General features: G+C 42.4%; 2 protein-coding genes, 1 long non-coding RNA gene and 3 other non-coding genes across 12 annotated transcripts; all 6 read right to left on the bottom strand.

Annotated features, from left to right (window-relative positions):
- Positions 1 to 27,028: 27,028 nt before the first annotated feature.
- On the bottom strand, positions 27,029 to 45,763 carry RCC1 (regulator of chromosome condensation 1). 2 transcript variants are annotated; one of them, XM_026702496.2, is made up of 10 exons: positions 45,684 to 45,763; positions 37,619 to 37,688; positions 35,709 to 35,896; positions 33,740 to 33,919; positions 33,516 to 33,639; positions 32,367 to 32,489; positions 31,723 to 31,878; positions 30,390 to 30,509; positions 29,778 to 29,930; positions 27,029 to 27,468 (listed from the first exon to the last, which is right to left on the bottom strand). In XM_026702496.2, the coding sequence occupies exons 2-10, from the start codon at positions 37,674 to 37,676 to the stop codon at positions 27,296 to 27,298; spliced, it is 1,275 nt and encodes a 424-aa protein (XP_026558281.1). In that variant the 5' UTR covers positions 37,677 to 37,688; positions 45,684 to 45,763; the 3' UTR covers positions 27,029 to 27,295. The 2 variants fall into 2 exon arrangements, with proteins under 2 accessions (XP_026558281.1, XP_026558282.1); XM_026702497.2 differs by having other exon boundaries at positions 45,697 to 45,763.
- Positions 45,764 to 48,848: 3,085 nt separating this feature from the next.
- LOC113437486 (uncharacterized) lies at positions 48,849 to 56,090 on the bottom strand. Its single transcript, XR_015744786.1, has 7 exons — positions 56,046 to 56,090; positions 55,057 to 55,134; positions 53,804 to 54,081; positions 53,071 to 53,222; positions 51,576 to 51,666; positions 50,000 to 50,101; positions 48,849 to 49,536 (listed from the first exon to the last, which is right to left on the bottom strand). It is a non-coding gene; the product is annotated as an uncharacterized LOC113437486 (long non-coding RNA).
- Positions 50,859 to 51,064, bottom strand: LOC113437745 (small nucleolar RNA SNORA73 family). The gene has a single exon (XR_003374287.2). It is a non-coding gene; the product is annotated as a small nucleolar RNA SNORA73 family (small nucleolar RNA).
- Positions 51,818 to 52,026, bottom strand: LOC113437746 (small nucleolar RNA SNORA73 family). The gene has a single exon (XR_003374288.2). It is a non-coding gene; the product is annotated as a small nucleolar RNA SNORA73 family (small nucleolar RNA).
- Positions 54,579 to 54,784, bottom strand: LOC113437744 (small nucleolar RNA SNORA73 family). The gene has a single exon (XR_003374286.1). It is a non-coding gene; the product is annotated as a small nucleolar RNA SNORA73 family (small nucleolar RNA).
- Positions 56,091 to 57,513: 1,423 nt separating the features above from the next.
- On the bottom strand, positions 57,514 to 140,005 carry PHACTR4 (phosphatase and actin regulator 4). Of its 6 annotated transcripts, none has more exons than XM_026702500.2 (14): positions 139,833 to 140,005; positions 117,328 to 117,385; positions 91,671 to 91,847; positions 90,820 to 90,900; positions 85,057 to 85,221; positions 83,060 to 83,419; positions 74,258 to 74,837; positions 71,436 to 71,659; positions 69,439 to 69,595; positions 66,835 to 66,890; positions 65,482 to 65,543; positions 63,838 to 63,975; positions 60,815 to 60,891; positions 57,514 to 59,337 (listed from the first exon to the last, which is right to left on the bottom strand). In XM_026702500.2, the coding sequence occupies exons 2-14, from the start codon at positions 117,353 to 117,355 to the stop codon at positions 59,322 to 59,324; spliced, it is 2,121 nt and encodes a 706-aa protein (XP_026558285.1). In that variant the 5' UTR covers positions 117,356 to 117,385; positions 139,833 to 140,005; the 3' UTR covers positions 57,514 to 59,321. The 6 variants fall into 6 exon arrangements, with proteins under 6 accessions (XP_026558285.1, XP_026558287.1, XP_087795858.1 ...); XM_026702502.2 differs by having other exon boundaries at positions 139,861 to 139,981; XM_087939732.1 differs by lacking the exon at positions 90,820 to 90,900 and having other exon boundaries at positions 139,833 to 139,981.
- Positions 140,006 to 144,179: the final 4,174 nt, after the last annotated feature.

Genomic DNA, 144,179 nt, shown 5'->3' with positions numbered 1-144,179 from the left:
CGCCCCCAATTTGCAAATTGCATCTGAGCCTTTTCTATGTCGTCAGCTGAGCTTCTGGCTTGTCAATCCGCTGCTCCACTGGGAAATTTGAGGCAACTGCTTGCCATGGAGATTGGTGTTAATTATTCCTCTTTGTCCCCGGGCAATACAGAAAGCATGACATTCCTTCAGATCGGATTCCTATTCCAACCAAAACATATCAGACCCTAATCTATTCATTCCAATTTGTTTGAAACTTTACCCTGCCTCAGCTACGCCCATGTTATTCTAAACGACTTCTGGGCAGATTTGTTAATGGTCCTGGAGATGAAGGTAGGGAATTCAACAGAAAATCACAATCAAATAGAGGAGGAATTCCATCCAATCATGTCTAATTTAATCTGTGGCCTGGGAGTTGGGGCCCCCTGGTCTAGGTCTATGAATAATGCCAGTCTGCAGTCCTGTATATTAGTTGAAGAACCCAAATCCTAATGGCTGGAATCACATTAGAAAAAAATAGCTTTGTGTTGGGTGTGAGTCAACAATGTGTGGGAACCAAAGTTTAATTTCTTGTGAGATAATGGCAATCACACCCAGATCAATTTTCTAGGACCTTGGAAAAGAAAGGAAAGAAATATAGTGTTTATCTTCTAGTTGGTCAAGTCTGGATGATTCTGGAGAAGCAGAGAAGAAAACTACTGCTTGTAGTCTTCTTTGGCAAGGTTTGTCATTGCCTCCTTCTTTTGCTACCATGCCATGACCGTCTTCCATGAACTCTGGGGAGGGTGGATGTTTGCGGGAAAGTAAAAGCAATTACTGTAGCTCCCCGAGATGCTGCTTCAAGGTCACCCGATTGGGAGAAAAAAGCAGCTGCATACCAACCTATGTTTGAAGTCTGAAGACATCTTGACTGAACCTGGTTGGTCTTTGGGGTGGGGTGGGGTCAGTGATGGGAGGTGGCTAAGGGAGAGAAAAGTTGAAATTAGGGATTTTAGCGCACGATTCTCACTTCTGGCTATGCATTACTGCAATACGTTTGACTTCTAATAAAATTATACCTTTCTCAATAAATGGAGCCAGTGATCATTACTATTTAGAGCTTTAAGCGCTGGCATGTCTGACACTAAGGCAGGACTAGAATTCACAATCTCCCCGTTTCCAGCCTGATGTCTTGACCACTATGCCAAACACAAATCTGATGTAACCCTGGTGAAAGGAGACTAGAAAATGGTATCATGAAACATAAATGAGGTGAAACCAATTCTAACCAGATCAAAATCCGAGAAGGGGGAAGATTTCAAGGTGCCCGTAATTCTGCATCAGGAAGAATAGCTCAAAAACAAACATTGCAAAGGCTCACATTAATCCCCTACAGTGGAACATTCTGTCATAGGCTAACAACCGTATTGTTAACAGGATTACAACTGATCTAGTTTGAAATTGTTCCAAGCCTACAAGCCTTATTATAAGAATTACAGTTTGTAAACCCACAGAGAGAGAGAAAGCAATTGTTCTAGAAGGGAAATATGTACAGAAATGTAAAGGAACCCAAATGAGGAAATGTCTCTGCTTCTCCAGGGCCATCCAGACTTGACCAACTAGAAGACAAAATACTATATTGCTTTCCTTTCCTTTCCAAGGTCCTAGAAAAATGATCTGGGTTTTTTTTGATTGTGAGAAAACTAAACTTCAGTTCCCATACATTGCTTGACTCCAAAAGTGGTATTCAGCAGGTTCTGACCAGTTCTAGAGAACCGGTAGCAGAAATTCTGAGTAGTTCAGAGCAGGGGTCCCCAACCACCGGGCCGCGGACCGGTACTGGTCCGTGGAACATTTCCTACCGGGCCACCGGTTTGCTGGGCGCCGCCATCTTGTTTGACAAGAAAGTGCTTCTGGGTGAGCTTTTCCAGTTGGAAAGCGGTGTTTGGGTCCTGAAGGAATCCTCGTGCCTTAATTTCATCGAAGGGGCGGGACTTCAAACGAAACTAAGGTGTGAGGATTCTTTCAGCACCCAAGGCAAGGCGAGCCAAGCGACCATCCTGAAACCATCCCGAAGTGAAGCTCATCGACAAAGGTACAAAGGAGGAGTTGGAAGGTGGCGGGGAGAAGCAGGGGACAGCTGGCTGGCCAGTTGCTCAGCTCGCCTTGCCTTGCCATGCGTGCTGATGCTGGTACCAGGCCGCGGATCATTTTGTGATGCCGGTACCGGGCCATGGCACAAAAAAGGTTGGGGGCCACTGGTTCAGAGAACTGGCCAATACTACCTCTGACTGGCCCTGCCCCCATCTATTCTCCACCTCCCGAGTCCCAGCTGATCGGCTGGTTCTTCTTTGGCTGCCCTGCACATGAGAATGGAGCTGGAAAGCAGGTTAGTGGAGTGGGGAGGGAATGGGATTTTGCAGTATCCTTCCCCTGCCACGCCCACCAAGCCCCACCATGCCCTCCAAGCCATGGCCACAGAACTGGTAGTAAAAAAAAAATTGAATCCCACCACCGCTTGACTCATACCCAATGCAAAGCTGTTAACATTTTGTCTCATGCGATTCCAGCCATTAGGATTTGGGTTCTTCAACTAATATGCAAGACTGCAGCATGATATTATTCATAGACCTAGAACAGGGGTCCCCAACTCTGGGGCAGCAGATTGACACTGGTCTGTAGAGTACCAGAAACTGGGACGCTCAGTTGTGTGAAGCCCCATCTGTGCATGCATGGCAAAACCACAGGCTTGAATTGCCAAATTACAGGCAGCCAGCAGTCAGCAGAAGGAGCCTGCAGTACTGCACACTAACCACTGAGCCACCGTGGCTCATCAGCAACAGAAATGTTGGGTGTTGTAAGCCGAGGACTACCTGTAATGCAAGATGCCATGTATTTGCGGACCTCCCAACCTGCCGGCTGCTGAATAAATAACTCCCCCTCACCTTAAATATCTGGGTTTAGTACTAGAAGATGAGAAAGAAAAAAAGGCATTCCTGTATGTGTTTAAATTCAGCATTCTTCAACCTGATGTGGAGTGCAGATGCATTGTCTTAGAGCACTTAAACTTTCATAACTCAAGGTGATTGAAATAACTGCCATAATTGTATTTAGCTTACATTTATTTCCTTTGCAATCACATCTCTCTCTCTCTCTCCTTTCTACCATTATCTTTATATCTTCATAATCTAAATGTCAGCTGTAAATTCCTTCGGGCCAGGAGCTGTTTGCTTCCGTTCCATGACTGTTGATGATACCAATTGAATAATAACACTTCCAAATGCAGTGAAGAGCTTTAAAAAGGCTTGGTTGAAACTAGAGCTAGTCCTTGACTTACAAACACAATTGGGACCAAAATTTTGTTAAGCAGGACAGTTGTTAAGTGAGTCCCACCTGCTTTTACGATCCTTTCAATCGCAAGCGAAAGATTTTACGATCTTTTAAATCACTGCAGTTGTTAAGTGAATTGCATGGTCATTAAGTGAATCTGGCCCTGCCAACCTCCATTGACTTTGCTTACTGGAACCCAGCTGGGAAGGTTGCAAATAGCAATCACATGACCCCAGGATTCTGTAACCTTCATAAGTGCAAGCCAGTGGTCAAGTTTTCGTGTTTTGATCACGTGTCCATGGGGATGCAGTGATGGTCATAAGTGTGAGGACCAATCACCTTTTAAGATATAGCATTATAACTTTGAACATTCACTAAATGAATGGCTGTAAATCAGTGACTACCTGCGTGGTAAAGAGGGAGATGAGATTTCAATTAATATTGAATACAGAGGAATTATTGAGTCTGTCATCTGCACCTCTAGAACTGTCTGGTTTGGTTCTGCAACCCAACAGGACAGACACAGACTTCAGAGGATAATTAGGACTGCAGAAAAAAAACAATTACTATCAACCTGCCTTCCATGGAGGACCTGTATATTGCATGAGTCAAAAAGAGGGCTGTGAAAATATTTACAGACCCCTCACATCCCGGACATAAACTGTTTCAACTCCTTCCCTCAAAATGACGCTATAGAGCCCTGCACACCAGAACAACTAGGCACAAGGACAGTTTTTTCCCGAACGCCATCACTCTGCTAAACAAATAATTCCCTCAACACTGTTCAACTATTTACAAAGTCTGCACTCCCATTACTGTTAATCTTCTCATCACTCCTTATCACCCATCCCCTCCCATTTGTGACTATATGACTGTAACTTTGTCGCGTGTGTCCTTACGATTTATATTGACTGTTTCTTAGTATGATTTGATTGCTTATTGTACCCTATGACTAATATTAAGTGTTGTACCTTATGTGTCTCGACTCTTGACAAAAGTATCTTTTCTTTTATGTACACTGAGAGCATTTGCACCAAGACAAATTCCTTGTGTGTCCAATCACACTTGGCCAATAAAGAATTCTATTCTATTCTATTCTCGTTCCATTCCATTCCATATTTTCTATTCTATTCTATTCTATTCTATTCTATTCTATTCTATTCTATTCTATTCTATTCTATTCTATTCTATTATTTTGGACACAGATTTGATGGAGATGAATTCAAGTTTTCCCAAGGGAAGCAAAACCATCCCCCAATTTCTCAAGGACAGGACTCCCTTCTAGCACTACAGGTAGTCTTCGATTTACAACCACAATTGAGCCCACAATTTTTTTGTCGCTAAGAGAAAAAATTGTTCAAGTAAGCTTTGCCCCATTTTATGATCTTTCTTGCCACCGCTGGTAAGTGAATCACTGCAGCTGTTAAGTTAGGAACATGGTCCTTCAGCGAACCTGGCCTTCCCATGGACTTTGCTTTCCAGGAGGTCGCAAAAAAGGGATCACGTGACCTCCCTGGGACGCTGCAGCCATCATAAATATGAGCCAGTTGCCAAGTGTCTGCATTTTGATCGTGTAACCGTGGAGATACTGCAGTGGTGGTAGTCTGCTGGTTCGGGCCGGTTCTGCCGAGCCGGTAGCGCTGATGAGCAGCAGAGATGGAACCGGTTGTCTCCGCTGGTCTCTGCTGTTGGGTCTACTCACCCACCCAGGCTCTCAAACTCACCTTTCTTCCCTGCTTTTGAAGTGCAGCTTTTGAAGACACAGCAGAATGTCGCGCGGCAGCCGCTGAAGCAACCGGGAGAGTGCGGGCTTGCAGGAAGTGAGTCGGAAAGCCTCTGTGCCTGTGCAAAGTGCGTGTTTGGTACGCACACACGCGCAAAGCGTGTGCGCGCACACAGAGCGCGCCCGTCCAGCCACACTGTCGGGCTCACAGTGGAGACGTTCTGGGAGCCCAACAATCAGGGGTGCTTAACCTTCGTGTCTGCTCCTCACTTGCCAGCTGGGGGAAACAGCCACCAGTTGTTTGGCGCAGCGAGAGGATTGACGATGTGCAGAGAGGATCGGTAGCAATGGACACGTCTGCTATTCTGCAATGTTAGAGCAATGAAATCCGAACTGGGCTTTCGGGGTGGTACAGGTTGTAGGTCATGGGTTTGTTGACATTAGGCGTAAGTAGATGCAGGGTGGAGCCGTGGAGGCAAGGATAGTAATGAGCAAGCGTAGGTCAGCTGGGTAGGGTTGACAGGCAACTATAATAAGCACTGAGTGGCAGTTACTCTCAGCACTAGCTTTACTTTGAATTGATCCAGTGTTGCCTTTTGGGACTGTTGTCAGCTTAACTGAGAAAATAAACCCTGGTTACTGCGAATTACCATTGTGGGTACGGTGGTTTTTCAGTACAAATTCTTATCTACCCATTGGGGCTGACACACACACACCGAACCGGTGGTAAAAACGTTTGAACACACCGAGATACTGCAATGGCTGGAAGTATGAAAAACAGTAATGGTGCTGTGTTTTTGTTTTCCAGTGCTGTTACACCTTTGAACAGTCACTAAACAAACTGTTGTAAGTTGAGGACTTTCTGTGATGTAGTAGTGTTTTTATTCTTTCCTCCCATCTTCCTTTGGCATGAACAGAAGCTCCGGAGACCGTTACCACTTGGGGCATGTGGCAGCTCAATATTTCCCTGGGCACTCAGAACGTATCTCTTTGCTATCTTGCAATTAAAGGCAAGGACAGCAAATTCCACCTTCCTCCTAAATTCTCTTTGGCCTGGAAAGAACTTTTAAAGAAAGTTAGAAGTTAGACTACAGGCAGGAAAAGTTGTGTAAGAATCTCCCAGCTCAGAATTTCTGCTGTTAAATGAGACATGTGTTAAATGAGTTTTGCCCCTTTTACGACTTTTCTTGCCACCGTTGTTATGTGAATCACTGCAGTTGAGCAATTAGTAACCCGGTTGTTAAATGAATCTGGCTTCCCCACGGACCTGGCTTGTGAGGATGTTGCAAAAGGTGAACAGATGACCCCAGGACACAGCAAATATGAATCAATTGCCAAGCGTCTGAATTTTGATCACATGATCATGGAGAAGCTGCAAACGTCATAATTGTGAAAAATGGTCATAACAAGTCATATTTTTCAGTGCTGTTGTAACTTTGAATGGTGACTAAATGAACTGTTGTAAGTTGAGGATTACCTGTATATACAAATCAGGTTATAAAAAGGGAAAGGTTTCCTTGTCCAATCGTGTCTGACTCTAGAGAGCAAGCATTGTCCAAAGAGGCTTCCGTGGCCATCTGGCCAGCATGGCTATACACCAAAGTGCACAAAATGCCGTTACCTTCCCACAAAAGTGGTACCTATTTATCTGCTTGCATTTGCATGCTTTCAAGCTGCTAGGTAGCCAGGAGCTGAGGCAAGTCATGGGAACTCACCCTTTCATGTGGCATTGGGGTCTCGAACCTGTGCTATCAGCTATCAGCTGACAAGCTTAGTGTCTTTAACCACTAAGCCATAAGAATTAAAAAAATAATTCTCAAGATGAACTCTTCAGAAGATGGGGCTGCAGCCTGGCTGGACATTCTGGTAGCTGTAGTCCAAGTCCATCCCATAAATACTTAACAATTATTCTACTGGTCCATTTTGTTGGGAAGGTTGATGGTTCTCCAAGAAGCAGATTGCCAACATTTGGTTTTCCAATAGCACCACTACCATCTCTTATCATTATTCAACTCCATGATCACCAGCCCCTTCTCTGATCTTTTGGCAAGCTGGATGAACCCTCAACAATAAAGGGACACAACTTTGCAGTGTTCAGAGACAGAAGGAAAATTCCCCTGGCAGATGGAGATGTTGTTAGAAGGAAAAAATACAGCAAACAAATAGGAACCAAGCTGAAATGGCCAGGATGAGGCTATTATCTCGTTATTATATCCCAGTGGAGTTGCTGTCATTCTGCATTGATCCCTTACTACCATTTTTGCTCAATTTCCTGGAAAGGGAAAGTGTGACTTATAATGGGCCAGAACTCTCAGCATTTAAGGTTTGGGGGGTGGCATTTTTCTATTCTGCAAAAATATGTGAGTGGGTTGTTCAACTGGATTTTTTTTAAACATGCTTTCTTTGTCTGCTTTTGCATTCTATGACGGGCAGCCTCTCTGTTATTCTACCTGCATTTTTGCTACTAGGATTCCAGTCTGGAAATAAGGACTTCAGGGTGTGAAATTCAAAGCAGAAGCTCTGATCTCTACAATTGGAGAAGGGGAAGATTGGGGATCCCTAGGAAAATGGTGAAAGGTTTTGGTCTTCCCACAATATCTCAACTCAAGAACCCTAGATTTTATTCAAGCTTATATATGGAGCCAGTCTGAATCCTTCCCTTCTATTGCTTGAAATAAGTAGAAATCTGGTTATTCTAGAGCAAGGGTCTCCAAACTTGGCAAGTTTAAGACTTGTGGACTTCAACTCCCAGAATTCCCCAGCCAGTCATGCCAAGGCTGACCCCAGGACACATCATACAGGACACATATTCTGGATAGGGAATTCTGGGTCTTAAAGTTGCCAAGTTTGCAGACTCCTATTCTAGAATATCCAGAATGGTGCAAAAGAACTATTCACCTTCATTTCCATTTTGCTGATCTGTGACCAGTAGGATTAGCAATTTCAGACCCACTGGAGATAGAGCACACCAGTTGAAAAGGAATGATTGCCTTCTCAGCATAATGTGGGATTGGGGAACGAAATCCAGATTTAATAAAGTCAACAACTCATCCTGTTATATCCAATGGGCCAATTTTGCAACAGTGGTGGGATTCACATTTTTTACTACCGGTGCTGTGGGCGTGGCTTGGTGGGCATGGCAGGGGAAGGATACTGCAAAATCTCCAGTCAGAGGTGGTATTTGCCGGTTTTCCCAACTACTCAAAATGTCCACTACCAGTTCTCCAGAACTGGTCAGAACCTGCTGAATACCACCTCTGTTTTGCATACTATAAGTCTATCATGTCCAACTTTCATAGTCTATGGGTTTTGCATGAGAAAGATACATGCCCAGATACTCATTTTCTCCAATAGTTCTCCAATAGGTACACAGTGTTGCATGCAGTCTGTTCCTCACCCACTGCATGGCAACATCCAGAGACAGGTGTGAACCATGGGAAGGCTGAGTTCCAATCCAAGCATTAGACAGAGAAGCTAATACTATTTGCCTCAATTAAAAATGCATGCCATGTAGATTCGCACCCATCCCTGCACTTGATCCCTGACCATCAGCAACTCTTGTGAAAATGTAGTAGCCCCCCCCCCAAAAAAAAACCCAAAAGCAAAAAGGGGTCTAGGACAGGGGTGTCAAACTCAAGGCCTGCGGGCCGAATTCAGCTTGCAGGGTGCTTAGAACTGGTCCACAGGGCTGCCCTGAAAACAGTGAAGGACCGGCTCATGGTGCCTCTGCCAGTGAAAACAGAGCTCAGGAGATCCATGCACGGCCCTCCTGGTCCTTATTTTTGGCCAGGATGGCCTCCTGCAGCCCTCTACCAATGAAAATGAAGCTCGGGGGATGCATGTGGGCCCACCTCGATCTCCGTTTTCACTGGCAGAGGGCTGCAGGAGGCCGTCCCAGCTGAAAACAGTGTTCCGGTGGGCATATGTACCTCCCCCAGCTCCATTTTCGCTGGCAGAGGGCCACACCCACCCCATCCCAACCACTCCAACCCCAGCCACACCCCCATTCCCTCCCCAGGTCAAACACAACCCTGTCAAACGCAGCCCTCAGTGAATTCGAGTGTCAGCGTTCCAGCAAACCTCCACTCCACCCAATAACTCCGAGACAGACATCTTCTCAACAGTTCCTTTTATTTTGGATAGTAACTAGCACAACTGGGGCAAGCTGAATCTGAAAGTTCTGGGCTTCCTTGCAATAAGTAAAAAGTAAAAATCCATTCCCTGCACCCATCATCGCATCACATGCTCCAATCATCGTCTGTCCCAACTTGAGACTTCCTCTCACTTTTGCGCAAAATAACATGACCTTGAATTAGAAAAAGAAAGTTATTAGGTCTAACTACATACATTCCAAGGAATTCCCCCCTCCCACTTTCTCAGGCTCAAAATGTGGCAGCGTGGGAGCATCTGGTCTCAATAGGGCTTCCAAAGCTGACATTGAGTTTGACATCCCTGGTCCAGGACAACTCAGAGCAGCCAACTCGGCGCAGCCAACTCGCCATGGCCAACTCAGTGCAGAACATCTCACCATGATCAACTCACCCCTTGTCAAGGGGACAAGAGCTACAGTAATATCCAAGAAATGGTGGAATAGAATCATTTTTAAAATATTGTTTAAAAAAGGATGCAAAAGGAGGGACAAAATGCACTGTGAATGACAGAAATTAAAATATTTTTCTAATTATTTTAAATACTTAAAACTGAACTGTTGAGTTGGCCATGGCAAGTTGCCCACAGCGAGTTGGCCATGGTGAATGGGCTGCAGTGAGTTCCCTGCACCAAGTTGTCCCTTTCTGAGACAAACCTCTATGGATGTTAGTTGGAAAGTGGCTAAGCCTACATTTAAGACACTTGAGAACTGCAGCCGAGTTCAAAGCTTCGTAGAACCCTGTTCTAAATTGTCTGCCTGGAGGCAGTTCGCACAGCTCCATCTGGCCGGGGAATCCAATTAATTCCTGACAAAATTAATAGAACGGTGGAACAGTGGTTTTATTGCCTGCTTTTATTTTCTTCCCTCTCATTTGTATTCTCTGAGTGCAAGGACGGGTTTTGGAAGGCAGCACTTTTGCAAAATAGGAAGCCAAGGATGGTGCATGGCCAGGTGGAGGACAAACCAAGAAGGGAAGAGGACACTGCAACCATTATAAATACATACCTGGTTCTCATGCACCAGAATGTTGATCAGGTGGCTGTGGGGATGTTGTGACAGACATAAGTGCCAGAATCAGTTGATAGGTCATTTCACTGTTGTAATTTTGAACAAATCACTAAAGGAGTTGATGGTTGTAAGTCTTTTGGAGCAATTCTGCAAAATATTGGCTTCTGATGAAATTAACTAGCCTTGTGCAAGCTAAGCCAGCCATTCACAAAAAGTTCCACTGCAGACAAACTGGCTCCTAAATGCCACCGCAAGGCTATCAGCAAAGGATGATGGTATATTGTCCTCCATCACCAAAGCAATCAAGCTCCCCAGCAGATGGGTTTTCAGTGATTTTCTATAGGCCATTACTACAGCTTCTTTGCTTTTGCACACTGCCTATCCACAATTATCTCTTCACAAACATCATCAAAAGCAACATAAGGAACGGAAGTTGCACTTTTTCTCCCTTCTCCTCTGCTCCGGGCTCTGGGATTCTTGCTGTCTCTATTAACTATGTTCCTGTGTGGATGATGCCCTGCAAAACTTCAGCATTAAGGCTGTTGAGCAGCCTGATTTTCCCTCCCCACAAGATGAGAGAGAGAGAGACAAAAGGGAGTTTCTATCAAGGGTGCAGAGGGGTGCTAATGTATATGATACGCTTGTGCTGGCTGAGGAATTCTGGGAGTTGAAGTCCATAAGTCTTCAAGTTGCCAAGTTTGAGGACCCCTGGGTTAAGGCATCAGGCTAGAAACCAGGAGATCCTGAGTTCTAGTACTGCCTTAGGTGTGAAGCCAGCTAGGTGCCTATGGGCCAATTGCTAGGAGATTGTGAGTTCTAGTCAAGGGTGGGCTGCTGGGGGTTCGCAGGGGTTCAGGAGATCCTCTAGTGAAGGTTCTGCACAGTTTGGAGGACCCCCAAATCCCACTCCTGGCTGGCCCCGCCCACCCCACCCTTTCCAGGAGCCCTTTTTTGATGCAGGTAAGTACAGGGCATGTGCAGAGGCTCAGGGACGGTGAAAAATGGGCTTCCCGGAAGTTCAGGAAGGCCAGAAATGGGCCCGTTACCAGCTTCCAGAGAGCCTCTGGAGCCCAGGAAGGCCATTTTCGCCTTCTTAGAGGCTCAAAGAAAGCCTCTGGAGCCCGGGGAGGCCAAAAATGCCCCCTGTGTCATGGTGCAGGAGGCTGACTAGGCCACACCCACCATGGCCATGTCCACCCAGCAACTGGACAGAGAACCCATTGCTAAAAATTTTGAAGCCCACCCCTGGATCTAGTCTCACCTTAGACATGAAAATTGACTGGGTGACTTTGGCTTTTTTTTTTTAAAGGCTACTCAGTGCACTTTGTAATGGTAAGCCATGCCAGAGGTGCCAACTGTTGATGCCAGACTAGAGGCAGCTGCCAAGGAGAGCATTGTCAAAATTAGACATTTCAGTTTTCTCGCCACATCCAGGCGTTCCCTTGTTTGTCATTCAGAAATGCACAGCCATTGTGAGTATTGACAAAGACTAGAATGTCAGAAATGAAATTATGGGTTTGGGGGTTAGAGACAGGAGGGAAGCAGAATGCAAAGCTTTCAATCACCAGCAGTCTGCAGCTGTACAGAACAATGGTGTGCCAAATGGATTAAAACTGCTTATTATAATTTGGAAGCTATAGTCATCGCCTAGTTATAGTGCAGACTCTCCTTTTTCCTTCTCGCACATGTCACCTTGACAGGCAAGTATAACCGGGACAACATCAAAGATTTAGAGGAAATCATGAAGAAAGCACACCCATCACCCTTTGGGGTCTGATGCTTTTCTTAAGACCCTCCTTGAAGTCTTCTCCTTAAGAAGCAGTAGGATATAATCTCCCACCTCTAGTCAATTATTTTTAATACAGGATGAAGGATCAAAAGGAATCCAAGTTGGAAATTCTTGTGTTTTGTTGTTTAACAGACTCAAAGATCTGTTTGGTTTGATTTGATGCTTTCTTTGTCTTGGCAGAATTTACAGACTGAGTTCATCTCCTGGTGACCATATGACGACTGCAGGGCTCTTCAAACTTGACAGCTTTAAGACTTGTGGACTTCAACTCCCAGAATTCCTCTTCCAGTCATGTTAGCTCAGGAATTCTGGGAGTTGATGTCCACAAGTCTTAAACTTGCCAAGTTGGAAGACCCTTGCTCTGCAGATTTTTGGGAAATAGGGAAATTATTTCCATTGCCTTCTTTGGGGAATTTTTCCTTTAATTTCTCAGTCTAGCTTATGATGGCTGGGGAATTCTGGGAGAATGGAATGGAATGGAATGGAATGGAATAGAATAGAATAGAATAGAATAGAATAGAATAGAATAGAATAGAATAGAATAGAATAGAATAGAATAGAATAGAATAGAAAATATGGAATGGAATAGAATAGAATAGAATAGAAAATATGGAATGGAATGGAATGGAATGGAATGCAATGGAATGGAATAGAATAGAATAGAATAGAATAGAATAGAATAGAATAGAATAGAATAGAATAGAATAGAATAGTTGAAAGGGACTTTGGAGTTAAAGACCACACACATTTTAAAGTCTCCAAGGTTGGAAAAAACCACTCCATACTACATCTCTTAGAAACTACAATGGCTGGCTTTACCCTCCAACAAACAAATCAAACTCATGTTGAGTACAACATGTAAACTCGTGTCTTGAAAAACTGCTTAGACAGCCAAGGTATGCTCAGCAAGTGCTCTTAATACGCCTTCATATCTATTTCAGGGCCCTGACAAAATCTGATCACATGGTGTCCCTTAGTAAAACTCTATGGACCTTCCCTTTCACACAAGACTTTGGCCCAAAGAAGAAAGTTCAGGATTGATTCAAAGTGGTGTTTCAGCCAAGATAAAATTGATCACTTCCTGTCTCTCTGCCAACTAGATAGAGCCTTCAAGAAAATCAAGCAGGAGCAGCAGCCAACAAACTCCAATTGTGACTTGGACAAGCCAAGTTTGCAAGACAAGGAGGTTCTCTTTTCATGCCAAGGCTTGCAATAGAGTAGAACTCAAACACAGAGAGGCAAGCTTCTTTTCCCATACAGGTGTGGGAGAAGAGGCAGGATGGAAAAAAGACCCACTATTTTTCCAATATTGATGTCTTAATCGTCAACATCATTTTAATCAGCATCTCATCAGCATCACTTTAAACGGCATTATATTACAGGTCATCCAGACAGTCTACTGTAAAAAATGTAACATAAATTTGTGTTTGTCAATCTAGGAACCATTTTTTTTCCACAAAATGGAAAGGGTTACTATTTCCTCTTTCATTTAACTTCTTGGACTGTGGATGATGGAAGTTGTATCCCCTTCATTGAAGGGGTCAGGTTATGCACCCTATGCAAGTGCTCCTTCTCTGCTACAAAACTGCATTTGTTAAAGGGTGGAGTGGAATGGAATAGCAATAGAATAAAAGGGAATGAGAACAGAATAATAGGGCTAGAAAGGACCTTGAAGGTCTTCTAGTCCTGCCCAAGGAGACTTTATATAATAAACTTTGAATATTTTCAAGAAATAGTTCAAAACATTTCCTAACCGAGATCTTGTATTGTAAGATTTAGCAAGATGAAAACGGAAGATGGCACCATTGGAGAAGAGGTCAGTTTCTACCAACATTAAAGGAACAGCTAAAATTATTCATTTCCTCATTTATCCCTAGAGCAGTTGCGATATTTTATCAGCTATTTGCATTTTTAAAAACTCTGCAATCAAATGCAAAAGAAAAGAAATAAAGTCCAATGTAGTTATCATGAATAATGTCAATAGAGACCGTTTTTATGAAGTCCTATTCAGCAGAATGGAAAAACAGGCCCTCAAGATGTAACAGATCTGACTTACCATATCTTGAAAGAATACTTATGATTAAGAAAGAGCTACACACACACACACACACACACACACACAGACACACACAATTAAACCTCAAACTAAATTGTCCAGCTGTCCTACTGCATAAAGTTCTTCATAAGATGAAACAGCTGACTGATCCATTCACTCTCAGAACTACAATGAGCTACAAAATCTGAACAAACATGGGAGAAGAATCCAGAGAGTTTTCAGTCTTGATCCCATTTCTAAGAAGGATCTAGCTTCTTTTATATAATTATAAACAGCTCAAATTTGCATAGTACAGCTGGCTGGTGCCTGATGATATCACTGTGAAAGGAATGAAGCCCGAAGCAGCCTGAATTAACAACCATTGCTGCACATTCATGGGAAGCCAAACTGTGAGCTTTAGGAAGATGATAGTTATACAAATCCACTTATGGAAATATCTTGGCACTGCCATGCGCCACTACTTCTGTATGGCAAAAGACGGAATTTAGATTCTCAGCAAATCCTATAAGTCTACAAATCTCTCATTTCACTGTTGCACATGGCTCAAGTGGCCTTGGTTCTTAGCAACTAATAGCTAAAGGAATTGTCATGCCCCCTTGGAATCTGACTGAGAGGGGGAAGCCAAACAGCTGACAGGGAGTAGGAATGTGGCTCCGTTGGCTGTGGAAGAAACTGGGGAAGGGCAAAGTCTGTTGGGCAGAGCAGGAGAGAGGTAGAACAAGGGAGAGGGAATTCAGAGGAAGACCCAGACCCGCCCCCTCTTCATCCTAGGGCACGCAGGAAGGAACAGAGAAGGGAGCAACATGGGTTGCGTGGCTTATGGGGGAGGAAAGGGCCCTGATTCCCTTCATTAGCTGCAGCTGGGAACACAGTCTATAAAAAAAGGAAGCTGCGCACAGCAAGTTGTTGGGAGCAAACGTGAATTTATCTTGTATCGTTGTGGCTTATCTGTGTTCCTGGCATCTTCCCAACTGTGTGAGTTTTGCCGTGCTTTCAGGTCTGAAATTCCTTCTCCTGCCCTGTCAAGTTAATTACTTCAGCTTGGTTTGTTTGGATTTTTAGTTACAGTTTCTATGTACCTTGTTTTGGACTGAATTCTCTGCAGTCAAAGGCTGTTCCTGGGAGAGTTTTTCTCCAGCCAGAAGGTAACCTGGACATTGGGGGCAAAGTTGCAGATAATAAAGGGACTCCTATTGCTTATTTGACTGTGTTGCCTTTGTGCCATGCCCCAGGAATTCTTAATTTAGAGATGGGTACAAGTTGGGCAGGGGAGGAGGAAGAGGCTGGAGAGGACTCACAGGCATTCTTGGGAGCCCCTTCTCAAATGGTTGGATATGATCAGGGGTGGGATTCAAAAATCCCAACAACCGGTTCTCTGCCCGATTGCGGGGTGGGCATGGCCATGGTGGGCGTGGCCTACCAGAACTTCCAGGAGGGCCATTTTTTGCCTTCCCCAGAGTCCAGAGGCTTCCCTCAGGCTGTTTTTGCTCCAGAGCTCCAGAGGCCCTCCAGAATCCGGAAACAGGCCCATTTCTGGACTTCCGGAATTTATGGGACGGGCATTTTTTGCACCCTCCCAGAGCCACCATGTGGACCCTACACTTACCTGCATCCAAAAATGGGCTGCGTGGAGACTCCTGGGAAGGAAGGGGAGGGGGTGGGTGGGGCTAGTCGGTCAGTTCAACTACCGGTTCAGCGAACAGATGTCAGTTTAACATCCAGTTCACCCAAACCGGCTTGAACCAGCTGAATCCCACCCCTGGATATGACCATACAGCAATAGACAGTAAGTGCTGCCTATGCAAAAGAATCCGAAGAAATATTGGGCCACCTGGTTAGCTGCTGCAAGAAGATTTCACAGACCAACTTCAAGCAACAGCAGGAGAAAGTAACAACAATGCTTATTTAAAAAAACAAGTCTGTAAAATTTATTATAGAGACCATGGAAGGTGATAGCGAACACCAAATACAGATCCACTCCCATTTTACTGTCTTCAGCAGTAAAGTAACAAGACCAAGTGCCTCTCATAAGGAATGAGATGGGAGGAGCTTAGGGCACCTTACAAAGTCTCAAGAGAAGGCAACAGTCAACGTTTCAAGTACTATACCCATCGGTTCCTCAAAGAACAGTGTTATTAGGAAATATCATCTTGGCACAAACTGGTGGAAAGCCGACTCTCAGGATTCCCGCACTTTCCACCTGATTAAAAAGTGAAGGTTTCCTTTTTTCTCTCCAAACAATATGTCACATTGTCCAATCTGGGTGCTGGCCAGTTGCCTGCTTACTTCTCTCTTCCTCCTTTGGCCAGCCAGCAGTTGGAATGTCCATGACTCATAAGAGAACTCTTTTGTTTTGGTTACAAATCCCCACCTATCTCTATAACCATCACCCCTCGCTCCAGGCTGTGTCAAGCTTGAAGCCATGTGAAAGAAAATCTAGATAGGAAAAAAAAAAAAAAACCACAGAAAAGAAAATGGCCAGAGCAGAGGTGGCATTCAGCCAGTTCTGACAGGTTCTGGAGAACCGGTAGAGGACATTTTGAGTAGTTCAGAGAACCACCTCTGACTGGCCCTGCCCCCATCTATTCTCCACCTCTTGACTCCCAGCTGATTGGCTAGGTCTTCTTTGGTTGCCCTGCACAGGAGAACAGAGCTGGAAAGCAGGTTAGAGGGGTGGGGAGGGAATGGGAGTTTGCAGTATCCTTCCCCTGACATGCCCACCAGGCCATACCCAACAAGCCACACCACATCCACCAAGCCACGCCCACAGAACCGGTAATGAAAATTCTGGAATCCCACCACTGGGCCACAGCCAGGTCAGCTTAAGGGTTGACTGCATCCTCATACCACTGTTAGCCAAGGACCATCATTCCCTGTCTTCACTCTTGACTAACTTAGCTCCAGATAAATGGCAGGAAAGAGAAGCTGAAAACAAAAGGAACAAAACATCCCTGCTTTTCATAGCCTTCGCCTCACGGCTGGTAGCTTGAGAATCCCCTGTTAACAAATCATTAATTTTCCATGGTTAAACATGAAGGGAGTGGAATCCTGTTTTATAAATAAATAAAACAACAATAACCAATAACAGCATGACATTGAAAAACCCTCCTAGCAAGCAAAACTCAAAGAGCACTGAACTGGTTCCACCACATTAAATCAAGGATTGCTTAATCATGTTTTATTGAAAAGACCACCATATCTGCCTCCCGCAATATTCTGAGCCATGAACAAAACACAACAGCTAGCAAATGATGTGCCTGCCCGTGATCATCTCTGACGAGATGGGTGTCGCATAAATTTAATAAGTAAAATAAAAAATAAATAGCTAGCAAACATTCAAAGCATGTAAACATGCCAAGCCAGATCCCAGTGACATGTTATATGAACCAGAGCGTTAAGAAGTTACGTCCCTTATTACCTTAATGGATTTCAAAAAGACAACTGGATTTGGTTTTACTTCGAAGACGTTTCACTTCTCATCCAAGAACCTTCTTCAGTTCTGACTGAATGGGGGAGGATGGAAGGATTTATATTCCTTGCAGTCATCTGGTTGTTATCCTTCTTTCTGAGAGCCATTGAGGCCACTTGGAGGTTTATCTGTGCCCTCAGGGTCACCTAAGCAGTGCAAATGAGTTTGGAACTGCTGAAAGGACGGTGTTATAAACAGGAGATGAGTGATAACCTCTCTTGAGGAAGAGATGTTCCATCTTAATAGATGGCCTCTTTGACCCCTCTTTCAAACCAGTGGTCCTCTCTGTCCAGAATGTGGACTTCGCTGTCTTCAAAACAATGACCTTTTTTGGCAAAAAGAAATGGAGAGGTACGAATGGTGGGATTCAAAAAAAATTACTGGTTCTGTGGGCGTGGCTTGGTGGGTGTGGCGTGGCGTGGCTTGTTGAGCGTGGCAAGGGAAGGTTAATGCAAAATCCCCATTCCCTCCCCACCCCACTAACCTGCTTTCCAGCTCCATTCTCCTGTGCAAGGCAACCAAAGAAGACCCAGCCAATCAGCTGGGACACGGGAGGCGGAGAATAGAGGGGGGCGGGGCCAGTCAGAGGTGGGATTTGCTGGTTCTCCAAACGACTCAAAATGTCCACTACCAGTTCTCCAGAACTGGTCAGAACCTGCTGAATGCCCACCTCTGAGTGGTACAAAGAGAGACACCATATCCAGAAACTGTAAACAGTCAGTAAGGAAGGACTGCTTGCACACCTTCACAGCTTCCCCAGGCAAGTTTTCCATTCATACCTGCAATAAAGCATTCACAGCCCTTGCCCGACATCTTAAATACAGGCAACAAATGGGAGACCAATCAAAGGATGTTTGTGAGAGAGAATATAAATCTCTCTGACACTGCAGGCTTTTTTCGGCTTTTTTTTTTTAAACTGATCCCAATTTCTCAGTCGCATCACTTGATTTTCCATTGTGCCAATTCCCTTTAAGCATTTCTGCATGAGCCAAGAAGCGAAAAAATAATAACCTTCCCCGGAGAGATTAAAAAATGAATTAAATTATTTTCATCTTGAATGACGTTACAAAATGGAGCTATAAAATAACCATTAGCACCGCTAAAAAAAAAGAAAGAAAGAAATCTAACGAAAGACCTACATTTGGAGATGCCGGCTGGGGGAGTTTCAAGTGTAGATAAAAACTCAGTAGGTGCTTCTAATAGAAGACATTCTGCTTGTTAAAAGAGACAAAGATACCAAAAGCTTTGTCTGATTCCCCATAACTCCCCCCTAAGGACTGGAGATTGCGAGCCATGGATCAGCTGTCAAATTTAATAGTGGTCTTTGGCTCTGACTCTGACCCCATGCCAAGAAGGTGCTATCCACCCCTGCTAAGATAAATTACATGCCAAGTTAGTGTTCTTTCAATATTTCCATCAACCTCAGTCAAGATAGTTTCACCTAGGAATCCTCATCCTCCGCCAAGAAGAAAAGGGTTCTGGGAGATATAGTTTAAAACATCTGGAGCAGTGGCTCTCAACCTTTTCTTCACCATGCACCCCCTTTAAATGCCTTTTGTGGCCAGAGACCATGGCCACGGACCACCAAAACTTAACTCAAATTTTAAAGCACTAGACTGCATCAAACCCTGTGATGATATTGCAGGCTACACACACACACACAAACACACACACACATGAGTCCATGGACCACGGGTTGAAAATCACTGATCTGGAGGATACCAACTTGCCTATCCCTGCTAGGTACAAAAGGTCAATGTCAAGTTTCCAAGTGATGAAATCCATTTAAAAAGAAAAGAACAAGTCCACCTTCCAAGACTATTTCTTTTATTTAGGAAAGCATCCAATTGGCAAAGTCCATGGTAATTCCGGATCTGACAAAACCCGGAATTACCCCACAATATTAAGTTAGAAACAATCCCCAAAAGTCACATTCTCCAATAGAAGAGTAATTCAACGTTGCTTGATGTCATAAATCTCCACCTCAAGGGGCCCAAGCACGGACAGCTCGTTTCCCACGGGAAGAAGAATCACCCAGCCAAAACAACTCTCTTTATCTCCACTCCTCCCCACTTGGGATTAACTACACATTCTGCTGGGGGAAATAATTGTCTAAACTGTCCCAGTTCACATAGAAGAGGGGTGTCAAACTCGATTTAATTGAGAGCCTCATCAGGTTGTGTTTGACCTCAGGAGGCCAAGATGGGTTTGGCCAGCTCGAGCTGACTCGTGCTGGGGGCGCCTGTGGTGGCAGAGGCGAGCGCTCTGCCAGCGAAAATGGGCTCCCAAGCTCCGTTTTCAGCTGCGACCGCATCCTGCAACCTCTGCCAGCAAAAACAGAGCTCAGGAGGGCCGTACTCAGCCCTCACGAGCTCCGTTTTCACTGGCAGAGGCACTGCGGGCCAGTCTTTTGCTGTTTCCAAAGCAGCCCTGCGGACCAGATTTAAGTACCCTGTGGGCCACATCCAGCCCACAGGCCTTGAGTTTGACACCCCTGACATAGAGCATAAAGCCATGGAGCTAAAAGAGATCTCAGAGGCCATCCCAGGCAAAGGGTTGTCCCGTCTGTTTTTGAAAACCTCCAATGATGGAACACCAACAACTCCAAGAGGCAATCTGTCCCATTAATTGTTCTGTCAGAAAATTTCTCCTTATTTCTGGGTTGGAATCTCTCCTGAACAAGCTTCCACCCATCACTTCTTGTCCTGTCCTCTGGTGCTTTGGAGAAGAAGCCAATCCTCTCTTCTCTGGGACAGACTCTCAACTACTGGAAGACAGTTATCATGTCCCTTCCAGTCCTTCATCTTTCGATAGGCTGGACACTTCATTCCCTCAACCATTCATCCTTCAGACCTTTTACCATTTTGCTAATCTTCTCTCTACACTTTCTAGGGTCACAGCATCTTTTTTGTATCATGGTGACCAGAACTGGGCACCGTTTTCAACTGTCACCTCACTAGAGCAGTATTAAAATCACTTCTTGTGATCTTGATGTTACGTTGATGCATTGCTTGGATTGCATTTAGATGGAAAATATATCAGGAACATCTGCATTTTCATCCACCTTTTTAAACTTTGGAAAATCTTTAACACAAAGGTCTCCAAACTTGGAAATGTTAAAAGACATGCGGACTTCCAACTCCCAGAATTCCTCAGTCAGCCATGGTGTCTGGAAAATTCTGGGAGTTGAACTCCACAAGTCTTAAAATTGCTTCGTTTGGAGACTCCCACTCTAACACTTTGGCTGCATTCACACTGCACACTTACCTTGGAGATGAATTCTTTTTCTGGCTTTGCACAATACACCAAGCCCTAAAAACAAGTGGCACTGATATACATTTTAAATTAACCAGAGGAAAACTATCCAACTTTGCCTATGTTTGGGGGCAAATACAGCTGCTTGTTTGGAATTGACTTGGTTAGGTATATTATGGGAATACTGATTGTCTAGTTTTAAGAAATAAGACCTGAGGGGTGCAATCACTGAAGGGATATCTAAATACTGTGTTTATTCACATTGGAACTGAATGCTTGCACAATTCTAAAGCCTGTGTATATTGCTCCTATCAAATTCAGTTTTTCAAAATGGAACTAAACAATGGCAACAAAGCTATTAATTTTTTTTCCAGGAGCATAGCTATCAAAGCCATACATAAGCTTCTCTAAGCTCCTGCAAGCTTTGCTTTTGCTAATCAGCATCCCTTTAATTCCAGTAGAACTTGAGTGTTTTGCTGCTAGAACACCAAGGAACAAGGACACATATATAAGAATGCAATGCTTCCCTTTGATTTCTTTACCCCAGTGGATCAACTGCTCAACATATAATGATCTTGTCTTGAAAAGCTCTTGTTGGAAGCCATGAGATAAGAATGATCCAACTTTGGTAACTGACCGGTGTCTCAGCCATCCACTCACACAAGTAATAAACTAGCTTTTACAATCTGTAACACAGCTGTTGTCAAAGAACAACTGCCCTTCATCCTTTCAATGGACCTCTGCCTCTGGATAAGAATGAGGCTGTCAGGGTTCCGGTAATTGCCCAAATTAAATCATGAGCCTCGAGCCAAGCTTCAAAAGAATCTAAAAGATTTATTAGGAACAACATGTCAGCATTGACCCATATGAAGCCAACTCTGCCACACATAATTTACGGTCACCTATGACCTTGTTCTCTCCCCCCGGGTGTATCATAAATCAGATTCTCCAACAAGCACATTGAGGGCTAGGTGTCAGCAATCACATTCTCCAATGAAGGATTTTCACAGGCAGAAGATCCAGTGCTTAGGCTATAATCTTTGTAAAATAAGCATGGAATGTACTTGTTTTTAAGTGCCATACTGTTCCTTTATGTTCCCCCCCACCATCTACTTATGGCAACTCAGAAACAGGCATAGGAATGCTTTACGAGTTGACAAGAAGCCCTTGACAGAATCTGGGGAACTGGCGCCTTGTGGCCTTACTCAGAGGTGGTGTTCAGCAGGTTCTGACCAGTTCTGGAGAACCGGTAGTAGAAATTTTGAGTAGTTTGGAGAACCGGCAAATACCAACTCTTACTGGCCCTACCCCCATCTATTCTCTACCTCCTGAGTCCCAGCTGGATCTTTTTTTGTTGCCCTGCACAGGAGAACAGAGCTGGAAAGCAGGTTAGTGGGGTGGGGGTGGGGAATGGGATTTTGCAGTATCCTTCCCCTGCCATGCCCACCAAGCCATGCCCACAGAACTGGTAGTAAAAAAAAAAAAATCGAATCCCACCACTATAGGGTTCCTTGAGTTGTCTAGTGCAGGAGTGGGGAAACAATGGCCCTTTTACTACTTATGGACTTCAACTCCCAGAATTCATTCTGGCTCAGGAATTCCGCGAGTTAAAGTCCACAAGCCATAGTTTCCCCTGCCCCCCATTCTAGTGCTACCAACCTTTCTGCTCAATTTCATCCTCACCTGAAACTTTCCCCATTTCATGCCTGCCCCCACAAAAGAGCCTTTCTTAATTCAATTCCTTCTTCTCCATCTCCACCCCCTCCCTCTTAACGTCCTCTGCCCTCCCCAACAGAGCAAGGCAGCCAGAGATGTTGACTTCTTACCCCCGTTGTTGTAAAATTAAGCCTGGCAGACAACAAGAAAGAAAGCCCTCAGGCCCTTCTTCCTCATTACTTCTCCTTTGCACATCAGCGTCACGCAGCCATGTCCTGCTGAGATGATCAGCTGAAGCGCAGCTACAGCACGGAAACTGTGCGAGGAGGCTGTTTCTTGAGGACACTTCAGGCTTTCACCACCAGCCAAGGTGTGGAGGTTGTGCACTCCTGTAATTGGGATGACAATTCAACAGGCACTGATGCTTTCACGAAATGGAGAGGCGCAGAAGGGACCTGGACCTTGCTAGCTCTAAAGGGGACAGTTGGTTTCTAACCTCTTGTTGGTTTAAAAGCTTTAAACCCAGCTCCACCAACGTCAAGGCATCCTTCCTACAATTGACAAAACCCCCCTTGGAGCACTCAAACGGATAGATCAACTGCCCAGACAATTCACATCAATTGAAAGTCGTATTTTTATGTCATACTTTTCCGCACAGGAACAATGGATAGTCAGTGGAGTGGTGTGGTGGCCTAGAGGTGGAACTGTCACCTCACAATCAGGAGGCCGTGAGTTCGATCCCAGGCAGAGGCACGTTGAGAATATATCTGCTGAATATAACTCAGCATTGGTGACAGGAAGGGTATCTGGGCCAGTAAACAGTCCGCTCCATTCAGCTGCCTAGACTCTACCCCGCAAGGGATTATGAGGTCGTTAAAAGGAGATAACGGATTGTCAATGAATGCCATCAACTTCAAGGCCTGCCTTAAAATTTTCTTCATATCTCTAGAAAAGCTCCTGTATAACAAGGACCATATTCTTTTTTTTCTGGCTGGGATTATTTTGTTAAATTATTTCTGAGGGATTAAGACAAGGGTGCCCCACCTTGGTAATTTTTAAGACCCCTGGACTTCAACTCCCAGGATTCCCCAGGCAGCCATGCTGGCTGGGGGATTCTGGGCAACAAAGTCCACAGGACTTAAAAGTCACCAATGTTTTGATACCCCTGGATTAAGAATATAGCACTGACCAGAAAGCATGACCAGAAAGGCAAGTGTGGACTTCAACTCCCAGAATTCACACTGGCTGGGGAATTATGGGAGCTGAACTCCACACATCTTAAAGTTGCCAGGTTTGAAAAAAGAAAAACTTTATATCAATAAAAGCCACTTTCCAGAAAAATCTCCATCCGTAGTGCGTTGTTTGCATCAGGCTTCTGAAAAGTCAAAACCTTGTATTTCTTTCTGCTCAGTGATTTACCTAAGTGTTTCTATTAGTCTATGTGGATCTTCCATCTATTTCTTTTAAGGTTGGTGAGGGATTTTTTTTGGTTTTTTTGCCTAAAATGCTCATCATCTGCTTTTTGCTGCCATCTAGTGAGCAGTTAGCAGAACTAAAATATTTGCATCCCAGAGTTAAAAGGTTCACCTGCTTTTTATACAGCTTTGTTTGGTGATGGCTCTTCTCACTCACATCCCTAATTTAATTGTGCCATGTTTCCCTCTGCCAGAGCTTTTAAAGTTCTGCATGACAGTATCCTCAGCTCACCAGAATGTCTTTTGAATGTCTCCCCTTTTAAGCTTTTCTTAATTTGGGGGATAGCAGGACGTGCTATTTATTGCTTGTAGTACTTTCCTCTCCCATATGCTATCAGCATTCCCCCTCCCTTGCTCTGCTATCAGCTGCCCAATATCATTATTATTAAATATAATTGCTTCCCCAACAAGCCTCACCTGATGCCTTCCCTTGAGATTTTAATGGAGCTAGGAAGACAAGGAGCCTACAGAGATGACCTACATATGCATCCCTTGTTCACTTTTGGAGCACCCAGCTAGCAATTCCCCACCCCCTTGTAATCTTGTTCTCGGATAACATTGTGTAAACAAATTCTTTCATCAAAATAAGAACCAGGAGGAAAAAAATACACAAAAAAGCCAGTTTGGTGTAGTGGTTAAAGCATCAGATAAAAAACCAGATCGCCTTGAGTTCTATTCCTGCCTGACACATGAAGCCAAGTGAGTCATCTTGGGCCAGTCATTTTCTCTAGGAAGGAGACATTGGCAAACTACTTCTGAGATCTTGCCAAGCAAACTAGAGATTTGTCAAGGCAGGAAGCAGGAGTCAACACTGATTCAAAGGTACTTGTACACACACACACACACGCACAAATAGATGCTTCTCACAGCTCTGTTGATTGCGCTGTTCAATTTTTTTGTAGAATGCATTATTGCTGCAATTTCAGCTACAAAAAATATAGAATTCCCAACAGAAGGTATGAGAAAACCTGAGGTTTCTGTACTCAAACATCCTCCAGCCTAAACCAACATAAACCAAGTCAGATGATGACACTGTAGTGTGGTATTTTCAGGATGATGGGTTTCCCTACTTCTATTTTAGACAATGTAATTTCAACTGCCCTACATAACACAGGAACACAGAACTATCAAAACTCAAATTTATTTCAAACGTTAGGATTTCACAGATGTGTTGCGTCTCATTGGCAAATGCTACCATTTCTGAGGTTTTCTGAGTATTTGTATGTGGATCTTTGGTTATTTGGGTTTTCCCGCGTAAAATTGGAAGTATCTGGCGACGTTTCGATGAAGTCTCATTCATCATCTTCAGGCTTGTGTCTTCGGCTTTGTGCTTCTCCAAGAAGCACAAAGCGGAAGACACAAGCCTGAAGATGATGAGACTTCATCAAACGCTCGCCTAGATACTTCCAATTTTACGCAGAGAAACCAAATAACCAAAGATCCATATGTGTGTGTGTGTGTGTGTTATTCAGCTTTGTTGGAGTATTTTCCACATCATTATAGTTGTGCTTTTAAAGTTTAAAAGCACAACTATAACTTTAAAAGCACTACAACTATAATGACGTGGGAAAATACCCGAACAAAGCTGAACAACATATATGTAAGTATCCATGAAAACTTAAGAAAACACACATGTATGTATGTATGCATGTATGTATGGCATTCAGCTTTGTTCGGGTATTTTCCCACGTCATTGTAGTTGTGCTTTTAAAGTTGTAGCAACATTTTGGCAGAATCTCATCTGCCATCATCAGGCTTCTGTATAGTGTACTATACAGAAGCCTGATGATGGCAGATGAGATTCTGCCAAAGCGCTGCTACAACTTTAAAAGCACAACTACAATGACGTGGGAAAATACCCGAACAAAGCTGAATGCCATACATGTAAATACCCGTGAAAAGAAATATATATATATATATATATATATATATATTATATATATAATATATATATTGCTTTCTTTGCCTCTCCAAATTTCTCCTCCCCTGGTTTCCTGAGGCTGCAGGAATTTCGTATTTAAAAAAAAAATGCACCAGTTTCTAGAACTGCAAGAAATTTCAGTTATGGGAGATGACAGAAGGTGGCCGGCATTTCAAAGGTCATGACAAAAATGTCTCCATCTTTTCTTGGGCTGGTTTTGTTGCTCTTTCATGTTTGTTGAGGATCAACTGACAAGCAGCTCCTTTGAACAAGCAATTACCTATCTCTGTCACACAAATATGGTTTAAAAGCATGGCCCCACACAACAGAAAAGTTAGAAAAATCACTCTACTGTTCATGCAAGGCAAGTAATGAAGGAACACCTGAGAGAAGTTGGAGCTGGCCTCCTAAATTCGAGGGTCTAACTTTTCCAGGAAAAACATAACCAGAGGTGCCATTTTAAATATGAAAGATAGGATTTGTGGATGCCCCGAACAGTGCTGGGTCATTGGAAGTCTCTGTTCAGGCTCAGTTGTTTAGGAGATGAGGCAGCTGCACCAGTGGGAATTACAGTAAAAGTCCCATAAGACCTTCAAGAATTTCTCCAAAAAAGGAGAAACAGTTTGCCCGCTCTAAATTTAAGAACCGTGTTTCTCCCCCCCACAATTACAAGGACTGAGGAACCCAGATTTCATGCTAGGATAAAGGCACTCTGTTCCTGGAATAAGGGAAAGTAGAACCAATCTGCATCCTTTTGTTAAAGCATCCAGTTCGGAAGATGCTTATATACCCTGTTCATCTCTCCGAAGCAGCCTGTCCCTGGGGAGCACCGGCTGGAGGGGGTGGGAGGCTGCCGTTCTGCCTACATAACCCTGAATCTTGCAGAAGAGATCTTGGTGAGGGCAACCGACGCCATGAATTCAACAGCCTTGGTGCTGTCCCAATTGGCTTGGCTGCTTTAGGCAGGAGAGGACCCGTGGTGAAAAGAAGTAGCAGACTTAAATTGAAGAGCCCGCATTCCCTAACTGCTAATTTGCAAGCATTGTGAGGGATTAAAAACTTTTAAAAGGGAAGAATAAATAGCTAAGAACACAATCAAGGTGAGATCCAACTGAAACCAACCAAACCAACTGAAGCTGGGGGAAATTCCAAGAGACTCAATGATCAACGAAAGCATGGGGAAAAACAGCTCGTGAAAGCAAAAAACGGCAGTTAAACAGATTTCCAGACATTGATACTTTTTCCTTTTTTAAGGGTGGGAAGGCTGGCCTCCGTCCTCCTGTTTGATACAAGAGAATCTGCTTTGGATTTCAACAAAATTCCAGCATTCAAAAGAGTATTTTTATCTCAGCTAATTTTCTTTTCCAAAAGAACTTCGAAAAGTATTCTCCTCTCCTTTTCTTCTTCCTCCCGCAGAAGGGCAGTCTTCAAAACCTGGCTCCCAAATGCTTCAGGCAGACAGCGCCCCCTGGAGGGTTCCTAGCCGGGAATGCAGGAACAAATTGTCAGCTCTGCTGGGCCTTGACAAGTAAGACGGTGTGCTGCCCTCCAGCTGTCACGGAGAGAACTCTGCGGCTCTCCAGCTGCTGGCCGGACATCTGAACGGGGCTCCAGACATCTTCTTCATCTCCTGTGGCAAGCTGGAGGTTTGACCCCATGCCCCAGGCAAAGGCACGGCCTACAGAGGGGCAGAGCATGAGGATAAGAAACAGGGAGCAGCCATATCAAGGACCTTGAAGTACTCATCTCTAATGACCTAAGTGCTAGAGCCCATGTAACTGCATAGCCAAAAAGGCGTTAAGAGTTGTTAACCTAATCCTACGTAGCTTTTTCTCTGGTAATATTACACTAATAACTAGAGCATACAAAACATTTGCTAGATCAATACTCGAATACAGCTTATCAGTCTGGAACCCACATTACGTATCTGATATTAGCACAGTTGAGAAAGTCCAGAAATATTTCACAAGAAGAGTTCTCCACTCCTCTACTCGTTGCAGAATACCTTATGCCACCAGACTCGAAATTCTAGACCTAGAAAACTAGAACTACGTCACCTTCGGTCTGATCTAAGTATAGTATATAAAATCATACATTACAATGTCCTACCTGTCAATGAATACTTCAGCTTCAACCGTAACAACACAAGAGCACACAACAGATATAAACTCAAGGTTAATCTCACCAAACTTGATTGCAGGAAATATGACTTCAGCAACAGAGGGGGCAATGCCTGGAATACTCTACCTGACTCTGTGGTTTCTTCCCCAAACTCCCCAAACTTTAACCTTAGACTGTCTACTATTGACCTCACCCTTTTCCTAAGACGTCTATAGGGGGCGTGCATAAGCGCACCAATGTTCCTACCGTCCCTGTCCTATTGTTCCTTTTATTTTTCTTATATGTACCCATTTCATGTATTCATAACTATGTATATACTTATACCTTTTATCTTGTAAGCGACTGACAAATAAAAAATAAATAAAATAAAAATAAATATCCAATCTCCGTGATGGCGAAGCTATGGCACCCAGAGCCATTTCTGCTGGCACATGAGCCGTCGCCTGGAACAGATCCACTGTGTATGTGCGTGCCCCCCCCAGCCAACTGATTGTCTGGTATCTGCCGTGCATGTGCAGGGTGCTCATGGGAGATGCGCACGCATGCACAGAGGTACGTGGCATGTGCGGGAGATCCCACACACAGCGCAGGGGTGGGGGGGCCACACGTACATAAGCAGGGGGTGCGAGCATTGCATTATGGGTGTAGGCACACATGCGCGCACTTTCAGCACCCGACAACCAAAAGGTTAGCCATCACTGTCCCATCTAGCTAAGGAGACAGGCACAGCTGATTGTCTTGGGTTAATTCCTACCTGTATGAGAAATTGGAAATCAGAGATTGAAAATCAGATGCTTGTCAGATGTTACAGCTTTTCTATCCTGCTCTACGTTTATAACGTATCTCCATATGTGGCCAGAACTTGAAAACGACATTTAATACAGCATAGTTTCTGACCAAAAGGGTCTGAGATCGACATATGTGGGCCTGATTGGAGTAGATTGCAGATGTGACAAAGAAATATAATTTTATGTCATTTTATTCTATATTACATAGCCTGTTTCCCAAAAAATATGACCTACCCTGGAAGTAAGTCCTAGCTTGATTTTTACATGTGCGCCCAATATAAACCCTGCCCCCCAAGTAAGCCCTAATTAAGATCCCGCCCACTCCAGGGTGCATGGGTAAAAATTAAGCTAGGGTGGGGATAAGGGGGTGGAGCTGCCCGACTACTTACCTTTGGACACTTGTAGCCAGGCCTCGCACACCCCGACACCTGTCTTGCTGGCAGCCCATTTCTTCTGCAGCCGGCAAGGCTGGCAAGGCTTTCCTGAAGGCCTCTGTAGCTGATAACAAAGCTCAGGATCGATCCAGAGCTCTGTTATGGGCTACAGAGGCCTTCAGGAAAGCCTTGCCAGCTGCAGAAGTTCCTGAAGGCCTCTGACAGTGAAAAGGAGGCCAGGGTCAACGCACACAAGTGAGGTTAGTCAGTGGATGGCACACCCCGAAAATAAGACCTGGTGCCCTTTTTGGTGGGAAAAAAAAATTATGACAGGGTCTTATTCTGGGGAAAACACGGTATTTATTAAATGATTGTATTTTATCTAACTATTGTATTTTACCCTACTCTTATTTTAAAGTGTTTGTATAGGACTTTATTGATAATACGTGTTTGAACCTTGTACTTTGATATTCTACAAGCTAATCAATAAAGCTAAGCTAATCTATTTAGCAACAGAAAGTTTGGGTTTAATTGTGGTCATAAGTCAAGGACTACCTGCATATGCTTGCCTTTGAGAAAAGGCAGGAGGCAAATGTAGCCCTTAAAAATAAATCAAATGTTATTGCAATGACTAGAAAGTAGACACCATTTTCATGCAAAGCTTCAGAAGCAACACCCAGTTCTCCATAATTGCTCAGGCTCACCATCTTCTGTCACGGCATAGCCAACTCGTTCCCCGCAGGCCACCGAAGTTGATTTGGGCAAACCAGGGATAGCAGTGGGACTGTTCTTCTCACCAACTTCTTTTCCCAGGCCCAACATACCATAGTCTGCACGCCCAAGACTATATACAGTGCCTGTTTGAAGGTGGGAACCATTCAAGAGTGAAAGAAAGAGAAGACGTCATGTTAAGAGGAATCCCAATAACGCCAACTGCAAAGATACACAGAAGTCTCCATGATACAAATATATATAAGATCTCTTCAACACCCTCCCCCCCCCAAATGAACAGAGGTTCATGCAAAGAACGAAAGAAAACCCAACGTGAGGAAATCAGCTCTGCCCACTGTCTGGAGTTCGACCCTCATGAGGCTGAATGGTGACTCAGTCTTCCATCTTTCCGAGGTTGGTAAAATGAGGACCCAGATTGTTTGGGGCAATAAACTGACTCTGTATACTGCTTAGAGGGGGCCGTAAGACACTATAAAGCGATATATAAGTCTAAGTGCGATTGATATTGCTCTCTTAGGTGGAGTTTGACCAGGGAGAGCAGCAACCAACTGCTTCCCATGAATCTATACTTCCAGGTGACCCACCTTCTGAATCCAGACAGACAGTGTGATGCTGCCCACCAGAGAATCCAACCCATGATCGGGTGGAATTCTTAAATGCTGTCAGAATCTTTGGAGAATAATAGGTGGCAATTTCTTGGGAACCTGGGAGGGAATAAAAAAACAAATGGGAGATTAATGGAGATTAATGAAATAACAGCAGCCCATTGCCATTTGAAGACCATTTTGCTACAAGTGATTAAAAACTACGTATCAGCAACAAGCATGTGGAACTAATCCTAACCCACAACGTTTGGAGAAACAAATCACTTCTTTCCCCTTCTAGAATAGAAACTCCTGCCTCCCTGCACAACATCAACATTATGGTCACCACAAAAAAGTTTTCATCACAAATTTCATGAACAATGGTATCTTTCTGTTTCTCTATTCTTCATCAGGTAGAGGGAAACCATCTTCTCTTTCTGAATTATTTAGGATTATTTAGATCCTAGGTCCGTGGTGGAGAACCCACGGCACACATGCCAGAAGTGGCACGCAGAGCCATTATTGCCAGCACGTGAGCACTCTCCCAGAAAAGGTGTACTGCGCATGCGCTGCCTGACCGACAGCTGAGTGTCGGGTATCTGGCGCACATGTACAGAGGCATGGTGGCGCACAGGAGACACTTGCGCATGCACAGAAGCATGTGAGCACATGGGGGGGGAGTCAAGCATGCATGTGCGGAAGTGCACAGCACTGGTCATGAGGGTTGGGTGTGCAGAAGCATGGGTAGCGCAAGTCCATGCGGGTTGCACACGCATGCGCAGGAGGCATGGGGGGGACTACGCGCATCGCCTTCTGGGTGATGGTACGTGAGCATGAGCAGGCAAGCGCTTGCACCATTATCGGCATGGGAGCCGAAATAGGTTAGCCACCAATGTCCTAGGTAGAGACAGATATTTCTCTCTCTGGGGCACACTGAGAATATATCTGCTGAACTGAGCTCTACACTGGCAACAGGAAGGGCATCCGACCATTAAAACACTCCGCTAGGTCCATTCAGTTGCCCAGATTACACCCTGCAAGGGATTATGGGGTGGTTAAAGGAAGATGATGATGATGATAAGGTCCTCAGAGATCTCCTTGTCTTGCCAGGATTATTTTGGGCACTTCCTGAATCCCCATCAACCTGAATGACAACCAGGCTCTTCTCTACTATTTTGGGGATCGTGAGATCCCCAAAGATTGGAGCAGCTCAAAATAAAAAGCAAAACTAGCATTATCTGCTGATTTGGGATCCTAAGGCCTTCGGAGAGAGGTCCATCTTACCATGAGCGCACTGGATATATCTCAAGTCCTATGACGAACATCAACTCACCCAACTGGTAATAATTGGAGAGGCCAAACCCAACCACGTGTCCCTCCTGCGTGATGGCAATGGTGGAGTAGGAGCCACAGAAGATATCTTTGATGTTGCCTTTGGACTTACAGCCCCTCTGCTTTATGATGACCACTTGGGGGAGCAACAGCCGCTCTGGTGGAAAAGTGGGAAGATGATTAGGAAGGATCAGCTCAATACTCATGATTCAGACTGTTGGGGGCAACATGCTGACTCTGTAAACCGCCTAGAGAGAGCTGTAAAGCACTGTGAAGTGGTATATAAGTCTAAGGGATATTGCTATTATATTTAATTAAGGGTAGAGGTCTGACTTTCTGGTGCTTAAACACCACTTGCATGGCTAACAATATACATATATACATATATACATACATACATACATTAATCATATTCAGACAGAGATTGCAACAAACAGGACAAATTCAGTACGTAAAGCATGGCTAACAAACATACACACACACACTTACGTATGTTTGTATGTATCGTCATCACATTCAGACAGAAGACAAAAAAATGGCAACAAACAGGACAAATTCAGTAGATAAAACTGGTCCATTCAATAAAATAAACACTGTATCAGAGGAATTTCATTAAATTACAATGAAGTTAAACACTGAACTCACCTAAGCCTCGTCTTCCTCCTCGGGCCACAAAAATTTGGGGCACACGTCCCAGCTGACCATTGTCTCCACACCCACAGGTGTACAGGTTGCCCGCATTGGACACTAAAGCCAAGTGATGGCTCCCTAAAAAGAGGACAAGCTGCTTCATGGGGGCTCAAGAATTCCCCGCAACATTCTATTTCTGAAGACCTGGGATGCAATTGTGATGGGACGCTGAATTATTTTCGTACAGAACTCTATTTTTTCAAAAATACCGGAAGCGACGAAACGGGGCTAGATTTCGGCCTACAAAGCTTGTAGCAGCCTGCAGAAGCCTTCCTCAAGCCTTTGGGAGGCCGAAAAAGGCCTCAAACCGGCCAAAAATCAGCTGTGAGGCACGCACATGTGCAGTGAGGTAAGTTTGCCTGCAGCTCGCGTGCCAGCACAAATGGCTCTGCGTGCCACCTGTGGCACGCGTGCCATAGGTTCGCCATCACAGGCATACACTTAATAATACATTAAATCAAGTATTTTGAATCTTGGCAAGTTTAAGACTTGTGGACTTCAAATCCCAGAATTCCTGAGCTAACATGACTGGAGGAGGAATTCTGGGAGTTGAAGTCCACAAGTCCTAAAGCTCTCAAGTTTGAAGATCCCTGCATTAAATGATTGAACGTGGTCCTTTTTAAAGATGATTTTAATAGTTATTTATATATGCATGACTATCTTTTTTCTAACTACGAATATTACCATAGTTCTATACTATTTATATCTTTGCATTCACTAATAAATAAAATGGATTTTTAAATATTATCTTTCCTTCCCCTCATCTGTCAAGGGGCAATGCTGAGTTAGAAAGTTGATTCCTTTCCTTTTTGCAATTCAAATCATGGGGAACATCTGCCTTTTAAAAAGAAACTTTACTCAGTGGAAGGTAAATCCAGTTGACCAGTTATCAGACTTATCAACCTGAACATCAACCACTGACTAGGTTCATGAATTGACTAAGCGAATTCAGCTAAATGATTTGAGCTGAAGCCAAAGCCACCCATCATGCGCCACATGCACGTTGCATGTGAATCAGACCAGCATGACTTGCTTGCTTTGCAAACTTGGGTTTTCAAAAACCTAAGCTTGGCAAGAAGCACCACTATAGCCAGCGTCACTCACCGGAGGCAATTTTAACAACTGGGACCTCCAACTGTAGTTCTACTGGGAATAAGCTGCCGTTGCCAGACTCCAAATTCTCTTCACCTTTCAGAGGAGCTAGTAAACCAATGACGCCATTTTCATCCTGAAGAAGAAGCAGATGTAGGAGACAAAGAGCCGATGGGCAACCCAAAAGAGGAAGCCAAACACGGCCGCTTTTCTCCCATGCAAAACAGACAACGTACCCGGAAAGCACCCCAAATGAAGACGCGTCCATCTTCTGTCAATGCTGCCGTGTGGCTGTCCCCCGCTGAGACCTGCACCACCTTCTCCTTCAGATCCACCAAGCCCGGCACGGCGTCAGACCCTTCTTCTGAAGTGTCCCTCCCCAGGGCCCCCTCGTCATTGCAGCCAAAAGTGTAGATCTGGAAGAAGACAAGAGTCATGGTGTCAAATTAAGAAGGACATCCGGGAACTTAGGACTTCTCCAGGTTGTCAGTTATGAGTCAATCTATCAACCCAAAAGGAGACCCTTAAAGTAATTTAGTCACTGGAAGGGAGCAGTTATGGGATTACTAGCACTTTTTGTCCCATAGGGGGTGGGTGTTAAGGTACAATCCACCAGAACTGTTCAAATCCGGCAAAGAATCCAAGGTTTCCATTGGATGGACGACCTTCCCCATGTGTTCCTGTTCTTTACCAAACTCAATTTGGTACAGATTGTGGTGACCTGCAGACAACACCTCAAAGATATTCCTGTCCTTTATGTCCTGATCAGTGCACACTTGAGGACTTCATGGCAGCGTGACAGAACACAATTAATGTTGCTAGTTTCTGGGCAAGTTCTGTTTAAGTTGTATGTAGTTTAATCTTATAGCCATGATGGCGAACCTATGGCATGAATGCCAGAAGTGGCACGCAGAGCCGTCTCTCCAGGCATGCCAGCCATTGGCCGCTGCACTTTGGGGTTCCAGCGCACGCAGGAGCACCAGAAACCAGAAGGGCGGCTCTCCGGCGCACATGTGCATGCCAGGAAGCTGAGCTTCCAGTTTCCGCCGCATCCATGTATGCTGGGGAGCTGCTCTTCCGGTTTCCGGCACTCGCCCGCACGCCCACGCTCCTGTTTCGGCACTTGGTGCCGAAAAGGTTCGCCAACATTGTCTTATAGTGTGCCTTATTTTAGTTGGGATGCTTCTGACACAATCAAACTAAACTCAAGAGTGTCCTAGAAACAATTTGAAGCATCACCTTCCATCTTTAAGCAGTTCAAGTCTGTTTTCAGGTTTCAAAACCAGACAACTGAAATTGGATTACCATCGAGATAGCGAGGAAACAAAATGTAATATCAAGCCATGTGTTTGCAGGAAGTTAGGTTGGCCTTTTTGGGGGTGGCCCCAAACTCTTCCTCAGCAGCTTATTCCTCTAACACAGGATTGTCAGACTTGATTTCATTGAGGGCCGCATTAGAGTTGTGTTTGACCTCGGGGTGTGTGCGTGGCCAGCATGATGTTGTGTATGGTGTGTGTGTGTGTGTGTGTGTGTGGAGAGCACACCAAGATGTGTGTCAGAGGTGGTATTAAGCAGGTTCTGACCAGTTCTGGACAACCGGTAGCGGACATTTTGAGTAGTTTGGAGAACCGGCAAATACCACCTCTGACTGGCCCCGCCCCCATCTATTCTCCACCTCCCCTCCCAGCTGATTGGCTGGGTCTTCTTTGGTTGCCCCTGCACAGGAGAACAGAGCTGGAAAGCAGGTTAGAGGGGTGGGGAGGAAATGGGGATTTTGCAGTATCCTTCCCCTGTCACGCCCACCAAGCCCCGCCCACAGAACCAGTAGTAAAAAAAATTGAATCCCACCACTGCATGATGTCCCTTGTGTCCGGGGGTGCCTAAGCATTCTGCCAGTGAAAACAAAGCTCCCAAGCTCCATTTTCGGCCGCAACGGCCTCCTGCAATCCTCTGCCAGTCAAAATGGAGTTTGGGAGGGCCACGCGGCACAGGCACTGGGGGCTGGTCTTTCGCTGTTTTTAGGGAGGCCCTGGAGGACAGATGTAAGCACCCCGCGGGCCAGATCTGGCCGCCAGGCCTTGAGCTTGACACCCCCGTCCTAAGAGAATACTAGGTTCAGGAAAGGCTTGGAAAAGGAAGTGTAATAATTTAAGCCATCTATGCACATGGAACCATGTTCTGTAGGGAAACTAGGTTTGGACTCACCTTGCCTGTTTCGCTCAAACACACTGTATGAACCCCTCCTGCCTCGGCCTGGATGATCTTCTCAGGGAGCTGCACCAGGGCAGGCCTCTTCCGCGCCAGCACATCTGGCCCAAGGCCCAACTGTCCGAGATCACCTTGCCCCAGGGTCAGCACCGATCCTGGCTCACTTTGGTGTGAGGAATGGCTAACTGGATAAGAGCAGGAGGGAGGGGCGTGGAAGAGGAAACAAAATCCACAATCCTATCAAAATCCATTCTGAAAGTTTAAAATTCCAGACTTGAAGATTTAAGTCGGATGTTTTCCTAAACCAAGAGCAGCATCTTCGAACAGGTGATCCTCGACTTACAACCTTTCACTCAGTGACTGCTTTGAAGTTACAACGGCATAGGGAAAAAAAGGGACTTATGACCGTTGTTCACACTTACAACCACTGCAGCTGCGTGACAGAAACATAACAAAGTCACAAAAGTAGAATAAATTCCCTTTAATGGCTCCAACTTGGCCCCAGTGTCCAATTATCCTTGGCTGGATAACAAACTCTTCAAAAAAACAGTGTATGAAGGGAAGAAATGCAGTCCAAATTAAATTAGAAATTAAAAAACCAACACAAACCACACCGACGTAATGAACACAGCAGGCCAGGATGATAAATTGCAGACTTTCAAAGGATAAAGTAGCACCCACAGTTGGAGGATGCTAAAACCCAGATAAGGCTCGACCAAGATAATGTACATAGCAAGGTGCTATGTGCAAATGCCCCACTTATATCCTGTTCTCCCAGCTGCAACTAATGAAAGGGATCAGGGCCGCCTTCTCTCTCGCAAGCCATGTTGCTCCCTTCTCCGTTCCTCCCTGTGTGCCCTAGGATGAAGACGGGATGGCCCTGGGTCTTCCTCTGAATGCCCATCTGGCCTGTGCTCTTCCCCAGTTTCCTCCACAGCCACCGGAGCCACAGTCCCACTCCCTGTCAGCTGCTCAATCTCCCCCTCAGAATCAGACTCCAACAAGGGCATGACAGCAGCATTCCCTTGGTTGCATGATCAAAATTCAGGCATTTGGCAACTGGCTTGTATTTATGACAATTGCATTGTCCCTGCAAAAGTCAATGAGGGAAGCCAGATTTGTTTAATGACTGCATGATTTACTTAACAACTGCGGTGATTCACTTAACAACCATGGCGAAGAAGATTGTAAAATGAGGCGCAGCTCAGCTAGAAATGAAAATTTTGGGTTCAATTGTGGTCATCATTTGAGGACTACCTGTACAAGGTACATTGTATATTCTCTATGCATAATTACCCCCAGGACTAACCTACAAAGTAGTCTGTGGTTGCAGTGCACAACTGGAGGACACAAATGGTGGGTCCTTGCCCCAAAGGTGTTTTTTTTTTTTTTTTCTGAACCCAAAGTTAGAGGAGTAATCCAAAGAAAGGGAAAGGGGTTGAGATCCCAAACATCTGGAAACAGCAGTTCACTCACCACTGTACTTTTTTCTTGAGAAGCATTAATGGAGCAAAGCATAAGATCGGCATACCCATCGAGATTAAAAACGAATTTTAAAAAAGGATGTGCAAATTCTCACAATGGCCAAATTTAGCTACATCCAATCGTGCACAGGAAACGAAGCAAGTAAAATCATAGTACGAACTTTCAGTGTTTTTCAATTTGGCCATTTGAAGCTATGTGGACTTCAATTCCCAGAATTCCCCAGCCAGCCAGCTGGGGAATTCTGGGAGTTGAAGCCCACATAGCTTCAAGCAGCTAAGGTTGAGAAACACTGGATCAAAGAAACATGCTGACATCAATCATGGTTAACAAGGGTTTGGTAAACAACAAAAACTATATGGTAAGATAGAAATTTTTGAAATTTTTAGATCTGAGCAATATTCCCAGCAAAGAGCATATCTCACCTTTTATCCGTTTCGCTTTTAAAATGTCATCTTTTTCTAATACCCGTTTTCTTGGCATGTTTCTTTAAAACTGCGGGACAGAAGAGAAGGAAAGAAAAGGACAACAGACATCAATGAAATAAATCTCAGTATGTTAACTTCAAATCAAATATCATTACAGTAGACAACAGAAAGGCCAGGGAGAAAGTAAGAATACAATTCAAAATAATACTAATGTTAAAATAATTTAATGTATAAGAATGGTAGATAAAAAGCAAGTGAAAAAATCTTTACGTTAAAAAAAATGCAAAAAGTGAAAAAATTCCAAAAGTAGAAGAGGTGATTAAGGAAATGATGGAATGTGCAGAAATTGACATTAGCAATTAGAGAGCAAGAAGGTAAAGAATATTACAAAATCTGGGATCTATTTTATCAATGGTTAGATAAGAAAATAGAAAATTAAATGTGTTATAAAAAAGGAATGGTATAATATGCAAGATAATATAATGATATTATATAATTGAATATAATGAATTGTATGTTCTCAGATTTGTTAGAACCTAGATTTGCTCGATAAGGATTATGTGAAGTTGTCTAATAATGATATAATAATAATACAATATAATATGTATAGTTGACTTATGTAATATGAACGTATGTTTGGAAGGGTAAGACCATTGATATTATGATATTGCACAAAAGAAATGTACCAACCAACACGCTGTATTTTTGGAAGGTGGTTTTATGTTGATGTTTTATGTTTGTGTTTATTAGTGTTTAAATAATAAAAACACTTTTACTAAAAAAATGCAATCACTGGAGGAATCTGAAAACAGGTAAAAAAAATATACTAGTAGCGTCTAGTACCTTTCTAGTTGGTTTTTAAAAATTTTATCACTTATTTTATTCTACAGGTAGTCCTCGACTTACGACAATTGACTAAGCAAGACATTCGTTAAGTGAGTTTTGCCCTATTTTACGACTTTTCTTACCACAGTTGTTTACATGAATCACTGCAGTTGTTAAAGTAACCTTCTCCCACTGATTCTGCTTGTTAGAAGGTCCCAAAGGGGGATCAATCACATGATCCCCAGACCCTGCAGCCGTCATAAATATGATTCAGTTGCCAAGCGGCTGAATTTTGATCATGTGACCATGGGGATGCTGCAATGGTCGTAAATGTGAAAAATGGTCGTAAATCACATTTTTCAATGCCGTAACTTTGAACGGTCCCTAAACGAACTGTTGTAAGTCAAGGACTACCTGTATCCTATTGGGCTAAGCTCTTAACCGAGGATCTTCAAACTTGGCAAGTTTAGACTTGTGGACTTCAATACCCAGAATTCCTGAGCTAACATGACTGGAGGAGGAATTCTGGGAGTTGAAGTCCACAAGTCTTGAAGGTATCAAGTTTGAAGATCCCTGCTCTTAACTATTGCAAGTTGAGAACTTTATTTACATTGTTCTGTGTAAAAAGATAAAAAGTTAGGATGAAAACATCTTAAATAAAAGTTGTATCTATCAACTAGGTTTTAACAGTAGCTGCATAAATACAATTGAGTTTACTACCTGGATCCTAATAGAAGTTCTCTAGTAGCACCCTGCAAATTTTAAACCCTGCCTCAAAAAAGTTTGGCAACACTCTATGTAATAAAATAATTACTGTCAGAAAGCAGTAAAATCAAATTAAATTGGCTTGAGTGATAAAGAATTGAAAATATCACTATAAAATTGGCCATAAAAGCCACATTTAATTTGATTTTTTTTTCAATTTAGACATTGCCCGACTCCAAACTGATTCCGAACAGTGTGTAATAAAGTCAAACGAAACAAACAAAATTGCAATGTAATAAAATTGTTACAGAAAAGTCATAAAGAACAAGAACTTATGGCGAGTCCTGCTAACAATACCCACACCCACACAAGCAAATACAAAAGTTCATCCCAGTTATCCTAACTCAAGACCAGCCAGGGCTGAAATGGGTCTGTGGGAATCACCTTGAGAGGCAGGAGGGGGAGAAGCAACCTAGATAAACGTCAGGAGAAAGGTTGAACAGATTAAGAGAGTTGGAAGAGAGCTTGTAGGTCTGTACACACAAGTCCCTTATATAGGCAGTCCTCGACTTGCATCATTTAGTTTATTTAGTGACTGTTCAAAGTTACAACAGCACTGAAAATAGTGACTTATAACCATTTTTTATAGTTACAACCAGTGGTGGGATTCAAATTTATTTTACTACCGACCAGTAGGATTAGCAAAGTCAGATCCACTGTAGATAGAGCACACCAGTTGAAAAGGAATGATTGCCTTCTCAGTAACAAGCGGCATTGGGGAACGAAATCCAAATTTAATAAAGCCAATGACCCATCCCGTTATATCCAACGGGCCAGTTTTGCATAATGTAAGTTTATCGTGTCCAACTTTTATAGTCTACAGGTTTTGCATGTGATACATACATGCCCAGATACTCATTTTCTCCAATAGTTATACAGCGCTGCATGCAGTCTGTTCCTCACCCACTGCATGGCAACATCCAGAGACAGGTGTGAACCATGGGAAGGCTGAGTTCCAATCCAAGCATTAGACAGAGAAGCTAATACTATTTGCCTCAATTAAAAATGCACGCCATGGAGATTCGCACCAGTGGTGGGGGATTCAAAAAAAATTAGTACTGGTTCTGTGGTCATGGCTTGGTGGATGTGGCAGGGGAAGGTTACTGCAAAATCTCCATTCCTTCCTCACCCTCCTAACCTGCTTTCCAGCTCCGTTCTCCTGTGCAGGGCAACCAAAGAAGATCTAGCCGATCAGCTGGGACTCAGGAGGTGGAGAATAGATGGGGGCGGGGCCAGTCAGAGGTGGGATTTGCCGGTTCTCCAAACTACTCAAAATGTCCGCTTACCAGTTCTCCAGAACCAGTCAGAACCTGCTGAATACCACCTCTGCTCCCCACCCCACTAACCTGCTTTCCAGCTCTGTTCTCCTGTGCAGGGCAACAAAAGGAGACCCAGCCGATCAGCTGGGACTTGGGAGGCGGAGAATAGATGGGGGCGGGGCCAGTCAGAGGTGGGATTTGCCAGTTCTTCGAACTACTCAAAATTTCTGCTACTGGTTCTCCAGAAGTGGTGAGAACCTGCTGAATACCACCTCTAGTTACGTTACGACCTTTCACAGTTACAACCTTTGCAGCATCCATGATCATGTGCTCAAAATTCAGATGCTTGGCCCCTGGTTCATATTTATGATGGTTGCAGTGTCCCACAGTCATGTAATCCACTTTTGCGACCTTCCCCTGTCGATGGGGAAGACAGATTCACTTGACATCCATGTTACTAACTTAATGGCAGGGATTCACTTAATGTCAACTAAAAAGATACTCCTTTGGTCTTTTTAGCTGCCAGAAAAAGAGAGTGGGAGAAAACAAGGCATTCCTTAAAAGCCTAGATAGTCACCCTGGCAGCCCAAAGTTGTCAGAGCATAAGAAGGTTATTGGAGAGCATGATGGATGACTCTTGGAGGTGGATGTGTCCCATTGGAGAAGTCACATCCAGGGGGTGGGGAAAGACCCCCCCAGGGTCAAGGGGGAAATGTATGATGTCATTTAGTGTCGGCTGCACCCAGCCACGTGCCAACATGGCAACTTCTAATAAACCAATTTACTTTTCCCTGAGATGCGGCTAGAGACTTTTGATTTGAATGAGGGTGGATTTGTTGGAGCCCGGACACTTAGCAGCTCTGGCAAGAAATGTCAGGGAACGAGTGGAGCAACACTCACTTAACAAATGTCTCCCTTAACAAAAGAATCTGGGGCTCAACTGGGGTTGTAAGTGGAGGAGTACCTGTGCTAATTTCTAGTTCACAAATAAGCCTTGTAAAAAAAATCCATTCCAATCCACACTGGAATCAAAAAAGCCCCGGAGAAAGAATTCATTCTCGACTTGAATGCCACCTGTCACAGTGGTTGGAAGGGATTCTGCCAGGGAAGAAACAAAGATATTCTCTATCTACAAAGACGAGTCAACTGCAAATGTGCCAAACTTTGGCTAAGAGGCCGAAACTTCTTAATCTCTCTTCTCCCAACTTCTCATGTCAGCTTTGCTGTAGCCTGATAGGAGTGTCAGTTTTTTTCTCTATGGGAAACCACCAGGGCTGAGCTTCAAAAATTTCAGCAACAGGTTCTCTGCGCAGTTGCTGGGTGGGCGTGGCCATGGGGGGCGTGGTCTAGTCAGCCTCCTGCACCACAGTGGGTGGGTGGGGGGCGTTTTTGCCCTACCCGGGCTCCGGAGGCTCTCTGAAAGCCAGGAACAGGCCTATTTATTTTTTTAATTTTAAAAATAAACTTTATGAAACATCAAAAAATATATACATAATACAAAACATTTCCTAAAATATGAAACCAAAAAGTTATACATAACCAATAAACGTAAGAACATAAAGATTTCTCATTGCTTAGACGGTATGTTTTTATCCAACAACGTTCCAATACTTAGTTCCTATATCTGGTATATACTCCTCTTCATATTTTCTCTTGCCTCTCTGTTTACTTACAGGTTTCTATCCTTTATCCAATTATACCAGTTTTCCCAAACTGTAAAATATTTTGAGTCTTCCTTATCGTTTAACTTTTGGGTGAGTTTATCCATTTCCGCAGAAACAGGCCTATTTCCGGCCTTCCTGAACTTGCAGGAGGCCCGTTTTTCACCCTCCCTGAGACCCCATGCAAGCCCTCCATTTACCTCCATCCAAAGCGGGCCACGTGGGGACTCCTGGGAGAGGAGGGGTGGGTGGGGCCAGCCAGGGGTGGGATTGGGGGGGTTCTCTGAACTTCACAAAATCTTAGCTAGGGGGTCTCACAAACCCCTGCGAACCCCCAGCAGTTCCCACCCCTGGACACCACAATGCAACCTTTCGCTGATAAACCGTTTTACGGTGTGCAGTTTAGGTTCTTGGGAAGGGCCAGCAATGTTCCCCTTGCCCTGCTTGTTCAAGGGATGGCTAATTAATCGAAGGAATGTCCTTCTGGAGGGAGGAGTCCTTCTTTCCATTCGACAACCTTTACTGTGATTACATCACCCACCTTCAAGGAGCGAAGGGCCCATCATTCTCACACTGACCATTTTATACCCCGCTTATCGTCTGAAGTAGGCTAAGCTCAAGCAGAGGAAATGGCTGAGCCTATATAAAGGGACCTGTGTAAGAATCAAGGGGAGCACGACGGCTCAATGGTTAAAGACACTGAGGTTCGAGACCTAACTGCTGCGTAATGGGATGAGCTCCTGTTCTTTGCTCCAGCTCCTGCCCACCTAGCAATTCGAAAGCATGCAAGCAGATAAATAGGCAACACTTTGGTGGGAAGGTAGGAGCATTTTGTGCGCCTTTGGGGTATAGCTATGCTGGCCACGTGACCACGGTAGTGTCTTCGGACAATGCGGGCTCCCTCAGGCAAGACACAGAGGACTGCCCGCTAGAATTGGACATGACTGGACAGGAGTAATCTTTACCTTTTATATACAAATAAGGAATTGGACCCAATTCTCAACCCAAAAGACATTAGGTGACACTGCTTTGTTTGTTTTTTTACACAGAGATACTTCTGTTTGAAAAGTCCATAGGGAAAGCAGATATTTCTGGTATCCTGGTCTCAATTGTGGTCATAAGTCAAGGACTATCTGTATATCTGTAGACAACATTCAAGGACACTCAGTTTCCACTACTCTTGAAAAAACTATTAATCTAAGGATCAAGTAGAGATGAGAATTCTGTAGAGATTCTCAGTCATCCAGGTCATGGTTGTCCCAAAAATGCTTTTTCCAGAAGGCAACTGGATTTTCTTGTTTGTTTGTTTTTTGCTTTTGAAGACATTTCACTTCTCATCCAAGAAGCTTCTTCAGCTTTTGACAGGACGGTGGGAAATGGAAGGATTTATATTCCTTGCAGACAGCTGGTCATTTACATCCTTTTAGAGGGTCGCTGAGGCCACTTGGAGGTTTAGCTGTGTTTTCTACAGGTAGACACAGGTAAGACATTGTAGTTTTCTACAGAAGACACAGATAAAACTCCAAGTGGCCTCAAGGACCCTTTAAAACAGAGGTCTCATTCTCGCGGCCCGCGGGCCAATTGTGGCCCACAGGACGATATCCTGTGGCCCCCACCGTGATATGAAAGTATAATATTAGTGCATAATATAAAGTATAATATTATGCGGCCCAACCTCACCCAGACTCTGCCTCCAGCGGCCCCCAGATAAATTGTGTTTGAGACCCCTGCTTTAAAAGGATGCAAATGACCAACTGTCTGCAAGGAATATAAATCCATCCATACCCCACTATCCTGTCAAAGCTGAAGAAGCTTCTTGGATGAGAAGTGAAACCTCTTCAAAAGAAAAAAAACCAAGGAAGTCCAGTTGCCTCCTGAAAAAAGCACCTTTGGGATAGAGATAACATTATATCAGGCTGAGAGTCTAGCACATGGGGTCTTCAAACTCGACAGCTTTAAGACTTGTGGGCTTCAACTCCCAACATTCCTCCTCCAGTCATGTTAGCTCAGGAATTCTGGGAGTTGAAGTCCACAAGTCTTAAAGTTGCCAAGGTTGAAGACCCTCAGGTCTAGCGTTATCTCCAAGGCTATGGATCCGGATTGTGGTTTAGCTGGGAATAAAACCCCACTGGATCCAAGTTAAGATTGGCCCATCAGTCTCTACCAGCGCTTGTTAATCCGATAAGGACTCCCAGGGAGACAGGCCCACAGTTCCAATCCACTACGGCAAAGTCCCTCAAAGTGGTCAACATCCACCCCAAAAGATCAATGGCGCTATCCAAGAGGTTGATGCTATGATTAGTGGTAGGAGTACCAGTAGTTAAAATATAGCATTTTTAAAACTATCCTCATTTAATAAAACAGGGGTCTCCAAACTTGGCCACTTTAAGACTTGTGGACTTCAATTCCCAGAATTCCTGAGCTAACATGACTGGAGGAGGAATGCTGGGAGTTGAAGTCCATAAGCCTTAAAGTGGCCAAGTTTGGAGACCCCTGTAATAAAGGGAAGGAAGGTTGATGATTGATCTGAAACTTCACAAAGGGGCCAATGAGCTGAAGAATTTTTGGGGTGGGGTGAGAGGAGATCCTTGCACCCGGAGTCATTGGAGCCCCACACCAACATTTCTAAAGCAGGGAGGGGTCTTCAAACTTGCAGATTTCAACTGCCCAGAATTCCCCAGCCGGCAGGGCCGGCTGAAGGAATTCTGGGAGTTGGATGTCTTCAAGTTTTAAAGCTGCCAAGTTGGGAGACACACACACACACACACACACACACACACACACACACACACACACACAAACACTCCTCTCTCTACTGCAGTGTTGTTCCCCCCCGCCCCCAACTTGGCAGGTTGAATTCTGGGAGTTGAAGTCCGCAAAAGAGACTCTGGAGTCCAAAAAAAAAAGGGGGAAAGAAAAAAAAACCCCAACCAGATTAACCTGCTGCTCGCCTTATTACAAAATAATAATAAAATAATATAATAATAATAAAATAATAAAATAAATACTAATAAAAATAATAATAATAAAAAAAAAAAAATAAAAAAAAAATAAGGAATCCAGGCATGGTCGTATGGAATTGCCACTTCTTCCCCCACCCTCCCTCGTATAACTCTCAAGGAAGCCGCCTGCCTTTTGAATTTCCCGCCTGAGCCTCGCTTCTCGGGAAAGAAGGAAGGGAGGGAGGGAGGAGAGAGGGAAGGGAAGGGAGGGGAGAAAGCGGTCACCCACGCGCCGGACTCAGCCGCGGCGGGCCCCGCTTCCCTTTCCCTTTCCTCGTCGGAGCGCCTTCGCTCCCCCCTGCTTCCGATTAGAACGCGAAGTTGTTACTTGGCGTTCCATCCTTAGAACGTTCGCCTGCAGCACTTTCCCCAAACCACGTGGGCCGGGACTGGGCCCTTCGGTAACTTGAGCGATCGGCAAATTTGGGGATGGGGTCAGGGGGGCGGGGAGGGTCGAAGGGAATTAAGAAGGGGGGAAATATTACCTGCCGTGTCTTCTCCCCTCGCCCCCGCCGTCCTCTCTCCTCCCCGCCCTCCCAATTCAACTCACCTCCCTTCTTTACCTATTCGCCGCCTCCGCTTCTTAGTCGGGCCAAGCTTCTCTCTTCCTCTCCTCTCTCTCTCTTTCTCCACTTCCCCCTCCCCTTTCCCCGGCCTGATCCGGAGGGGCATGCGCACTGGGCGCAGAGGCTGTTTGGAAAGAGGAGAAGTGCTCCCCCTACAGTCCGAAACCTCCCGGAAAGCGTGCGGATCAGAGGCGAACGCGCAAAAGGTCGAAAAATGCGGCGGGCTTCTTCTATCAAAGTCACGGATCTTCAAACTTGGCAAGTTTGAAGACTTGCGGGCTTCAACTCCCAGAATTCCTGAGCTTGGAGGAGGAATTCTGGGAATTGAAGTCCACAAGTCTTAAAGTTGCCAATTGTGAAGACCCCCCCCTAATACTATCTATTCGTTCTTTGCAAATCGAAGGGTCTTCGCTTTTCGGATTAAAAAGTGGGCTTCCCGAAAAGCTATTGGAACTAGGCAACTTGTGTTGGCCAGCGATCCTAAAGGGAGGGATTTTTACACTAACACCCTGCTCCGTTGCAAATCTGCCTTGCGGTCGCACACAGGTATGGATGGAGCTGGCAAACGCTGGTTACTCTGTGGCTTAGCGCAGGAGCTCTCCAACCTTGGCAAACTTTAAGCCAGGTGGATTTCAACTCCCCAGCAAAGCTGCCTGGGGAATTCTGGAAGTTGAACTCCTCCAGTGGCCAAGGTTGGAGACCTCTGGCTTGCTGTGTTGGGCTCATCCGTATCCTCAAATGTATTGCACAAAGCTAGATCCTGGCTGGTACAACCATCTTCCTTTTCGGGAACAGCTGCGGGATTGCTCTCCTTTTTTGTCTTTCCTACCAGCGCAATCCCTTATCTATCCAGAAGCCTCTTGCTTGTAGATGCAGAAGTTCCTAACTCAGCCTCGCAGTTGATCCATTATCGGTTTCATTAGCATTCTAGTTATTAAGCTGCCAATGTATATACAATAACATACCTTTGCAGTAATCCTCTGCTATTTTTGCCGGGGCTATCGTTTAATTTTCTCTAGACAAAATGGGAAAAATACTTCACTGGGTCTGATAAAAACAGGGCTCTTTAAAGGGGAGAAATCGAAGTGTTGGTTCTTAACTTGTCAGCCCTTAAAAGCACTTGGGACGTCATTTTTTGTTTTGTTCAATTGGGGTCTCAGTCACTGTCTGGACAAATCCCTGCCAGTTTATTGGCAAGGTTTTCAAGAAGTGGTTTACCATTCCCTGCTTGTTAAGGTTGAAAGGCCCAGTCGTCCAGTTGACTAGTTCTCAAAGGCAGGACTAGAACTCTTGTCAATTCGGTTAACCGCTACATCAGACTGCCTGTGTCTGTCATCTTGGGAACTTGCAAATTCATTGGAGGTGCAAGTACGCCTTGAAAAATCATTTTACAGCAGCCCACTCCAAAGTCTCCAGCTTACTCAATTGCCAATTGGTATTTGAATAGATACAAGGGTGGTTTGATGAGTAAGTTTTGGAAAACAGGTACTGCACGTAATACAGGAACAGAATGTCTTTCACAATCTGTGGTGCTATCACCTTCTCTTACAGGGTTGCTCTACACAACCAGAAAAAAAAAAGGCTTTTATTGTTAGTTGCGGAAGTCATGTCCAACCCATTGTGACCCCATGGACAACATTCCTCCAGGCCTTGATATTATCATCTTCTGGAGCTCACTCCGTTTCAGTGACTCCATCCAGCCACCTCATTGTCTGCCGTTTCCTTTTCCTTTTGCCCTCAGTCGTTCCCAGCATTAGGCTCTTCTCCAGGGAGTCCTTCCTTCTCATTAGGTGACCAAAGTATTTGAGATTCATCTTCAGGATCTGGCCTTCTAAGAGTAGTCAGGGTTGATCTCTAGGACTGACCCATTGGATCATCTTGCAGTCCAAGGGACTCGCAGGAGTTTTTCCCAGCACCAGAGTTCAAAGGCTTCAATTCTTTGGTGCTCAGCCTTTCTCATACTTTATTATAAACACACACCCGCATCCAAATAATTGGTGCAGGTTTCCCACCCAAAATAATTCCAGAAGAATAAAAGCAAACATTAGCCTTGATTGGCAGGGTTGATTAGAAGAGAAAGATTTGAGTTCTAGAGTTCTGCCTCATTTGTTGAGATGTCCAAAACAGCAGAATGCAATCCCAGCTAAGATCTCCCTTGGCTCAGATGGTGATCACAGGGGGGACATTAAATTCGAGAGCAAGGCTGGAAGTCAGCCTTTTCATCTTCAGGATCTGCCCTTCTAAAGAGCAGTCAGGGTTGATCTCCACTAGGACTGACCCGTTGGATTGCCCCACAGTCCAAGGGACTCGCAGGAGTCTTTTCCAGCACCAGAGTTCAAAGGCCTCCATCCATTCTTTGGCGCTCAGCCTTTCTTATAGTCATTGCATACATTGCAACTGGGAAAACCATAGCCTGGACTATACACACTTTTGCTGGCAGGGTGATGTCTCTGCTTTTTAGTATGCTTAGGAATCTGACTCATAATTCTGGGAGGAAGACTAAAAGTACAATTAATCAGATCCTATCACTTCCAATCGATTAGGATCGCTAACATGATTGCCAACGTCTGATGACAGATATGGCACAAGTATCCCTTCCAAAAATCCACTTCCTCATGCTTAAAAAGATTGTGCACTTTGCTAAGTTTATACAGAGGAAGCATAAGACGTTCAGAGCACACTTTGAAACTGCTGGATCACAGGAAGTCTCAAATGCTAAGTGGCAACCCCATTAAATTGAAGTATCCATTAATATGTGTACTTCTAACTGCTCTGTATCGCAAACCATAAAATATGAGTTGGAACACTGGGGGAAGAGTAACATCAGGCTACTTCAAATGGTGCCACATCAGACTGAGTGGATGCGATTTACCAATTTTTATTTTAACCTAAATACCCGGAGTCCCCCAAATTGGCAACTTTAAGACTTGTGGACTTCAACTCCCAGAATTCCCCAGCCAGCATAGCTTGCCAAGTTTGGAGACCTCAGCTGGTCAGAATGTACAGAAATGCAGTAACATGCCAGTTGGGGAAATTAATTCTCAACTTTGGCCAAATCAGTGATCATGAAACCATTGGAGAACTATTTCTGTAATTGTGCTAGAAATGAATTTATAGTTGAACTAATCAGTAATGTGAAGACTTGCACATAGAATGAATAGTACTGGTCTTTAATACATATATGTGTATAAATACATAAAGGTTTACAAAGCCATAAAACAATGTTAAGAGGGGAAAACACAACATACCCAATTATCAAGTTCCAGTAATATACTGTATAAAAAGGACTCCGAAAGGCAGGAGTTCAGGATTATGTCTCTCCTGTTCTTAACAGGTCCTCTCAACAACTTCAGCCATAGATCTCAAGCAGAATCCCCAAAATGTGGCTAAGCAGGGCTTATGAAAGGATAGCTCAGCTGAATTCAAATTATTAGGTTCATCCATGTTCAACAATACATGATCATTTACAAACTAAAGTGAACAAAGAAAAACCAAATAACTCAAAGAGTTTGTACTGTTACCAATACAAATACCAATCACAGGTGCATTTTTGTTCTATAACCCAAGGATCTTCAACCTTGGCAACTTGCTGACTTCAATTCCCAGAATTCCACAGCCAGCAAAGCAAAGCTTTGGAGACCCCTGCTATAACCAACACTGTAAAAGCTGCTGCAGTCTACGTTGCACAAGAATGGATGTTATCCATTCAGTCATGTCTAACTCTTGGTCATTCTATGGGCCAGGACTCTCTGCATCTTCTGATCTTGCTTTTTGCTTTGAGTTGTTCTATGCTCTGCTGGTTCATTAATGCCAGACTTCTATCTGATGCTGCTTGGTCTAACACAGTGATGGCTAACCTATGACACGCGTGTCACTCGTGACACGCCGAGGCACTTTGACTGACACACCTGCTGGTGTGGGGAAAACCTGCACATTTAGAGGCTGCCTGTGCTCTGCTTCAATCCCTGCTTGTTGTGTGGAGGCGTGGTGTCACCGCTGCTGCAAGTTCTTTGCAGCAGAGAACCAGTTTTAACCGCCATAAACTGAGGTTTGTCAGTTTCATTACCTCAGGAACGCTACAGGAGGAAAGGAGATCCATGAGGTTCACAGCCCTGTAAGGTGGCCTTCCGATCTCCACATCCTGCAGCCCTGAGACCAGTGAGATGAGTTTCACAGCCCTGTGTGATCACCCCAGCCCAGTCCGTCATAAACCAAATTATTGATATTTCTTGAAGTGACACACGACCCGAGGAAGGCTACACGATTTTCGACACAGCAAGCTGAAAAGGTTAGCCATCACGGGTCTAACATTTTTATTCCTCCAAGCCTGCTCCAAGTAGTTTTTCTTCCACAGCAATACCGAGAACAGTGGATGCTTTGGGAGTTTTTCCTTTCAAATAACCTAAAAAGCAAATAAAAAATGGAAAAGCAAATAAAAAATAAACATATTTTAGAGTCTAGAAGTAGATTTTTGATAGCTCCAGATCTCAGTAATTCAAATCAACAGAAAAATATCCAATAACTAAAAAAGCCGAAATTTCATTCCCTTGAGGAATAGAATATGATAGGAATAGAACGGATTCTTTTGTCATTTTAAATGTACACTAATCAGCATACATGAAAATGAAATTGTTGCATTCAGCTCTCATAAGCTAACTATTGTACATATAAGCACAGGACACAGAAATATGCAAAATGTGATTCCAATTAACTAATACATTTATACAATTTTATGGTTTATTGCTGTTTTCAGTAAACATTGTACTTCATCTAGACAAGTTGAGGCAACGTACAAATAAAATCCTACATCTGTTTTTCATTTCATTTTATGAAAACATGCAAGGAACTGAACATGCAAGGAACTGAAACACCACATGAGAAAAAACAGCTTAAGAAAAAAAGCACATTAACATAGAGCAGGTCTCCAAACTTGGTAAGACTTGTGGACTTCAACTCCCAGAGCTCTCCAGTCCACAAGTCTTAAAGTTGCCACGTTTGGGGACCCCCTGACATAGAGCATGAAGCGAAGCATACAGCAGAGGGTGTTCAACCTTTTCAAGTTTAAGACTTGTGGACTTTCCAAACTCCTAGAAATCCACAGGAACCCAAGGCTGGACAGAGGGAAGGCATACAACAAGGAAAAGGGAGGATGCGAAACAGAATGTCTCCTGCATGGTTTATCTCCTCTTTCACCGTCCAAAGACTCAGAGAAGCAGTAGGAATATGCAGGCTGCAGACCACGGAGGTCCAACTCGCTCTCCAACAGTGTGGAAGGGGACCATACGTCATAGGGCAGAAGCCTACGCTCCCATACGCCACGTGGACAGAGCTGAGAGAGTGCAACCCCTCCAGGTGTCCCTGTTGGGGGAATACATCAGAGACCACCCTCATTTCTCCAGGAAGGGAGAGGGGGGCACTGGAGCAACATACAGATAGTCCTTGATTTGCAACCTTGAGTTTAATGATTGTTCAAACTTATAGCAACCCTGGGGGGAAACGTGAGTTATATCCTTGTAACTGCAGCATCCCCAGACAAAAATTCAGGCGCTTTGCAAACAGCGTTTGTGAATAGTTGCAGTATCCCAGGATCATTTGCAACCTTCTCAGTTGGCTTTGCACAAGCCAAGTCAATTGGGAAGGACAACTGGATTGTTAAAATTGGTGATTCACTAATGTGGCCAAAAAAAAAGGTAGTAGAAGAGGCCAACTCATTCAACCTTGCATGCCATGAAAAATTCTGGTCCCCTTGTGTTATGACTCGAGAGCGATCAGACTATCTGAAAGCTTTCACTAGACATCCTGCAAGACCATCCCCATTTAAAGGCCTGTTACAATGTAAGCAATTCACTGGGGGGAAAAAAGCATCACCCGAGTACCTGAGAAACAGGGGCTTCAAAATATTTCTCCCACCATTTCAAGACCCGAGTTGCCACTGCCGTCTTCCTGGTTGGGCTTTCAAAAGGCCTGCTGAAATACACAATTAGAAACACAAAACAGCAAGTTTAACATCTTCAGTCTGTGGCTCTTGCTGGGTTGTAAAAAAGTTTGCCTCCTCCTCCTTCACCGTTTTTTTAAAGGCACCACTTGAATACGCAGAAATGACAAGGAAGCAAGCAGACATTGTCTCCTGCATGGTTTATCTCCTCTGTCACGGTCCAGAGACTCAGAGAAGCAGTAGGAATATGCAGGCTGCAGACCACGGAGGTCCAACTCGCTCTCCAGCAGCGTGGAAGGGGACCATATGTCACGGAGCCCGGAGGCCTACACTCCCATACGCCACATGGACAGAGCTGAAGAGACCGCAGTCTCTCCAGGTGTCCCCGCCGGATTGTTACAGGAACCACAAATTCCTGCCTTTCTTTTTTTTTTTGTTGTTTTAATGTATTTTTATTGTTTACAACTGTATCAAACACAGTGCAGCCGTTTTGGCATTAGTCTGCCATATAGAAATATTACTAAACCATTATTGAAATAATTGGTACAGTATTTTCATTCTACACCTATTCACCCTATTTTTGTTCCGACCTTCCTCCATTTTATTTTTTTGCAACCAGTGAAAAAACTTATTCCAAATATCGTAAGATTCTGATTCCCCCCCACCCCCTATTTTTCAGTTGTAGTCTAGCAGATTCTGCACAAACCATTATTTTCCTTATTATTTCTCTTTTTGGTGGTATATTTTCATTTTCAAGTTCCTGCCTTTCTGGAAGCATGGTTAGTCTTCATGATTCAGATTACTGTGGCTCAAGATAAAACGAAACACACACAAAAAAATAAGCGGCCAATTGTTTTCTAAAAAGCCACCTCTCGCCTTTAAAATCACTTGCAATTACAGACATTCTAGAAATCAGCATTTCGGGATGCCCCGTGTGCTATTTTTTAAATAGACACTTCCAGAAAAAGTAACTTCAATTATGTTTGCAAAGCTGTCTAATGGGAGGGAAAAAAATTTTTTTGCGCCAGTCCAGATGTTACACCAAAATTCTCAGTCACTTTCACCAGCAGAAATAGCAAGGGATGATTCAGCCAAATTCTAAAGCACTATAAGATCGTATCCTTCCAAGTTCCGACTTTGGTTTTTAAGTACTGGAGGCTAAACTCAATGTGTCGGCTTGCAAGCCTATGCCTTTAACCCCACTGTTGTAGGTTTGTTCCTGGTTAAGTTTTTCAACACACCTGAAATAAATGACCAGGCTACAGTTAATGGCATGTTTGTTGCAGTCCAGCTAGGGGCCTATGACATCTAGGAAAACAATCTAGTGCTAAAAGTTCTGTTGTTGAAAGTTCGGCTAACACTGACTTGTTACCTATATGCTCAAAGGATGCCAACCTGCCCCTATACAACTAAAAGAGCTCAAGGCAAGCCCATACCTTCTGCTTTTGAACCAGATTAGATTCACAGCATTGAACCTTGTCCCATCCTCTGAAACTGGTCGGAACAGCAAACAAGGTACGTCCTCAAGTGTCAGGAGATGCATAGGATCTTCCAGGAATAGCAGAATTCAACCAAACCAGAAGGCTGCCTGCGTGTAAAAGAAACCAGAGTGTGTGACATTGTTAGTTTTTCAAATCTTACTTCACAATGGGTGAAGAAACTTAACTGGAACAGGTCTGTACTTTTTCCCAATTTCTTGTATACTGTCATTCTTTTGAGGGAATTGGGGCGTTCCCACCAACTACGTAAACGGTTCTGGTCTTTAATAAGTGTGTGTAGATATATATATAGTTTTACAAAGCCATAAACCAATGTTAAGAGGGGAAAACACAAATATCAAGTTTCAGTAATTACACACAAAAAGGACTGACAAAGGAAGAGGAATTCAGGATTATGTTCCACCTTGTTTTGTTTAACATTTCTTCTCAACCCAATTTGTTCAGCATAAGCCAGTCCCAGTCACAGCAGTGGAATCAAACAGAATCCCCAAAATTTGGTTAAGCAGGGTTTGTTAAAGCATAGCTTGGCTGAATTCCAGTTAGTAGGCTCATAGATGCTCAACTATTCTTATTTACAAAATAAACAGGTTCTCACAGCAAATAGAAAAACCAAATAACACGAAGAGTTTGTACTGTTTAATCACAGACCCAGTTTTGTTCTATAACCAACCGTGTAATTGCTGCTGCAGTCTACGTTGCACAGCATGAAGATGCTCAGTCATGCCAAACTCTTGGCCATTCTATGGGCCGGAACTCTGCATCTTCTGATCTTGCTTTGCTTTTGAGTTGTCCTGTGCTCTGGTTGGTTCATTAATGCCGGACTTTTTTCTATCTGATGCTGCTTGGTCTAACATTTTTATTCCTCCAAGCCTGATCCAAGTAGTTTTTCTTCCAAAGCAATACCAAGAACAGTGGATGCTTTGGGAGTTTTTCCTCCTTTCAAATAACCTGACATGGAAAAGCAAAACAAAAAATAACCATATTTTAGAGTCCAGAAATAGGTTTTTGATAAGCTCCAGATCTCAGTAATTCGATTCAGTAGAAAAATAAACATTAACTCAAAGCAGGAATGTCATCCCTTTGAGGTCATACAAAAGTATGATCCCAATTAACTAATACATTTATACCATGCTGTGGTTTATTGCTGTTTTCAGTAAATATCGTACTTCATCTAGAGTTGGTTGAACAACTTGAGGCAACTTACAAAAATAAAATCCTACATGTTTTCATTTGTATGAAAATACTTAAGGAACTCCAGTTCAAAATCCAGAAACCTCGCAACTAAGAAAAAAACATATTAGTATGGAACATGAAGAGAAGCAGAGCAGGAGTTTGACCTTGACAATTTTAGGACCTGTGGACTTCCTACTCCCAGAAAGCAAAAGGTATTAAAACGTAGCCAAGGCTGGACCTCCCAGGCATAGAACAAGGAGAGGATAAAAACAGAATGTCTCCTGCATGGTTTATCTCCTCTTTCATGGTCCAAAGACTCAGAGAAGCAGTAGGAATATGCAGGCTGCAGACCACGGAGGTCCAACTCGCTCTCCAACAGTGTGGAAGGGGACCATACGTCATAGGGCAGAAGCCTACGCTCCCATACGCCACATGGACAGAGCTGAGAGAGTGCAACCTCTCCAGGTGTCCCTGTTGGATCCAATTATGTTTACTACATAATTACTACTTACTACTATGGGCAATCTTTTATTCAAGGGAAGGATGTCCTTGCTCCTAAATTAAGGAAGATACGATATATTTACCTTAATTAAGCTTTGCAATCTGGAAATTACTTAGGCACAAGTACATTATTTTTGAGCAGTTAGGTCTTTTTTTAAAAAATAATAACAATAAGCTGAGTTGGAGGCTGGAACCAGTTTTAGACAGCTATCCATCAAAACTTAAAAAATAAAAGAAAATTATCAATACCTTTATGTTTCAAAGTCTTCATCTTTGAGCTAAACTGTATTTTCAACAACATCAAACAAAAGCCAACGAAGACCTTCCCTGCAATAAAACTTACATTAGAAATGAATGCAACCACCATTGACACTAAGCAATGCATATAGCACATTAGAAATGAGTCTGTAAACAATGGCAACCCATGCCATAACATATTTACAGATACAGCCAAGCTGATTTGGGAGCTATAGTTTATGCTTAAAATGTGCAAACCCAGATAAGATTGTAAGTAGTTCTATAAATAATGAAGACACAACTCAACAATGCCATGTACATAATTGTGCACTATCACAACTTCTGAGCACATTAAAGCTCAACTTTAAGCAAACTTTCATAAGAACTTTTCTTTTAATCAATGTGGCACACATAAGAGTTAGACTGAAGAAAATAACTCAACTTGCTTTCTTTAAGCTCATCATTCATATATTATTTCAAATAATTCAGAATCTGCTATTCCCTTTAAAGAGACTTGCAGTACCAATTCAATTAAAGTAAGTATCCAACAGACGTAATCCTATCAGTTTTGCCCATCACTTCCGCATGGGAAAGCGCGGGGGGGGGAATATATATTTTAATTCTAATTTGGGGATGGACGGACAGCTACAGTGCATCCTTATCTGCGTACGATGCACTTCGCCCTTTTTCTACTTCAAGACTCCATGAAGTTACCTTAATTAAAAATAGAGGACTTCTAACTGCCTCTCCTTTAAGCCTCTTATAAGGTCGAGCCTTCATTCATTCGTGCAATTTTTAACGGCCACTGTAATTGTTGCTATCGATGCACGGCTATCTAAAGCCTCCCGAAACCGCGATGGGTCGGGAAGGGCATAAAGTTAATAAATACATTAATAATTCTGGATGTGAAATCCTACGTAATCTTTTATGTTAATACAATGTTAACTATGCGACTGCCGCCACCGCCCTATTTAGCGAGAGCTCCCATCGACCCAGCTCACCTCCTTTCGCCACGTGCCAAAGAAAGAACGAAACGCCCACCGACGCTGATAATTATAGTGCGCTGAGGATGCCGGGAAAAGCCAATGTCGCATGCGCAGAAGAAACCCTGTTGAAGGTGATCAAACGAAAACCAATGAGATTCGATTGGATGTGTATCACGCAACCTTCATTTCCGGTTCTCATGCGGTACCTCAGAGTGCGGGACAAATTATTATTATTATAGCCAAAACCACCCAAGCTGGCGACGCTTGCCTCCTTCTGCATTGGTTTTCAAGGAATTCCTTGAAACAGTCTTGGTTCACTGCTTTACTGCTTGGCAAACGGAAAATACCATCGCCTGCTATTGGAAACGGCACGTTTTCTACAAAGGACATGTCTTTGGGCAACAGTACGCATGCGCGAATCAGCGGCCGGCGAATCGGTGCAGCCAGACGAGATAAACCTAAAATCTCGAAGATGAAACGAGATTTCAAGTGAAACCAAGGCGGGAACGCTGCGATTGCAAATACGCCCCCTATTGACCAAAGACTAGCAGCTTCCTTAACAAGAAAGGATTTTTCCCTCTAGTTTTCAGCTTCCTGCATTAATATTCTCAGATCTTCTATCGAATTGCTAGAACAATATTATGTACTTTTTCTTAGTTATTTTAGAATGCAAGGTTTATTTTTCAAATCTCACAAATAAGGCTTTCCCCGACCTATCTTTGTATTGCACTATACTTCTAGAGGTGGCTGAAAGTTTTTAGGATTAAAAGGAACTGGATTGCTTGAGTGAAACTTTAAAAAGATTTTGCTTTGTTAGTGACCAAGATATTTGAAGACTGTCCAGTAAACATATTCACCTTGGAAATGATTTTGGTTAATTTTTTTTTTACTTGAACCAACATTCCATTTAAAACAGTCATTGAGTGAAGAGGAATTGTCTTGGGCTGCATATAAAATATATATTATAATGTATGTGTGTGTGTGTGTATAAGTTTCTTGAAGAAACTTCTTGGATGAGAAGGGAAACATCTTCAAAGAAAAAAAACAAAGTCCAGTTGCTTCTTGGAAAAAAAAAACACCTTTGGGATAATATACCACAAAGTTCACACAAAATAACTATGTTGACAAGTTAAAGAACCTTGCCTGCAGAAGCCAATTAAAATGTAGATTATTTTTTGTTAATATCTCCCCTAAATCATTGGGCCCTAAAACATCTCCCCTAAATCATTAAGAATATGAGGTTTCGAAGAACACAAAAACAGAGCACACTGGTATTATTGGGAATACAAAAAGTCCCCTGGATATTGAAAGAGATTGTGAGTATGTCAATAGAAGTGATTGAAATATGCACAACCCCATTCTTGTCTATCTACCTCAATCACTCTCACTTTGCACCCCTAAACACCCCTGACATTATTCTTAAAAAATTCATATGCAGTATGGGGGAGAAGAAGAAACCAAATGAAAAGCAAGGAGAAAGGAGTTTTTTTTTCCTAAAAAAATTTATTTCATACAATCTTGTTGATAGGAAGACAACACAATGATTTCCTTAATAGAGACTTTATACATCATGGGAAAAAAAATTGCTCAGATGATGAGTACACTGGCACTTATCCCCACAATCCACACCAAAAGCTTTTATCCTTGCATTGTAAGAAAAAATTGCTCCTTACAAAGACAAGGCCACATTCCCTTCCTTTCACAGGAACACCAGAAAGGCAACTGGCATGGGCTGGAATGAGAGTAGGGGGCGTAAAGGCAAGTTTGCCATGCCTTGTGTTCCCCCAGACTCACTCATTAGGAGGACCATTTCTTGGGGAGAAAGAACTCCTATATGTATAAGCGTAGCATATCTTTGTGAAAAAAATAAGAAGAGGCTGGATCCAGCCTAGGCTGTCTGCTGCCCTTAATTACCACTGAAATCAGTCAGAAGGGGGTTTATTCAAAAAGATTGCACCCAATTGACTGCACAGATTCCATCTTCTGCACAATGTTTTTAAGATATCTGAATCTTGCCCTCTTGTGTCTGGATCATCCTCCTCCCCAAAAGGTGTGTAGTTGCAAAAAAGTAGCAGCAAAAAAAAGAGGTCTTCTTCTGGATTTGTGGAAGCACAGGAATATCAGCCTCCAGCTTACATGCATCTATAAGCTTCTACAGGTGTGACCTTTTACAGATGTGTGAAGAGATGCGCCACCAAACCAATGCTCAAATACAGAACCAACATCTAATACACGTCCAAATTCCCATTGTTGTATCCCCCCCTCCATCTCCTCACTCCAGCGTCATAGGACACACTTCTCGGATGTGACCAGTGATATACCATTCAGAATCATTCCATAAAATCTTATTAATGCTATGCCATCTTTTCTTTCCTTTCCTTAAAAGTTGGGTTTAAGCCCTTTGCGAATCATTTACATTTTGCTACAAATCTAAGAAAAGGCAAGTTTGACATTAGTTTCAGGAAGTTGCTTTAAAAAAAAAATCAGGTTTTTTGTTAAAAAATACAGTATATTCCACATCATCTGCTTCTTCAAGGCAACTCATTTCAGGCTTTGCAGTTCCTGTTAAACAGGCCTAAAGGTGCATCCCCTGCCCCCCCCACCCCCGAAAAATTCGGTCTCTTAGCTTTATAGCAAATTTGAGTGTAGAAGGGAGTCTCTTGCTGTCCATTTTTTAAAAAATGTTACCCCCCCCAAAAAAATGCAGCATATGCCATGTTAGACCTTAACAATTCTTCCCCTAGACAACATACGATTGATCAGTAGTGATTCTGCAAATTAGTAACTAAAAAAGAGCCCATAAGCACCTTTCCCAAATCTCCAGTAATGTGTCAGTTAAAGTTTCTTCTGGGTACAGCATAACGTAGGTACGTGCACACGTCTCATTCCATAGCTCCAAAGTCTGCTCTCATAGTCTCGCTCTTCTTTGAGACTGGGACATGAAAGGGTTCAGAATTAGGCAGAAGATAAGGAGCCAAGGGACATCATCTGTTCGTATTGCCGTATATCTGAGGTATGATGCTTTCGATGGTGACCTGCCCCCGCTGTGTGATCTCGTGGCACTTGTGACAAATTTCCTTTCAATGAAATGCTGTCTTTGGGACAAGGGCGTTCCCGTCCCTGGCCCATTTCCTGGCGAAGAGAGATTTTTCTTCTGGATATGTGAATGAAGGCTAACCTCAAGATTCCTCTTCAACTTATGAGACAGGAAATGACAAACACGGCTAGTTCACTTCTCTTCCAGTGACTGTTCATGCTTCTTGCTGTTTTTCTTTAAAAAAAAAAAAAACCTCAAGGCCGATGATATCTGCAAGACAAGTATAAAGAATCATATAACATGTATGTATGTATATATGTATCTATCTATCTTCCTATCTATCTTCCTATCTATCTAGCCATCATCTATCTATCTATCTATCTATCTATCTATCTATCTATCTATCTATCTATCTATCTATCTATCTATCTATCTACCTTCTATCTAATCTATCCATCATCTATCTATCCATACCTATCTATCACCTATCTAATCATCTGTCTGTCTGTCTGTCTGTCTGTCTGTCTGTCTATCTATCTATCTATCTATCTATCTATCTATCTATCTATCTATCTATCTATCTATCTATCTATCTATCCATCATCTATCTATCCATACATATCTATCATCTAACCATTATCTATCTATCCATCTATCTAATTTATATAGCCACGCATCTTACAAAATGTGACCCTGCTACAACAATCGCTTAACAGCACAAAGAAAAGAAGGCAATATTAAAAAGATAAAATCCAGATTAAAATAAAAATTATAAAAAAACAAATATATCCACCCTAGGCAAAAGGTGGATAAGAATGAGCACCTAGGAATGGAGCCATTGAGCATGTCTTCACTTCTTTGCCAATTCCAGGTGTGATTACAAGATTTCTAGAGGGTGGTATTTTTTTAAAGATATTTTTAACCCACCTTTATTGGTTTTATAAATGACCCAAGGTGTGAACATAGTTGATACTCCTTCCTCCTATCTTCCCCAGTTCAATGACCCTGTGAGGTTGCCGAGAGAGACGGACTAGTAGCTCAAAGTCACCCAACCGGTTCTTTCATGTCTAAGGAGGGACTAGACCTCACAGTCTCCTGATGATTGGCCCAAAGTCACCCAGTTGGCTTCCATGCCTAAGGCAGGACTAGAACTCACAATTACTACTTTCTAGCCTGGTGAACTTACAACCAGGTCTTGAGGGTTTTCCAGAATATCAAAATGGATGGAACTAATCCAAATTCAGGGGGAAGAATGCTCCACAAGGCATTGCAGAAAAGGCAGATATCCTGAGATATATGGTTGCTAATAATGGTACCTGCCTAATGCCTTCTCTGCCAGATGTAATGGGAATGGCTGATGTAACCGGGGACAGGGAGTCTCTTAAATGGTCCAGATTTGGAGATGGGAACATTCAGATCAACTTCTATGTGGTTTATGTGTCCCATAAGAGGAGACATTCTCAATGCTAGGTGGCGCTGGCTCTCCACAAAACACACATGCCCAAAAACTGAAGTTTAAAACACTCTTCCAGGCTTGCTTCCAAATAAATCTGCAAAAACTAGGTTGTGCTGATTACAGCCAACCCCACCCCTTGCATGACGACCATAGCTCAGCTTGCAGTACAACTTATTCCAAATAACAAGGAGCTACAGCTGGTCAGAAGCTAAAATTCTGCACATGGTGTGCCGTGAACTTAACCTTCCTGCTACGGATAGAGTCCCCCGAAGTAACTGCCCCCTAACGTACCGAGTAAACTGCTTGCTCTCTTCATGCACTTCCATCTCCGAGCTCTTGAATTCGTTCAGCTCCTTCCGGATGGCAGCCTATATAGAAGGACCGAGAAATCCTATCAGTTTCTGGGGTTTTAATGGTCGTTGGACACTCTAGAAACAGTCCACCCTGATGACCAGCAAAATCAACAGGGGAGCCAGATTCACTTAATATCCTTGTGACCAACTTAACAATAGCAATAGCACTTAGACTTATATACCGCTTTATAGTGCTTCACAGCCCCCTCTAAGCGGTTTACAGAGTCAGCCTATTGCCCCCAACAGCCTGGGTCCTCATTTTACCCACCTCGGAAGGATGGAAGCAGGAGTGGATTTCTACTGGTTCAGACCGGTTCGGGTGAATCGGATGTTAAATTTGCATCTGGTTCACCGAACCGGTAGTTGAATCAACTGGCTGGCCCTGCCCACCCCTCCCGTCTCCTCCCAGGAGTCTCCACACGGCCCATTTTTGATACAGGTAAGTGCAGGGTCCGCACGGAGGCTCTGGGAGGAGGGAAAATGGGCCTTCCAGAAGTCCAGAAATGGGCCTGTTCCCAGCTTCTGGAGGAGGCCATTTTCGCCCTCCCAGAGACCCAAAGGAAGCCTCTGGACCCTTGGGAAGGCAAAAAATGGCTAAACCAGAAGTTCCACTAGGCCACGCCCACCCTGGCCACACCCACCCAGCAACTAGGCAGCGAACTGGTTGCTGGGATTTTTGAATCCCACCCCTGAATGGAAGGCTGAGTCAACCTCGAGCCTGGTGCGATTTGAACCGCCAAATTGCAGGCAGCCGGCAGGCAGGCAGAAGTAGCCTGCAGTACTACGTTCTAACCACTGCGCCACTGTGGCTCAACTGCAGTGATTCTCTTAACAACTAAGGCAAGAAATGAGTAAGGAAAATGGGGCAAAACTCAACAACTGTCTCGCTTAAGCAGCAGCAATTTTGAGCTCAATTGTGGCCGTACGTTGAAGGCTATGAATGTATCAAGGTGTATGCCCAAGAGACAGACACCCTCCCCTTCCCCTACATAGACATAGTTTTTTATGGTCATGATAGTAGGCAGTTCCCCATTGTGGGTCTAGCTCAGGAAGTATCAGTCTGCAGGAGTGGGAGGGTATCTGGTTGGGAAGGTCATGAGATGCAGCAAGAAAGGAAATAGGTGGGGAGAAGGGATCTTGATACTCAGCAGAGGTGAGCAAGAGGATAAATATTTATTTAGCCCAGCTATTAATATTAGCTATTAATAACATAGCATCCCAGATGTACATTAACAACTAAGATGTTTGGGTCCTCCAAATATTGCTGCTTGAACACCAAGATCCAATCCCTTGTCACTGGTTACGCTCACTGGTGTTGTGGGTAGTTATACATTTATAAACGTTTGAGAAGACTCCGGTTTTCCATCCCAGTGTAAATGATGGTTTTACAGTAGTTTGTAAAGCTGATATTCTAAGACTGATGGAGAGGGGGAAACTGCAAGACAACAGCAACAAAGTGACAGAAAAGATAGACTGCGTGCTTGGGCTTCATTTAGAGTAACGGATTACATCCTGTAAAATGCATCCTACTCTCTAAATGCATCAGAGGCTGTTAAAAATAGGTCTGGCTTTGAAAATAGTCCTGGGAATAAAAGAAAGGCAGCTGAGGACAAAAGTGGTGCTGCAAATCAGTCTTGTGTTCACAAAACAGTGTAACTAGATCCCTTACACGCCTAGTAGCTGTAATATACAGCAAGCTAGGTTAAATGAATATCCAACGTGTTTTGGGGTTGGCTCTGAGCGTTAATTAAACCCAGCTTGTTTTGGAAAATCAGCGAACTGGAAGGGGACCTATAATTTTTATTAAAGACATTTTTAAAAGAATAAAAACAATATGAATTTTAAAAGGGAAAAGAAAGGGAAGTAAATTAATAGGGGGGAAGTATAAAGAAACAAATAGGGAAAAGAAAGGAAAAAGGACAGAACAGGATAATGGGACGGGGGAGGAGGATGAAGATAAAGGATAGGAAGAAGGGAAAGGTTCAATGCATTGTATAAACCTAGAACATATTGTATATTAAAGTTGACTCAAGGTTGACTTAGCCTTCTATCCTTCCGAGGTTGGAAAAAATGGGGACCCAGATGGTTGCGGGCAATAGGCTGACTCTGTAAACCACTTAGAGAGGGCTGTGAAGCCCTGTAAAGTGGTATATAAGTCTAAGTGCTATTGTTATTCCTCTCCTCCTTTCCTTGGCAATGCAGTGGTTAGAATGCAGTATTGCAGGCTGACTCTGCTTACTGCCAACAATTCAATTCTCACCAGCTCAAGGTTGACTCAGCCTTCCATCCTTCCAAGATCAGTAAAATGAGGACCCAGATTTTGGGGGGAAATAGGCTGACTCTGTAAACCGCTTACAGAGGGCTATAAAGCACTGTGAAGCAGTATATAAGTCTAAGTGCTACTCCTATTAATTAAACTGCTTCTGCATTCAAGGTGCTGCTTTACCTCCTATAAAGGCCTGGCGATTAACTGGGCCACCTATTTCTGATAGTTTTGGCCCTGCAGGGATATCAGGTAGAGCAGATGTGCTCTGGGTTCCTTCGATTAAGCCACGCCACCTTGCAGGACCCAGGGAGCATCCCTTCTTTATTTCAGCACTTGCCCTCTTGAAACACCACTCTCCCCAAAGTCTATAGGGCTCTTCCCATGATGACATTCCAAACATCTTTGAAGACAGGGGTCTTCTCTCAGGCCTAGGAGTAGTGTGGGCACTGAGCCTCTACCTGGAGGTTTCTTATTACAGTCACATTGTAAAGTGCATGCTTTGTATTTTTTAATTTTAAGGTGCCCTGTGTTATTTGGAGTTCTTGGGCAGTCTCTTGGTTTCAACGATTAATGATTTAATGACCCAGCTGGCCAGGTTAGGCTTAATTATGTGAACACAGCAAAAGCAGGACTAGAGGGAGGCTGAGCAGAAAGTTTTTAACTTTGCAATTTTCACTTTTACTTTGCCTTTTTACCTTGTCAGCAGGAGTGAGTTTTGTCCATGGCTTGTCAGCTCTCCTGTCATAGTCATGGGCATCGGTAACCTCCACATATTCATTAAACCTCAGGATCTTTCTGGCCTGCAGTTCAGCCACTGTAGGCCTTTGGCTAAGCTAAAAGGCAGAGAGAGAAAAATCTACGTACTAAAGTCATCCCACGATATTCTGCTGTGCAAATTGATGCCCTGAAACCTGTGCAATGTCACGCTTCCTGGGCATTGCACGGGGCCAGCAATACAGGAAGGTTGAAATGCTTGTGTGCAATTGTCCTCTGATTAAGACTCATAATAGTTTTGCAAGACTAAGTTGCAAAGACTTCAGTTGAAAGTCATGAGTATGACAAACCCATCATTCTCACATGCTGATGACCAGCTAACACTAGCCCAAATAGCAGTGTTACAATAATAAGGCGAGGGTGTCACTTCCATTTCCTTCTGACCTTTAAAATCTCCAGGGTTACATTTTCAAAATAAGCCTCTGCATATTTCATTTCCACAAACCAGCAGCCTGCAGGCATATTGGGATTACCAACTGGTTGGGATTTTTGAGAGTTCCAGAATGCTTCTGGAGGGCACCAGTTTGAGGAAAGCTGAGATATATTGAACAAAACCTCATTTCAGGGTTTTGAAAGTCTAATACTTGAGGTGGTAAAAGCCAGGAAGGGAAAGACATAGAGAGACTTTGAGGAATGCACTTTGTACACCCATTTGGGGCTCACAGCTGCATACCCATCTTTGCAAAAAATTCAAAGCAGGCTTTTGGCCTGGTTATCTGAGGGACCGTCTCCTGCCGGTCACATCTACCCGACCCATTAGAGCGGGGAGGCAGGGAATGCTGTGGGTCCCCCCCCCACACCGAGGGAGATACACCTGGTGGGTCCCAGAAGAAGGGCCTTCTCTGTGGTGGCTCCCTCTCTCTGGAATATCATTCCCCAGGAGATTAGAACGGTCCCCACTCTTAATACTCTTGTGGAAGGCGCTGAAAACCTGGTTCTGCCAGCGGGCTTGGAGAACCCAGAGAGGGATGGAGCCCATCAAATGGCTCGTGTGATCTGCCGTCATCGGGACAGGATGGGTGGGAATTGGGAGGCGGGGGGTATTTTCTTTTTTTCAGATTTTGTTCTATTGTACTTTATTAATTTATTTTATTCTTTTTGTTAGTTTTTATTGTTTTTTATTTCTGTTTTTTTGTTTTAAATATGGTTTTACACTGTGTAAGCCGCCTTGAGTCGCCATGGGCGAATAGGCAGCAACATTAATTAATTAATTAATTAATGCAGTGCTTTGGCAACCTGAAGATGTATGGACTTCAATTCCCAGACTTCCCCAACCAACCATGTATAAGGCATATCGGAATGGGGTCAGACCAATTATCCTATGATTTTTTTTTCCCTATCCTTTTTATCTCAAGCACAGATTTGGCAATAACCTGCTGAACCCACAGGAGGCCAGAGTCTAAAGTTCTTACCACTGCAATCTGGACAGAATCTCTGAATGAACATCTCAGGATCAAGACTGAATAAAACTGCAACCCCTCTGTTGAGAGGCGGTGACCTTCTCCGAAGGGTCACCACCTACAGATTGCTGTGCAAATGGGAAAAACACCCGAAGTATCACATACCTTCCGAGTGAGCCTTCTTTTTATTTCCCTCTTCTCAGCCTGCCGATCAGCCTCATTTTTTGCTGCCAAATAGGAAGAAAAAGAAAAGATGTTGAAATCTCTTTCCTGGTTAGTTTCATGCGAACCATGATTAGGTAAGGCCTCAGAATATTAACCTTGTAGGTGTGTACATGTTGACCAAATGGTTACCATTAGTCTTGTATTTATTTATTTTATTTGTCAAATGCTTACAATATAATAGAAATAAGAATAAACATAAGTATAAATACATGAAATAGGTACTAATAATTGGGGACAATAGGACAGGGACGGTAGGCACGATTGTACCCTTATGCATGCCCGTTACAGACCTCTTAAGAATGGGTGAGGTCAATAGAGGTTAGTTTGAGGGTAAAGGAGTGGGGGTTTGAGTAGGTGATAACAGAATCAGGTAGTGAGTTCCAGACCACTCTGTGGCTGAAATCGTACTTCTGCAATCAAGTTTGGAGTGGTTAACATTATATCTGTTGTGTACTCTTGTGTTGTTGTGGTTAAAGCTGAAATATTCATTAACTGGTAAGACATTGTAAAATATAATTTTATGTACTATGCTTAAGTCCAATTTTAGCCGGCATAGTTTAAGGATGTCTAAGCCTAGAATTTCAAGTCTGGTGGTGTAGAGTACTCTGTTGCAAACAGAGTAGTGTAGTACTCTTCTTGGAAAATACTTCTGGACTTGTTCAATCATATTAATATCTGATATACAGTGCAGATTCCAAACAGCAGAGCTGAATTCAAGTATTGGTCTAGCAAAGGCTTTGTATGCCTTAGTTTGCAAATCAGTATTGTGCACGGGAGATATTAGAAATTGTGTCGGGGAGATATAATACATAAGACCTCATAATACATAGGCTAAAATATATAAAGAACAGTTGCTGGAACTGGGTATGTCTAGTTTAATGAAGAGAAGGACTAGGGGAGACATGGTAGCAGTATTCCAATATCTCAGGGACAGCCACAAAGAAGAGGGAGTCAAGCTATTCTCCAAAGCCCCTGAGGGCAGGACAAGAAGTGATGGGTGGAAACTAATCAAGGAGAGAAGCAACCTAAAACTAAGGAGAAATTTCCTGATAGAACAATTGATCAGTGGAACAACTTGCCTCCAGAGGTTGTGAATTCTCCAACACTGAAGTTTTTAAGAAGCAATTGGATAACTATTTGTCTGAGGTGGCATAGAGTTTCCTGCCTCAGCAGGGAGTTGGACTAGAAGACCTCCAAGGTCCCTTCCAACTCTATTATTCTATTCTATTCTAACAAGAGTATCAACTATCTGGTAGACAAGCATAAGGGAAGTCTTGAGTTGCCATTACTTACGCTGAAGTATGTTCCTTTGCTCCAGTTCTTCTGCTGTTGGTCTCTGGCTTAATCGCCTTTTTGTTTTTTTAAAAAAGAAAAACATTGTTTTAGGCAAAGGCAAGTACACAAAAGCAAGCGCTCATCATAAAAATGTCATCTTTTTAAAGGAGTATTTTGGCTTTGAAGGCAAAAAATGATACTCTGGAACAGGGGTCTCCAACATTGGCAACTTTAAGACTTGTGGACTTCAACTCCCAGAATTCCTCAGCCAGCACAATTCTGGGAGTTGAAGTCCACAAGTCTTGAAGTTGCCAAGGTTGGAGACCTCCGCTCTGGAAAGTGTAGAATCACGAACCTAGCACTGGTTTACTCTTCTTCCAATCCAGCTGGCTTCCAACAAACAAAGTCAATGTGGGGAAAGCCTTCTCTAGGGTTATTTGGGGGTTGTGGGGTCCAGCTGCAGAATAGCTGGGAAAGGCGCGGCTGCCGTGAGACCTGCCGGACAGGTGCTACACGGGCCCACCTCCTGATCCAAAACTGTGTTTTTGCTCTGGAAGCCAAAATGTTGCACAATCTTATCTTCCTGAAGGAAATTTCTCCCTTGTAATGATACAAAACACTATAAAAAGCCCCGGGAAGACTCCAGTTGTGCAAGAGCTGCAACCCTGGAGCCTCAAGGTCTATCAGACACAGCTGGAGGCATACGAACCCTTCAAGTTAAGAATTAGTGCAGAAATGAATGTATGGTCCTTTCATGCAAACATTCAACAGCCTGATTTAGAAAGAAAAGCAAACAGAAAGTACTTTATTCTGTTTGCTATGGTTAAGCAACTGGAGGGCAAGAAAACACTTGCTGGCTTATGGAAATCCATCAACTGGTCCCAGTCTACTTATTGTCTGTCTGTCTGTCTCTGTCTCTGTCTTTCTCCCTCTCTCTATCTATCTATATCACAACATTAAACAGCATATCAACATTAGGATTTCCCTTAATCTCTTCGTTGCAATCCAGATTAAGACACCTTTTTTCTTCTTCTGATTGCACATGCACCTTATTTAGAAAAAAGAACTACCCTTCCCCTGAAGCCATTTTATGGCTCTGCAGAAATTGTGGTGCCTATGAATAATACTCTTTAAAGATAAACGTCCTTAGTTTCCCAGCTAGACCGAAGCAATCGCACTTAGACTTACATACCATTTCACATTGTTTTACAGCCCTCTCTAAGCGGTTTACAGAGTCAGCCCCTTGCCCCCAACAATCTGGGTCCTCATTTTACCCACCTCGGAAGGATGGAAGGCTGAGTCAACCTTGAGCCGCTGAGAATCGAACTGCCAAACTGCCGGCAGTCAGCAGCATGCAGTACTGCGTTCTAACCACTGCACTACTGCAGCTCAAACAAAAACAGTGGTATGAACTGAAAGTTCTGTTCGTAAGATGTCAGGTAATCTAAACAGGTAACAGGACTGCATACCTTTAAAACTGGGGAATATGGTCTGGATGGCAAGCATACCCATGTTCGTGAGGTCTTTGGTGCTCTCTGAGGTCAGTGGTTTCCTTGCAAACGTTTCCTTACCATACTAGGTAACATCGTCAGCGCTAGTTGGGTAATGAAACATCTGCAAGCAAGTCACCAAGTTCAGAGAGCATCAAGAGGGTCAAGCCTGAATTCAGTTACGTGATGGATTGGTTTATAACTTGGTTATTCGTATGAATTCAGTTTGCTTGGGTGCTGAAAAGGGGGAAGAGTTGAGGTGGATGGAGCTCCAGGCAAAACAACATAGCTGGACGATGAGTCAGCCGCATTCCAATGGCTGCCTGGCTAGAGGAAGGAAGAGCGAAGTCACCAGGCAACCGTTTCACATTCTGGTTGGACAATGGGACATGTTGTTTTGGAAAACTGAGAAAATCCTAGTTATAGTGACGTGGAAAGCCGGGAAACTTTCAGTACTAGCTTTCCACTAGTTAGTGCCAAGATGGTGTATCCTAATAAACTTGTTCTTTGAGGAATTGAAATGTCTCAGAGTTCATTTAATAATGGTTGCTGTCAACTCATAAAATATTCCTACACCTGTTTTAGTAATTGACATAAAAAGGGGGGGGAGGGGGAGGAAATCTGGAAGAGCAGTGAATCAGTTTGAAAATGAAAGTACATTCCAACTCTTATCTTTGAAAGATTGGAACTAAGATACCAGAGCTTTTGCCTGAAGATATATTTAATTGGAGAATGTGAATGATAACACCCAGCCCATGAACGGGCTTAATTGGAGAATCTGTTTGAGGAGAAACCCAGGGGGGAGGGGGGAAAACAGGGTCAAAGGTGACTGTAAATTATGTATGCCGGAGTTGGCTTCATACAGGGCAGTGCAAGTATGTCACCTCTAATGAATCCTTTGAAGTTTTTTGAAGTTTGGCTCAAGAATCATGATTTTATTAGGGCGATTGCTGGAATCCTGACAGGGTGCATTACTTGGAACCTGACACAAGGACTCCATGGTTCAACCCTGCGCTACGAACATTCTCTTCTATCAATACCCAATAGAAGATAGAGGATTATGCCCAAACTCTTAACAACATGTTTACAAGTAATCCAAATGCTTGCTTTTACTGACTTTAATCCATCCTACCTGATTAGTGTTGTCCCAATCTGCTGTCGGATTTCATTCCATTCTTCCTTGCTCTTCCGAGGAAAGGTACTCTCTCTTGGCAATTCCTGCCGGGGAGCCATGTTCCCCAGTTTCATAGCCAAGGTGTCTTTCCTCTTGACTTTATTGGCCAGGGCCGCTGGGGAGAACAGGACAACAAACAGTCACAAGGCAATCAAAAGCAATGGATGGATGTATTCCTTGATCAAATTCAGAGAACTGACCCAAGCCGAAAAGTCTTGGATGTGTGTGTGCAATCTTTAAACAGATTAAAAAAAACACCATTAAAAAAAAGAATGATGTACACCTAGAAGAAAAATATGTACAAAAAAAGGAAACTAACATACAGGGAGCCCTTGACTTACATTTATTTATTGACTTCATTTATTGACCGTTTGAAGTGACAAGGACTGTCATGCCCCTGTCAGAGTCTGAATCCGAGGAGGAAGCCAGACAGCTAACAGGGAGTGGGAGTGTGGTTCCGTTGGCTGTGGAGCAGGCTGGGGAAGGGCAAAGTCTGGCTGGGCAGAGCAGGGGAGAGATAGAACAAGGGAGAGGGAGTTCAGAGGACGACCCAGACCCACCCCCTCTTCATCCTAGGGCATGCAGGGAGGAACAGAGAAGAGAGCAGAAGCTTACCGGGGAGGAAAGAGCCCTGATTACCTTCATTAGCCACAGCTGGGAAGACAGTTGATAAGAAAGGCAGGCTGCGTGCGGCAGGCTGTTGGGAGCAAATGTGACTTTATCTTGTGTTGTCGTGACTTATCTGTGTTCCTGGTGTCTTCCCAACCATGTGAGTTTTGCCATGCCTTCAAGTCTGAAATACTTGCTCCTGCCTTGCCAAACTAATTACTTCAGTTTGGCATGTTTGGACTTTTAAGTTACAGTTTGTATTGACCATGTTTTGGACTTAATTTTCTGCAATCAAAGGCTGTTCCTGGGAGAGTTTTTCTTCAGCCACAAGATAACCTGGACATTGGGGGCAAAGTTGGAGATAACAAAGGGGCTCTTATTGATTATCTGACTCTGTTGCCTTTGTGCCATGCCCTGGGTCATCAAAGGGCACTGAGAAAAGGGACTTATGACTGTTTTTCACACAATCATTGCCCCAGAGTCATGTGATCAAAATTTGGATGGATGGCAACTGACTCATATTCATAATGGTTGCAGCGTCCCGGGGTTGTTTGATTCCCCTTCGACGGGCCTTGGGACAATCATAGTCAATGGGGAAGCCAGATTCACTTAACAACCATGTTGCTAAGTTAACAACTGCAGCAATTCACTTAACAATGGTGGTGAGAAAGGTTGTAAAATGGGGCAAAGCTCACTTCACAAATATCTCACTTAGCAACAACAGAAACCTTGGGCTCAATTGTGGTCGTAAATCAAGGACTACCTCTACGTCCAACCATGGTTAAATCGTTAAAGTCCTGTTCCAAGTTCTGCATTCTTGACATGCGGTAGGAAATTCAGGCTGATGGGTGCATTACTGGGGGCAAAAATGGCTCGATGACAATCACACTTTTCTGTTGTTGTCCTCAGCCAGTCCACGATTCTGACCTAAGTGAGAGCAAACGTGATCCTAAAGGCAGGGGGTCAGCTTTGGAAGCCCTATTGAGACCAGATGCTCCCACGCTGCCACATTTGAGCTTGGGAAAGCGGGAGGGGGGAATTTCTTGGAGTGTATGTAGTTAGACATAATAACTTTCTTTTTCTCATTCAAGGTCAGGTTGTTTTGCGCCTAAGTGAGGAGAAGTCTCAAGTTGGGATGGATGGTGATGGGTGCAAAGGTTGGATTTGTAGTTTTTACTTATTGCAAAGAAGCCCGGATCTTTCAGATTCGGGATTCCCCAGTTTTGCCAGTTTACTATCCAAAATAAAAATAACTTTTGAGAAGATGTGTCTCGGAGTTATTGGTTGGGAATGGAGATTTGCTAGAATGCTGACACAGGGAAGAGGAAAGAGAGAGAGACTCTTACTGTTATGGCTTTCGTCTTCATCTTCCTCCTCCTCCTCTTCCTCCCGGTACAAAATCGGTCCCTCTGAGTCCGAATCACTTGGCCCCTCGTCTTCATCCTGCACCGTCTGCAGGATCAGCCTGGGAATAACCGCCACCATTGGGGCCTCTCCAATGTACACGTGGTGATTGGAAGGACAGGCATCTCCTGAGCCATCTTCCTCTTCTTCTTCATCATCATCTGGACTAAGGAGTAAAGGACACATAATAATCCCCTTTATATAATAAGTAGCTCGATACCAGTGCTTCACTATGAAACTATGTGGTTGGGCTTAGTTTTGGGGGAAGAAAATAAGGTGGGTGGGGAATTATGTCTGCCTACTATCATCCATCAGTATTCATCTGGCTAGTGTCTTGTCAGTGTGTGAGAGAGTTGAGGGCTGTTTGGAAAGTGAAACACTATTTGCTGTGTGAGCAAGAAGAGACAGCAAGGAGCCTAGACATGGCTTACCTCAACTGTTCTGTACTAAAGCTGCTTGGTGCTTTGAAACTGAAACTGAAACTCCTCTCCTCTGCTTGTGTTTTGCATTTGGAACAGATTTCTTTTCAGGTGGGGAGGAAGAGTAGATCTCCTTAGCATCAGAGCATGTTAATAATAATATAGGAAATATTAATGCTCTGATGGCCATTTCAAAAATTCCTTTCTTAGTGAGCACGCCAAATTTTAAGTTTGTAGACTTTACAGTTCTGGAGATTTTGTGATGATGCGTGAGTGGTATTTTGCTTTTATATATATAGATAATAACTACTATTGTTATGGGTGTATTAATTAATAGCTCTAGAACTACCCTAGCAAAGCAAAGGACCAGTTAGTGGCCTGCAGAATAGCATAATATATCACAAGCCGGACAGTTCTGTAATATTAAAATGTTATATGGAGACTTCCCTCCACAAGGAAGATAATCTGGGATTCCACAACTTGTTTAGCCATTCGGACTTGAATTCTAGGAGCCATCATCCCAAATTGGATAGATTGGAAAATGTTTGGCCTGAAGATGCACATTTACTTGTTTTAAATTCTCTCCTGAAAGGGTCCTTTCTCAGCTATTAACACTGGAAGCACAGCAAGCAATGTATGTACTGGGAACCCCACAGAAACACATGCCAAGAACCCAATCTGGACAAATCCCCATCATCTGCTATCTGATCTGGAAAAAATCTTTCACTTAAGATAATGAGATATTTTTCTTTTTTTCTAATTTATTGATCCATCCATCCATCCATCCATCCATCCATCCATCCATCCATCATAGATCTAATGATTCTAATCTATCTTCCACCATCTGTCTGTCAATCCAAATTTTTTTACTACCAGTTCTGTGGGCGTGGTGGATAGGTAGTCGTGTGATTGGGTGGGCGTAGTTAGGTGGTCATGTGACGGAGGGGGTCAAAAGTCTTTTTTTTTCTTTCCCAGTACCCTGTTTTTGGCCTAGTGGGTCTCAAGGAAGCTTCCTGGGCGCTGAGAAAAGAAGTATTTTGAAGCCGGCCAAGGTAAGTACAACAGTGGGGGTGGGGGAATCAGCTGTGCCATGTGATTTAGATTAGCTAGAAAGCAAGAAATCGGATGATTCCCTGCTTTCTAGCTAATCTAAATCATGCAGCACAGCTGATCGTAGCATTTTTTTACTACCAGTTCTGGCGAACCGGGATGAACCAGCAGCATTTCACCTCTGTTTTGCACCCAATCTTGTACAGTACTGCACAAGCATATCAACTATAGAGACCATGCTTGTCTGCCCTCCTAACAAAAATTAAAACGCAAACAGGTCAATATGATTATTCCACCATCTTTACACAGTTTAGATTCTTTCAGTTTAGATTTATAGCGATTTGAGTCTCAATTTGAAGACCACCGTGGTTAAATTAAATTTGCTAGCTTGTGGTTTAGCCTACTCTGGGATTTAGCCCTGGTCTTAGCACGCGATATGAACTGGTCACTCTATTTAGTCATCATATATGGCTTGTTTGTTTAGCTACAGCATATTTATTATGTGAAGATAGCTATTGTTCTTTTTTTATTTACCCAAGCTTAGGATTGGGTATATTGGATGACCCCAGCCAACACATCAATCACTTGTAAATACTTTTAGGTATCCTTCTCCACTCTAGTGCCCTCATAATATGCTGGATAACACCATTAATCATTTCCAGACAATATAATTGATCTCAGGGAGGGTCAGCTAAATGGCGGCTTTTCACAAAGCATACTCAGTATCTCCACAAAGTAGAGGTATGAAAGAGAAAAGCACAGGGATCAATCTCAATTGAGAACATTCCTATATAGGTTGTCCTTGAGGTACAACAGTTTATTTAGTGGCCATTCGAAGTTACCACAGCACTGAAAAAAAGTCACTTATGACCATTTTTCCCCACACTTATGACCGTTTTGCAGCATCCCCATGATCACGTGATTTAGCTTTTGGATGTTTGACAAATGAATCACATTTATGGCGGCTACAGGGTCCAGGAGTCACATGATTCCCCCTTTTGTGACCTTCTGACAGGCAAAATTGATGGGGATGACTCTGATTCACTTAACAAATGAAGAACTGCGGTGATTCACCTAATAAATGTGGTACGAAATACCTCACTTAGCGATATAAATGTCGGGCTAAATTGTGGTTGTGAACTGAGGACTACCTGTATGTGGTTTAAATCTGCACCTACTCTTAATTTTAACTAAAAGAAAAAGTTGACGCTTGAGAGGAAATACAGAAAAGGGGTGGGGGGGAGAGCAGCCCAACCACACCCGGGTTCTGACTAGCAAACCCAAGTGTGACTCACACTTTCAGCAACTCGATGGTCACAGGGAGAGACCTCGTCCTGCCTACTGTTCCATTATCCTCGCTGGAGCCGTCATTCTCGAAGAGCAACGAGTGAGCCCTGTGTGAGCCTTCGGCAGGTGGGGTTGCTGGCAAAGGGCTATTCAACGCCTGCTGGATGCGGATGTGCAGAGGGACCTGGGACAACCGAGGAAACCCTTGAGGTTCTCCAAACCCCAGCTCGGCCACTCTCTTGGCTGGATCCATCACGGAGAAACTTTCTTGTTGACTGTCCATCCGTAGCTCCGTAGAAAAGGGAAGCTCTGCTCCGTACAGGGAGATGGGCAACGGAGCATTGGGGGCTTCCGATGGAAGGTAAGAAGGCAGGGAAGGTGAAGGAGCAGCTGGAGGGAGAGTCGAGATCATGTGTGGAGGTAGCGAGGAAGGATAGGACGATGACATGATCCTCTCGGTTGGGGATTTGGGAGCAGCGGCCGATTCCAGCAGGGAAGGTACATTCAGCGGAAGGCCCCTCTTGGGAGGCAGAGGCGGTGAAGGCTTCAGCAACGGTGCACCACTGTTAATCACCTGAGATAATTCAGCTGGAAAGAAAAAGAAAGCCATTACACTGGGTGACAATGAAAGTCTTTATCACAGGATGGATCAGCTCTGCAAACACAGAACCTTTCTAAACCATAGACATGCGTGATGTTGTGGCCCGCCGGCGGCTGGCAGAACTGACAGCAGAGTCGGACAGTAGTGAGGAGGTTGGGGAGGAACCCGGACCAGTCCTGGAGGCTGAGGAAGGCTCGGACGAGGGCTCTGCATCAGAGGCAGAGATGGGGCCAGGGCAGGCTGGCAGTTATCAGCTGCCTTCAGGCTCAGACAGCAGTGAGGCAGGGGAGGTTCTGGAACCGGTTCCCAGCCTGTGCGTGTGCAGAGCTGCCAAAAGGAAGACACAATTAAGAACTCAGGATCGACATGGTAGTAAGGCCACAGCTGGACAATGAATGACCCCTCCCATCAGGATTAAAAGAGAAGCAAAAGGGGAGGAGGCTTTTTCAGGAAACAACTCACTCATTCGGTTGGTTGGTTGTTCCAGCCTCGTGGAGATTTGTCTGTATATCCCAGTCTTTCGCTGCCAGCAGTGAGTGTGGAACTATTTACCAGGAAGCATTCCAGGATTGATAAAGGTCTGAGCTCATTAGAATACCTTCGCAAGGCTGTTTGCCGAGCTGTTGGCTGACTGTGAATGAAATAAAGTCACATTAATGTAATAAAAGAGGTTTTTGCCGCGACTCAGAATTGACTTAATGCTTTTTAGGGAGGCCTAGGACGAAACACATGAGAAGCTAATATGTTAAGCACCTATAGACCATTCCCAGAGGTGGGGTATACACATCAGTTATTCTCAAGTTGTTAAGTCAACCAGGATTTTAAAAAAAAAATCCCTAACAGCTCAGCTGCTAACTCATTGCTTTGCATACCTTCTTCATTTAATTCAGGGGTGTGCAACCTTGGCAACTTTAAAACCTGTGGACTTCAACTCCCAGAATTCCCCAGCCAGCATAGTATAGCAGGGTGAAGAATTCTGGGAGTTGAAGTTCACAAGTCTTATGATTGCAAAATTGACACTCCTGATTTAACTAGAGCTGTGTCACCTTTATGGGATGCAAAGTTTCATTATTTTGCTCTAAACGAAGATTTCCAGTTTAGTCTGTTTTATTAACAAGACTGAATCATCTCGTAAGACTTTTATTTCCCCCACCACACCCAAGACAAGATACAAGATACAAATATATGAAATATATCAAGAAAGGTATTAAGTTTGAAGCTGGTACAAGCTATGAATGCTGTGGAACAGATTTGTGATACTATTATTTGTGATACTACTATTTTGGGTCCGATTCCCCCAACAATACATTTGAAGGCAAATTAAACCAGGTTTGAAAAGAGGGGAAGAACAACTTTAGGTTGTTCTTACCACCTACATGCTGCACTCTGGATTTCTGCCCAAGATTTCACAGCTAGGTTTCTGACTTCACACAATGATCATCAACAACAACCTGTCCAAGCATGTTCAGGCAATGAACCAGCTCCTTTCTTCCCTCACTTTATTGTCTTTGTACAAATTGTTACCAACTCTTTGGTAGTCTTTCAAGTATCAGACAAGAAAGCAATTCTTATAAATGTAAACCTCGTCAAACTTGCCGGGGAAAGGAAAATTCGCTTTGGAAAATTGGTAAGACACATTTTACAAATTGCAAATCAATCTTGGAACATACAAGAAGCAATTCTGCTAAACAGGACAAGTTGTCCAGTTACAACTCAGAAATGTCTGTTCGGGCAGAGGACACTTTCTGGATATAAAAGCAAAGCTTCTATTTTTACCCTTCCATATAAAAGAAGGCAAAAAATAAGGACTTGTCACATATTAGGTGTCATGCCCCTGGTGGAGACTGACTCTGAAGGAGAGGAGGAACAACCGACAAGGAATGGAAGTGTGGCTCCGGAGGTTGTGGAGGAGGCTGGGGAAGGGCAGAGGCCGGCTGGGCAGTCAGAGGAGGACCCAGGCCCATCCCCTCTCCATCCTAGGGCATGCAGGGAAGAGAGGATAAAGGAGAGATGTGGTCTACTCGTGAAGAGAGGACCTTGATCCTCTTCATGCGCTGCAGCTGTGACAACTAAATAAGAGTATGGACTTACGTACTGGCAAACGCTGGAAACAAAGCGTGGAAATATCTCTAGTTTATGGTTCCTCTCTGAGTTTGGTGTCCTTCTCAGTGTGTGTTATTTGTGGATGTCCTCCAGCCCTTATCTTGCCTGGTTTGTGTTGCTTTTTTCCTTCTTCATGTAACTGTTTGTGTGGGAGGTTTTTTTGGCTTCAGTCAAAGATATTTGGAGCTTGGAAGCAAACTGAAGGAATAAAAGGGGCTTCACCTGTTTTCTGTGTTTGTTTTGTATCCCACCCTGGGTCATCACATTAGGTAGCACATAAAGATGCTTAGGACTTAGCAAGCCAGTCCTAAGCACCTTTAAACGCATTCATACATTCTTGTATCGCTGTGAAGTCTGAGAAATTTTCTGAAATGATGTCTTATCAGATATTCATACCAGTAGTATGTACGACCACAATTTTGCCCAACATTTCTGTTGCTAAGAAATGTTGCTGGTCTCTGACAGAAAACCACTTGAAGAGACCAGAGACTAGCATTTGAAATGTGGATTTACAGGCGGTTGTTACGTGTAAGTTGGGCTGACAAAATCAGAAATGAGGAAGTGATAATCCACCTGGGAAAGCCAAGGGAAATCATCAAAATCATTAAAAAAAAATGGAAGTTAGAATATTTCAGACATGTGGTGCGATACCTGGAAAAATACGGCCTACTTCATTTAATCCTCCAGGGAAAGGTTGAAGGCAAATGAGGTCAAGGCAGAAGAAGAACATCAGGGCTTCAAAATCTAAGGGGCTAGTTTGGACAAAACTCAGCAGCACTTTTTCGTGAAAAAAATAGGATTGCCAACATGATCATCAACGTCCGATGATGGCTATGGCACAAGGAGAAAAAGAAAGAAAGTTGTAAAGTGAGTTTTGCCCCGTTTTACAACCTTTCTTGCTACAGTAGTTAAGTGAATCATTGCAGTTGCTAAGTTAGGAATGCAGTTGTTAAGTGAATCTGGCTTCCCCGTTGATTTTGCTTGCGAGAAGTTCGCAAAAGGAGATCCCATGATCCCAGGACACTGCATCCGTCATAAATATAAGACAGCTGCCAAGCACATGAATTTTGATCGTGACATGGCGATGCTGCAGCGATCATAAGTGTGACAAATGCTCGTAAGTCGCTTTTTTTAAGTGCTATTGTAACTTCGGTCACTAAATGAATGTTTGTAAGTCAAGGACTCTCTGTAACCTCAAATCTCAGGGTTCTTCCCAAGGTTACTCATGAACTGTGGGGCCAGGATGAAGAAAAAATTATGTTGATGCTATGGGCTTTGCATTCAGTTGCAAGCTGTTCCACTCATAACATTAAACCGTGGTTTGTTTTAACTATGATTAACTGAACAAATTTATATAGCTGCCCAACTCACACGGTGACTCTGGTTTGTTAAATAATCCACAGTGTGTCGGACAATAAGCCTGGTTTACAACCCACACATGGTTTGCAACATGTGCTAAAGCAAAGACAAGCAAGCTGTTTTATGGTTTAAGGGTTGTAATCTTAAGACTTCCCCACATAATCTCAGCTGCTTTCTTTTCAATGAGCTTTTTCTTGTTCGTATTTGTGTTGCTCCATCCCATAAGAGATCCAAGGTAGTAAAACTCGGCAAGTTACACAAGCAGGCAAGTTTTTGCGGTCCTTGCCTTACGTGTCAGAAACGAAAGCCCCGTGTGCATCCGGAGTTGAATTGCAACATCACTCTCCACCCCCAACTTCCAGAATGAATTCTTAGCAGGTGAGCAGGAACAGGTGTAGATTTGCAAGATCGTCTTACATGTCACTCTTCTTTCTCTCCACACCCTCAAACCACAGGTATTGCAAGGCCCTTCCCTAAACTACCTGAGCTACCTGCTGGTTTCACTCTCATCCCCTGCCCAGGGGTCCTGTTTCCAACCAGCCCAGGTGAACAGCGAGCCTGTCTGCATAACCAATACTTCCTTGAAATGAACTGCCAGTTCTCCAGGCCTGTTCTTCTGGGCAAGACGTCAACGCAATGAAATTTACCAGCAACCTGATGGTCTGGCTTTATATATACTGAAAATATACAGAAGAAAATAAACAGACTAGAACTGAACAAATCTGTACTCAGAAGCGAGAGATATTTTTGCTTGGGTACCATTTTGATCAGTGCGCTAGACCAGGGGTGCCAAACTCCGATTTCATTGAGGGTCGCATCGGGGCTGTGGTTGACCTCAGGGGGAGGTGGGGGGGGCGTGGCCGACAGGATGGGTGTGGCCAGGTTGAGGCCATTCCGCAAACTGCTGGCACGTTTCCTCTTTGCATTGGGTAGACTGAGCCAAAGCCACATGGGCCGACCCTTTGCATTTCCACATCACGGGCCACATCAGGCCCGCAGACCTTGTGTTTCAGACCCCTGTGCTAGACTATTTGATGGACACAGTTGGAAAAACTGTTAACCCATTCATATCGCAGGGACACGTTTTCCACAGGTGTCCATACAGGTACCCTCAACTTATGACCACAATCGAATTTCCATTGCTAAGCAAGCGAATTTGGGCTTATTTTGTGATTTGTTACATAGATAACTGTAGCTGTTTAGTGGATCATTCAGTCACTTAAGCAAATCTGGTTTCCCCCACCAACTCTGGTGTCAGAAGCCGGCTGGCGAGGTCACCAATAGTCATCACATGACCCCAGGGCAACTATCATAAATACATGCCAGTTGCCAAGCATCTGACTTTTGCTCACGTGACCATGGGGATGCTGCAATAGTCACAAGTGTGGAAAAACAGTCATAAGTCACTTTTGTAACTTCAAACTTCAAGCCTTTGTAACTTCAAACAGTCACTAAACAATCGGCTGTAAGTCATGGACTGCCTGTATTTTGATTGTGGGCCTCTTTGGGGTGGGGGTGGGGGGCGGGATATATCCTGTGCATCATGAGACGAAGGATGCACTTACATATCCACATCAGACATCGTGAGTGTGAAGTTGCATCGTTGCACGACGTCGTTATTTGGATACCAACATGGCTTGTGACAGATGCCACCGATTCTGAAACAGGTCAACTCTCCAGTTTCTCGTCCAAATGCCTTCGATGGCCAATCTGTTTACACAATTCTTAGAGCAGGAACAGGAATGTTCCAAGGGCTTCAAGTCCAGGATTTTGAACTTTCCAAAGAGGCACAGGAAGCTGTTAATGGATATGAGGTCATCCCTGGGAAGGACCAGGTAAACTATTTATGACCCCCAAAAGCATGATTTTGTTTTGCTCCTTCCTTTCCTTTTTACAAATTTAAGAAACCACAGAAGACCATGTCTGGATGGCAAATCACTGTCATTTCTTCTTCTACCCTTATAATAGCCTGAAACCAGCACATAAAATTTACAGTTGGGGTAGCAGGCCAGTCAACATGGGGAGGTCTTCAGATTTTGTAAAACAGGGGTCCCCAATCCCAATGTCAACTAAAGAGATACTCCTTTGTTCTTTTTAGCTGCCAGCAGAAAGAGAGTAGGGGGGGGAAACAGTGCATTCCTCAAGTGCCTAGATAATCGACCTGGCAGCCCAAAGTTGTCGGAGCGCAAGAATATTACTGGAGAGCATGATTGATGACTCTTGGCTATGGATGTGTCCCATTGGAGAATATACATCCAATGGGGGTGGGGGGGAAGACCAGGGTCAAAGGGGGAAATGAATGATATATTGGCTAGCTGTCAGGACTCCAACAAATACATCCCCGTTCAAATCGTAAGTCTCTAGCCGCATTTCTCAGAGAAGAGAAAATTGATTTATTAGAAGTGGCCATGTTGGCATTAGCTGGATGCTGGATGCACTCCACCCTGGTCCGTGGACCGGAACCGGTCCGCAGAATACCAGTAACCGATCCATGCAAACAAGCCAAGTCCCATCCGCGGGATGCAGGCAGGACACGAAACCACACCCCCTCCGGATGGCGGAAAAACCTCTCTCCATAGAACTGGTCCCTGACGCCCAAAAGGTTAGAGACCGCAGTTGTCGAACAATCCAAACAAAAGGAAGGCCCAAAGATCACACTATCAAAATCCCTCCAGTTTTCAGCACTGTAATCTCAGAATACTGTAGGGCCTTCTTCTCTGTTTTTGTGTACAGCCTTCTGCGATCTGGCTCTCCCACGGCTCCACCTAAGGTAGGGGAGACTAGGTTGCAAAAACACTTGGCCAACAAATTACTTAGCATAAATGTCATCCCATTTTAATCCCTAGTATATAGCAGGCGCTGAGGAAGTAATCAGCATAATGAGGACACGGAATAATTTTAGAATCCGGTTAAATTGTACAACAAGGGACAATGGAGAATTTGGAACTTAGGAACAGAAAGGTGATATCTGGGTAGGTCACATAGAATGGACCTTTGGCTCTGCTCTGGGAGGTCATCCCCAAGCTCTTGAAGATGTAGCCTAGAGTTGAACTTCTCTTCCATTCAGATAGGCCAGGCTTGTCTTTAGATGTTTATCTAATTGCCAACTACTGTATTTTTACCATGTTGACTGTTAATACATTTCTCCATCTTACATCTTCATTTCTGGGCCCAGTTTCAAGAAACAACCATCAACGCATTTTACTTCAGAAAAACAGCCATCAACTAAAGGTGAAAATAGGTGGATATCCTGGGAATGGACCTCTGGACAAGCTGGCCTGAGCGCTACAAATATATCTTACGCACTCTACCCAAAAGTTAAAGCTTCAGTTGAAAAGCTGCATCCTTACTTATCTTATTACCTTACTCATTTCTCTCCACAGTACAGACCATATTTTTAATTTTAACTTTTGAAGAGAAGGTTGACATTAGTGGGGGAAAATGTGTGATTTGCACCCTTCATGTCATAGTGACTTTCTTGAGGTGATTTGGCTTTCTCTATTTTTAAACTTGGGAGCAATTTTTAATCTTCTTTTTAAAAAAATGATATGATGAATATTTGGGATTTTGGTTTCTTGCTGTAACTCAAGGGTTGTAAAAGAGTGAACAGAAATACTGCCACACCTAAAGGACCAAATGGAGAGATGAAGGCAGTCTTTTACAATCTCAGCAACTTTAAGATGTGAGACCTTAATTCCTGAATTCTCCAACCAGCTGACTGAGAATTTCTAGGAGTTGAAGTCCACACATCTTAAACTTAGACATTGGATTAGACATCATGGACTTAAGGACAAAGAAATATCAAAGCATTTCAACCTTCCAGAACAATCCACAGGAGGCCTCTGAGTGACTGCTTTGGAAAAATGAGACTTTAATAGCACCATCAAATGAGAAATAGTTGGCCTCATCAACCCTCAAATGGTTACTTCAGAAAGTCTCAACAAGTGGGGATTTAATGCATTACAATTGTTAATTAATAAGGTATGTTAATTTGTTTCAAATGTATAAGCATAATTGGTCAAAGCATAAGCATAAGTGGTCAAAGATCGAAATAAAGTTTTGGTCTGTTTGTCCAAATAATCAACCTAAATTCCCCTTCCTTTCCCCTCCACCCACCCACTTCTTTCCCATTTAAATTCTACACCAGTCTAGCCAACTCTCTGCATCTGATAAAAGCCTATACCTCTTATTAAAATTTGCTAAATCAAAAAATCTCTGAGAAGACACATCTAAGAAAATAGTTGCAATCTATACCTTGGAAGAGAGACCTCTACCTGGGCACCATTCAGAGCAAAATACCCTGGAAAATGCTGGCACATTTCTACAAGGAACTTTAAGGATACCTTTCCATTTCTCTAGGTCCATCTGGAATACAATCTATTGTACGATACTAAGATTTTAAACTGATATAAACATCGCAAATGGAAAGTGGATTGATATTTGCATTCAAACACGGGGTAGCTTTTTCACTGAGCTGGAAGAGAAGGGACAACCTTATGGGCCAACAGCCAAGTTCAAAACAGCATCACTGGAAAAAAAAGTGAACAGCAAAATCAAATGTCAGCAAATCAAGATCTTACTTAGAGGCAGTTTGGTGCGGCAGTTAAGACACCAGGTTAGAAACCAGGCCAGTCCCTTTCTTTCAGCCCTAGGAAGGACACAATGGCAAACCGCTTTGGAAAAACCTTGGCCACAATTGAACAGAAGGAAGGGGAAAAGGTTAGGAAAGAAAAAAACAGCCACTTACCTATTAAGGGGTTGCTATTCCTATTAATAGGCTTGGGTGGTGGCACAGGGGGCTGCTTGGTCGGGGTGGCATTGCTAGCACTGGTGGCCGAAGCGTGGCCACTTGTGGGAGCAGGGAGCAGAGTCCGGGGTGCAGGGGTAGGGGCAGCACCCCCTTTTGTTGTGCTGGTGGCGGCTGCAGCTGTGGAATAAGACACAGTCCTTGCACTGCTGTTGCCAAAGCCAAATTCCCTTGTTTGCAGATCACTCGTCTCCTGCGAAGAGGATGACAACGGTCGTTTTGGAGGAAGCAGCGGCTGCTTGGGAGCAAGGGTCACCGGATGGGTCTCTGTTTCTGAATTGGGGTGATTGCTGTAAGGTCCTGTGAAGAAACATTCCAAAAAAGATTAACCCCACCCCCTGAGCTGGAAGGAATCGTCCCTTAGTTCACTGAAATATTGTCTGCAAGTAAACTTTTTCTGTTGCATCCATACTCTCTTGATATGATGGCTGTATTAAATATACAAGACGCCAATAAGGAACCACATTCTCTAATTCAGCTCAAAATCTGGTTCTATGTGAGCCATTCCAAATATTCCAGATATGAATCAAGCCAACATTCTTTTCCATGTTACAGCATGGCCTTGGGCCATCCCAAATCAACATGCGTCCACTGTTTAGATGTAATCGTATTATTTGAGATGATCAGGCTAAGTCAGAGGGCTGGATCAAATGCGTCGTAACTTTGGAGTCACCACACTCCCACAAGGAACCTAAATACAGTTCCCCATGAAGTTGTTGACTCTTATCTAGGGCCAATTTGCTTTGGCCGTTAGTAGATCACATTCTTGTGTATAGGTAGCATGAAATCACTTGTAGTACTTTTAGTCTCTATGCTGGTTTCTTGCGACTGACAAGTATGTGGGAATAAGCTTAACAGACAGAAGGAAGAGCCACAACCAAGAAACAGGGGTATGGGAAGAACAGAGCAGCTGTGGCACAAGGATTAGAGTGCAGTATTGCAGGCTAATTCTGCCGACTGCCAGCAGTTCGATCCTGATCAGTTCAAGGTTGACTCAGCCTTCCATCCTTCCGAAGTCGGCAAAATAAGGACCCAGACTGTTGGGAACAATATGCCAATGCTGTAAACCGCTTAGAGAGGGATATAAAACACTGTGAAGCGGTATTTAAGTCTAAGTGCTGTTGCTATCTCAGAAAGGACCCATCTTAGAACATAAAAGTAAAGGAAGGGAGCTGTGATTTCAGACTTGCAAGATTCTGTTACAGGAACCTTACAATGCAAACCTGGTTTGTACTTAGCTGGACTGCTTCCAAAGACTGACAGGAATTGCCATCTTCTACTAGTGCACTAGAAAAGAGAATGGCTGCGTTAAACCGTGTCCCTGCCGCTGAGAGAGAGAGAGAGAGAGGAGGGAAGGAGAACATGTCTGGAGAGCCTCGGGAATTAAATTTATTTCTACAGTCTAAAAGAAAGTATGAAGGCTTGGGCCATTTCCCAAATACCAAGGCTGGCATTCCCTTACAAAGCGTGGGTGGCAAGAGACATCAAGGTTGGTGAGTGGAGAGATGGAAAGTGATAAAGCGGGTAGGGCCAGGCCTTGCTACGATTAAAAAATAGCCACCTACCTATTAAGGGGTTGCTATTCCTATTAATGGGCTTGGGTGGTGGCACAGGGGGCTGCTTGGTCGGGGTGGCATTGCTAGTACTGGTGGCCGAAGCGTGGCCACTTGTGGGAGCAGGGAGCAGGGTGCAGGGGTAGGGGCAGTACCCCCTTTTGTTGTGCTGGTGGCGGCTGCAGCTGTGGAATAAGACACAGTCCTTGCACTGCTGTTGCCAAAGCGCGTGGGTGGGGATGCCTCAGAGACAAGACCCAAAACTGGTTATATTTACAATTAAGAAGTGATAGATAACAACATTTATATCTGAGACAACTTCCTCTACTCACGCTCACTCACTCCCACACACACACACACACAGACGACTTCTTAATTCCTCACCCTGCAGTTTCTTTGGCTCTTCAGGGGGACTGGATTTCTTAAGGCTCAACCTCTTTGCAGTTTCTTCCTCCAAGTGTGTAAGATTGACGATTCCAGAATAGTCAATGGGAATGGTGTGTCCATTTTTCAAAGTAGCATGAATGAGCTTCTCTGGCTCTTCTCCGTCTGGAAGGATGGGGGGGAGGGGAGGGGAGAATTAAGCAATCATTTGTCACGCAAAGCATGGTATCTCCCCAATGTGCTCAGGGCATGTAATTTATGAGACAAATCCAGAGGAAGATTAACAGTGAGGAATATTCACTATCAAACTCAACATGATACAGCGTGCCCTGCCTATGGGATGGGCAGTCCAGTCCTTCTCGTTTTTCAAGAAATGGTGGGAGACCCTACTTACTAAGAGGTAGTAGTGAGGTTACACCAAGATCTGTGTGATCACTCAAGTGTGAAATTTCAATGTTGTTAAAAGAAAGATGAGTACAGTTTGGGACACCTGCCAAAAAAACCCAAAACCCCACCTGAAGAGAAAATAAGATACTTCTGGTTGACAAAAAGGGAGAAAAAGCAAGGGGTCTCTTCTTCCTCATTAAACCCAGGGGCCAAAGATGAAGTCATCCCTCCACTTTTCATGCCTCAGATGATGTGTGTCTGTGTACGTGTGTGTTTGGGAGCATGCTGTTAAATGTGAGTGTTTCTATACATCCCTTACAAGCTGCTGAGAAAGAAAAAGAAAGGAAGGAAGGAGTGGATACATTCTATTTAGAAGGTGATTCTGGATTTCATAGAAAAACAAAAAGGAAGGAAGGAAGGAAGGAAGGAAGGAAGGAAGGAAGGAAGGAAGGAAGGAAGGAAGGAAGGGAGGGAGGGAGGGAGGGGAAGAAAGGGAGGGACGGAGGAGGAAGGAAGGAAGGAAGGAAGGAGAGAGAAAGAAAGAAAGAAAGAAAGAAAGAAAGAAAGAAAGAAAGAAAGAAAGAAAGAAAGAAAGAAAGAAAGAGAAAGAAAGAGAGAGAAAGATCATATAGCAGGGATTAAAAAATGTAAAATACTTGTTTTGTTTAGCTAAGCAAGTTCACATACTTGGATGACATGCATAACTTGTGAAGGTCTTATCATTGTTAATACATTATTTATACTGAAGTGTTTAATGTTTGAAGTAGCCTTTTGCCCTCTGTTTAACTTCTGCTCGTTGTTAAAAGTCAGGAATATAGTAGATGGGGGGAGACATGACCCATGCAGCATAAACTTCAGTTAAAAATAGCGAGAATAGCTCAATATGAGAAATATGGGATACGGAGAGCTATGGAGCTTGATTAATCTTATATTTTGTTTGGCCCAGAGCAAAGCCTCCTAACAGTGAAATTTAATGGAATTATGCCCTTCTTGTGAAATACTGGTTATCATTCAAATTCAGAGGGCAGGAGGGTTGGAACAAAGGAGATTTTGCTGTGTAATATTGCTGATTACTCCCAATCTAAGAAATATCTATTTCTATAATCTTATTACTGTCTTATGCCTAAATGGAAATTTAGCATGAAATATTCTGCAGGAGTCAGGGGATTCATAAAGCCAGAAAGAGAAATATCCATATTTTGGTGAAATATATGGCTTGTGCCTTCTTAATATCCCATGGGGGATTTGTGATAAAAGGGGCATATCTTGCTTTCAGTACATGGAGGGGGAGAGGATTATGAGTTTTTATAAAAAGGATTACTGCAGAAAGTCAAGTTTCCCCATGGGTTCTTTGATCCATAAAACACCCAGTGTCAAACAGTTCGGTGAACACACAACTAGCTTTTCAGATTCTTTCTTTAATGACATTCAATTTGTCATGTGTGGCTTCAATAAATCAACAACATCCTAATGTGATCTTTTGCAGCTAGTAAATTACTAGGCAGTGTTGAGCTTCAAGGTTTAGTGACTGTGGTCCACAGGCTACCTTGCATCTGAAGATGCCAACCATAGTTACGGGTGGAAGGTTAGGAAATCGACTGTTTAGCAGCTCTGGCCCAAGGGAACAACCTCCGACTTCCTGCTGGCATCCCCATTGACTTTTATTGGGGAAGTTGACAGGGAAACTAAAATCACAAGACCACAGCAGGGCAGCGGTGTGGCAGCGCAGCAATGCTGAAACAGCCACAATTTTGCCAAATTTCAAGCCCATAAAAGCAATGGGACTCAGATGAGGATGCATTGTCCAAATTAGTCCACTTCAGATGTGTTGATTCAAAAATTGTTGCCCTATGATATTCCCATTTCTGCGACTGAAGTTTACAGAGTTTTAGTAGTATATAGATGTACTGTTACTTATGCGCACATATTTTTAAATTCTGTAACTTTGTCTCAGGCTATAATTAAATAGGCTGTCTTTTAGGTTCATGTTATTAATAAGAAACTCCTATCATAATAATATTCAACTTCATGCTGTAACTTGTACCTACAAGTTTATGCTTTCCTGTTTTTAATATTTACACATTTATTCATTTGTCTGTTCCTTCCTTTTTTCCAAATGTTACTCTATGCAGTACATTTATACTTGTTCATTTTTTTTCTAACAGTGTAACTATAGTGTGACGTTACACACTGTTTATTCTCCAATGCTGTATATATCATATGTCTGTATCATTTTCACCAGCCCCAACAAAATACAGACATTGTTCTGTGTTTCTGAATTTCCAGCTTCTGTTTAAGGAGGAAATGAAAGTAGCGGCTGAGTAAATTATCTTGGCACGTATACAGGCAACCACTTCTCATGTGGTCTATATCAGGGGTCTCCAACCTTGGCAACTTTAAGCTGGGAGGACTTCAACTCCCAGAATTCCCCAGCCAGCAAAGCTCCCGGCTTAAAGTTGCCAAGGTTGGAGACCCCTGGTCTATATGATTCAAGAGAAAAAAACTCTCTGATCTGTGTGAACTCCTAAAACTGATGAGAGAGATGAACTGTTTGTGTGTTTTTGTGTTCTTTGCACACCAAAGGGAAGAAAACAGAGAGAGGTGGTGGTGGCCAGGAAGGCAGTTTAGAAAAGAAGCTCAAAATAAGAAACCAGTCCAAACTGCTTACTCATGTCCAATTGGGAGCTACCCTGCACTCTCCCAAAAAGAGAGAGACGCAATTAAAGAGAGAAGAACAAATGCTTTCGCTCCACTCAGCACAAGCTGCACACCCTTTTCCCGGGATGGTGACTGATACACCACCTCACATGCAGGTTGTGTAGAATTTGCATGAGCTCATAAATGCTGATTCATAGGTGTAGGTTTAGAAATTACTCCAATGTAATTATAAATATAATGCACCTCATTCTCTGAGTGGGGAAGAGTCGACAAATAGCCACCGAATCTGCTCAGCCTGATGTTAAAAGTGTGGCATGGCGTTTGAGGGCAGCTGTTCTTCTTTCTTAGGCTGTGCAGTGGTGCAACTTGAAAAACCCAGGGCTAGCTAGAGGCTATGTGCATCCCACAGATGCATGCTGTATCCCAGATGTATAGACAATGCTGGGAGCAAGCCAACAGAAACAGAATGATTCTTCTTTTCCGATGTAATCACACTGAAGGAAGGAAGAAACTTGGGGAGTGAGCCTCTATCGCTACCTCTCCAGATCTCTTGTATTCTGAGTTCATTTACAGCAGGGGTGTCAAACTCAATTTCATGGAAGGCCACATCAGGGTTGTGTTTGATCTCTTGGGGAGGGGGAGCAGAGTGTGTGTGTGGCCAGCTTGATGTCACTTGTGTCGGGGGGGGGGGGGGGCGCCTGTGGTGGCCCGAGCACTCTTGTCAGCGAAAACAGGCTCCCAAGCTCTGTTTTCAGCTGCGATGGCCTCCTGCAACCCTCTGCCAGAGAAAATGGAGCTCGAGAGGCCGCAGGTTGGTCCTTCACTGTTTCCAGGGCAGATCTAAGCACCCCACAGGCCAGTTCCAGTCCCCGGGCCTTGAGTTTGACACCCCTGATTTACAGTGAGCCTCCGAGTCCTGCTGTCAAGTGGAACACAAATATTTTTAACTCGCAGTAAGTAAGGAATAGGAAGGGAGAGGCATGGATTTCTTGTCCTACTGAGAAAGGAAGGGTATTTCCTCCTCTGCCTTTTCCTGTAGGCAGAGCTGGGTCAGCAATTTCATGGAACATTCTGCAAAACAGTCCCCGCCGCCACCAGATCTATGATTTAGTATCTATTTAGCATCTGACTGAATGGGGAAGGGAGAATGACCAACTTGCTCTTTGCAACATTCCTAAGTTTGAAAAAGGACACCTTTAGCTCAGGAATTCAGTTCATCATCCAGTTGGGGAACAGTCAAGTCTTTTCTGCTGGAGATTCTGTAGGTCAAATCTATCTAAACTCTATGCCTTTTAGAACATTCCACCTCAGGTAAAGATACCTTGGGGTAGCAAAGTAGCCCTAGGGAAGTAGAGCTAGAAGCTAGAAGCAATTGTCTTGTAATGAGCCAGATTTGCAGTCAACTATGGAGATTCTCAGTCATCCAGGTCATGGTTGTCCCAAACGTGTTTTTTCAAAAGGCAACTTGGACTTGGTTTTTCCTTCTTGGATGAGAAGCGTAAAGCCTTCAAGGAAAAAATAAAGTCCAATTGCCTTTTGGAAAACCTGACAGATTTGCAGTCCGTTTTACTCACAATTTTCCATGCCTGTATCCCCCCAATCTGTTCCCTGTGAAAAACCAACAGACCCACTGATACGTTCCTTGAATTCCACCAAGCCCACTGCAACCCCTGACTTTTAAAACTTCTTTCATGCTCTTTACATTTTAAAGAAGTAGTTAATTGCTGAAAAGGAGACCATATTTAATATTTTCTTTATCAATAGAAATGGTTCTTGTATGAAGGGCATTCTTTTAAGAAAGTGTGCCCACCCGGGAGCGGGGAAGAGGAACACCATGGGAATCTAAAGTGTTTGCAGTGAGGTCCTCATTTGTTACTTTCCAGAAAATGAGGGGTTTGTGACTGGCGATGCCACAGCAGCTTATGCTTCAAAAGTCTACATTTATGGTCCCCCAAATCTAAATTAGGGTCCCAAATCACTGAGTTTTCCAGTCTGAAATTATCCAGATATGAGCTCACATCTGCTAAGAATTTTGCTAATTAGCTGTCAACCACCTAGTCACCCACAATTTTGGATGCAGTCTTGTCCAACCCCATTATCAATTATCAAGAATTGAACCAAAGTCCTTCAGATATAAAGGCTGTGCTTTACCCTTGCACTATTTAATGAGCTGTGGTGGTGCAGTAGTTAGAATGCAGCACTGCAGATTAACTCTGCCCACAGCCTGGAGTTCGATCCGGACTGGCTCGAGGTTGGCTCAGTCTTCCATCCTTCCAAGCTCAGTAAAAGGAGGACCCAGATTGTTGGGGGGCAATATGCGGACATTTGTAAACCGCTCAGAGAGTTCTGTAAAGCACTCTCCTGCAGTATATAAGTGCTATTGCTATTCCTTTCCATTGCTACCTTGGAATCCAAATCAGCTTTTCGGTTACTCACTAGTTGACCTTCAGAAACTCATAATCTGTCAACCTAAAATGTCTCCTTGGAGAAAAGGAAGGAAATAAATGAAACCGTTCTTTAGCCTGCTCTCCCCGGAACATATAATATCCAAAATGTTCAAAGGGCAGACAAGGACAGAGAGTCACATTTAGCAGAAGTGGGGAAGGGATGGGAGGAAACGAGGGGATACCCAGGCATGAAATGCCAAAGATGAGGCTTATTCAGAGCCGGGACTGCAAATGCACAATACACAGAGGAAGACAATGGGTAAAAGCTCACCCTGTTCAACATCTTCCAACAGAACTCCTCTTTTAATGAGCTCCTCTCTTGGCTTTCGCATTGAAATCTTTCGTTCTAAAACTGACATTAAATTGGAAAGAAAAGAACAGCACTCAGAATGGAGGGCAAAGATGAGGGAGGTGAAAAAAAAATCACTTTTAAGATAATGATTAAGTGGCTCACTGTGATAGCTTTGAGGACGAGCGTTACGTATACATTCTTTTTGTAAATATTTCATTTCCCTCAATTCCCTGTTGCAAGAGGAGGATAACACCTCATAGCTAAATGCATACAATATTTTACAATTGGAAAACAGTCAATGGAACTTTAACTATGCCCTCCTTGTCTGAAATTCTATTTGGCATTTTTCCACGGGCCACTTCAACAAAGCTTAGTTATAGCCACAGTTGGATATCATGATTATTAGGCAATAAAACATTTGAAAATATTTCTGTGGAGGCAGATCTGGAACCTGCTATTTTCAGGTAAAGAATGCAAAGTGCTATGCCCGATAATTTCTGAACTGGAAGGCCTGATGAGTCAGGGAACTGTGGCCAAAGCAGTCAGGGAGGTAAAATGGCATCAGAACAAACACCCTTTCCAAAACAAGCACTAGGGTCTCCGGAAGTCACGGGAGGTTGTCAATTAAACCTTCCTTTGAATTAAGCCACAAAACATGATTTACAAAATACAGTGGCTAGAGTCTCTCATTACCACTCAAAGCCAAAAAAAAAAAAAAACCCCAACCCCAACAAGCCACTTTACCACTTAATAATGCAGTGAGCAAAACCAGGCTAAAAATGCACAGGGGCTTAAAGGGAGAAGAGCAGAACTGGAGCCTGGCAGGTCACCTTCTGAGGTCTCCTTAAACTTTCCACTGGTTTTCTTTTTCCGCCACTTCCAAGGCTTAAAGATCTTGCCAAACCCAGCAAACTTGCTCTTTCTCTTGCAAGGAGGGGTGGTGTCGCCAGATTCCAGAACTTCAGCCACCGTCCCGGCATCCTGTGTCGGCTGCTCCCTCTCCTCAGCTGCACACAGAAGAGAAAAGAGGAACGTTCATTATAAGAGGACACTGGCACGATGGTACCTCAGTTCCAGATGAAGGTATCTACAGTGGACCTTGACTTACAACGGTTCATCTAGTGACCATTTGAAGTGACAAAAAGGCGACCATTTTTCATGCTTACAACCCTTGCAGTATCCCCATGGTCACACGATCAAAATTCAGACACTGTTCTGACCCACGGCCTTTTCCAACAAATCGAACACAATCCAAAAGGAACAGAAACCTTGTAATGCTTTTTACAAAATAATTCGCTGTGAAAATCACAGGCCTTGCCAAACTGTGCAAGATTTGTCCAAAGATAACAGACAAGAAACAATTTACAATACAAGAATCTTCAAATACAAACTCTGGGATACTGGAATGTCCACGAGGCTGGAGTTTCAAAATGTCTTTGCTTTCTGCAAAGTACGTTCCTTTCACAGCTGGCTTTTATCTTCTTGAAGGAGGGGCCATTACCTTGCAGCCTTACTCCTGAGTTGCCCGTGCTGTTGTAGCTGCTCTTTCCTACACGCACACTTGGCACAGGCTCCTCGGGAACCTCCTCATTGCTGCTGCCAGCCCCCACAATCTCTGAAGACAGCAGTCCACTCCCTTATGGTCCTGGCCCCTCATCTGAATCCTCGCTCTCCTCAGCCGATTGCACCTGGTACCAGCTAACCACAACAGACACTTAGCAACTGACTCATATTTATGACGGTTGCAGCATCCTGAAGTTGTGTGAACCCCTTTTGTGACTTTCTGGCAAGCAAAGTCCATGGGCAAGCCAGATTTATTTAACAACTGTGTGGCTCACGTAACAACTTAACAACAGCACTGAAGCTCCAAGATGGCTTCGGCCAGGCCAGTTTCAGGGTGAGTCACTTAACAACTGTGGCAAGAAAAGTCATAAAATGGGGCAAAACTCACTTAACAACTGTCTTGCTACAAGGACTTGCAGAATAAAATATATTACCACACTTGCTTAGCAACTTTTGGACTCAACTGGGGTCATACATAGGGGACAACCTGTAGCTGGAATATACTGTAACTTTTTAAGGTTTTTTTTTTTTAAGCCTTACACAACAGGAAAATACACAGGAAAAAACCTTGGGAAAATAGTTTCTGCACACAATGTTTGGTAGGGTTCAGCAATCCTTTACCGGTACCACCGTAACACAAATACTGTTCATCACACACTGTTATATAGGCTTGCTATAAAATGGGTAGACAGAAAACAAGCTAGAATTATGAGGGGCTGGGTGGCCTTGATTCACTTCCTGTTCTAAACGAGTGGGGAGTGGGAGAAAAAGCATCCCACGCCAAAAGTAACAATCTCAGGAAATCAACACAATAACAGGCTCCCACTCCACCTACTGTTCTGGCATTCCCCAAACATTTTTAAAAACAAAAGACTGCGCAGAAGGAAGAGAAAGGATCTGTGGGAAAATATGCCTGCAGCTTAAGTCCGATGCTGTTCTATAAAGCAAAGCAATGTCAGATATGGAAAATCCATTTAGGTTTTACCCTTTTGAGACGTTTTATGCACTTGGAGTTTTCCCTGTAAAATATTAGTCAACCAACATGATTTACAAGAAGCTCCATTAGCCAAAAGAAAGCCTTTTCATAGTCGTTGATAAATATTCTGCCTTTGAGTCACTTTTAATTCATACTTCTTTTTTTTGTTTGTCATTTCCATAAACTTACATTTTATTTGGGGGGGGGGGGCATCAGCAGGAATATTTTATTTTAAAAATCATCAAAATGCCCTATGCCTCAGCTTCCCACTTAGGTTATTGCCTGTCCAATCTTCCAAAAAAGTTTGCTAAGGTTTGACTGTTGCAACTTTCCAACTTTTTAACCACCTAGTCATATGGCCACATGTACTCAATCTCTGCTCAGAGTTAACCTATGGCATTTTGTAAATGAGTTTACTGAACTTCATATGCCCCAGAATGTGTCTACAATTCCTAGAATTATGTCACGTATTCTACGTGGAGAATATAGAAGTTGCCATTTCTTAACATCTAAAAGGGTATCACAATGAAGAAAGCTGGTCAGCATCTTTCTCGTTCTACAAATATGACAACGCAATAAACAGTTTCCTGTAGGAACAAACTGCACACAAAGTCAAACAAAATTTCAAAAAAAAATCATCTAGGAAACAGATGAATCACATCTGATTCGTTGCTACAGAACTCACTTCCAAAACGGCACAATCAATTTTAAATGAAAGAGTAACCAAGAAATTATTCCTTAGATTTCAGGTATTATGCCACTCAGATTCACTATTATATCATTTTATTCACAATATTGTAAAATCAAGCTGCCAGTTCTTTAGCTGATATTGGTCTTCATACGCATTTTCTTCCCAGGAACCTAGGCTGTTGTAATATATTGGTGTAATATATGTACAAAACCAAGAAGTGTAGTGTTTTGTAACTGACAAACAGAAATTTTGTCAATTCATAATTTTTCTATTATTATGATCATCTTTATGCCTCCCAACTCCCAGGGGCCCTGGGTGGTTTACAAACTATTAAAAATGTTTGTAAACAAAAAAACAATACAAACCAAGCTATATTTTAAAGCATAGATGACAAATACTAATTACTAGTTTCTGTCAGGCGTGAAAGATCAGGACGACATAAGTTCCAATTTAATTGATGTATTAATAATTATGCCCATATACAAGAATCTACTCAACTAACAGCACTATCTTGGTGTGGAATTCAAGAGGAGTTGGAATTAATGTTTGTGGCTACATAGAGAGTCTAGGCTGATTTCTCTTTTGACTCCACCCCAGGTTCTCCTGCTCCTTCTCCTAGTTTACATACCGCATGAAGTTAAAAATGAAACAGATCACTTTAGGAATCACTTTAGGAATTCTGCAACCTGTATACTCTCCAGATTTATGGCCACCGCATTTCTCAGCAATGGCCATACCATGTGCAAATTCCAAAATTCCAGGGTTAAAATTTGTGGCTTATCATAAGCATGAAACCTAAGTTGATTTGAAATTTTCTAACATTTACTTCTAAGTTGATTTGAAATTTTCTAACATTTACTTCTAACTTGCCATTCCTTATTACTCTACACCAAGAATGTCCACTTGAATGAAACTATGATGTAAATGTTCTCCTTGCACAGGAGTGCCATTTCAATTTCTTCCAGTATTTACAACATCCTATCGTCAGGCTTCTATTCAAACAAATGTTTTTGTTTTTAGGAGGCTGGCATCATTGGTGTGGCACTTCATAATGGTTCATATCATATAACGATACAGTTGAGATCATGTGTGAATGGGAACAAAGTCAATTCAAGATCAATCTGATGAAGAAATAATATATTATTACTCTTGTTCCACGTACTCAGTGTGTAGATCAGGTGTTATCATAATTATTTCAGAGGGAGATTTTAAAGTAACTGCCTTACTCACAAATGGCTCACGCTGTAGGGGGTGGTGTTCCCATGGAACCTTCCAAAAATAAGTCTATTTTTTGGCAAATATGGACATGAGACATTTTTGAATCTCAGCTGCACAAGAACACTTTTAAGACCTGTGTCCTTAAAACAAACAAACTAAAGGGATATAGAATATTTCCAGATGCAACAAACGCTTGGATATAGAATGCCTCCCAATGCAAAACCTAATTACGACCATACTTATGCAGTAAGTAACTATTTAGCACGTTAATCACTTAAGGGAAATCTCTGGATGGGATTCACAACTCCATGTTTTGGAGAAGACAAGAAAATCAAGGTAAATATCCTCTCCAAAAGACCAAATTTCTTGTATATGGACACCTCCTTGCCACCTCCTTGGCATCTCTACTTAAATAATTTTATTCTGTTGGTAAAGGGAAGGAGCTCTTCTTGAATTCTTGGTAGAGTGGATTTGACTAAAACTGATTTAAAACACCACTCAAGAAAACTCACTTTAAATCAGGATTTATTTACAAATCAACATTACTGTATAACCAACACTGCATAAAAGGAAAAATGTATAGATTATAGTTTCTGAAAACTAAGCAAGTCTGGGTTTGATCAGCAACCAGAGGAAAATCACTGGGAACATTATGTATTTTGATCTCCATGACCTGCTCACAAAGAAGAGTAAGATCTAAAATTTATGAAATAGACCAAAAGAGATCCCATGACTGGAGAGTACCTCTGAAAAATCATTCTTCATATTTTGCAGAACACAAAAACCAATATTTTAGGATTTATTTTGCAAACATAGTTCTGGACATCAAAAGCAACATTGCTAAATATTCCAAGTATTTGCAGACTCGCTTCCTCTTTAGTAAAATGCCAAGGGCAGCTCTTAACTCATGTGTTGTATTTTAATAAGAGGTCTAATTTTATTCATTCACTTGGTGAAATGATCATCTCCAAGTTCACAGTTGGAACATTATTTAATGACTTTTGCTGCAGCCCCAAATTATAATATTCATCATTCTTCCTAATTCCATGGAAAAAACAATGAGGTTCTAGAATTCATCCTATTGATTACTGATTGTAAAGGGGAAATTCAGTGAAGACATGCTGGGATACAATCACTCTGAAGCAATGGATGTTGTAGCGCAACCACCTGTAATCAGATCAAATATTCTACAGTAACAACTGTTAAATGCAAAAACCCAATGAAGTATGCTAATCTTAGTCAAATAAAATATATTCACTTTCTTCTTCATAAATATTCTAAGATTGTATTATGCAAACCATGGATGGATCAACAGGTAATGTGGGTTTATAACTTACGTTTTCTAATCATCAAAAGCCTACATCACAAACATTTTTGTTTCTTGTGGAAAAAGTCTGTAAGGTGTTTTGAAGTCATTGATGAATGTCAATAATGACTTCTCTCTAATCAAATAAGTCTAGCATTTCTCAACCTTGGGAACTTTAAGAGGGGTGGACTTCAACTCCCAGAATTCTGGGAGTTGAATTCCCCCCTCTTTAAAATTCCCATGGTTGAGAAACACTGAAATAAGTCAATTTTCCTATCACGGCACATTCTGTCAATTTCTCTAACCATTGCTCCATAGTGGATAATGCGCAATCTTTCCATTATTGAGCATAGAGTAATCTCATCACAGTAATCATAGACTGAAATAATCTTCCTAACTGTTCACCGATCAATGTCTATGGAGATTCTCAGTCATCCAGAACATGATTGTCCCAAAGGTGTCAGAAAATCCAGTTGCCTCTTGAAAAAGCACCTTTATTCACCCATCAGTCTTAAAAAGAAAACCTCTGGCTTTAACACAGACAGTAGATCCTATCCTTCTTTACTCATATTTAACATTTTGGGGTAATGCATTAGTAGCCTTGCCTACTTCTTCAACTGTTAACTATCATCTTAATTTGAGTTAGCAGTTTCCCGTAACAACAAAGCCAGAAAGCAGTTGAGTGCCATAAATACCAGCAAATTAAAGCTTTTTTTTTAATAAAGCCCCCTTTGCTAGCAGAAATGCATATATACCTATGCCAATGTCTTGCATTCACCAGGTGCTTAATAACTCAATAAATTTGATGGCATTTTGTTAGTGTATCCTGCATTGCACCAAGCACCACGTGACAAGCAGATGAGGAAGGTGGTTTGATGTCACAATGCCAAGAACAACCCATGATGGCTCTGATGTAGCACAGTGATCCAATAGATCCTGGAACAATACGAAGGGGCTTCTTCCTAGCATTTCAACCATCGCATTAATACAATAGTACTCACCGCAGGCTAGCAGCAAACTCTCTGGAGGTAAACAATGTCAACATTGAAATTATTTAACAAAACCACTGAAAATCACAGGGCCATGAAGTGCTCTCTCTGTACATCTTTGCTAATAGATTTATATAGATTGGTACAAACGTTGGAGCTCATGTGTTTCTTCAAATATTGCTATATATATATATTTAAATTAGAAAAAAAAAAGAATAAAAGCTAGTTACTTCCGGCTATGGTAGAGGATCCCAGGCTGCAGTCTTTTCGTGCTATTGTAACAGCAACCCAGCAAAAAGTAGACCAAGTGTCTATTTTTGTTCTTTCATTAAGGAAGGCTGCACGGGCTTTATCGCTCTTCTCAAGCTGGCATATTTTCTGATTAAAAACAACGGGTTATTCCTCTTTTGCAAATTTAAACTCCGTATCACAAAACAGCTGCTTAATTTGGGCACAAATCGTATTTTTGAACATAATGCATCCACTATGCAAACACTTTCACTGTCCAGGAACCACTGAGAAAAATAGTGGAAACCTGGCAGAAGTTGTAATTGGGGACGGCTAACTCTCGCTTTCAGCCCATGGCTTGGATAGTTCCCTAAGTTGCCTGAATGAACGTCAAGTGAACACAAAGGGAACAGGGGGTGGAGGGCGTGTCCAAAACACACATCATAGCATCACTGTGGAAAACCCTGTGACTTGTGCATCCGGTATGAAGCACAAAATAATGAGGTTTGCATCACGAAGTCACACAGCATATTTTGTCATTTTTTGCATCATAACCAGAGCTAATAGCGCTAAGGGTGAAAAAAGAGCCAGAATTACAGCCCATTTAGCTTAAACACTATAATGCTGCAGATGTTTTTTTAAAAAACCAACAGGCTCTGCTCTACTTCAGCAGGAACAAGAGTATATTGGTAGTGGCAGCAAATTCTTGGAGGAAATAAAAGGAACTGATCCTCCCCATAACATCCTTTGAATGGTGTGGGAGTAGGAATGGATTTCCAGAGGAAAAAATGCAGACTACAGGAACCAGGAGCATTACTCAGATGATCCCGAGGACACAGATAAACCTCCAAGTGCTTCAAAGACCCACTAAAAGGATGCAAATTTCCAGCTGTCTGCAAGGAGTACAAATCCTTCCATTCCCCACCATCCAGTCAGAGCTGAAGAAGCTTCTTGAACGAGAAGCAAAATGTCTTCAAAAAGAAAAACAAAGAAAATCCAGTTGCCTCCTGAAGAAAGCACGTTTGGGACAATTATGACCTGGATAACTGAGAATCTCTACAGATTTTCCATTCACACAACCAGGGGCCCACAGGTTGCATATCCACAGCTGTCTGTTACCCTGTATAATGTAATATATGATATTCACATTTGATGTGATCACTTACATGGCACAGTATATCACTGGGAACCCACACACGGACAAGCTGGATAAGCTTTCCCTTATCTGGGAAAGATTTGTTTTTTTAAAGTTTGAACTGAATTCCACACTTCCCCACACCTTCCCAAGAACACCACTGTCTTGCAATATGTTTACTGAAATCAAAACTATGTGCACTCAGGGCTTAAGTATGGGGAAGGTCACCCCACCTATCTTCCTGAAAAGAAAAACAACCTGCTAAAGAAAAATAATGGCTATTTCCAATATTGTAACCACATTAACAAATGCCACATACCTCTATTTGCAATAAGGGCAAATATATGTTCTGTCTCTGGTGAATGCATACGACCTATAAGAAAGTAAGCTGCAAAACAGGTGTGTTGATTTGATTCGGTAACACCAGGTGAGTAAAAGAGAACGGGCAATACAAATGTGTTCAAGTTATGTTGCACCCTAAATACGGTACTAACCATTTCACAGGGCACATTGAAGGTTTCGGTACATTGAAGGTTTATCTATTGCTAAAGAATTGTGTTTTTATTTCAACTATCAGTGCTTTGCTTTAAGTCCTCTAAACGTTGGGAACCCAAGATAATAGAAACAAGGATCTGTCTGCTGTTATCTAATCTGCTCCTCTGCAAATAAGGAAATTGCTAAATACATTTAGCAATTTAAATTAGCAGGGAGTGCACAGACACACAAAATTAGAAATCACCTCTTAAAAATGGGAAGGCACAGTGGAGATTTAAAATGCAACTAACTTATAATAGAGGCCACAAGACAAGCTGCCAATATATTTAACCCTTAAAGCTCATTATTTCCCAAATCACAGACTGTCTCTACTAAAGACACACCCTATTTATGCAATATATATCCTGCACAGATTCAGGCTAAGAAACATTTCTTCACTCAAGTTTGGAGTACTGTGAAAAAAAAAATGTATTAATGGCAGGTACATTAAAAACCTCAACTGTCAGCATCTCTACTCAGCTCCTGGTTTGACTACCAGGCAACACCACGTCAATCTTGGTGGCCTTATAGAGATATTTTCTGGATGGCTCCCTAGATGGTTCAGTTGGGTCCAGGAGAGGAAGAAGAAGAAGAAGAAGAAGAAGAGATCCCTTGTACGATTCTGATGCTAACTTTTAAAATGCAAAACCTACCCAGTCTTGAACATTTCCTCCACTGTCACCAAGGCTACCCTGAATTGAGGCAGCACAAGACGTCCCCCCTACATCTGCCCCAATTCTTTGACTCTCTGCTTTTGCCAAAAAATTCATCAGAACCCGAGAGATGTACAGTTATGGTATTTTGCAGGGACTCCAATTGTGGCATTAATAGTGCCTAAAACCTATGGGATGGGACTAGAAAGGCACTGTCTGGAATCCTCAACCTGAAACTTGTCTTCCTTCCTTCTTTCTTTCATAATAAATCCATTTTAATTCTAAAGTGTAAGATCATGGAGGGAACGGCTTTTTTTTTTTAAATGGAAGCAAGTGCATATGAATCAGTGTTTTTTTTTTTAAATATCCTGCTAAAGAATGACTGAGTAAAGGATAGTAGGTGATTAAAAGAAGTGTCTTTTAATAATTAAGTATTATTCATACAGGGGAGAAATAGCAAATCAGCACATCATCTCTGTCTGAAGCATTTCACTCCAAGCCAAAGGCATGATACGTATTTTCTTGCTGACCAAATTTACTTCTTCTAATTTTTTTTACCACTCTGGCGGCAACAAGCGAAAGATCACAAAGACTAGCTCCTAAAGTACACCAGGTACAAGTTACAGAGCAATAGGTGTTCCAAAGGAGAGATTCTCTCTCTCTCTCTCTCTCTCTCTTGTTTTTTTTCCTTTTAAAGCAAGGATTACGAAAACAATCTCTCCTCGGCACTTCTGAGAATCCCAAAGCCCTTCCAGCTTACACAATCCTAGCCGTCTCTTTTTAAACTCTGCTTTGACTTTGCCTGCGATTCTTAGCTGTGCTTTCAGCGGCAACTAGACCCTCCATTAACTCACCCAAGGGAGCTGGATATACCGGTCTTGAATAGCGCGTCTGTCCCATTCTTCTGTTCTTCAAGGAAGGCTCAGAGGGAGAAGGAGCAAGGCAAGCCGATTCGAGAGGCAGGCATCAGCCCCTGAAAGTTGACAAGACTCCGCAGGGTGGAGAAACTTCACCGCTTGCAAACACCCCCCCACTCGCTTCCGAGACACCCCCAAGTCGAATGGCCCCAAGTCAGAAAAAGTTCAGGATTGTGGGTCCGAGCCCTGCCACGGTATATCCTGTACCCCTGGTTCAGGGCACGGTGTAATTCTCATAAATACGCTTCCATGCCAGCTCCCTCCAAAGAGGAACGAATGAATGCCTGTCATTCCAGAGTGCGTATTCTGCTTAGGGGTGGCTCTCATGAAGGAGGAGGAGGAGAAGGAGGAGACTACAGGAGCCAAATAATCAACATCCCCTGGGCTCTTTAAAGGCAGGAGTTAAAAGGCTGGAAGGAGGAAGAACAAGCAGAAGGGTTTGGAAGACTTCAATCGGCCGAACGGCTGATAAACAAGCCACTACTAATTGCCATTCTTCTGCTTTGAAGGGAGGGATCTGAGCACCCTGGTTTTGGGGGCAGGGGGGAGGACGAAGGGGGAGAGATGGAGACCATCTGAAATGGATTAGCTACCCCTGAGATTCCAACTTCTTCCATATCACGAAAGGAAAAGGAGTGATTAAAAAGGAGAGGAAGGGAAGAGAGGACACAGAGAAAGGATTCTCGTCCTCTGGTACCAACTGGAAGGAAAGAACCGAAAATTAGGCGGCTGCTTTGGATCGGTCAACACAGAGTCCAGAGGGATATTGGTGGATGCAACAATGCAGTTCTTCACATCCTTATTTTGTTTTTCAATCCAGAAAGAGGGGATCCAAGAGGTGATGTATTCTGCATGTTCAAGCAGCAAATTCATTGAAATTTCTGTATCTTCTGTCCATGGAGATTCTCAGTCATCCAGGTCATGGTTGTCCCAAAGGAGCTTTTTTTTAAAAAAACTGAATTTTCCTTGAAGACATTTCGCTTCTCATCCAAGAAGCTTCTTCAGTTCTGAAAACTGAGGATGCTTCTTGAATAAGAAGCGAAACATCTTCAGGGAGAAACAAAGCCCAGTTGCCTTTTGAAAAAGCACCTTTGAGACTTATTTATCTTCTATTTCTAAATCAAGTTTCTTATTGTTGCACTATTCCCAACATGGCCAGCTAACACAACCATGCTAAGAATTAGAGTCAGAGTTTCAAATTCTATCTTTTTTTTTTTTTTTGTAAACTATGTATTAAATTTTTCCTTATTAGTATTGCTGCATGTAGGAAAAAGCTAAATTTACTAACCCTATAAACACAAGTAGGGAAGAGATTCAAACTAAGCCTATCTGTATCTTCAGAACTCTCCTTATCACCAGATTAATATTTCTCGTCAATAATGCATACAATTGTGAAACAGTCCTGTTCCAGAACAAACCATTAATAGTTTCTGTTTCCATAAAGTTTTAGAGCCCCATAAATATACATTATGGTTTTATATAGAGTTTAATTTTAGAAAAAGATTACAATTTCTATATTAACAGAAATGGAAAAACACTGTGCTTAAAAGGAAAACTAAATTTGGGTAAGTGTAAGTATTTGGCTATTGGGAAGAACTGCTTGGATCACCGTAATTCTGCAATCAACCAGTGTCATCAAATATGTAATTTGCTTTTTAACTCCCCGTGTGTTAAGATTACTTCAAAATAGCATATCAATAAAAGTGTGTAAGTTAAGAAGAGATGTTATGCTTAATGCATTTCTAGACCTGTTATTTGGTCCATGAGCTGGACCAATAATTTATTTCCTGCTATTTTGAAGCACTGTTGGAAACCATGAAATGTCACTGTGGTATTTTTTATTAAAGTGATCTTTATGATCTACCCAGATTCCCTTGAACAAAGGAAGGAATTCATGAACTTCAAAACTCAAGCCTAAATGACAAGTTTTCAAATCTTATCTAAGAAGAAATGCAAAGTCATACATTGTCAGACCCGAAAGATTAGGTCCACACGTGAAGGTCCAGTTAAACTGATTTATTGGTACTCATTCCCATGTACAGGAATATTCTCAACTAATGTACATCTGCTTGGAATTAGATAAGGGACAAAGGAATTCAAGGGAAGGGGCAGGACTTAGTTCATTTATGGCTATGTAGGGATTCTAGGCTGATCCTTCTCTTCACTCTATCCTATGTTCTGCCACTCCTCTTACATATGTTTGGTTATATTATACTTCCATAAAACTTGTACATTTGCAACAGACACATGACATGTGAGCACTGATGCCTAGTTTTGTAAGGAAACATCTGCAGGAAAACAACCAAGCTCAAAAAGTTCCCCTTAAAACTCAAATTGTCTGTTCTGACCCACAGGTAAATCCTTTTAATACAATCATTCAAAAAGACGCAAAGTCCAGGACTGGCAAAACTGCAGGATCTCAGTCAGAAGATAAGAGAATTCCCTGGCTTGAGGAAGTGTCGCGGGAAGGCATCTCCTAAACCCAAGGCGGATGAGAGATTAGCAAGCAGCATGCCTATGCAATTCTAAGAGTTGACGTTCAACAGACTCTGATGGCACCAAGATCAAAACTACCGAATATATGCTATATAATGCACTCTACTTGTTTGCTACCATCCAGAAGATTCCTCAGTGCAGGGTTTATACCACATTCTGTTTCCTAATAAAAAGCACTTTCAAGTAGAAAGCATTACTGGAATCCAAAGGCTGCACATAACAAAGTTGTGTGGCACTGAGGTTGTCTACTTCTCCAATTAAAGCAGGGGTGCCTCCCCTGAATGCAACAAATGCAGTATACCCCAAAATCACACATCTGTCTTCTCTCGATATTCCTAATGGAAGGGGATAGGACTCTGATTATTATTTATGTGCACGTTATCTACAAATTCTGAAAGCCTTGTTGTTCACGCCTGATCGGCAAAAGTCCATTAAAAGTTACCAGAGATAACAACTTATCTATTTTAACTTTGATCAAATAGGCCAACTTTACATTCCTTCCTTTTAGTTGAATAATCTTGGTCTTTAATCCCTTCAAATAATGTTTTAGGATTTGGTTTCTTTTCTTTCTTTTTTTCTTTGCCTCTTTGCACAAAATTCTGTTCTCAAAATTCTCCAGAGTTTTAACAGGTCTCTTTTATAAATCCAACACAGTAAAGTTATCCAGGTTGCTTTTATGCTTTGTTATTTGTATATTTCGTTTACTTATTAAGCCATCAGCTGGTTTTGTTTGTATATCCAGTGTGACATCTTTTTCCATATCATCCTTGTAGCTTGTCATTTTTAAATCCACTTTGAAATCAGCCTCAGTTTTATGTGGTAAAACTTGTTCCACTTTAATAACATCTTTTAAACACTTTATCTATAATGGCAGACACTCTTAAAATTAACTTCTAGGTCCTTCGTTGACAAATATTATTTAATACAATGATGATTTATTTTGTTCCATTCTGTATTAGTAAGTCAAATTTAAGTGCTTAAGTCTTTAATTGTAATATTTAGTTCCTTCTAGTGTCCAACCTTCAAATTCCCATCCTATTGGTATCACTTTTTGTATTCAAAAGAATACTATTATCCTACTTTTTTAAGGATTTAAAGATTTCCTTCGTTTTATTTCAAACCCATCTGGGCCCTTAAACCATTTGTAACTTTTCAAAATCACTCTTTTGTTGTTTATTCCAAAAAAAAAATGTTAAACTTGTATTTAAAACTGCTTAAAACTGTAAAGTTTTAAAACTTTAAAACTGCTTTCTCTAAGGATAGAAGGAGACTCACCTGGTGCTGTAAAACTTATTGATGCTAATAACTGAAAAGCAGTTAACAAGCAATTTGCAAAAGTGATTGGAAAAGGAAGTATGCAAACCCAGTGTAAAACAACACCCGTCAAGGAAAAAAATCTACCTCCCTCCCCCCCCCCCTGTGTAGAGGGGGGGAGAGGGAGGGAGGGAGGAAGAGAAAGAGACAGAGAGAATGAATGAGAATGAACATCAGTAGGAGCAGCAACACGGAATACAGTCACCCTGCCAACTTTAGTCCAACTAGTTGTGTCACACAAAGTAGATTGGACTCTGATCAGGAAGACCTGGATTCCACACTAAGACATAGAGATTTCTAGAGCTAGAAATATGTGAAGAATATGTAATATGTATTACATATTAGATATGTAATATCTAATATGTGAAGAAGCAAAAATGGTTTCCTTAAAATGACAAATGAGATTTTAAAAAAAACATTGTTACTTGCCCTTGGGGAAAGGATGAGTGGCACCTTAAAAAAATCAGTTCCATATAAGTGAAACTTTCTTTAGGCGTAGTGGAGCTAAAAAGTGAGAATGTTGTTACTGAATTCCATATAAGCTGTCCCTGAACATGTCACAGGAATTTAAGGAAACGCTTTATACAAAATCGGTCTGATAGTTACATTGATGGGCAGCAGAATGATGAACAATGGAGGCATTGCCAGTCCTATTTAAATGTTTTGAAAATTGAATCTTGAGTTTTCTGCCTGCAAACCATGTCTTCCAATCCTTATAGGACCACCACTGGTGGCATTTTAGAATCTGGTTTAGCTACTTGCTGTCTCTCTCCCTTTGGTGAAAAAAAAAAACCTCTATTAAAAACTTCTTACCAAAACTGCATTTTCTAAGCATCTCACTGCATTTAGAAACTTTCACATTGCAAAAAATACAAGGAGCATTTCCCCACCCTAACTTTGGAGTCTGAAACAAGAAGCAGCACCAAAATTTTGAATTTAGAGAATTACGGTAGAAAACTATTTTCTCATTAAATTTGACATAAGGTAACATTTGTCAATAAATTGGATGAAAATGGCATTAAAAAAATCCTAACAAGGTCAAGATCCATCAGCCCCCTGAAAGTTCCAGGTCCAGAAATCTAGTTTCAATAGCAGCATACGCCTTGCTTAAAAAAACCATTCATGCCAAGCCAATGAATTTAAATGCAAATATTCAAATGTGTGTAACACTCAGCTTCCTTAGCCCAATAAATACATTTTAAAATCCATTCTGCACGGAGGTGAACCGGATTCATTTCCGGTTCACTCAAACACATTTTTTCTTCCCTTCAAATCCCAACCTACTTCACCTACTTTAATACATGGCAATACTTCTCAACCTGATAAAGATAAATATTTATACTTTGGATACAAAGGAGGACCGGTCTGCATGCCTTCTTACATCCACTTTCTTTAATTCATCCCAGGCAAATTATAAATACTTTGATTGCACTTGTGAGCCTCAAAATGTCAAGAAGGCCAATATGAAATACTCCAAGAACCCTGTCGCTGGTTGCCAACCAAATATCTTGAATTACACCTGCATGGCAGAAAATGCAAACAAATCCAACCTTGAAAAAAAGCCCAAATACCAGAAGGCTTTTGAAATAACATAAGATCAAAACACAGAAAATGTCATTTGGGCACCAAAATTCAGTCCCCAGGAAGAGCTGAGATGCTCACTTTGACCAGTTTTAAAAGACATAAGTCCGTCACAGAGATGCAACGAATAAAAGGTACAGATTCGTATTATTTTACAAGGCGAGTTAAAACCAGAACTGGCTTTCTGCAAGGCATCTAGACCTCCAATTCTTTAAAATCAGTTAAGTGTCAGTTAAATCATCAAATATTGAAGTAACAGGAAGGAAGGACCAATCTTGTTATGCACTGAATTAATATGAGATAGCATGGTTAATATGAAATAATGGTTATTAGATGGAAAAAGAAAGCATTTCTGTAAAGAAGAGAAAAAGAGAAGTATTACAAAGTCATCTTCTTTTAAAAAAGCATTGTTCACTGTAATCCATCCATCAATGCATCTGTACCAGTACAGATTGCTTTAGGTACTAAAATACGGCAACCTTATTCCAATAATATTCATTAGTTCTTGTAACCAGGAAGATTCACATCCTAAGAATCCTACACGGTATGTTTGCTCTTTTACTCTGTTTTAAATGTAAATCTTTAAGTCTTTTTTCATGTTTAAATGAATTGGGTCTAATTTTATTTTGGAATTGGAAGAGAAATGACTTGTTAAACCACAAAGCAAACTTTGTGTGTATAAGGTCAATAGCTGATTTCTTGAGAAGATCTTGAGAAAATCATGAATTTACAAAGCATTTTCAAAGAAGAACTGATTACATTTTTTTTCATACAAAAGGGGAAAATGAAGGGATTAGCAGATTTCAGTATGGATTTTAAAGGTATATACTTCACACTAGTTCACTTTTGGTGTTTTTCCAAGGGTTCTCACGGAGCGTGAATCTAAACATAATTACAGGCTTGTCCTCATTGTGTATTGCATCAATATACCTTCTGAAACAATTTATGAATAAATATTTGCCCAAAGACAGGAGCATTCAGAAGAAATCCTTCCAGTTTAACAACCTCTCCATTCAGGTTACTACAAGTCCCCAGTATATCTGCCAAAAAGATTATGAAGGTTATTAGATTTTGCCATCTCAAGCCTGATCTTGCAATCTTATTTACGTTGTGAATCATCCCACCCTAAACTCCTCCCAACTCTCCAACTTCCACTCCTGACAAATCTAGTGCTATAGACCGATCCCAGCACAGCTTTCTCTTTAATGATATGCCCTTGTCACACCTGTGACAAGATGGGTTTCAATCCATCTTTTAGATCAGAGGTCTCTAAACTCGGCTACTTTAAGACTTGTGGACTTCAACTCCCAGAAGACTTGTGGACTTCAACTCCCAGAATTCTCCAGCCAGCTGGGAGTTGAAGTCCACAAGTCTTAAAGTAGCCGAGTTTAGAGACCTCTGTTTTAGATCGAAAAACCAGCAGGGCTGCGAGGCTGATCATAAGCAGCAACCCCACAAAGATTTCCCCCATTATGCCTGTGAACAAAAAAAATACTCTAAGCTGCAGATAAAACATGGAGCTGTTCTCTTCCTGTCTCTCAATGCCTACTGCTGCCAACTGATCCAGACAAAATAATTGCAAAAGAAGATTATGGAATGCCTGCCAAAATAATTATTGAGATCCAGTAATCTTAATCTGCCCATGCTCACGGGCACTAATATACATTGTACTTCCTATGCAGTGATAGAATTTCCAAAGGTGTTTTGCTGAGTGTTTGAGATGTACACAGGTATTCTTACCTTTCTCATTATAAAGCCCTTCAGATAACTACAGAAAAGTGCATACATAATTTGATTAAAACTAGGGGTAGCAGTGGCACTTAGGGCTTGGAGCTACAGATATCCTTCCTCAATTCAGGTATTGATTAAAACAGACAGACATTCTGGGGGAAAGATTACGTTCACATGGGAAGGGCACAATCCGAGATATAGCACATATGTTGTCCATGAAAGGTACTGCGTTCAAACCTTCCCATTTCCACTTGAAGAATCAGATGGCAAGTGATGAGGAAGTCCTTCTGCAGGAAAGCAGACAGGGACCAGCAATTTTACCTATTAGTAATGGAAAACAGGTGTGAAAGTCCGGTTGTCTTGAAGATTGTTAAGGTCTTGGAATTTAAGAGCCAAACAGCAATGAGGCTAATGCAATGAAGATGAATCACCATAAGTACTGTTTCTTTCAGACTGAGGGTGGGTTCTACCCCTTTAAGAGAAGTTTATATAAGGCAGCCATTAGAGGGTACGTCCTCTCTCCTTGTGTCTGGTATTCATTGCAGAGTTCTCCGTGTAGAGTTAAGAAGAAAAAATGCTTGTAAGGTATTTTGCCTACCACATATATTTCTGTATATAACTGTTGTATATACATATATATAAACCACTGTTAAATGTTTAAGTCTTCGTGTACTGTATTTTGCTCCTGGGTTGTTTCATAATCTTCCCCAAACCCCAAAAACTTTAACCTTAGACTGTCTACTGTTGACCTCACCCCCTTCCTAAGAGGTCTGTAGGGGGCGTGCATAAGCGCACCAACGTGCCTACCGTCCCTGTCCTATTGTTTCTTTTATTTTTCTTTTATTTTTCTTATATGTACCCATTTCATGTATTCATAACTATGTATACACTTATACTTATTATCTTGTAAACAATTGACAAATAAAATAAAATAAATAAAATAAAATAAAATAATAATAGTCACGCTGCAAATGCTCTGACAAAGATGTTGAACTGCATACATCTTCCCAAACTTCAGCCAGTAGGACCAATGCTGGAGTTGTGACTCAGTACAGGTAGTCCTCACTTAACGACTGGTCGCTTAACAACTGCTCTAAGTTCTGATGGTCCCTGCAAGAGGTACTTAGGAGATGACTTTGAAGTTCTGATGGTTACATAGAACTCCCTGACATTAATGTGATTGCATTTGGACCATTTTGCAATTAGCTCACCTTTACAGTTGGTGGTCAGACGATTGTGATTTTCAATGTTTTTTTGTCAGGTTCTGGAATTTACCTTACCTTACCTTACCAGTTTCCAATAAAGTGGATTTGCTTAAAGACCAGCACATTTGCTTACCGACCACAAAAAAGGTCTTTCAATCAGATGTGGTTATGTAGGGACCCGCTTAATGACTGCAATGACTTACGACCGTTAATTCCAATCTCAACTATGATTGTGATTAACTGTAACGTCTGAATGGCAACACAGAACGGTGACAGTGTGTAGAATATAAAATCTTAGAAAATCAAACAGGTTTAAAATAATCCTCCCCGCCCCACAGAGAGTTTTGAAAAAGAATCTTTGAGAAATACCAGTTAACACAGAGGTCTCCAAACTTGGCAACTGTAAGACTTGTGGACTTCAACTCCCAGAATTCTCCAGCCAGCTCTGGCTGGAGAATTCTGAGAGTTGAAGTCCACAAGTCTTAAAGTTGCCAAGTTTGGGGACCCCTGTTTAACGCATGCCTAGACAATAATTTGTTTTCCATCCAGCAGCCTTCAAGCAGGTCCCATGAAAAAAAGAAGAAAAGGCTATTATAAAGCAGTTCAATAGCATGGAAGTAACCACTGTGGGAAAACCACCCAATTGGGCATAGGAAAAAGAAATAGCAGAGTACTGAGATATAGAAGCTCCTTGATCAAAAAATTTTCTGGATTGTGGGATCCTTTGTGCTCTCTGAGCTTGGATGTTTTCTTGCAGACATTTTGTTACCCATCCAGACAACATCTTTAGTGTTCCTTTATATTTTTTTTAAAATGCTGATATTACTCAATTGCTGTACTTTGCAGAACAAAGAAAGCACCCCATATTTTCTGACCAGGTAAGATCTTGAGAGCTATAGTGGCTCTTCTCACCCAGCATCCTCCCAAATGCTCCTCCATTCTTTCCACTGTGATCAAATGGGACTATAAAATAATTAGCTCTATACCCGTGCTTTGCTACGAAACTATGTGATTGGGCTTAGTTTTGGGGGAGGAAAATAAGGGGGGCGGGAATTCTGCCTCTGCCTACCAGCATCCATCGGTATTCATCTGGCTAGCGTCCTGCCAGTGTGTGAGAGAGTTGAGGGCTGTTTGGAAACTGAGAGAGCATTTGCTGTGTGAGCAAGGAGACAGCAAGGAGCCTGGGCGTGGCTTAGCTCAACTGTTAAAGCTGGTTGCTGCTGTGAAAGTAAAACAGAAACCGAAACTCCTCTCCTCTCCTTGTGTTTTGCATTTGGAACAGATTTATTTTCTGGTGGGGAGGGGGAGTAGAACTCCTTAGCATCAGAGTGTGTTAATAATAATAATGATATAAGAAATACTAATGCTCTGATGGTCATTTCAAAAAATCCTCTCTTAGTAAGCACATAGAAGCCAAGAGGAACATACCTGCCAAATTTCAAGTTTGTAGGCTTTACGGTTCTGCAGATTTTGTGATGATGCGTGAGGGGTATTTTCCTTTTATATATATAGATTGACGTGCTCTAAAACTCTCCTGGAGTACAGGGAATTTTGCGATCTCTGCAGCATCCCCAAAAGTGGGGCCTGTGGAAGATTTTCCTCTAGACTTCTGAAAGCACTACTCTCAGTTCAGAACAGAACAAGAGTACTCTTTGGAACAGAACAGAACAGAATTAACAGTACTCTTTAGAACAGAATGTAGAATAGAATATAGAATGGGATAGGTATGAGTAGAATAGAGTAGGAGTAGGAGTAGAGAATGGAGTGGAGTGGAGTGGAATGGCACGGCATGGCACAGCACGGCATAGACTAGACTAGACTAGACTAGACTAGACCAGAACAGAACAGAACAGAACAGAACAGGACTAGACCTTGGAGGTCTTCTAGTCCAACCCTCTACTCAAGCAGGAGACCCTGCACCATTTCAGTCTCTTCTTAAAAGCCTCCAGTGTTGAAGTACCCACAAATTGTAGGCGCGAGAAGCAAAGCAGCTTAATAAGCCATCCCTATAAAACGAGAGCGTGTGTGTGTGTGTGTGTGTGTATACTAAGGCTGGAACCACCTACAAAAATCTGATGCCTCCCCCAAAGGCTCTGCATCTCTCAAACATGATGGAAATGTTGAGCTGAAGACCCAGCCCTTCTGACAATAAAACAACAGCTGCTCACCACATGAAGACCATTCCGCAGAACAAAAGGAAAACTGGCCCCCGAACGATAACAGTGAAACAGGTAAACACGGCACAGCTGGACTTGCATTTTTATGAAAGGAGCAGCTACTTAAGAGGTTATCCTCCACCAGATGCAAGTTTCCATCCTTCCTGACTTCTTTTGTTTTTCCTCTAAATACCACGCCTTCCGTTTTGCTTTTTTTGTTTTAAGAGCGGCATTAACACGCCTGGGTTTCAAAGTTCGTGGGAGTCTCTCTTTTGGCTGTTTAGATTTTGCGCGAAGCAATCAACTTGTGACCGAAGTAGAGAAGCAATTAATGCCGGAGCACTTAAGGTGGGTCTATTTTTTTTTAATTAAAACACAAGCTGAGTGCAAGGGAATGGAATTAAGAGCCAGAGACTAATTTTCATTGTAATGTTACGTCCGCAAATTATCTTACCATCTATTATGCTTAAGACACAGACAAACAGAAGGAAAGTATGAAGAGCCACCCTTCAAACCTTATGAAACCAACGAAGGTTCATCTGTTGCAAAAGGATCTATGTGGAACGTAGTTGAATTAAGAACTGAACATGAACCATCTGATTTCACCTCCGTTATGATTTCGTTAGCTTCATAAGGATCAGCCACCCCCTTGCTCAACACTTTCCCTCCCGATACAGAGACAAGAACACCAGGTGATGCCATACCATTTTAGGCAGTCGTCCATATTGTCTAAGTTGACTACGCTCCAAATCCTCAGGCAAATATTTTTTCCCACGCCTACCACCTTATCAGAGAAGATGCCTGTGGCTGAATCTAGTTGAGTGTTTTTAATCACCGTTTCTACAACATTTCGATAATAAATGGGAAAAGCTTTAGGCTCTCTGAAGCAGCTAAACACTATCACAGACATCCATTCTGATTTGTAATCCTGCCATTTTTCAAGTCGATAACAATAATTTCATCAGTTTTACAGGTCCCAGAAGAAGGAACCCAGAAGAAAAGTCTTCCTGGTATGATAATTTAACCCAAAATGGTTGCTTTTTCCATAAGGCATAGAGACACTGCCATCACTAGAGGTGTTCAACCATTTGTCTTCAATAGAATAAGGATTCCTGCCCTGAGCTATAAGATTTCTGAAGTCTCTTCCAGTTCTATGATTCTATGATAGTAGGAATATACCTCTGGCATTACACAGTACCTGTGAACAATACTGGCTCTGCAACTTCACTCAGAATTTCCCTTCTTAGCTGGGTTCCTTACCATATTTCTCAAATCATGACTCCTAAGGAAGTGCTTTCCTTTGAAACTTCTCAGCTGAAAGTTTTAGAATGAGCAATCTCTAAAATGAGATACAAGGAATTTTGTCGTAGTACTCTATTGCATGAGAATTGAAGAAGGAAGGAAGGAAGATGGGAGGTTAATGGAGTGTGAATGCGTCCAAAAGAAGCCACTATGTTTTAGATTATGCCATTATCCTCAATGGCCAAGTAAGAAGGCAAACAAAATACACAATATGGTTTAATTTGCGGATTTAATATGCTGCAGTTGTGCTAACATTGGTAAAGTAGCTGTAGTGATAGTTATATCGTACGACGTATACATCCTTCCACCGGATTTATCGTAGACGATGGATGGAATTTCCCATACTTAATGACCAACTTGATGTCTCTTTGGGAGCATTTTTCTCACTAGTCTTCTGGATTGGCTAATGCAAAATCTAACTTGGGTAACTTCATTGGAATAGTGACTCAGCAATCATGTTTCCAACAAGTGCTCATTCTTTGCATACCAGGAGGCTGTTCCTGATTATTTAATTAGGGAAAAGGTTAGCATTTGTATATGACAACCCTCCAGTCCTGACAGGTTCTAAATGCTTGTTCAGCAAGACTTCCAAGAGGAACATGGAGACTCTACAGAAGATTTATTCAACTGTACCAGTACCTGCAACTTTTAGAATTCCCATTTAGGTAATGGAAAGCAGCACACTGGTTCTTACTTTGCATGGATTGGTGTGACTCCCAGAGGAAGCTAAATAGCCATGAGCCATTAGTAACTCAAGTGGCAAACATACATAGTACTTCTTCCTCCTCCTCCTCCTCGTTTCCCCAGAACAACCTGTGAGCTGAGAGAGTGACTGGCCTAAAGTCTCCCAGTTGGCTTTCTTGCCTAAGGCAGGACTAGAACTCACAGTCTCCTGGTGATTGGCCCAGAGTCACCCGGCTGACATTCAGAACTAGAACTCAATCTCCTGGTTTCTAGCCCAGCACCTTAAGCACTTCACCAAACTGGCTCATTGAACTAGCCATGCATTTATGTTTTTTTAAAAAAAAACTTGTCTCATCGAGAATAAGGGATCTATCTGCAACTGTGAATCCTGAGCACTTAATAAAAACACACAAGCACCTTTTTGTTTTGTCCTGTGACAACAATTCTTGGAGCACATCTGAATGAGAGAGCTGACAGGAAGCCCACTTGTGAATTAGTTTTTATGTGGGAATCTAATTTACCCCATAATGTGTTTTTTAAAAAAATCATGAAATGCCCTGGTACAACAACTGGAGTAGCAAATCAGCCAAAATTAGTTCGGGATTTAATGGAAATAGCTCCCCACGCAACACTATTTGAAGCTGCTGAAATGAATTGTTCATTCCCATTTGTCCTAAATCTTCTGGCTATTCCCCGCAGAATTCTATCTATTTATTCAAATCAGCATCTACATCCATCAATCCAATTAAGATTCTCTGCCTTTCAAAAGAATAAAGATTTATCACACACACCCCTTTACAACTGGTTAAAATTAACCAAGGAAGGAAGATTGCCCAGAAAAATTGTCATTCAAATTTACTGTTTTTAGTAAGAATACATTTACTTGCAACCATAGGTTTTAACAAAATCCATTTAAAAAATCTCACCAGAAGTATATCCTAAATTTTCATTTGTTAGTTTCCTGTGGCTTTTTATGCCCTCCTAATTCAGAATTGTTATACCATATGTCACTGACTTATTTGAAAGTTTAAAAAAAGGATGTTAAAAGTACAATAAATTACAAGATAAGAACATCTCTAAAATAACACTAAAAGCATGGAGATTGAAAACATGAATTCAAATAACAGAATTAAAAATCCTGTACAAATGAATATATTTTAACCATACAAACTTAAATTAAGGAGAAGACTTGCTTCAATCCCCCAAATAGCTTGTATTTTAGCAACAAGAAGACACGTACAGGTTTTCTATCAAGATTTTAACTGACTCTAGTACTGAAACAAAATATTAAGTCTCTATGGAGATTCTCAATCATACAGGTCATGTTTGTTCCCAAAGTGCTTTTTCAAAAAGCAACTGGACTTTCTTGAAAACATTTCGCTTCTCACCCAAGAAGCTTCTTCAGTCCATTCAATCAGAATTGCAGAAGCTATTTGGAGGAGAAGCCAAACCTTTTCGAGGAAAAAAAGCCAAGAAAGTGGAGCTGTCTTTTGGAAAGCACCTTTGGGATAAAATATTAAGTCATGGATGCCCTCTAGTGCTTTGAGAATATAACAGCACAACGGCACAATGCAACAGCACAGTAACACCGGATAAACCAGCCATGCATAACAGGACGAACCTGAAACACTAATGTGAAAGCCAACTTGTGGCTTGTCAAAATGGCAAGTGCATGAAATTATTTAGTATGAAATGTGGCAGCTGATGGCATATCTCGAGGGACAGCACCTACCATCAGCACAATGCCACCTGATGCCTTCAAATTAAATTAAAAAGAAAACACACTTTCTTTCCAAACAAAAAATCTTGCAAAAATCACTGAATCTTGAAAATGAGCTCCAATCTCTCTCCTGTGTTGGGACTATTTGAGCGGCCCTTGTCAAAAACTTTCAATTCCAAAGCTGCACAGATTTGAGCATTAATTGTAAACCTTCAAGACAGGATATATTTTGTGTTATTTCACTGCTGCGCTTTAGAGAAGAGTTTAAACATAACCAAGGATGATAGGCCTACTGCCATTGTTGCTTAGCGCATACAGAGCTCATGGCCACAGAAGGGCTTGCTGAAAAGCTCCAGAGGAAAGAGAGCGTTCAATTAAAAGAACAATCACAGAACATAATAGCAGCTCTGTTGTATCAACTCAAGTCATTTCAGTCTGTAGGCACCAACCAGTTCATTAGAGCTTTGGAGACCAACTGCTGTGGTGTCCCAAGGTGGCCTTTTTTAAAACACCCTCTGCCATTATGGTGATTTGGATCGTGCCCCACAGAGCAACGCCTCCCGATTCCCAACCCACTAGATGGCAATCTCAGTGGGGACAGCAAAACACCCACGTTGTGGATTTGTGATCGCAACATCTAGCTAAATAGGCCAGTCACAACACAACCTTGCTTAGCAATTACCCTGTTTAGTGAATGTTCAAATTTATGACAGCACTTAAAGAGCAACTATGATCAGTCCTAGCACTTACACTTGTCATAGTAACATGTAGTCATGCGATCAACAGATGGGACTTGTTATCTAGGATTGGTAGAGGTTTCTGAAATTGCATGTGGCAATTATTACTGTACCCTATGACTATTATTAAGTGTTGTACCTGATGATTCTTGACTCTTGACAAATGTCTCTTTTCTTTTATGTACACTGAGAGCATTTGCACCAAGACAAATTCCTTGTGTGTCCAACCACACTTGGCCAATAAAGAATTCTATTCTATTCTATTCTATTCTATTCTATTCTATTCTATTCTATTCTATTCTATTCTATTCTATTCTATATTTTTCAAACCAAAGGAGAAAAGTTATTCCAGACTTTTCAAAGTCAAAATCTGAAAGCTCTAACATAGGGGTGTCATACTCAAGGCCACAGGCCAGATCCAGCCCACGGGGTGCTTAAATGTGGCCTGCAGGGACGGCCTGGAAATAGCAAAGGACCGGCATGCGGTGGTGTCCCCGCTAGCGAAAATGGGGTGTAGGGAGAATGTCCTGTTTTTGGCCTGGACAGCCCTCTGCAGCACCCTGCCGGCCAAAATGGGGCACGAAGAGCCGCATGTGGCCCTCCCATGCCCCATTTTGGCCAGCAGGGTGCTGCAGAAGGCATCTGTTCTGTCTCCCCCCTTCCCCCTCCCCTTAGCCAGCCCACGGAGTAGAACTACAATGCTGATCCGGCCTTCGAAAAAATCCAGTTTGACACCCCTGCTCTAAAGCAATATATAGCATCTAATTTTCTCTTGACAACCACTGCCATTTTTGCATAAGATCGGGCATTTGAGTAAGGCATTTGATCAAACTTACCAAATGATCAGATATATCTAAAACTTAAGCTTTCTTGTCACAAATAAATTTAACGATCAGCTTCCTTTCTTCTGCCAGTTAGGAAAAAAGTTAACTATTTTTGTGTAATAATCCCTGATTAATTTATAACTGCAATATGCTAAAAGCTAAGGTTTGTACACAGACCTTTGTGTCTGTACATAAAACTTTGGGCATTTGTTTTTCCAGATCAGTTATAAAGTATAAAAAGCAAAAGTAAAAAAGCAGTAATAAAATTAAGGCAACAGCAACTTTCTTGCAAAGAATTCATGTTTCAAAGCTACATGGGCAACAATCCAGTTCTTCAGTCACCAACAACAACACACCTGGATGAAGTATCAAATTGTAACAGAAATGGCTAGCCTATTCAAAATATAACAACGCTGTTTGCACAGTACAACAAAGATTCTCAAAACTCGGCTGCAAAGCTCCCGCTTCAAAGATTAGGTAATCAATGATCAGAAACAATGAATCTGAATTCCCCAAAGAGCACCTACCAACAGTATCTTCCACTTCCTGTGACATCTTGAGCTCTGTGGAGGAGCCGAGCCAGTCCTACAAAAGAAAAAAAAAAGCAATTAGAAAAATAAATGTCCAATTACAGTATGTTGAACATGAAATTGGGGAACTTCCAAAACTGATCACTTTGCAAAGAGAGAAAGTAAAATAAAAAAAAACAACTCTAGTCATGCATCATAAAGTTGCCAAGGTTGACAAACCCTGGTCTAGATGATTCTTGCGGTCCCTTCCAACTCCACCATCCTGTGAGCTGTGAGAAAGGGACATATCCTGGGTCACACTCCAAACCAGAAATACAAACCCGTGAAACAGAAAAATTAAGGCACATTAAACACGCACTTGCTGTGGTTTCATTATGACCCACATTCCAGTTCTGTTTCTACGCTTCCAAAGTAGCTCCATTTCACTTCCTTTTTAAGGGTGTTTTTACCCTGCCTTCTGGTGCTTTGGAGAATACCTTGACTCCCTCTTCTTTGTGGCAGCCCCTGAGATATTGGAACCCTGCTATCATGTCACCCCCTAGTCCTTCTTATTATTTTGCTTTGTAGAGACTTTTCTTTTTGGTTTCAGTTGAGTAGGGTCACTATAGTTTCAGGGTTAGAATGGAAAATTAAGGCTGGGTTCCCAGGATGAATACAGTTTCCCAGGATGAACCAAAGTTCCCAGGATGAACCAAAGAAATGCAGTTTCTCAGTTTTGTTCGATGAGTATAGACAGAATTATTGTTTTGTCCTTGTTTTCATGGCATTTAACCGGATTCCATGACCGCAGTAAATGTTCTACGTGAACCTCCAAATCACGGGTGGGATTCAAATTTTTTTACTACCGGTTTTGTGGACGTGGCTTGGTGGGCGTGGCAAGGGAAGGATACTGTAAAATCTTCAGAGGTGGGATTTGCCAGTTCTCCGAACTACTCAAAATTTCCGCTACCGGTTCTCCAGAACTGGTCAGAACCTGCTGGATACCACCTCTGCTCCAAATCTAGCTTATTAGCAACAGCAATAACAATGGCTGTAGGGAATTCTGGGAGTTGAAGTCTACACATCTTAAAATGGCTACGAGTTGGAAAACACTGGCCTACAGTAAAGCCATGCCCAAACCACTGCAGGTTACCACTTGTTCAGAACTAATGTGTCCTGAATTGGCCACATTCTTTTCAGCTTACGCTTCAGAAAGCTGACAGAATTGATTTGGATGTTATGCTGAATTTTAGCTTCCTGCATCATAATCTCCACCAGAAAGTTTGACATACTTGCAAGAAAGGCCAATTACCAATTTTCCTACATAACCGCAAAATTGGTACTTTGCTCGCTACGCACAATTGCCTAAGGAAGAACAGCAATAGGAGCAAGAAAACAGAACGGCTTCCCACAAGGGAGCTGGCCTTAAAATGAAATGGAAATGAAAATAGGAAATGTTTCAGATGCTACTAATAAGGAAGCTCAGAGAAGTAGCCATAATAATTTCTCGCATATAAATAAAATCTTCTGCCGTATTCAAGATGAAAGTTTTGATATTCTAATGCATAGTTTAATGGGTATTCCTTTCTGGGGCAATGGAAAGTTACCATATCCACTGTTCTAAGCAGGTCAGCAGTTGGGTTATCCAGAAAACTCTAAAAGACAATCTAAAACAAGGATCACCAACCTTTTGGACCTCAGGGACCACCAAACTCATAATTTTAAATCCCGCGGAACAGAGATCCTGGGAAAATCCCCCAAAAAGTCTGCAGGAAAATTCCCCACCCCATTTTCCTACCGACTGAACATTCTTTATTTGGGATCGCAGAATACTGTCTCCAGCTCCATTCTCCCGGGGGTGGGGGGTGGGGGGGGGAGAGACTTTTGGCTTCATGCAAGGAAAGCAGCGGAAGTAGCAGAAGTCTTTCTTTCTCTGCCCCAAACTCTGCCAGAAATGAGTTTTTGTGAGACTTGTTGCACCGGCGCAGCCTCTTGGAGCAGGATGCTTTGCAGGGTCCTAAAGACTGGTTTCTGGAGGAGTTTGGAGGAGAGAAAGAAAGACTTTTGCTGCCTTCCTTGCATGCAGCCAAATGCAGAAGAAAAAAGAAGCAGAAAGAAGCAGCCCGGTGGCCAGGCTAGACACGTGGAGTAAGTGGGTCAAGTTCCCCCTCTCCGCCCTTTCCCCTCCCCTCACTACCTCGTGTTGTTCACAATGCAAGCCATGCAAGCCTCGTGTTCCCATGGGCCATGTGGGCGGTGCATCCTTGTGTTTCCCACGCAGCCTGGATTAATCGCTTTGGGGGGTGACCTTTCTCTGCGGACCACCAAAATTTTCTCCTGGATCACCAGTGGTCCCCGGCCCACTGGTTGGCAACCACTGATCTAAAACATTGTTTTTCAACTTTATAATCAGACCAATACAGGGTTTCGATAAAGGAGAATATTTACAGCTCAGGGCTGACAAGAAGGATCCTTGCTTGGTGTTCTCTGAGCTTGGTTAGTTTCTTGCAGACCTTTTACTACCCAAACTAGGTAACACCATCAGTGCTGGTAGGAAATGGCAAACATCCCTACTAAAGAAGCTCCGAGATCACCCCCATCAACTCCGACAGGGCAAGCCACTAGACTATAAATTGAAAGCTAACCCCATTCCTTTTTAGCACTGATGATGTTACCTAGTTTGGGTAACAAAACTTCTGCACCAAGTTCAGGGAGCATCAAAGACCCAGCAAATGGTTTGTTCAATGAATCACAAGTGGCTGGATTCACACTAAGACATGTACCGTGGTTTACACACCACAACAGTTGAGTTCACAGGAAATGCTCAGCTAAAATTAAATACTATAAACCCGACAACGCTGTGCTGTATTATGCAAATCTAGCCATTCACAGGAAATCTGATTAAAATCTTGAGGATCTTCATTCATCACTTGGGAGGGGGTTCAAGATGTTGTGATACCTATGATACTTGAACTCTGTAGTGTCTACTGCTGACCCCTAATTGGGAGGATTTGAACCATCACCTGCAATCAATAATACACCTTTCAATCTTAAGAACAAGGGTTCCTAAGGTTGTCTATGAAGATTCTCAAGTCATCCAGGTCATGGTTGTCCCAAAGGGGCTTTTTCCAAAAAAATAAACCAGCTGGAGTTTCTTGGGGTTTTTTTTTCTTTGAAAATGTTTTGCTTCTCGTCCAAGAAGCTTCTTCAGAAGTGAGTCACCATTCAGTCAGAACTGAAGAGGCTTCTTGGATAAGAAGCGAAATGTTTGCAAAGAAAAAAATTAAGAAACACTAATTGATTTTTGGAAATCTTTGGGTTTCTCAAGGTTCTGAAAACTGATTTGATTTGATTTTTTTTATAGTGTGGGCCAACCTAACAGCCTCCAAGTATATCATGGTGGTACTTGAGTGGGGATGACTGGAAAACTATAGCAATAAACTACAGGTAGTTCTTGACTTACGACCATTCATTTAACAACTGGAATTACTACAGCACTGAAAAAGTGACATGATCAGTCCTCACTTTTACAACTGCTGCGACATCCCCAGAGCTATGCGATCAAAATTCACGAGCTGGGCAACTGGCATATATTTACAAGAGTTTCAACATCCTGGCATCTCGTGGTCGCCATTTCTGACCTTCCCAGGCTGCTTCTGACAAGCCAAGTCAATGAAGGAAGCCGGATTTGCTTAAGAACTGCCTGGTTTTCTTAAGGACTGCAGTGTTTCACTTAACAACCATATTTTTAAAAAAGGTCATAAAATCAGACATGACAAAAACTCACTTAACAACTGCCTTGCTTAGCAATGGAAATTTTGATCCCAATTGTGGCCATAAGTTGAGGACTAACAGTAACCTAAGCAGGTGTTTCTCAACCTTGGAAACTTTAGGATGTGTGTGTTGTGGCCTGTTGGCCATCAGCCCCTTCAGCAGCCGAATCAAATGAATCAAAGGAGGAGGAAGCATGGCAGTCGGGGTCAACATCAGGAGCTCCGAGGTGGAAGAGGGTGGAGAGAGAGAGAGAAAGAGAGGGGAGGGGAGGGAGGGAGGGAGAGAACGAGGGAGGGAGAGAGAGAGAGGTGAAGCCTGGGTCGTCTGCCAGCCCTCAGATGGAGAGTCAACAGCCCCCAGGTCTGGAGGTGGCTGATGAGGAAGAGGAGGAACAGCTGGGTCCAGTGCCTGACGTGCAGATGTGCAGAAGGCAGAGGAGAGGAGAGCAGTGGAAATCCATGGGCTGGTCCTTGAGAAAGAGGAGCCACCGCTGCTAGCGAAGCCCCACCCTAGCTCTGGGGATACAAGGCAGGGGGAGGAGATGAATAGATGTGGCAGACAACTATTCATCTCCCAGCTGGACAGACTTGTTAGCCTGCGGTGAAAGAGAAACTTTTTGCTGGGGCTCCTAATAACGGACTCATTGCTTCAACTACAGTGGGTTTGTCCTGTTTGGAAAGCTGAGTCAGATCATTATGGGCATCAACCTCCAGAATTTCCCAGTCAGCATGCTGGCTAGAGAATTCTGGGACTTGAAGTCCACACACATCATAAAGTTGCCAAAATTGGGAAACACTGACCTAAGCATTCACAGCTGCAATTCAAGGGACAACATGGACTCACTGTAAGTTCCCTGCACCGCTTCTCACAATTCAGTCATTCAAAAGGTATTAACCCTAAAGGAAGAAATTATGTACAATGCCTCAAGAAAGAGAAACAGAGACTTAGGAATAAGTTGTGAAATAATATTAATCCAAATAAGTAATTCTCTTCCTGGCAAAAATCGAGACTATCAATGTTTATAAAAAATATTAGGAAATCCAAGAATGACACAAATCATGTTCAACAAGTTATACATCACTGTTGATATCTGGGATATTTGATCCAAAGAGATACCTGATGGGATTTATTCTCCCTTCTCTTTTATGGGAATGTCTTTTAATTTGTGCAGCGTCTTTATGAAGGATGAATGGGGCCTCTTTATTTTAAATTTTTAAACGGTTTACAATATTTACTCAAGTCTTCCCTAATGGGGATACTTAAACAAGGTGCTCTAAACTTTTCACATGAAATTATAACTGGCCTTCTGCTAATGAGTCACATACAGAAATGAAACTGCTAAAAAAAGGTCCAGATTTGGAACAGCATGTCAGAATAGTATAAATGTTAGTGTGACGCCTTTGACATACAAATAGCTCTCACATAAAGAAAGTGTTTAAATTCTAGACACTGCTACTATTCAAAACTCCACCACCAAATATGCCCTTGGTGCTGTTCCACAGAGCTGTGTTTATTCACAGTATCTGGCACAAAATTTTTGCCAGGTACTGCTTGTGTATGCTTAAAATGATTAGGGTGTACAAAGGACAGTTAATTCTCCCAGTTGAGCCTATGGCAAAACAATTGCAGCTGGCTGTGCCCACACCAAACTGCAACCTATTCTCCTGGCAAAAGTGGATTGATTTGTAAATCTTAGCGTGATTTTAAAAAATACCCAAGTCCTCTCAACATGCCAGTCAAAAAACCAGATTCTGCATTCTAATGAGCTGAAGTTTTATTCAAATTCTAGGGAATGAAATGTTTACAATTTTTAAAATGCATACTGTGCTTTCCAAAACTCGTTCTTCCCAAGCATTGGGGGAGGGGGAGGAAGCAGGGAAATGGGCACTTGGACAATCGTAGTTTATTAAAGCTGAGAGCATGTGTTCCCAGTAGAGAGCACGCCGTTTCTGCCCTTGTGTGTGCTGGGAGACAAGCCAAGGCTCCAGTAACATGCGTTTCCCAATTCACTCAAACTTGAGAATGGTTTCTGGCTTTTGAACAAGTGTAGCTACAAAACTGGATTTAAACCCTGAAATCGTTACCCATGATTCCCTGACTTGAATTAAAATGGAAAAATATTTATTTATTGGAATATGTTTATTGGAATATGGGGAAGGGAGGGGGAGGGAAGGGGAATTCTGGATTCAATCATAGCCATAAGTCAAGGACTATCTGTATATCACACACACACACACACACACACACCAATCCACACACATCATTTCTGGGCCCACTTCAAAATGCCAGTCCTGATTTTTTAAAGCTTGAAAATGGTTGGCACAGTTCAGGAATCACTTTTGTTTTACCCTAACAGTAGACTAACATCAAAAACAAGCCTACATGGCAGTCTTGAAGATTCCCTCAAAACTCAAGGGTCGAAGGGTCCTTGGTGCTCTCTAAGCTTGCTTGTTTTCTTACAGACAGTTTCGTTACCCTAAATGAGTAACATCATCAGTGCTAGTAAGGAGTGGGGTTTGCTGTCACTTTATATTCTAGTCTAGTGGCTTGCCAGTCAGTGTTGGTGGGGATGGTTTTAGAGATTCTTGGGTTGGTCTGTTTGCTGTTGGCTTCTTTGGCAGATTCTTGATTGGGGTATTGTTTACATAGTTGTTGGTCTGAAGTTAACCTTGGAGTTAATCTACGTTGATCCCAGCACCGATTGCTGATGGAGAAGTGCCGGAATCTTTTCATTCTCTTTTGGGCTGGTTGATTGTCTCGTTTACATAACCTATAGGTGTTGTTAATGTCTATGTGTCTATGGATGTTGTGGTTCACTGGCAGATGGTGCAGACGGCAGAGGTATCAGACAGTGAGGAAGAAAGGGGACCAGTCAGGGAGTCTGGAGAGGGCTTGGACACGGGTCCTGCGTTCGATGCAGGGATGGGGCCAGGACCATCTGAGAGTGGGGCGCTGCCTTCTGAGCCTTTGGAGTCTGGCAGCAGCAAAGCAGAGGACCCAGGGGAGCCTGTTCCCAGTGCGCACGTGCACAGAGCAGCTGAAGCAGAAGGGGCGACTCAGGAGTAAGCCTGAGAGGTGATTGCCTCCCCCATGAGGGATAAAAGTCAGACCTCAATGACGAACTCTTTGCAGGAAGCAAAGTAGTTCAATAGATTCCGAGTCCTCCTTGAAGCTCTGTGAACTCTGGTTGGTTTTTTCTGGTACTTCAGTTGGTTTCTGTTACAATTAATTGGCCTTCTGTTTTTTGGTAGCATTCCACAGCACTGAAAGGTGTAAGCTCATCTTGAGGAATTGTTTAAGATTAGTTCTGGCTGGGATTGAAAGTTAATTCCAAGCATTGCAATAAAGTAGGCTATGCTTTTAAAACAAGTTTGTGTTTAATTATGTTCGGTGAAGCCTGGGTCAGAACAATGGATGGCTGATTTGTCAGAGTGCCGGGCTTCTAGAAATCCCCTGGCGTTTTGGATTTGGTCACATTTTTCCAATCAAAACTATGGTTAAATCTGTCTGTATGTTGTGAAATTAAACAATTTTCATCATGTCTTCTGACTGCTAGTTGGTGATGGTGGATGCTTTCTGCTAGTCTTCTTCTGCCTCTTTGTCCTACACAGTGGTTGTTGCCATCCTCACATTGTATGTTGTAGAATGACTCTTGTTTTTTTCTTCTGGGGTTGTTAGAGCTTTTGGTCTGCTTAGGATGTTTTGAAGGGCTTTAGTTGGCTTGTGTGCTATGCTGAACACTCAAGGGGTTTTTTGTTTGCTTTGTTGCCAACGTAACACAACTACTTCTGTTCGAAATTTACACTATAAAGCAGAACTTGCTTAGCTAAAAAAAAGTATATATATATCAACAGTTTCAGAGGAAAACCAGTTAAAGCAGGGGGAAAAATACTAGCTGTCTATACCAGCTGCCTACTTAGAAAGTCCTTATCATAATTAGATATAAAACACATGTTTCAAACCAGGTTTCAGTGAGTTATGAACCTCACCCTTTTAGTAAAGTTTCTGCAATTAGTTTATGATATTCTATGAATGATTCAGCAGCCGTGAACAAGTGGTTTCTGAATAGCCAGCCGCTACGAAGAAGCCATTGCTAAAAACAGTATTTCAGTCTCTCTCAAATTAATATCAATGCTATGCCTGACTGAACATGCAAGTCATGGGAGATCAAACATAAAAAACACCACTGAATGTCAATCGTAACTGTGAAGGTGAAACACTGCCTTTATGTCATACGAGGGATTTCCTAGAACAAGGGTTAAGGTTTTATTGTGCGTGTTTTTTTCACCACATTAGTCCTGCCTTAGACATGAAAGTCAGCTGGGTGAGTCCCTCTCTCACAGCTCAATGCACCTCACAGGGTTGTTGTTGTTGATGGGAAAATAGAAAAAGGAAGGGGTATTAGGTTTGTTTGCAGCCTTGAGTTATTCAAAAAAGCAATAAAGGTAGGATAAAAATAAACACGTGAATAAATAAACTGCAATCTTTGACAAATAGTTGGCTTCTTTTTGCTTTGTGCTGTTTTGTGGTGTGTATGTTTTTTAACTACAGCATTAAAATGCAGCAGTAAGAGTGGTGAGATGTCAAATGTTGGTTCGTCTCAGAGAAAAGGAGAATGCTGAATTACAGAAGGCAAGGTGTAGTTCTCAACCTTTTCTTCACCATGGACCCCCTTTAAGTATCTTTTGTTGCCCCAAGACTTAATTCAAGATTTAAATCATAACATTTATTCAAGAATTTACAGGGCCCCTATGAATTGTAGCCCCTCAAGAATTTGGGCACCACAGGCTGAGAACCACTGTTGCAGACTATAAATTTAATAACAGCACGAGAGCCTATTTAATAATGAGGTGAACGGGGCAGAGGTCCCTTTTAATTCAAGATAAAATATTCATTTTATCAGGCTTCATTTTTATGTCACTGTACAGTAGTTCTAAATAGCTCCGAACGAAAAAATGCATCAGATTTTCAGAGTTGGTGATGACCATATTCCTCCGAGGTAATGCATTTTGTGCTTGCAGGAGTTTGTTGGTTTGTATCACTTAATTTACAGGTAGTCCTTGACTTACAACAGTTCATTTAGTGACCATTCGAAGTTACAACGGCACTGAACAAAAGTGACTAATGACCGTTTTGCACAGTTTGAAGCGTCCGTACGATCATGGGATCAAAATTCAGACACTTTGGTTGGCAACTGGTTCATATTTATGATGGCTGCTGTGTCCCAGGGACATGTGATCACGTTTGACCACCTTCTGACAAAGCAAAGTCAATGAGGAAGCCAGATTCACTTAACTAACAGGTTACTAACATCAACCGCAGTGATTCACTTAACAATTGTGGCAAGAAAGGTCATAAAATGGGGCAAAACTCACTTAACAAATATCTCACTTAACAACATAAATTTTGGGCTCAATTGTGGTTGTAAGTTGAGAACTGTCTGTACCAGAAATACATTTTGCATATAAAGTGCAACAAACCAGCAAGTGTTATCGGTAGCTGCACAATGTCATTATCTAACTCACGATTGGGAAATTCAAATGGAAACAACCTAGTGCATTGGGATGCTGTCTATCTATCTCCAAGCTGTCAGCAATGATTTAGTGCATCTTTCAAGGGCTTTAGGAAGGCAATATGATGTTTGGAACTGGGTAGTTTCTATATGTAAAGCCTCTACTTCAAAGAGCAGATTGACATCATGGGCAAAACTTAACAACAGAGAATCTGTGTTTTCTTTTTTATTTCTCTTCCTAATTTCTCTTCCTTTAATGTTATTCCTGTCGTGCTTTCAGTGCATTTCACTGCATTTTAAAGGCTAGAAATGTAATTTCTGGTGTTTGTTTGTTTGTTTTCAAAGAGCTCTTAGATTTAGTGGCTATTCTCCAAAGGTATCTTGGCCGTTTGTTCAAGTAATTTGGTACATTAAACAAAATGTCTGCAAGCTAGAGAGAAAGAAGGCAAACATTTGTTCAGTTTCCCATAGCCTTGTCCATCTGAGCAATTAGGATAAGCCACTTCAATGACTTCTTACAACACATTAAATCCTAAAGCCACGTTAGCAAAACACAATTGTAATGGTTAATAAAGAAAAAAATAGGCTATGCTCCAAAAAAACTAAAGCACATTGTAACTGAACAAAGGTTGGGTTCCTACATCACAATAAGTCACAAACTGCACAGGCTTAGTTTAGCCTAGTGGCTGGTACACTGTGCAAACCCAGACTTTAATATTCAAGTGTTTAACTACCTTCATCACAAATAACACACCATGTGGCCTGCTTCCAAGTTAGAGAGATGGAGGAGACCTGATCCCTGCTTTGCAGCCTGGCACATCAATGTTAACAAAGCCAACATTCAAAATGATTATTTCACAGCCATTTTAACGCTGTCGAAACAAAACAGATCCTTTAAAAAGAGGCAGATGTGCAAAGGTTTCAGCTTTTTAATCTGCCATTCACGTTACTAAATGAGGCCTCTCCGATACGCACATATGATCTGTTAGGGATCCTCGCTTCAAACAAACTCTCAGAACATATCCATTTCTTTCAAACCCGGAATACATATAAATTTGAGAAATGAAATAAATATCAAAATAGCACATTTCAAGATTCTTCTCAATGGCCATTAGGAATAATTTTGCCTGAAACAAATCTTAAGTTTTGATCCAATCTTAGCCCAAACGCTCAGAACTTCTGAAATGACCATTGTGAGATCAAAACATGCCCCTTCCTTTCAAGTACAGGTAGCCCTCAATTTACAAAGTCATTTGAGCCCATATTCCTGTCACTAAGCAAGACAGTTGTGAATTTTGAACAGAAACATCAAATGAGTTTTACCGCATTTTATGACTCTTCTTGTTACAGTCATTAAGTGAATCACTGCAGTTGTTAAGTTCGTAACACAATTGTTTAATGAATCTGGGTTTCCTCATTGTGCTTGCTTGTCAGAAGCTCACAAAAAGTGATCACATGACCTTGGGATACTGCAACTGTCATAAATATGAGTCAGTTGCTAAGCATCTGAACTTTGATCACATGACCATGGGGATGCTGCAATGGTCATGGGTAGTGGTGGGATTCAAAAAAAAATTACTATCAGTTCTGTGGGCGTGGCTTGGTGGGCGTGGCAGGGGAAGGATACTGCAAAATCCCCATTCCCACCCTACCCCCACAAACATGCTTTCCAGCCCCATTCTCCTGTGCAAGGCAACAAAAGAAGACCCAGCCAATCAGCTGGGACTTAGGAGGCGGAGAAGAGATGGGGGTGGGGCCAGTCAGAGGCGGTATTTGGCGGTTCTCCGAACTACTCAGAATGTCTGCTACTGGTTCTCCAGAACTGGCCAGATCCTGCTGAATACCACCTCTGGTCATAAGTCACATTTTACAGTGCCATTATAACTTCAAACAGTCACTAAATGAACTGTTGTAAATCAAGGACTGCCTGTATAAGTAACCAATGACATTTAGCTACTATTGCAGGGGTATCAAACACAAGGCTTGCGCGCCGGATGTGGCCCGCAATGTGGTCGGATCCAGCCTGAGGGGCCATCCTGAAAAATGTGAGGGGCCGGCCCACATCTACCCAGTGTGAAGAGGAAACATGCCAGCAGTTTGGAGAGTGGCCACGCCCACCCATCTGGCCATGCCCAGTGAGCGGCATCAATCTGGCCACACCCATCCTGTTGGCCACACCCACTTGGTCAGCGACGCCCACCCACCGCCCACCCCGAAGTCAGCCATAGCCCTCAATGAAATTGAGTTTGACACCTCTGCACTATTGGATCTGGTGCTAAAAGCACACCCACATTGAGAGGAGGGGAAGTAATGCCGTATGTGGCAGGCCGTTATCAGGGAGGTGATGTCATGACACCCATAACAATCCTCAGTTTGTACCAGACATCTGAACATTTCTCCCTTATACACCTTTGGCAAGATGAGCCTCATACAAAATTAATCAACTCCCTAAAGACATAAGAATCTGGACCCATCCATAAAGACAACAGAGGTTAACCAATGATGAAATGGCCTGTCTTCTGTCATTCTTCCAGTTCAAAATATTATACACTGCTCAAAAAAATAAAGGGAACACAAAAATAAGACATCCTAGATCTGAATGAATGAAATATTCTTATTAAATACTTTGTTCATTACATAGTTGAATGTGCTGATAACAAAATCACACAAAAATTATCCATGGAAATCAAATTTAGCAACCCATGGAGGTCTGGATGTGGAGTTACACTCAAAATTAAAGTGGAAAAAAACATTGCAGGCTGATCCAACTTTGATGTAATGTCCTTAAAACAAGTCAAAATGAGGCTCAGTAATGTGTGTGGCCTCCACATGCCTGTATGACCTCCCTACAACGCCTGGGCATGCTCCTGATGAGGTGGCGGATGGTCTCCTGAGGGATCTCCTCCCACACCTGGACTAAAGCATCCCCCAACTCCCGGACAGTCTGTGGTGCAATGTGGCGTTGGTGGATAGAGAGAGACATGATGTCCCAGATGTGCTCAATTGGATTCAGGTCTGGGGAACGAGCGGGCCAGTCCATAGCATCAATGCCTTCATCTTGCAGGAACTGCTGACACACTCCAGCCACATGAGGTCCAGCATTGTCTTGCATTAGGAGGAACCCAGGGCCAACCGCACCAGCATATGGTCTCACGAGGGGTCTGAGGATCTCATCTCGGTACCTAATGGCAGTCAGGCTACCTCTGGCGAACACATGGAGGGCTGTGCGGCCCCCTAAAGAAATGCCACCCCACCCCATTACTGACCCACTGCCAAACCGGTGCTGGAGGATGCTGCAGGCAGCAGAACGTTCTCCACGGCATCTCCAGACCCTGTCACGTCTGTCACATGTGCTCAGTGTGAACCTGCTTTCATCTGTGAAGAGCACAGGGCACCAGTGGCAAATTTGCCAATCTTGGTGTTCTCTAGCAAATGCCAAACATCCTGCACGGTGTTGGAGTGTAAGCACAACCCCCACCTGTGGACGTTGGGCCCTCATACCACCCTCATGGAGTCTGTTTCTGACCGTGTGAGCAGCCACATGCACATTTGTGGCCCACTGGAGGTCATTGTGCGGGGCTCTGGCAGTGCTCCTCCTGTCCCTTCTTGCACAAGGGCGGAGGTAGCGGTCCAGATGATGGGTTGTTGCCCTCCTACGGCCTCCTCCACGTCTCCTGATGTACTGGCCTGTCTTCTGGTAGCGCCTCTACGCTGACAGACACAGCAAACCTTCTTGCCACAGCTCGCATTGATGTGCCATCCTGAATGAGCTGCACTACCTGAGCCACTTGTGTGGGTGGTAGACTCCGTCTCATGCTACCACTAGAATGAAAGCACCGCCAGCATTCAAAAGTGACCAAACCATCAGCCAGAAAGCATAGGAACTGAGAAGTGATCTGTGGTCACCACCTGCAGAACCACTCCTTTATTGGGGATGTCTTGCTAACTGCCTATGCTTTCCACCTGTTGTCTATTCCATTTGCACAACAGCATGTGAAATTGATTGTCAATCAGTGTTGCTACCTAAGTGGACCCTTTGATTTCACAGAAGTGTGATTGACCTGGAGTTCCATTGTGTTGTTTAAGTGTTCCCTTTATTTTTTTGAGCAGTGTATATTAATGGTATTTAACTTCATTTTATGATTGCCTTAAAATAAAATTGCTACCATGAGCCAACTTGGAAGGACTCCTTGTTCAAAATCAGAGTGGCAATAAATAAACTAGGTAAATCAATGTTCCCAAACTCATAGGTTTCCAAGACATTTAATCCCGGATGAGCACAATGTCCTATGTTGGCAAAACAGGAAAAAAATGGGAAATATTCACTTCTCCCATTCGTGCCTGCTGAGTTTCTCAGTAAGGCAATAATAACTTCAGCCCAAAGAAAAGAGACATTTCGATTTTATTTACCAAGCTTTCATAGACATGTTAAAACAGGTTCTCTGTCTAACTCATTAAAAAACTAAGTTATTTCCTTTTAAAGGTTAACTGAAATATTTAAAGAAAAAAACAACACAGGGTATCAAACTAGACCAAGTGTCTTCAAACTTGGCAAGTTTAAGACTTGTGGACTTCAACTACCAGAATTCCTGAACTAACATGACAGGAGGGGGAATTCTGGGAGTTGAAGTCCATAAGTCTTAAAGCTGTCAAGTTTGAAGACCCCTGAACTAGGCCATGAAAGATATGCCTTAGCACTAGTCTTTTGTAATTATTTCCAACCAGAAATAATAATGCAAATAGATAGCAAGAATGGCTCCCTAACAATGGCGCTCAGGCTGAGAATGTAATTTTCTCCCATTTGATTAATTTTTATCCCAAGCTCCTCCAATCTACAGCCAAGTTCCAATTGTATGACATGTTACAATTAAGGTTAAAAATGAACACAGGTATTTCAAGTTTGCAATTTTGCACTAGCCCAGGGAGTGTCAAACTCAAGGCCCGGGCGCTGGATCTGGCCAGTGGGGTGCTTAGATCTGGCCCACGGGGTCACCCTGGAAACAGCAAAGGACCAGCCCACGGTGCTTCTGCTGGCAAAAACAACCCTCCCGAGCTCTGTTTTCGGCTGCCATGGCCTCCTGCAACCCTCTGCCAGTAAAAACGGAGCTCGGGAGTCAGTTTTCATTGGCAGAAGCACCACGGGCCGCCACAGGCACCCCCAACACGAGTGATGTCAAGATGGCCATGGCCACCCTAGCCATGCCCACGCCCACCCCAGTCCCCCAAGGTCAAACCCAACCCTGATGCAGCCCTCAATTAAATCAAGTTTGACAACCCTGCACTAGCCACATCCAATTTCAGCAGCAAATAAGGATCACAACATAGGCTTAACCAAAAAGATAAGAGAGGGGATCAGAAGAATTTTTCTATCTTCAGAATTATCATTATCACCTTTTGCTGGGTTTATACAGCAACCTTAACCTATTCAGTTAACATTGCCATTCGGACAACATGCTAAGCGCACTTAATTTTTTGTGTGTGGATCCACCATTTGATTGGGATATATGATTCAATGTTTCATGTGAATCCAGAAAATGGGTAAAGTTTTCTGATCTTAAAAGCTAAGAAGGATTAGGTTTGATTAATACTTTGGATTGTTTTAAAAAAAATCCCTGAAGAAGAAAAATGTCAAATCACTTTTTAAGTTTTGCCATATAAACGGAAACTACAGGAAGTGCCCGTGAAACCACCAACCTTGATCCAAAGGAGATTTTATGGAAAGATTAACAATGAATATAAGCTACGCTGTGAAGTCAGACATCATATTCCAGAAGCAGGAAGGAATAACAAGCTACTTTCATACAACTGCCAAGAAAACTAGGTGGACACGCCCATGAAACCATCAGGACTTGGGCTTCAGCCAAAAGAGTCTTGACCGGACTACAGTTTTAGCTAAAGGTGTTGCAAAGCCAGTCCATGTTTGGATAGGAGCAGGGATGGCTGGTTCACTGAATTCTTTCCATGACTTACTACAATTTTTCTTACCCTCAAACTGCTGGCTACTTGGGAGGGTACCATGCCCAGCACAGCCAGCAAGGCAAATAAATTGGCAACTGGACGAGGCAGTAGCACAATTTATTAGCGCAAAGGTTCGTAATTTGATTTGCTCTCGTCTGCACCAATTCCCTATTCTATATTTTATTTATGAAGTGTATTGCAGTGCCACTTGGATCTCAGGTGACAGTGTCTCTCTCTGTGCATGAGGGTTTTTACCAATATTGGCAAACCAGTCAAGATGTTAAGATTTCTTTCATAGCTAATTTCCATTGTTTGTCCATCAGGCCTTGCCTTCTCTTGAGAACTTGATCACACCTCAGTTTTAATTATGCAACTGCAAATTCTATTTTGTAATTTGCATACCACTGACAGGAGGATAAAAGGACTACAGCATTTGCAAAAGTGTACAAGAAATGTCAGGCAACACCATCATATCCACTGAAGTGCATGAATAAACCAATGAAGGTCCATAGAGGCCACTGGCTTTAGCAAGGTCTGTAACTGTATAGCCCGAACTATCAACAACGCGACTGCCTCAAAAAGTCCTTTTTAAAACACTTTTACTGGCAGGATTGCAATTAGCCTTAAACAGCTTGAGGCCATTTTCCCACAAGCTCCATTACAAAGTTACATCAGGGGAATTGTGGGAAATTAGTATGATCATTCCAATCTTTCTTACTCAAGACAGTGAGTGAACGTTATCCAGATGTAAGTTGGCAATAAACAGACCTATTATAAATAAACCTGTTCGTTTACTTGCTTGCATTTTTATAACTGGAGCTAAGTGGTGTATGCAATATATTGCTTCCTCTTAGTTTTCCAACAGAGCCAGTTTGGTGTAGTAGTTAAGGCACCAGGCTAAAAAATGGAAGACTACAAGCTCTAATAATGCTATTTGTCTCTTAGCGCTAGGAAAAAGGCAATGGCAAAACCAAAAATCTTGCCAAGAAAATTGCAGGGATTTGTCCAGTTATTGGAAGGCACAACATAAAAAGCCTTGTGAGATAGAGTGAACAGAGAGAGCAGATCCAAAGTTACCCAGTAAGTTTCTATGGTTAAGCATAAGCTAGAATATGGATCTACTTGCTCCTAGTCCAATGCCTTAACCAATTTTAACCCAAACTATATTGAGTCTCTTTCCTTTTCATCATCAATCCTTAAAGAAGAATGAAGATAGATCAAGGAAGAACTGAGCTCAGAAAGAAAGTCTTTAGGAAGGAATTTCAGGAAGGACTCAAATGGTGCCAGATATGCTCATATATATGTACTTCAAAATAGCACTTTATATTTAAATTCATTCCTGATTTCTCTCATTTATATTTGCACTATATTTGCACACTGACATCACAAGAAGAGATGCATTTTATAGTCTAATTCCTACACTTCCTTTCCAGCACCCAGTTCTGCATAGCCCCAACAACATCTTAACCACACATGAAAACTGCACAATTCACAATATTTACGCGTTTGGTCTCACTGTGTATTATATCCCTGCATAATGGATCGACCAGTGCTTCGCTTTTTTGCATCATTACATTATATCTTAGCAGAGGGTCATACCCTGTGCATCAGTAATGGAATATTTATACACTAACCAAAGCCCCTCCATTTTTGTGACTGTTGAATTCCCTCCAAAGCCACCAAAATCCATGGTAAAAATGGCAGCACAATATTTTGGCTTTTTGGGAGAGAGAGGTCAAGGCAAGAGAGACCCAGGTTCAATTTCACCCTTAGCTACAGAAACTCTTTAACTGACCAGTCACCCTTTCAAGCCCACTCTGTAGAGAATAATTGAAGAAAGAAGCACTACATATATTGTATTGAGCTCCTGGAGGAAAGTCATAAAAATCCGATAAAGTATTAAGTCTCATCTAAGTTCAGTGCATCTATTTCATATTAAAAAAAAAAGAACAAACGTCATAAAACTAATCTAACTATGGGCATCTTACTCAGCCACTGTGTCACACTTGCATTCTCCGTGTTTCTTGGCAGAGAATTTTTTAAAATAACACAGAAATGGAATATCTAAGCTACAAAATAGATTGTTCCTGCCCATTTGCATTCTATGAACATAAACAGCCACCGAGAGTCACTGAGAGTCGTTGGGTGACCATATACATTTAAATCAATCAATATGAACAATGCATTTCTGACACAGTCATTCTTAAGAATCTTTTAGAAAACAGATGACAAGAACTCGCTGGCTTAGATTCTAGGGGGGGAAATCTCTTATATTTAACAATATTTGTTTTTAATGCTGGCCAGGTTCACTATCTTACCCAATCTAAGCAGAAAATTCTTAAAGTGAATATAAAGATAAAACCAGAGTCTTTCCTTTTCAGTTTAATGGATAAAGAACTTGAAAAAAAAATGGAACATTGAGTGTGAGAGTGTGTGTGTGTGTGTGTGTGTGTGTTGACAGCAGGAAAAATATTTCATGAACAAAAAATGGAAAGATACTTTGATTCCCACAATGGATGAATGGCTGTAAAAGTTGATGGAGTTGTTAGCAAAGATGGCTACACTGACTGCTTTGATTAAAAGAAAAGAATACAGTTAAATTGGTTGGAAATCGGTTTTGGACTTTGTGATTGAAGTGGAAAAAAACTAAACTTTGATTTTGGGTTTAGCTGATTAGACAGGTTTGTTGTTATAGAAATGGCTAGTGTATATTATCAAATAAAAATAAAAAGTTGAGGTTTTATGTTACTACCTTATTCTATTCCATCACTTGGAAGTCAATGCTTTTCTTTTTCCCTTTCATCCTAATTTTTCTCTCTTCCCCTTTTCCTCCCTTATTTTTCTGATATCTTCATTTTTATTTTTATTTCTGCATTTTATATTTTGATAATGAAATGTTTGAACCAATCTAAGCAAGATAAGGCAACCAAACTTTCCAGAGATTTAAATTTTCAGCTCCCATCCATCCTAGCCAATAGGACATGGAGTTGTATGATCCAAAATATCTGGAAAGTACCAAGGACCTAGCCATAAATTAGCATAAACAACCATGGGGACTCATTCATTGAGCCACAATTTTTCAAAAAAAAAAATCCTAGCTTTGCTATCTATGTGAACACAGCTTATCCCTGATTTAAGGCATTTCACAAATTCTGGTACACAATCTGGCCGACATCACTAGAAAATGAGAGGGGTAGAGAGATCTGTTTTCATCCACAGCTCACACCAGCTAGCTAGACCAACAATCCATAGTAAACAGAGACATCAATTCAAGGATCATTGTGTCAATAAAGTTTTACCAAGGTCACAGGGCCAAGCTTTAGTTGGACCTCCCAACTACACTGAAGTCAACATAAAATTCATACCTGCAGAAAACCTAAATCAAAATAGGCAACTTTGGGGGACCAGAGATAAATTTGGAATTTTCAAAGTATGCAATGGATGCATTCACAAAATTGTTGTTACAGCTATCCATTTCCTTTCATCTTATTGCAACCCCTTATTCGTGCCATAAAACCCAACTTAACATACAAACATCATATTACTTAGGGACGCCTCTTGTCATAAGTGACATGGGGTCTTTCAGCAGCTTTTCAAAATACAGCAACAGGTTTGGGGGAAGTGAAATATTTCTTTTTCTGCTTAAGTCCGCTGCTTAAAGCATTTGTGACATCATTACCAACTAGCCCCAGACAACAGTACTAAGCAACCACCCTTATCAGAAGGAACTCTCTAATCAGTAACTATGACTAATGGCTAAAAATAAACATTAGAAAAGCAAGTTCTTCACACTATGTGGCTGCTACAATCCCAGAATATATTTATTCCCCCACTTTTTTTTTCTTTTTTCTTTGCATCAGAAAGGGGAATTGGTCTTACAGACTGTTATCACATTCAACACAGATCTGCAGCTATCAGGGGTCACGATTTGTCAAAGTGAAGTGCCATCAATTTCAATTGGAGAGTTACACCTATGCTCTCTTTCACACTAAAATCAACAGGATGTTACAAGAGTTAATAGTTACCATTCTGTATATACTTATCTAAGGTAAATATTATTCAAGTGCGTATATATTTTCAATACACTTATACAACTTTCAGTATTTTTAATGTTAACTTTTACAACAATAAATTATATTTTTTTCTAATTTGGGGGTGGGGTCTATATATCCCACAGATTTGCTTACTAAGCATTCATTATATGCTGCAGATCTAAAAGAAAATCCTTCCTCTTACAAATACAAACTTTATGTCTATGTACGTTGAACTGCGTTGCATTGTCAAATTTCTAATATTCAAACTTGTTCTTGTCTGGCTTTACATCAGTTTCACTTATTTACCTCTCGCTTATTTAACAACAGTTCACCATTACAGATATCTATTGAAACTTTCATGTAACCGATCTTTCTTTCCTGCAGATTAAAAAAAAGAATTAGCGTAAGTTTATGCCACAATATGTTAATTAGCTTTGGTTATGCCACAGACTGCTTAGCTATCCCACTAGAACTTCACTTAAATAACTTATCATAGTTCAAATGAATACAAAGACCAGAACCTAACAAGAGCTCTGTATGACAAACATACAATTATGTTTACCTCAATAAATACCCTTTGCTTTTATCAATTAAAGTACAGATTTTTCCCCCTTCCATTCAATCACTTCTGATTCTCAGAGACTGGACAAGTCCCTAGTTTTTTTGGCAAGGCTTTTCAAAAGGGGTTTGCCATTGCCTCCTTTGTAGCACTGAGAGAAAGTGGCTGGCCTAAGATCACCCAACTGGCTTTATGCCTTAGGCAGGACTAGAACTCACAGTCTCCTGGTTTCAAGACTGATGCCTTAACCATACCACCAAACTGGCTTTCCATAGATTTGAATTTATCTATTATTTATCTAGCTTAAATGGAAAATCTGAGTAATCAAAAGCTACTAATCTGAACCTATGAAAAGATATAATCACAACATACAGTCCTGCTAGATTCCCTGTTACAATCCACATTTCTTCTCTACTATTCCTCTATTGTCTATTTTTCTTAGTTTAGTCTACTTTGTCATTGCACCTCGTACAACGAAATTAAATACCATCTTCAGTGTACATTATGATTATGAAAATAAATACAAACACACATCATTCACATTTTATACATTGAATTAAAAATCCCTGATACTACATTAATATTGCACTATTCAGTAGAATTCAATGGAGTTACTGCCCTGGGATAGAAGCTGTTTTTCAGCCTCTTATACAACTTATAACAAATTTTCCAAAACAGGCAACCTTAAGAAAACTCAGTATCTTATCAATATGGGAGGATTACAGCTACAATTTAAGATACACAGAGGACACCAAGTTAGAGAAATCTAATCTACTGAAAGCTACACTTACTCCTACCTAATCACTGTAATTATTTTCATTCTTGATTTTCAGCACACAGGCAACAGTAGGTGTCATTCATTTGACCAAGTTAACATTAGCATGTTCTTAATTTTTTTTCAAAACCCACTACTGTACTTCTTTTTCCACAAAATGATCAAGGTTAAAACAATGATTAGTTCACCTCTGGGTCTCCCCTCCCATATTTTGGCAAGGTATGGAAATCACTGAAGGATTGGGGATGGGGAAGATTTAACGGCAGTCTATCCTGAAATGAAGTTTTCATCCATCCCAACAGTTCAGGAATTTCCCCCTGCAGCACAAGGAGAGAGGAACCACAAGGGAGTCTAATCCTGTACTGCGGTGAACCGCAATCCTTGTATTTACCACCTTTGCTATTCAAAAAGGAAGAAAAATGAGCAGGAATATAGCAATAAAGGTAATAGGGAAAGTGGGAGAGCCTAATAATAGTAAAGGTATGGGTTCAAAGGTTGTAATGACAAACTTTACAAGAATTTTAAAAAGTAATAACAGATGCCCCTAGAAATTCCACTTTAAAGCATCCTAAGTGATCAACTTTTAGAAATGTAGAATTTTTGTCTAGTTTAATACATAATAGATCACTTAGTACAATAGTTTTCAATGACATAGCACACAGGCATGCCATGGGCTTATTTCCAGCATGCCCCCAAAATTTTTATCTTAGACTATTCCTTTCAATAACTTTTTAACATACAGTATTATCAGTATATTCAATACAGTGCAGATATTTGAAAACCAATGTGTAACTTCCCTTCAAGCCATGTCTTACACAATTTAAAAATACCTTTATAGTATTAATTTCCTGGTGTGGCACCCAGCAACTGCTATATTCAATGCTGTGCTCCTTACACAAAAAGCTGGTTGACTCAGAAGGGAAAAAGAGAGAGATACAGAAACTTAATCTTTAGATATACATGCCTAGAAGGCATGAGCAAGGCAATACAGAGATGGCTGGATTAGGCCATCAGCCTTTGAAGTGTAACATTTTGGTTCCTCCTGGCAGTCCAGACCAGTAGGTATGTTAACATGCACTCTTGAGAAAGGAGTGTGCAAATAGCACGTGGACTCTGGGACTCCCATGCCACTGGTGGCATAACCCTCCCCTATCTATGCAGATCCTTCTTTGCAAACCACTCAAAGGGGTGACCATCACTCCATCATGTGGCAGTGAATCCCAAAGAACAACTGTGAGGTCAAAGGAGAAATCGCCTCCAGCAGTCTCACCCCACCCCCACCCCCCATTATACAGATACCACTTGTCCCCATGCCTTGAACTACATTTCTGGATGCCTTGACTACATTACCCTCCTTCCCAATACATATACATCATACACACACACACACACACCACTTTTTGGGTGCTTTGCGCTACAATTCACACACACACACACACACACACACACATACACATACCAGTTTCTGGATCCCTTGGACTACATTTCCCACATGGACTACAAAACCCACACAAACATACACACACAGAGACACGCCGCGCTTTCTCGATGCCTCGCACTACAGAGCCCATCAGGCGCAAAGCCAAGAACCGGTGCCCTTCAACAACTGCTGATAAAAGTCCCAGGGGACCAAAGTGGGGGATGAGATAGACAGAAGGTGGAAAAACTTCCAAAAGAATGGAATGAGGAAGGGGCGATCGGAGGAATTCAAGGAAGGCTGGAGAACTGGCAGAAAGAAGGCAGCCGGAGGAGGAGGAGGAGGAGGAAGGGGCCGCTGAAAGGGAAGCCAGGGCAAGGGGGGACCCTCGCCCGGTTCAAGATGGGCTGAAGTGGAAGGGGGTCGCCGCAAGACCCCTCCCCTCTTGGGAGGGGCGAGTTTGGAGTCGGTCCGGACCGAACTTGTTCACGCACCTGAGAAGGCGGAGAGCAGCCGGCTCACCTGGGCTACTCCCGGCGGACGGACGGCTCGGCCTCGCCTCCTGCCGTCTCCGGAGCCTCCCGAGACCGCCGCTGCCGCGCGCACTCCCTCGGAGGCTCAAGGTCCTCGCCGCCGGAAGCCCGGCTCCTGCGAGAGAGCGAGAGAGAGAGAGGAGCGAGGGGTGGGGGAGAGAAAGAGAACCAGGAGGCCGACCGGCGCACGGCATGGCGGGACTTGTAGTCCGGCGGGAAGGGGCTGGGGAGGCCACGCCCTTACCCGGGGGTGGGGGGCGCAGACAGGTGAGGTCCGGCGAGGTAAAGCGGCTTGTGGCAGAAAGGCGCGTGGCTGGCTTGGCTGCGCCTTTTTCTTTTAGCTGTATTTATTTCCTCAGCAGAACCGGGGGGGATGGGGGCGGGAAACAATGAAACGGCACACACACACACACACACACACACACACACAAAGGACAAATAAAGCCATGCAATCCTAGGCACCCGCGGGTGCAGGCAGGTATGGCGAATGAATCAAGCAATACGGGCTGTTTGTACAAAGAGGACCCGGTCATCTCACACTGAGGCACTGAAGCGCAACATGTGGTTTTGTGGGACTATAATTTAGTACGATGACCGTATTATTATTTTCCTGGGGAAAGTTGTCGCCGAGATAAAAGGTATCGCTGTCCTCTTAGCTAAGCGCCCGCTTGATTCTTGGCTGCTTGCTGCTGAGAAGGACGGAGAACGTGTCTGTGGAGAGCCTCAATAATTCGGGTCATGGTTGTCCCAAAGGTGCTTTTTTCCCCCCCAGACAACTGTACTTTCTTTGTTTTTCCTTGAAGACGTTTCCGTTTCTCATCCAAGAAGTTCTGAACTGAAGAAGCTTTTTCGATTGGAAGTGAAACGTCTTCAAGGAAAAACAAAGTCCAGTTGCCTCTTGAAGAAGAAAAATGTATTTTTGGAAGGAGGACGTGGTTCCTGCCCCTCCCACTAAGACACTTAATATTTTTTGTTGCTGTTGTACTGTTACTAAAGTCAGGATAGTTATTATCTCCTTCCTCAGAGGAATTGCACTTTGATACCTATAATCCTCAATTGCTGAATAAAGTGAATGGACAAGCCTGGTTTATTTCTCAGTCCGTGTGGGTGGATGGTAACACACTCACACCAATGCATTGCACTTCACCAACAACTGATAGTGAAGGACTAGATGACTTCTGAGATCCCTTCCAACTCTGTCATTCGATGATTGGTAAGGGTCTGCTGCTTGAGCAGGGAGTTGGACTAGATGACCTCCAAGGTACCTTCTAACTTTGTCCTTCTATGATTTCTGTAAGGTTCAATCTCTTGTTAAAACCACAAGTCTTTTCCAGTTCTAAACAGCTTGGGGGATTAATTAGTGCAGTGGTTGTAAAAGGAAAAAAACCAGGTAGGAAATATTACTTTAATCTACCGCACTCTGAGTGAAGACGTTTTTACTGAGTTATGCAGTACAGAGCAAAAGACTTCAACCAGCAAGTCAATTTTTTTCTCCGTTTTGTTTTATATTCCCTCCTGGGTGGATTTTGGCTATTAGCCTATAAAAATGCCATACTTCATAGAGAGATTGAGGAATAAGTGCGCTATTAGTTACAATTGTAGATATATTTGCCCAGGAGATCATTATAGAGCAGAAAGGAGAATGGGGAAAACATATATGCTATTTAGCTTAGGGTTTTTAAATTATTTATACTAATATAAGAAAAAGAAAGATTGGGTGCAACAAACCATAGACATACACACACATTCATACAGAGACACAAATAGAGAATAATAAAAAAGAAATATATTGCATCTTATACTTTGGTATAAGATATTAAAGTAAAGCAATCTGTTTTTAAACAAGTTAAATCTTGACCATCCAGAATCTTATGAAACAATCCTTCCATTTATGTGAATAAAGAGCCAGTTCAAAGGCTGAGAATAAATACATATTTTCAATCCAGGATATGAAATAGGAAATAGCAGATTTTTAACAAAGCAATTCCATTTAGCCACATTCTACCCTTGAAAAATCCAAGTGTTCCATTTTCTCCAGATTTTTGGTATATAACTCAACCTCTTAATATTTTAAACTGTGTTTCTCTTCCCCAAATCCTTTCAGCAATAACATGAATATTAAACCAAAATGGAATAACCATAGAACAAGCCCAAATCATATGTGTCATATGTGTCAAAGTCTGCAAATATTATTTATTTATATATCAAACTTCTCAGCTGCCTGTCTTCATCATAATTATCTTTACAACACAGAGGTTCACACACAATTCTTCCTAAACATGCACTGTAGTTGAAATACACTTCAAAGGATTCTTTTGAATAATTAATCTCAGCTCAAGATCACAAGAAACATATTAATATTCTTTGATCCACAAGATCATTGAGTTTGTAACTCAGGCTGCAGCCTTCAATTATATGCCAGAACTGTCTAAGAACTAGCTGTAATTAACACAGCTTTCACCCACATAGAGTCAAAAGAATTATACCTTTATTAAAGGCAGTTGGAATTTACTTTCAGGTAAGCATGTACATACACAAGTTTTCCTCAAATTAATGCTGTCCAGGTGTTAGGACTTAAGTAATATATTCCCAGCATTTCTAGCTCACTGAAATGTGAGATAAGCAGCTTTTGGTTCCTCACCAATATGAAACCATTCCTTCAATTTAGAAACCTTAATCACACATTGTCCTAAACCATAGATTATCATCCTGCTGGTGATCGTGTTGTGGAAGCCAGATCCCAGAGTTTGTCCAATGTATTGCAGCTTAAATTCCTAGACCAACAGTGTTTTGACAAAGGGTATGAATCCTTAGGTTATTACTGAAGGTCTTTCTGTTCACTGCACAGTGGGGCTGCACAATTCTCTTATGAAAGATTGTGTTAAGATAAAATAGGGGAATACATACCAGGAAGCAGTAAGGTTGGAGCCAACAGTACTCTTTCATTCGCTGGCTAATACTTTCATCTCTTCCCTTTCCCCATCAATTCAGTTTCTTCTACTTTTCCAGGCTTGCAGGCTGTTTGGGAAAAGCGAGAAGGATTTTACCTCTGGTCTGAACTCAGGAGAATCTACGGGGTGCATTCAAAAAAGTTAAGATTGCACTCACAAGATTGTGACCAAAGCTCTGTCTGGTTTTTATGTGTGCATTTGGGGGTGGGGGGCTGGGGTGGAAGGTATGTTCTTGACTTTTTTGAACACATCCTGTGGACACTATCTGAATTAACTACTTATAGAGCAGAGGTGGTATTCAGCTGGTTCTGACCAGTTCTGGAGACCTGGTAGTGGAAATGTTGAGTAGTTTGGAGAACTGGCAAATACCACCTCTGACTGGCCCTGTTCCCATCTATTCTCTGCCTCCCGAGTCCCAGCTTTTCGGCTGGGTCTTCTTTGGTTGCCCTGCACAGGAGAACAGAGCTGGAAAGCAGGATAGTGGGGTGGGGAGGCAATGGGGATTTTGCAGTATCCTTCCCCTGCCACGCCAAGCCACACCCACGAAGCCACATCCACAGAACCGGTAGTACAAATTTTGAATCCTACCACTGCTACAAAGTAATTTGGAAATCAGATAAAAAGCTGCTTATGGATCATAAGTTTCCCGCCACACACACACACACACACACACACACAGCTTTACAGGTACAATCACAATTGGGACTGGAAAACGTGTTAAGCAGTGTGTATGGTCATGTAGTGAGGCATCACATAACCACACCCAATATTGCCACTTTTTTTTCTTTTTGCCAGAATAATTAAGCAAGACCATAACTCACGACCTCCTGCTGGTTTCCCCATTGACTTTGCATTATCAAAAGTCAACTGGGAAGCTTGCAAATAGTGGGAACATGGCTCTGGGATGCTGAAACCATGATAAATACCCGCTGATTGCCAAGCACCCAAATCACAATCAGGAAACTACAAGGATACCGCAATGGTCATACTTGCGAGGACTAGTCATAAGTCACTGTTTTTTTCAGTGTTGTAATTTTGAATGGTCGCTAAACAAAATGGGCATAAATTGAAAAATACCTATTATTATTTCATGTTAATATTATGGCAATATTAATACCCACATTTGAATTTTGGATCATGGATTTGTCCTACGTTTTCCATTTTGTCCCCAAACAGAGGCTAAACTGTTTCACAGGCTATCGGATCCCATTTATTTCTAGAAATAATTCAAAGGAATAAACAAAGTCAAAAAAGAAAATCCTGGCACAGAAGTTTCCTTTTCTATCTCCGGGGATGAAAATCTTGGCTCACTTGATGCCTGTCCTGACACACATTAAACTGCCTTTATTTATTTTTT

Source organism: Pseudonaja textilis, chromosome 10 (genome assembly GCF_049901715.1).
Source record: "Pseudonaja textilis isolate UNSWEBS1 chromosome 10, rPseTex1.2, whole genome shotgun sequence".
NCBI lineage: Eukaryota > Metazoa > Chordata > Lepidosauria > Squamata > Elapidae > Pseudonaja > Pseudonaja textilis.
The sequence above is the reverse complement of the archived record's forward strand: the minus strand, read 5'-3'. Positions and strand labels throughout refer to the sequence as shown.

What these genes read in the sequence shown, in the direction of transcription:
- RCC1 (XM_026702496.2), bottom strand. Translation starts at nt 37,676, where the DNA reads ATGCCAAGAAAACGGGTATTAGAAAAAGATGACATTTTAAAAGCGAAA. An exon ending in CTCCAATTATTACCAGTTGG is followed by an intron (nt 30,510 to 31,722) that starts GTGAGTTGATGT and finishes ATTCCCTCCCAG; the next exon opens with GTTCCCAAGAAATTGCCACC. An exon ending in TGTCTGTCTGGATTCAGAAG is followed by an intron (nt 29,931 to 30,389) that starts GTGGGTCACCTG and finishes ACCTTCAAACAG; the next exon opens with GCACTGTATATAGTCTTGGG.
- PHACTR4 (XM_026702498.2), bottom strand. Translation starts at nt 101,033, where the DNA reads ATGGGACAGACGCGCTATTCAAGACCGGTATATCCAGCTCCCTTGG. An exon ending in GTTTAAGGAGACCTCAGAAG is followed by an intron (nt 90,901 to 91,670) that starts GTGACCTGCCAG and finishes ATTTAATGTCAG; the next exon opens with TTTTAGAACGAAAGATTTCA. An exon ending in ATTGGGACAACACTAATCAG is followed by an intron (nt 66,891 to 69,438) that starts GTAGGATGGATT and finishes AAAAACAAAAAG; the next exon opens with GCGATTAAGCCAGAGACCAA.